General features: G+C 38.1%; 2 protein-coding genes across 5 annotated transcripts; one reads left to right on the top strand and one right to left on the bottom strand.

Annotated features, from left to right (window-relative positions):
• The first annotated feature begins 64,452 nt into the window (after positions 1 to 64,452).
• Positions 64,453 to 132,882, top strand: KIF2A (kinesin family member 2A). Of its 3 annotated transcripts, none has more exons than XM_058564015.1 (21): positions 64,453 to 64,757; positions 100,395 to 100,489; positions 100,879 to 100,998; positions 102,822 to 102,876; positions 104,936 to 105,058; positions 105,636 to 105,736; positions 107,520 to 107,615; positions 109,129 to 109,183; positions 109,566 to 109,728; positions 112,139 to 112,229; positions 112,364 to 112,427; positions 113,001 to 113,092; positions 113,461 to 113,603; positions 113,978 to 114,182; positions 114,927 to 115,037; positions 116,086 to 116,153; positions 119,271 to 119,384; positions 120,278 to 120,428; positions 123,680 to 123,781; positions 125,169 to 125,304; positions 127,470 to 128,368. In XM_058564015.1, exons 1-21 carry the CDS (start codon positions 64,694 to 64,696, stop codon positions 127,553 to 127,555), a joined length of 2,235 nt encoding a protein of 744 aa, XP_058419998.1. In that variant the 5' UTR covers positions 64,453 to 64,693; the 3' UTR covers positions 127,556 to 128,368. The 3 variants fall into 3 exon arrangements, 2 of the variants coding, with proteins under 2 accessions (XP_058419998.1, XP_058419997.1); XR_009223155.1 differs by lacking the exon at positions 119,271 to 119,384 and adding an exon at positions 132,415 to 132,882 and having other exon boundaries at positions 64,455 to 64,757; positions 127,470 to 132,266; XM_058564014.1 differs by lacking the exon at positions 119,271 to 119,384 and having other exon boundaries at positions 64,455 to 64,757; positions 104,936 to 105,001.
• Positions 131,063 to 142,187, bottom strand: DIMT1 (DIM1 rRNA methyltransferase and ribosome maturation factor). 2 transcript variants are annotated; one of them, XM_058564016.1, is made up of 12 exons: positions 141,991 to 142,187; positions 141,568 to 141,641; positions 140,024 to 140,110; positions 138,239 to 138,300; positions 138,062 to 138,155; positions 137,927 to 137,976; positions 136,668 to 136,791; positions 136,177 to 136,269; positions 135,279 to 135,343; positions 134,355 to 134,418; positions 132,730 to 132,836; positions 131,063 to 131,204 (listed from the first exon to the last, which is right to left on the bottom strand). In XM_058564016.1, the coding sequence occupies exons 1-12, from the start codon at positions 142,067 to 142,069 to the stop codon at positions 131,162 to 131,164; spliced, it is 942 nt and encodes a 313-aa protein (XP_058419999.1). In that variant the 5' UTR covers positions 142,070 to 142,187; the 3' UTR covers positions 131,063 to 131,161. The 2 variants fall into 2 exon arrangements, with proteins under 2 accessions (XP_058419999.1, XP_058420000.1); XM_058564017.1 differs by lacking the exon at positions 141,568 to 141,641 and having other exon boundaries at positions 141,991 to 142,061.
• Positions 142,188 to 144,179: the final 1,992 nt, after the last annotated feature.

Raw genomic sequence — 144,179 nt, 5'->3', positions numbered from 1 at the left:
AATAGCAGAGTGAGGAGGCCTGAAATAAGAAAACTTCTCAGCCTGCCAGCAGGGGTGTCAAATATTAACATTTGTTCTACAGTCGATCTCATATCCTTTGAGCCCGTGATCAGGAGTCTCCAAGGCTTTTCCTCAACCTAAAATGTCGTTGGCCCCTCAAACTCAGCATGTGTTTGCCTCAGACATGACGCTAACTCTCACCTTCTGACAGAAACAAAAGCCAAAGGTGAGTCCTAGGGACCCTGAGCACTCCAAGAATGATTCCTTATTGATTGTGAGATCCGTGGAGAAACCCAGGTGAACTGGAGTAAACAAATGAAGACAGGGTCAGAATTCAGGGTGGTGGGACACTGAGAAATTGTTTTCTCTTTCTCATTTGTAAATTTCCTGTTATTGTTATAATACATGCTTCGTTCACAGGATGTGTGACAATCCAGTAGAGATGTCACCATCCATAGGCACCTGTGTCTTAGTGCAGAGTTCCAGAGACCAGGCTGTTTACTTAGAACAGCTAACAAAAATGGCATGTTGAGCTTTCCCAGAGATGTGTCCTCACCTCTGTGATTTTCTTACATAATGTATTCTCCTTTGGTAATCTCATCCATTCCCCCTGAGTAATCTTATCCACAGTTTCAATTATTAACTATAGTCAGTCAACTCTCAAATCGCCAGATCCCCCCACGGAGCACCAATGCTATATACCCAACCCCTGACAGACATGTCCACTGCTTATCTTCCAGGGATATCCTCACACTCAGCAACAACCTCATCATCTCCCCCTCTTCTCCCAACCAGTCTGCCTCCTGTATCCCCTACCTCAATGAACAGCACCTCCACCCAGCAAAGCACCTAAGCCAGACACCGGGACATCGCCTTTGACTTTCTCTCCCTCACCTTCAATCCATGACCTGGTCCCGTGACTTCCACCTCTCAGTCTCTCTTGACCTGGTCCACTCTTCTCCATCTCTATTGTCACCACCTTGGTCAAGGAAGCCACCATCGTTTCAAACACGCGTTATGTCACAAGCTTCCTTACTGGACTTGTAAGCATTTTAAAAAGCTCAGATCTGATTTTTCTTACCCTCCTACTCAAAACCTGCTCCCCATTGCCCTTAGTCTAAAGGCAAACTCTTATGTGTGGCATAAAAGGCGTTTCTTGATCTAACCACAGTTTATCCCTACAATCTCATCCTTTAGCTCTCTATAGTCGAGTCCTCCTGGATTACTTGAAATCCCAGGTTCTCTCTTGCCTCCAGGCCTTTCTAACATGTTTTTGCCTCAGTCTAGAATGCCTGCCCCCCGCCCCCCACTCCCTCACCCACATCCCTGTAGCTGGTTAAATCTGTGTACCTGGCTCCAGGTCTCAGTTTGGATGTCACTCTTCTGGGGAAGCCTCTTTTCCCTCCACACTGGCTAGGTGACCCACAGTTTTACATGGCATTCAGATCAGAGCCCTTAAGCCACTGCATTTCAATTGCCTGCTTACTTCTCCCTCGCACTCCTCCCCTGCCCGCTAGATTATAAACTCCTTGAAGACAAGGATTTAGTCTAGTTCACAGTTGTCACCTAGCACCAGCTCAATGCCTGACACATGGTGGGTGTTCGATAGTTGAACAAAAATTTATTCCTCCCATAATTTTTCTTGGGTTTTGGCAGCTATGATTGAAAGTTAGAAGACAACATAAATGAACAAATAAAAAGCTCAAATGTGTGAGACCTGCAAGCATGCATATAATAAAGTCATGTTTTCTTCCAGTAAACTTTTCCCTATTTTATGTAAGGGAATTAAATGTATCAGTGTTTGACAGTGTTAGAAAAGGAGAACCTCGACTTTCAGGTAGACAACTCCTAAAGAGGTTTTACATCATCTGTCTTAAAAGATGTCACCTTCCTGGACTACTCGGACACTCAGGATTTTTCTTCATTAGTTACTCTCTCATTGCAAGTGCCAGAAACCCAACTCAATTAACTTAGACCAAAGGGGAAAAAGGTGATTCGTTCATGGAATCCAAGGAAGGATTGACTGACCAACACACAGAAAGGACAGCTCTGCAGTTAAGCCTCAGGAAAGACACAAAACCAAGACTCAAAAGCTACCACAACTCTCTGTGACTCTTCTGCGAACGCTGCATACCCTCTCACTAGTTCTCTCCACAGGATGGGAAGCACCACTGTATTATTCCTAGGGCTGCCATAACAACATACCAAAAGCTGGATGACTTAAAACAATAAAAATTTATTGTCTCACAGTTCTGGAGATCAGAAGTTCGAAATCAAGGTGTCGGCATGTCACACTCTCTCTGATGGCTCTAGGGAAGAATCCTCCCTTCCCCATCTAGCTTCTGGTGTTGAGCAGCAATCCTCGGCATTCCTTGGCTTGTAGATGCATCACACTAGTCATATGGCCGTCTTCTCCCTGCGTGTCTTCACATTGTCTTCCTCTGTGCGCATCTGTCTATGTCCAAATTTCCCCTTTCTGTAAGGACACTAGTCATGTTGATTAGAGCTCGCCTTCATGATTTCATCTTAACTTGATTACCTCTGTAAAGACCCTATTTCCAAATAAGGTCACATTCTGAAGTACTGGGGGTTAGGACTTCAACATATCTTTTTGGGGGACACAATTCAACCCACAAAAACTGTTTCCAATATTTGCATCTAAAGTTTCCTCTACCAGAGGAAAAGTTCAGAAGTCCTTGGTCCAATTTGTGTGGAGTGCTCACTCCTAGACCAATCAACTGAAATAAATCAGCAGTCATATAAGAACATGGGCATTTCTGTAGTGGCCATGTAGATGGGGAAAGCCGTCCCCAGGAAAGAGGTGAGATGGAACAGTTGTGCCCATGTCTACTTCCCTTCTAGTTATAAGGAGACAGATCAATGTAAGCAGATAAAGAGATATATGGTCATCTCAGCAGGATGACTGGAAAACATTCATTCACAAGAAAGAGGATGTTAAGAAAGAGATCAAGAAAGGAGTATACGCCATTACATACCAAATGTCTTCTCTAAAATCCCAGCTGGGAAACAAACCAAAGCTTTTGTTCTATTTACTGCTGTTGCAAATGAGAAATGCGTCATTCCTCTTTTTGTGAGTGTCTGGTCAACCAATTTTTCTCCCTCCATACAGCACTCCATTGTATATTTTTTCTCCTAATTTCTTTTATATTCGTGAGGTGAAAGCATCTAAGAACAAATTAGTAAAAACTGTGGCAACATTGTGGAACCAAAAATAAAGCTCTTTTTAACATTATGAACTATGATTAAGTGGGGTCAAAGGAGACTCAAAATTTCCTTTACCCAAAGGACAGGAATGACTATTGACTATGACAATATGACTATTGTCTATGTCATGACAATGACATATGACATATGTCATAGACTATGACTATGACTATTTAAACATGCATTGGGATTGTTCCAATTGCTACATTTATTTGCTCCAAAATAAAATTGAGCAGGTCTGTTTTGGATGCCACTTAAAATCCACCATAAAAATTGTGTTCTAAAATATTTTTTAACTATAAAAACATAACACTTGCTCATTATAAAAATTTTGGAAAAAATCTATGCAAGAATCTTTAAAAATTAAAAATCACATATAATCCCACCACTAATCACTAAGGTTTTGATATCTTAGTTATTTTCTCTACATATGTGACTATATTTTTTTAATTTTACAAAGGTGTTATTCACATTATTCAGTTTTATGTCCCAGTTTTTTTCATCTTACATTTTATTGTGAACCTTTCTCCCATAATTAGTCATGGAAAATATCATTTCCAATGACAGCATAATAGTCTATGGTATGCCATAATTTGTGTAACCATTCTTTTATTTTTGGACATGTATGTTGCTTATTATACAGTATTTTTTATTATAAAGATGTCCCAAATATATACATGCACAGTTTTACATCAAGCACAGCTAGTTGCCCCTAGGAGAGATGCAAAGCTTTTGGCCATTCCAAGAAAACTTCAATTTATTCTACAGAAGCAGCCTCTAAAATGAAACGAAATCTAAGAAAACTTCAATTTATTCTACAGAAGCAGCCTCTAAAATGAAACAAAATCTAAATCATCATAAGGAATTTACCAAAATGTGTTCAATTAATAAACATATCCAATTCCTATTTTCAGACTGTCTCATATATTGAAAAACTATTCAAGTTCCTTGTCTCCCTCTAATCTTTTGGGAATCTCATCTCTTGCTAACAAATATTTGTAGAGTCAGAAAGAGGAGACAGAACTCCTGTCTGTGTTGCTGTTCGTTGTTCAGTGAGGCTGAAGGGCTCCACATCCCACCCTGTTCCAGAGCTGCTAATCCAAGTTCTCCTGGGCAGTAGAACCAGGAATTACAGCCCTACAAAGAGGCAGCCCTGCTGCAGCTAGAATGAAGGAGCGCAATTTAGTGAAAACAGGACAGGACTTTTACCCACTACACCTGGATGCAAATCTGAACACTGGCTCTTCTGGGAGCATATCTTTGGGCAACTCAATGTTTGTGAGTCAACTTACTATCACTGAAATAGAGAAGGGGTCAAGTTAACATTTGTCAAGTCCAGATGCTTTGCATAAGTCACCTCATTTAACTCTCACTAAAAAATTATCCCTTTTAAAGATAAGAAAACAGGCTCAGATTGGTTAAGTAATTGCTTGGACTGGTAAGGAAGCAAGCCAGGGTTTGATTTCAAATTTGTTTCCCTCCAAAGCTCATATTTTTCCCTCCCTATGACCTCTTGCTTCCTGAACTCACCGGATTGTGGGGAAATTAGTTGGATTTGAATGTCTCCACCAGCACAGTGACACAGCTCTCACTCCCATAGCAGGGTTTGTGTTATTGTTGGTTGGGACTGAGGGTTAGGACCGAGGTCAAGACGAGGGTGAAGCAAATGAAACACTCACCTCAGGCACAAAATGTAAGGGGACACAAAACCTCAGTAATCAAGATAGATAATTTTTTGTGTGTGTGAGGATGATCAGCCCTGTGCTAACATCTGCCAATCCTCCCCTTTTTTTTTGCTGAGGAAGACTGGCCCTGGGCTAACATCCATGCCCATCTTCCTCCACTTTATATGGGATGCCGCCACAGCATGGCTTGCCAAGCGGTGCATCAGTGCATGCCTGGGATCCAAACCGGAGATCCCCGGGCCGCCACAGTGGAGCGCGAGCACTTAACCGCTTGCGCCACGGGGCCGGCCCCCAAGATAAATAATATTTTAACGCAAATATTTTAAAGAATCTATGCCAAAAAAATCCATGATGAACAAAATTTTAAATGAAAACAAGATCTGATAGTGCTATGCCAAGCCATACTAGAGCCAAGGCAAAAGGAAAATGTGCACCCTGATATGCTGTTTTTATGTATGTTTTAATGTATAATTACAATAAGAGCTATATGACAATACCTTATACACATATGATTTTTTCCAGAACATTAAAATAGTTAAGAAATATTAAAAAATTGAAAAGTAGATATATTAAAAGTCAATTTACTTTAGATTTAAATATTTTATGTACACCAAAAACAGAATTTATTATAATTTTCCTAGCCTTAAAGGGAGCAAACTCGTCTATAATATTTTCATTAAAGACATTAACCAGTTTTCCCATCAGAATGGCTATAATTAACAAGACAGGAAACAAGTGTTGGAGAGGATGTGGAGAGAAGGGAATTCTCATACACTGCTGGTGGGAGTGCAAACTGGTGCAGCCACTATGGAAAACAGTATGGAGATGCCTCAAAAAATGAAGGATAGAACTACCATATGATCCAGCTACTCCACTGCTGGGTATTTATCCAAAGAACTTGAAAATACCAATGCATAAAGATACATGCACCCTTGTGTTCATTGCAGTGTTATTCACAATAGCCAAGACTTGGAAGCAACCTAAGTGCCCATCAAGGGACGAATGGATAAAGAAGATGTGGTATATATACACAATGGAATACTACTCAGCCATAAGAAACGATGAAATCCAGCCATTTGTGACAACATGGATGGACATCGAGGGTACTACGCAAAGTGAAATAAGTCAGAGGGAGAAGGTCAAATACAGTATGATCTCACTCATTAAGTAGTAGATACTAACAACAACAAACAAACACATAGAGACAGAGATTGGATTGGTGGTTACCAGAGGGGAAAGGGGAAGGAGGAGGGCGAAAGGGATAATTCGGCACATGTGTGTGGTGATGGGTTGTAATTAGTATTTGGCTGGTGAACATGATGTATCTAGGCAGAAATAGAAATATAATGATGTAGATCTGAAATTTATACAATGTTATAAACCAATGTTATTGCAACAAACAAAAAATTTAAAAAATAAAAAAAATAAAAATTTTTTAAAAAAGACATTAACCAGTTTTAAAAATACATAAAACCATGTATATAGTTCTATATAGTATGAGCACACATTCTAAATTTTACCTCAGGCTCCCATATGGCTCAGCACAGCACTGGCTGGTCCATGACTTAAACAACCAGCCTCAAACATTATGAGGGCTCTGTACATGGGAGCAGAACATTCGATAATACATTACTCCTTAACTCTCCTGTCGCAGCTCTTTGGGTGGTTGCCTCTCTTTTCGTAGAAAATATCACTGTCAGGAACACTTTTAGGATAAAGTTCCTAAGGGCCGATGAAGACAGGCTGTGTTCTCATGACAGCAGGCATAAGTCAATCTCCCACATCTGCTGACACTTCAGGACTTTTCTGTGGACTTCCAGCTTCTTCTCATGCTAAATATCTAGTCACTGTCTCCCAAATACCCAAAATTTGAGGTTTTACATAACTTTTCTGGAGCACATACATTCTTTTAACAAACATTTATTGAACACCAGATCCCTACTAAATAAAGCAAACTATACCTGGGTTTCAAGGTTGTATTATCCAGTCTTATGGTTTTAGAATCCCAGTTAATAGTGTGTTTCATTGTATATTTTTCATTAAAAAAGCATATATTAAACATCTTTTACTACAGTAAGGGCTATCTAATAATACCTTATACTTTTGTGATTTTCATTTACATTTGACACTTACAAAAGCCCCATGAAGTAGGTGAAGTAGATATTGTCTTTTACAGAAATTAACTTATAAACTTGTACTTTTAAAGCTGGAGATTATCTAGTGACCAGCCCTCTTGCTTTTAGATGAGGCAATCAAGCTTCAGAGCAGTGAGGGCTCCTGTACTTGATCATCCAGCCAGTACAGTGGTCCACCCTTACCCTCAGTTTTGCTTTCCGCGGTTTCAGTTACCTGCAGTCAACCAAGATCTGAAAGTAAAAGATCCTCCTGATGGATGGTCAGAAGGTCAATAGTAGCCCAACGCTACATCACAATGCCTACGTCATTCACCTCACTTCATCTCATCACGTAGACATTTTATCATCTCCCATCATCACAGGAAAAAGAAAGGTGAGTAGAGTACAATAAGATATTTTGAAAGAAAGACCACATTGACTTAACTTTTATTACAGTATATTGTTATAATTGTTCTATTTTATTCTTAGTTGATGTTAATCTCTTACTGTGCCTAATTTATAAATTAAACTTTATCATAGGTATGTACGTATAGGAAAAAACAGCATATATAGAGTTCAGTGCTATCCGCGGTTTCAGGCATCCACTGAGGGTCTTGGAATATATCCCCCTCGGATAACGGGGAACTACTGTAGACAACAGAACTGGAGTTACACTCATATCTTTTGATTTCAGTTAATGCTCTTTCCTCCCTGCCAAGTTGCCTCTTCTAACAACTATGCAGCCTAACAACATACAATTTCAGATAGGCAGGTGTAGACAAACAAAGCAGGAATGTGAGGTTGAATATGAGGACGTCTAAAATGACCAAATTAATGTGAAATGATGTACCAAGGGGGAAGTGAATTTTCTAGAATGGAGATTGAGGAGGATCATAGGGTTACTCAGCCAAGGACACAGCTGCTGAGCTCTGTAGGGCCAAGGCCTGTGGGACAGGGGGATGTGTTGTTACCCCACGCCTGGGGGTAGGAGTGTGGTCAATACAGGCAGAGGTCAACTCATGGCCAACTTAACAAAAAGTTGAATCACAAATCTGGCCTGATCAGAATCAAGAAAGAGCCTAAGGTAGGCACCATTGGCAGACCTAAAGAAAATAGAAATAAAACACACTACATGATTTCTTTAAGAAAAATCAGGAGGAAAAGATAAAAATGTCATGAAGATGGATGCTGGTGATGGTTGCACAATGTGAATGTATTAATGCCACTGAACTGTACTCTTAACATGGTTAAAATTGTAAATTTTATTATAGGTATATTTTATCTCTTAATTCTTAAAAAATTATGAGGTAACTCAGGTTGACCTAGTTTTCTCCACCTCAGAGCAAATACTTCTAGGTCAAAAAGAGCCAGAAGCTGTTAAAGCAGTGGTTGGAGCGAAGATAGCGGAAATATACCCCCCTAAGGGGACATTTTGTAATTTTGTGGGTGTTTTTGGTTCACACAATGAATGGAGTACAACTGGCCAGGATAAGAGATGTCCAATAATACAGGGGTCAGTCATGCAAACAAAGAACTGTCTCATGTCAGAGACGAGCTCTGAACGTCACTCATATAGGTGAAAAACCTGGTTCCAATGATCTGATCCTGACTTTATTTTATACATAAAACACAAAGTATTTTCAAATGGTTTTAAACACACTGAGTTTTCTAGGAATGCAACCACCATATAAATGCAAGGAGTATTGGATCTTGTCTCACTCATAATTTCACCCAGAGTTGTTTATCATTTTGGAAAATCACATCACCAGTGGTGATGCCACGTGTGGTATTTGAGTCATTAATACAACATCCCGGTATTGGTCTGCATTTACAGCTGTCACCGTCACAGTGATTCTGCATGTAAGTGCAAGCACCTGACTACAATGCAAGATTCTTTATTATAAATTACTTTCTTTAATTTCTCCTTTATGTTACACTTAGGCCACTGTCTTTTAAAATTACGTGTGGGGTTAGGTTATATTATCTATTAATTTTGTTTTGGAATAAAAGATATTTGCAATAGAACAGCAGTATCGATACTGGCGAGATGTATCTACATCCAGCCAAGATGTCTTGGAGTCCACAGCTGCGGGTGATTTTCCAAACACTTTGGGAAATCCATGCATTCTATTGTCTGGACAGAGACCACCCCTTGGTCACTGGCCCCCTAGATCCCTTTTGTGCTGGTATCAAGAGTCTACCTTGTCCAGACAAGCCAGAAATACCTCTTCCAAGTAGTCTGCAGCATCTTCATTGGGGAAGAGGAATTGCAGTTGATGGACTATCAGAAGCCTGACAGGGGCACCTCTCACAGAGTGTGGTTAGTAAGCATTCTGAGGAAGAGGGCAAAGATCAGTCAAACAAGGAGAGTCTATAATATGTTTTCTAGCCCCAAGGGTTGCTTCTAAATTAAGCAAAAATTTTAAAAGATGTACGCAAAAGATTCATTGTACATAATCAAAAGGAAGTTGAACTCAACTACGATTGCAATTATTCATGAGGTTGATCAATTCCCAGACCATTTTGAAGAGTTGATAACATTTTTTGTGCTCCTTGGGGAGACACTGAAAAAGTCATTAAAGCAAAGGAATCCCACTAGGAAATGTGGTCTCTGTCCTCGCTGAAAATAGACGGGGACTTAACTCACAGATAGTTTCCATACTTGCTTTTTAATAGCCATAACAATTTCTTTTATAATTATGTTCCTCCAATACACATTTATATCAGTTTGTTCTCATACCTGAGAACTAAAAAGAACATTATTTCTTTCAGCGCACTCTAAAAACAACTGTTCTTTGTACAACCGTTTAATAAAAACGACTCACGCCCAAACTTGATTTCCTAATCTAAATTGTGCTATGAAAAAGCCAACGGTTAATTAGTAAATTTAAATTCTAATTACTTTATTGCTGTGCTGTTTATAATAGTGAAAAATTGGAAACAACCTAAACGTCCACAAGAACACAGTTCAATAAAATGCAGGACATTCATAAATGGAATACCAGGCAGTGTCCAAAATGATCTTATAGTATTATTAATGTTGTTGAAAGATGTGCATGATATATTTAGTCATGAAAACATTACTCAAGATTTTAGAAAAAATATACATACATAAATATATATATAAAGTGTATACACCAAAGTGTTGCAAGTTGTTATAGGATTTTATTTGGGTAACAACAATTTTTGTTTTTGCTTGTCTGTATCTTCCAAATTTCCTGCATGTATGTTACTTTTGCAATAAAAACAAGCCTTATCAAAATAAATACATCTAGCTTTTATTGACAACCAATATTTTTCTGGACCTACCGTATTTTTTTCTAAGCCTACAATAAACTAAGCAACTAGACAGAACAGGAAGGTAAAAAAGCTAAGCTTATTTTCTTTATTAGTTACCTTTGGCCATCATTATCTGGATTCATCACCCCCCAAACTCCAAACTGGCTCTTCTCCAGGATCCCTTTCTCACGAATGGCATCACCCGCCTAGCTGCTCAAGTAAGAATTTGTCTCCTCTACCCTCAAATCCAGGTGCCCACTTCTGTCTAATGGTTTCTCCATAATATCTCCCAATTCTAACCCTCTTGTTTCCCATTTCCACCATCTTCTTGCCCCATGACTGCAGCAAGCCCCATCACTGGCCTCCCTGCCTCCAGTCTTGTCCTGACCCAGACTTGCACACATTGCTGTCCTAGTGAGCTTTTAGAAAAGCTGGTCCTGTCACTCTGTGCCTAAGTTCCTTTCATCGTGTCCCCCACCTTCAGGTGAAGGGATATACAAAGCCCTTCAGAATTTGCCCCTCACTTACCTCTCCAGCCCCATTTCTCACTGCTCCTCTTAGTTCTTCCTAGCATAATGAGCTATTACAGTAGTCCCTCCTTATCCACGGTTTCACTTTCCGTGGTTTCGGTTACCTGTGGTCAACTCAGTCTGAAAATATTAAATGGAAAATTCCAGAAATAAACAATTCATAAGTTTTAAATTGTGCGCCATTCTGAGTAGCGTGATGAAATCACGTGCTATCCTGCTCCATCCTGCCCGGAACTGAATCATCCCTTTGTTCAGGGTATCCATGCTGTATACCCTCCCCACCCGTTAGTTACTTTGTAGCCGTCTCGGTTATCAGATTGACTCTGTGCAGTGCTTGTGTTCAAGTAACCCTTATAATGGCCCGGAAGTGCAAGAGTAGTGATGCTGGCAATTCGGATATGCCAAAGAGAAGTTATTGTTGTTAATCTCTTACCGTGCCTAATTTATAGAAACTTGATCATAGGTACATTATGTGTAGGAAAAAACATAGTATATATAGGATTCATGACTATCCACAGTTTCAGAAATCCCCTGGGGGTCTTGGAACATATCTTCCTATAAGATAGGGAACTACTGTACTATCCTTCCAACATTCAATGCTGTCTCACAGCCCTCTTCCTTTGAACACATGGATTCTTTCCCAGGTCCGTTGGCTGACTCACTCTTCATTCCTTCAAATCGCACACTTATCCTTTACTACCCAGTGAAGCGCCTTCCGGCCACGAGCTCTATGCAGGGGAGGTAAGCCACGAGCACATCTCTTGTACCAGAAATCAGACACTGAAGTTAAACAAGCCTGGTTCTGTTCTGCTGCCACTGCCTGTCAAGACTGTGTGATCTGGGCAAGGTATTTTAACCACCGAGGCTCAGCTTCCTCATCAATAAATGAGGGTAAAACTACAACTTTGTAAGGCTGTTCTGAGATCAAATGTGACTATGTATATAAAGGGCAAATAGCTCACCCCATGTTTTATCTAATTTTCTTTATGTTCTGCTCTTTGTGTTTCTTAAGCCAACCACTTGACTTCCTTTCTTAGAATGCAGCAGAATAAACACAAATAAATGGATACACAATTGTAAGACTCCTGCTCACCCTACAGAACTCAGATTGCATTACCTCTTCCAAGAAGTCTTCCTTAACTGCCCCCGCCCTCTGCCTGAGTCTCATTTAGATGATCGTCCATGTGCTCACATATTGTCTGTGCTCGCCTCTACAATCACAGGGCCAAATAATGACTTGCTTCCTTGGCTACCTTTTCCATTCCCTTTCCTCAAGGGCAAGAACCATATCTTACTTTACTTGGCACCAGCAGATCCAGAGCAGTGCCCGACACATACTAAGCCCTCAATAAACGTTTGTTGAAGGAATGAATAAATGGCCACTCAGGACTCATGCCTCTTACAACTCAATTACCTCCTTTTAGATATTTCCATAGTTAAGTACCTGGGATAATCTTGGAATTTTTGAAAATCTCAGCAGGGTTCCCAGCCCTCCTACCAGGGGACGATGTGTTTCAAGTTGACACCTGTGCTCTTGTTCATGCCATTCACCCAAATAAGGCCTTCCTCTCCTTCTAGCCCATGTCAAGTTGGCTTTGATTTCAGTGCCACTGAAAAGCTTTCCTCCTCCACAGAACCTTGTTCAAATTCTTCCAGTTCATTGTGATCTTTCATCCTTTGAACTCCTTTAATATCTAGGGTCTATACCATTAATCTAACAATCACCATATACTGCTAAGCGCCTCTTTTAAATTGTTGTACTCAACTGCCATTTACCTTCGGTCTTGCAGTTTAACTCTGTTGTTTATTTCTTGTTCCCCCAACAAAGAGAGTGTATTCCTTGAAGTAGCTGCCAAGTCTTGCTCATCGTGGCCTTCCCTGCAATGTTTTGTATGCATGTGCTCACAGATGTTTTTTAATTGATTTGGAGACAAAGAGACTCCACTTAAGGAGCTGTATTCTCTGCTTGCCGCTTCCTACCAACACCCCAACTCCCTGACCTGCTCCATCCATTCTCTACCTTTCTCTGCGGGAAGCTAACACCTTCCAACTTTCTCACTAGGGCTCCTTTGCCTTCTGGCTTCCATTTGGGTTCAGCCAATGCAAGGGACGGTCAGGGGATCAGTGGTGGGAAGACAGATGGTAGGGAATTGCTTTTGTTGCTTGGCCAGTTCTGCAGTGTTTGAGTCCTTCCAAGACTATGGCTTCTCCAGGGTGAGCCCTCTCCAAAGGTTCTTTCTCTCAACTAGGCTCCCAGAACATCATTTCCTCCCTTTGGCTTTTCAGGCTTGGTGCCTCAACATCCTTTGTTAATTCCCTTAACCCTGCCCACACTTTGGTAAATAGTCCCTTCATAAAGATCTTTTCAAAATCCCAGTAGAGTATGTTGTTTCTTGCTAGGACCTTAACTGATACAGGAGCTTTCAGTTGAGTTGGGGTAAGACTAGGGTCATCTTTTAAGTAATCATCCAAGCCAGGACACTTTTGAGAGTGAAAGGGGCACTATTAATAAGTATACCATGGCAACAGGCATAAATCAGAACTGCCTTAGGCAACCTGGAATGAATGGACATCCTAGGGAAGTCAGACACATAAAAAGATAACTGTTATAGTGAAGAGATTAAACACTGCTGAAAGAGATAATATTACAGGATAGCACAAGACACATGCCAAAGGGTGGAATAGATTTTCGGGGCTTCAGCCACTCCAAGAAAAAGAGAGATCATTTCTCCTAGGGGAAGACAGCTGTGATCAGCACGATGCTCAGCGCTTCTCCAACTAAATGAAGTCACACGATCCACGTGTGCTTGGCCCAGTTTGTAGATTTCCTCCAAGAAATCTCATTCCCAGTTCAGACCCCACCTCTGCCCCTTACACACACCCAGCATAACTCTCACCATTTCTTTTCATTGCTCTGGGTTTTTAGGGAAAGCAGATTAATTTAAATTTTAGTTAATTCCTTTTAAAAAACATCAAACGCATTCCTGATTCAGCTTTAAATCATTTTAGATATATGCTGTTTTTGATTCTTTAAACCATGTTTTAGCTTTGTTTTGCAAAGATAGCTGAGAGGTGATTTACAAGCTTTACTTGCAAACTCAAACATTCTTACTAATAATAGCATAATGCCTAATAAGGAGCCAAGAAACCTTTTTTATGTGTGTATGTATGTATATTATGCCTCCCTAAACAAAGGATTTGACAGTTAACACATACTCTAAAACCTTGTCACCCTCAGCAGAGGAAAGCCAGACTCATCGCTCCCTTGCTTCTAGCTAATTCAAAACCACTTGGCAAGGAAGTGTTTCTAACCCTCATGTTGCTAGTAGAAGCAAGTTGCTATGAGCCCACGTGTGACTTCAGGCTTGCCAAATCACGGCTTCGTTCAGGCATTTCATACTAATGAGACAGTTCATAAAAACACCTGCACCCCTAACTAGGAGCAGAGAGTACTGCACCGTGTAGATTAGTAGCAAGAGTTTCTTTTCTCCTACTTCCCAACCAGCCTGTGCTGGTTAGGATTAGACCAGTGAAAGTTGGGGTTGAAAAGATTCCCCTGGGAGATTCAGGAAGGTTAAGTCTCCTAAAAGAACCAGACTACCAGAAGAGGAAAGCAGTAACTGGAGATAAAAAGCAGGCGCAGAAGCTTAAAGGAAATGGTGCAGATCCATGCAGACAGGTGGGAGTAAGAGACCAAGTCAGCAAAGGCATGTAAGAGATACCAGTCGCATGGGCAGCCTCTGATTCCACGCTGGCAAACCATTAAGATCTGAAAGGAGCAGTGTGCGTAGAGCAATTTTAGCAGGATGCAAGGTTCAGGCCTGAGACAAGAAAAAGCTGCAGTGTGCCTTTGATAGCAGAAAAATTAGAACTGACCTAAGTGGTCTTACAGATCTAATCCATTTCAGGCCTGATTCAAATTCTTCTAAGGCACTTTCAGCCTCCTGCCCACCTTATCACCAGGGAAGATCTCCAGCCACTGTGGTGGATGCTTTTCTCTCCTGGTACACAGGACACGTAGTACTCTGTAGGAGGAGAGTTCTGGGAACGCCCTGATGAGAATATTCTGGGTCCATATGGGGTGTAACATTCTATCAACCAGTGAATTTTAAAAGCCACCCTAAGGCCCAAAACTAATCCTTCAATTATGGGCCATTGCCTGCTGTGCTTTGCATACATTATGTGAAACGGATTATAACTAATTTTTCCAAGTCAGCAGATTGTTATTTACCCATATGTTGACAATCAGTTTGAAGAGGCAGAAACTGTGTGTCAGCCACTCCATGAAAAACGCCACACCTACTCAAAAGTCCTCGTTAGCAACATCTACATTGGCTTTTCCTTTTAAAATTATATTAATTTTTAACGCATGTTACACAGCTACAGAAATTTATATTAAAATATATAATAAATATTAAATTATATAAAATAATTTATATTATATAAATGTATAATTTATCTAGAAATAATTTTGTACTATACACAATATATGTATATAATAAATATTATATATTATAAAATTATATGAAAATAATTTTATATTATATATAATTTATATACCAATAATTTTGTTATAGATAATTTTTTAAGCAAAAGCCAGTGTAAATGTTGCTAATCTGTGTGCATGTGTGTGTGTGTGTATGTGTGTAACATACAGTATTGATAAAAACCTGTTCTAAAATGTGCCAAGGATCTACATGGCAAAACGTCGATATGGGGCTGGCCCGGTCTCTTAGCAGTTAAGTGCGCGCGCTCCGCTGATGGCGGCCCGGGTTCGGATCCCGGGTGCGCACAGACGCACCGCTTCTCCGGCGGTGCTGGGGCAGCGTCCCACATGCAGCAGCTGGAAGGATGTGAAACTATGATGTACAACTACCTACTGGGGCTTTGGGGGAAAATAAATAAAAATTAAAAAAAAAAAAAATCAATATGCACGTGTGCATTTAGCATTCTACCATTACATTCATTGAAAAGTAATTACATTTTTAGACAACTTCATTTCCATTCATCTCACAACCACATTATAAAGCCTACTATGTGATAGGCACTCTGCTGTATATCCTGATGTTAACTCCAATAAAGTATAACCACTGTTCTCAAAGAGTTTTGTAGACCCGTTTGAGAGAACAAGTCGTCTCACAATGTGATAAATGTCTTGATAGGTATGTGCTCAGGTGCCAGTGGAGAGGAGTCCGGAAAGACCTTTCCAAAGGTGACCTCAGTAGGAGCTGAGTTTTGAAGGATGAGGAAGAGCTGTTGAAGAGAGGAGGAGGGGAACAGAAAGGGTATTCACACAGAGGGCAGAGGGAACCACGTCCTGCTAAGGCGCTACAGCATGGCTCTGCATGATGCGTTTATGCCCAGGGCTCAGGGTAGACACTGAAGAATGATTGACAATGAGACCAGATAGACAAGGTCTATATTGTTAAGGACCTTGCATGTTAAGCTGGCAGCCCTGGGAAGATTTTAAGCAGTGACACAGCATGATCAGATGGTAGAGGGGAAAAAAAGGATGAGTTTAAGGAGAAGAGTTATAGTATGATATTGGAGACTTTAAGCCACCCATGGAAGAAGGAATAAGATACAGTGGAAAGAAAGAGGTGAGATGATTCAAGAAGGGAGTCATCTCCCTAGAAGGGTGAATCTAAGGTCTTGGCACTGCTTACATATGGAGAGTTAGTGAGAGGAAGAAGTCTAATTTGTCTCCCAGATTTCAGGCTAAGATCACAGAGTAAGTAGTGGTGCTGTTCACGGATACGGGACTATTGGAGGATGAACAGGTTGCCATTGTTGGTTATTTTTATTGTGGGAGTAAGGATGTGGAGATAAAACATTCCATTTGGGATATTCTTGTTTTGAGAAACAATATGGCTCTGGAGCTCAGCAGCAATGTCTGAACTGTAAATCCAACAACTGCACATAACCAGAGTATGAGCAGATATTGATGCCCCGTGATGAAGTCATCTGGGCAAAGGGAGTAAAGGTGGGCAAGCAAAGGCGAGGGACAGAATCTGGGGGTACACCAAGGCAGGCAACAAGAGCAGGTTATAGAGGAGCAGCCAGAAAGGTAGAAGGAAAAATAGAGTATATTTATTCTTTGAAATGGAACAGGGAAAAGGGCTCAAGGAGAAAGGGGCTTAGAGTGTCAGATGCTACACTGAAGTCAAAAAAGATTAAAAAGGAAAAATACACTTATTGCTTTAGCAATGCATTTCAGTGTGTTGAGAAAAAATTAAGTTTCTGGTATATAATTAATTGATAAATTTTAATGTAACAATTTAATACTAAACTTTAACTCAATCGACTTTAACTCAATATATAGTCTCCTCTCAAATGATGGATGAAAGATCATCCCTGAAAAAGTAGAACTGCTCTAAAGTGATTCCCTTTGCATGGTGTCGCAGGTTGGGTTCTCTAGAAGGAGACACCGAGAAATGCCGAGATGGAGTCTGGAGAGTAAGATATTTATGAGAGATGAACATTGAAAGGAAGGTGAGGAAGGAAGATTGCACAGAGGGAGAGCTCCAGAGTGAGACTTGCCCCTCAGAATGGAACATTCTAAATGCCTGGGCCTTGGTGCCCCCGCCTCACTCAGTCGCTGGATGTGGACTGCCTGTGGAAGGGCATGGCATCAGGAAGTGGTTTCCTTAGCTGCGGCAGACCCTGAAGGAGCACACAGCTGGAGCGCTCTCCCATAGCCAGGCAACAAGCCCTTCCTTGGAGGGGGTCTGGGCAGCACACATTCATTCCATCCTCACGTGGCTTGCAGAGTCTTTGGCCAAACATGTGAAGCAGAGTCTCATCCAGCTTCGATCAAGGGTAGTTGAAGTAGCCAGCTATTAGTTCCTCACCCCATATCAGCATTATAACGCCATTTCTCTGTTATTTCGAATATGAAACAATTTTCGACAGTAAAAAGACATTAAATGTAAACGGTCCCATCACATTTGTTGTGTGGGTATATAAGCCTGGACTGGACAAGAATGTCATAATTACATTTGCTTTTGGAATTAAGTGCTGGATATATTTTGCATCTGAAGAAAAGAAAAAAATAAATTGAAGCATAAGACAATAAAGCAGTTGAGCTCTTCCAATAATATCTAAAACACAGTTTGGGTTCCATGGATGAGAGGAACGTCATTTAATAAACGCTTTTCCAAAAAGCTCTCTGTCATTGGACAGCCCTGAGAAAATAGAATGAGGCAATCATATTTGGTTATATGTTGCATTTGTACCATTTGACATCTCCTCCTTTGCAAAATAAATCTCCTCTGTGCCAGCTGTAATTAGGCGCTGAGATAAAGCTGCCTTAATATTCTGCATATTTGATCAGGGCTGCCAGCAGCTGTCAGATCACTGGCTCTGTTCTCATGTACAATGAAAACATCAAAGACATCTGTGGTTTGCCCTAAAATTAGTGCCAGAATTGGCCTTCTCTCCCTTATTGTGTAACCAGCATGGCTGTTTGCATAACTAACAAGGGAACCTCCAGACATTGCTGTTGGGTCCAGGAAGGAAGAAGACCAAAGGAAGACTTTGGAAAGCGGCAGAGATGTCCTCGTGCATAAGGCTTCAGTGCGTGGGGTTTGGAGTCACATAGACCCGGGGTTCAGACTTCACTTTTTACAACTTACTTGCGACTTTGGGCAAGTTATTTAAATTCTCTCAGCCATAGTGTCTTTTTTGGTAAAATGGGAATAACAGTACCTCCTTCATAGGGTTGTTTTGAATAACAATGAAGATAATGTACATAAAGCACTTAATATACGCCCAGGGCTTAGTAAGCACTCACTGTTAGCAATCTTCGTTTTCTCATCTAGTGCCTTTTTCTAAGAAATAGTAAGTGTAGTAGCTTTAAAACATTCATTTACTGATAAAACAAAAGTGTGAAAAGAGCTCTCCATTAGGCTTAAAATCATGACTTTAACACACACACATAAACATACACTCATAACTGTCTTCAGAATTCCTAAAAGTTATAGAAACCTCTTGAAGTTTTTTCTAGCAAGCAATGGAAGTCTTTTTCACCACTGTTTACAATTCTGTGACCGGCTCTAAAGGAGACCTTTGGTTTCCTTTCTAGAACCATGGACTTACTATCAAGTCGCTGCCCTCGGGTGATTTGTAGTGACTTCTCAGGAAGGTATCAGGCAGTTGGCTTTTAACTGCAAATAACAGAAAGCTTAACTCAGCTGCCTTAAACAACAGACATTTATTATCTCACATAATAAGAAGTCCACAGGCAGGCAGCTCCAGGGCTGCTGCACTGTGACTTGGTGTCTCATTAGGGATGCAGGTACGTCCCAGCTTTCTGCTCTGCCATCTCCTCTGTTGACTGTCTTCAGACTAGCTCCCTCATGGTTGCAAGATGGCTGCCATATATGAACAATTACATCTGTTCTTCCTGTATCTCTTTTTAAGGAGAAGGAAACCTGTCTCAGAAGCCTCCCAGCCCGTATCTCCTCTAATCTCAGTGGCCAGAACTGAATCACATAGCCATTCCTAAATGGATCAGTAGCAATAGAAATGGAATTACCATGACTGGCTTCATGAAGCACATGGTAGAGCGGAAGAAGATGGATTACCTGCAGAAATTGGGGTTTTGTAATAAAAGAGGAAGGTAGAATGCATGTTTATCTCCTACAATGTCTGTAGAGTTATACATAACTACTTCAGGGTTGAAATTCAAAATCCTGTCTTTCTCCCAGTCTTCCAGTAAGTACTACATCAATATTTATTTAAAAACTAAATATTTATTTATAATAAAATAAATTAATAAAGTTAGTAGGTTTCAGAGCTGATACTTAGTAGCACACATTAGTATGGCACAATGGCTGGTGTTTGTTCTGACTATCAATGCCCATATGCCACTCCAGCCATTGAATAATTTGATCATGATTTCTGGACAAACGTATCCAACTGTAAATTCCATGAGACTAAGGACCAGATCCGCCTCGTCCACCATTGTATGCTCCACAGCGCAATGACCAGTATATGTAGATATTGGGTAAATTCGTGTTGAATAAAAAAATGAATCAAGTAACACAAAAAATAAATAATAAGACCCTAAGTGTACCCCAGAAGGACTCCTATCTCTGCAGTCCTCTAACATTTACAATTAGAGCTATCTAATGTCCTCCTTCCTCAGCCTCTGGGTTCAATACTTTCGTTAACTTGGGAGACTGAGGAACCCCAGGTCAGTAGCTTCCTGTCAAATAACCTTTGTGATTGTTCTTCAATATCTTCATGCCTCGGCTTTTCCCTCTGCAATACAGCCTTTTCTGGGCATTCTAGAACCCTACCACTAACAAATTAACTTCTTGTCCTTGAATCCTAACCTGTCTATGACCGGGAGTTAATGCTGCCACCAGACCTCCCCAAAGTTGACCATATATGGAAAATGTAATGCCCTTGGCAGGAATATGTCTCATAAAGACACCATTTTAGAAGGCATGTGGCAGATCTAGAATGCCTACTCTGAGTACCAAAATCATACCTGCAGTCGTCAGTTAGAATTGCATGTGATCTCACTCTCTTATGAGAATTAACTTGGGATTTTATTAAAGATAACTGTAGGATTAGTTGAAAATTCAGCCCACACTAAGAAATAAGACTCTTATACCCTTTGCAATATAGTCAATTTTAGCTATACACATGTGGGAGATCAAGATTTGGCCACCCTGAAATATATCTCTTTACCTTGATTGTTTTCTCTGAGGGACATTTGACCTCCCCTACTAACTGCCTAAAGAATTTGACATGGTGGCTCCTTCCTGGAACAGATCTTCTATCATGATGGCTATAAAGATAATGTAAAATAGATGTTACAATGGGAGGGGCACCAAGCCCCTTTTATCAAAAACTCTGTCTCTCCCTGACCACATTATCTATAGATGACCCCGAAAAGAATTGTCCTGCTGCCCTCTGAAGTCCCAGGCCACCACCCACCCCCAACACGCTCCTCGCCTTTAGCTGCAATACTTAAACAAGCAGCTTAGACAGAGGGACGAGTTGCTCATTTCTGAGTTTCTCCCACGTATACATGTTATTAAACTTGGTATTATTTTCTCCTGCTAACCTGTCTTGTTGATTATTTGGCCAGCCAGAAGAACCTTAAGGAAAAAGGGCAGAGGGAGATTCTCCCTCTTCCCCGACACACACACATATATATAAATTCTAATTTTAACTTCCAATTTTTTCTCTCTAGGATTTAATCAATCCTTCTGGTAGATGTTGAGTAGAGAATGGAGTCTGCTCTGGTCTGGTTCTCTTTCCTTTTACTTATCAGATAGTTTCTGTTGATTTGTTTCTTCTCTGCAGAAATGGTTACTTTCTTGAATTGTAGTAGTCAATGACAATTGTTGACTATAACTAATTCCCCGTTTTTGTTGTTTTTTATTTTTTAATCTGAATTTTGAATGCAGATAAAGTCCTCATCAATTGATTTCTAATGAAACTTTACTTTTCACCAGGACATTTCTGAAAAATGTCTGCTACCAGCGAGCTGTTATGTTGGAATTGTTTCTCTGTCTATTCACTCAATCCTACCGCTTTTAATTAGTGCTCCGAGGGCTCTCTCCTACTGACTCACTGTCCTGTCTGTGCTATGATGATAGGATGAGTTCTAAAACCTGCGAGAAGCAAGAAGAGTAGAAGTACAACTTTCAGATTGAGTCCAAGGTGGAAAAGATCCTTCTATTGGTATATACTACTCCATGACACTTTTTGAGAGGCACCATTGAACATACAGCATTTAACCACTTGGAATCCATAACACAGCAGTCTAATGGTTTCCAAACCTGGCATCAGAATCGCCTAGAGAGGTTTTCAACAAAATGCAGATACCCTCTTTCTTACCAATACTGAAAACCAATATCTTTTAGTCAAAATTAATTTTTATGTTTACCATTTAAACTTTCAATGTTATTGCAATTTAACAGCTTTAATTTTTTTTCAGATTTCACTATAATTACTGCTTCATATCTATTTTATAAAATAAATGTGAGAGATATTTGCATTCTCCTTGACCATTTCACTTGCTATTAGAGGGAGTGTAAGCTGAGGTACACTTTTTGAAGAACAAACTGACAACAAACGTCAGATTTAAAATGTTTAGGCCATTTAGGCTTAGTGGTTCTCAAAATCCATTCTAGATTCTTGTAGAAGCACATATAGGTGCACATTATTTAGGGTAAACTAACAGAAGTGAAAAATATCCTAAAAAATCTCAGTGGTTCAATACAATAAATGTGTGTTTTGTGCTCCTATCACAGTCCAGGGAAGCTCTGCTCACAAAGTCGTTCAGTGATCTATCTGGTGACGCCACATTTCTTAGGTCCTTGGAGTCCTCTCCATTAAATTGGAAGTTGGGGAAGGAGAGAACATAAGGAAGATGGTGCAGGAGACTTTTATGGACCAGGTCTAGAAATGGCAAACATCACTTCGACCTACATTCTTTTGCCAAAACTTGATCACAAGGCCCTATCTACCTGGAAGGGAGCCTGGGAAATGTAGACAAGCTGTATGTCCTGGAGAAAAAGAAACAGCATACGGTGAACGCTGCCACAAGGAATTGGAGGGAGATGTTCATTGCAGTGTTGCTGATGAAAGCAAAAGACTGGAGAAAACCTAGGTGCTCATAAACAAAGGAGTGTTTGGGTGAATTATGGTATATCCATATTATAAAATATGAAGGCTGTGATTAAAAAGAAAATGATAATCCATTTTGAATTAATTTTTGTGTTTGGTGTAAGATAATGGGCTACTCTCATTTTTAAATGGATTAAAGACTTGAATGTAAGACCTGAAACCATGAAACTTCTAGAAAAAAACATAGGAAGTACGCTCTTTGACATGGGTCTTAGCAACATATTTTCAAGTACCATGTCTGGCGGGGCAAGGGAAACAATAGAAAAAACAAACAAGTGGAACTACAGCATACTAAAAAGCTTCCGCACAGCAAAGGAAACCAACAACAAAACGAAAAGACAACCTAACAATTGGGAGAAGATGTTTGCAAACCATATATCTGACAAGTGGTTAATATCCACAATATATAAAGAACTCATAAATCTCAACAACAAAAAAACTAACAACTCAATTAAAAAATGGGCAAAAGACCCGAACAGACCTTTCTCCAAAGAAGATATACAGATGGCCAACAGGCACATGAAAAGATGTTCAACATCCTTAACTATCAGAGAAATACAAGTCAAAACTACAACGGGATATCACCTCACGCCAGTCAGAATGGCTATAATTAACAACACAGGAAACAACAAGTGTCGGAGAGGATGTGGAGAGAAGGGAACTCTCATACACTGCTGGTGGGAGTGCAAACTGGTGCAGCCACTATGGAAAACAGTATGGAGATGCCTCAAAAAATTAAGGATAGAACTACGATATGATCCAGCTATTCCACTGCTGGGTATTTATCCAAAGAACGTGAAAACACCAATGCGTAAAGATACATACACCCCTGTGTTCTTTGCAGCGTTATTCACAACAGCCAAGACTTGGAAGCAACCTAAGTACCCATTAAGGGATGAATGGATAAAGCAGATGTGGTATCTATACACAATGGAATACTACTCAGCCATAAGAAACGATGAAATCCAGCCATTTGTGACAACTTGGATGGACATTGAGGGTATTATGCTAAGCAAAATAAGTCAGAGGGAGAAAGTCAAATACCATATGATCTCACTCATAAGTAGAAGCTAAAAACAACAACAAACAAACACACAGAGACAGAGATTGGATTGGTGGTTACCAGAGGGGAAGGGGGGAGGGAGGAGGGTGAAACGGATGATTAGGCACATGTGTGTGGTGATAGATTGTAGTTAATCTTTGGGTGGTGAACACGATGTAATCTATGCAGAAATAGAAGTATAATGATGTACACCTGAAATTTATACAATGTTATAAACCAATGTTACCCCAATAATAAAAAATAAAAAAAAGAAAGTGATAGCTCTGTGTGTACTAATATGGAAGAATGCCCACAATATATTGATGGGTCAACAAAAGACAGTTGTATAGTAGTAAGGCTGGTATGGTACAACTTTTATTACATTTTTTATTACATATACTATAACTAAAATGTAAATAGTCTAGCCTCAGGATAGGATCTTGTTGAAAAAAATTAGCCCTATTCACATAATGGAATGCTATGCAGGTAGTAAAAAGAATGAGTAGCTCTATATACTAATATAGAAATATCTCCAAGATAGGTGATTAAGAGAAAAATGTAAGACGATGAGCAGTGGATAAATGATGCTAACTTTTATGTAAAATGAAAAAGATGTATGTTTGCATATATCCGTATGCACAAAGAAGATATAAACCCAGATAATGTTTTAGAGGAGAAAAATGTTTTAGAAGTAGATGGAGAACAGAGAAACAAAACCTGGCTTAAGACAGGCACACGTTCTGTAATGATTAACCTTTGGTACCATGTGAATTGACTAGGCAAAATATATTTTTTAAACCCCCAGTCCTGGGAAAGAAGAAGTCAGGCAATTAGAGGGAGAGAGAATAAATCAAGACCTCTATTTTAGGCATGTTGACTTTGAGATTATCAGGCAGCCAAGGGGTGATGTCAGGGAACAGCTGGTCATATAAGTCTGGATCTTATGAGAGATTTATAGGAACATAAGCGTGGGAGTTCTCAGCATATGGATGACGTTTAAACCCACGAGAATGGATGAGATCACCTAGGGAGAGTATAAATAAGGAAAGGAAAAGGGCGTGGGACCAAGCCCAAATTGCTGCAAAATAATGCATATTCACGGCCAAAGTTTGGAAAATGCTAAAAAAAACAAAATAAGAAATAAAAATCATATATAATCCTACTTCTAGAGATTAAATCTGTTAACATTTTCGTTTATTTCTTTCCAGTCTTTTTTCTTTATATCTAAGAATATGCCACTTTGAACCTCCTTGTATAAAAATCTCCGTACACATTTGAAGGGAGAGAAAAAAACAGCATTCCAACAACCCAGAGTATTTGAAAATGAAACATAGTCTTTACAGGAGTGTCTTGTAGACCATTAAAGAGCATTCCATTTAGAATCTGTATCAAATTTCTTTAAAATCCCTTTTGCCTCTCTCTCTCTCTCTCTCTCTCTCTCTCTCACACACACACACACACACACACACACACCAGCAGAAGCAGCAGCAGCACAGTGACAAAACTCAAGTCTCTTCTGCTCTCTCTGTATACCCCAACCCCTTTTTCTTGGTGTACAGGGCCCTGGCGGTTTTTTCCGTCCCTCCTCCTGCCTCCTAAGATACAAATTTTCAGAAACATGTTGTGTTGGATATCCTCCGATTGCCCCTCCAACCCCTTTCTCTGTCCTGCTCTGTGGCCTGGGAGGCTGACCTAAATGGATAGTATCACCAGGCTCCTTTGCCTTCTGGCTTCCAATTGGGTCAGGCCAGTGGGGAGCCTTGGCAGGAAGCAGAAGGAAGGGAGGAGAGTAAGGTCAAGTTATTTTTTCCCTTGGATACCTCCATGCTGAGTTGTCAGCATGGGTTCCAGTAGCAGCCCCCACTCCTTGCCCACTGAGGCCTCAGGAGGTAACAGCTCCCAGTTGTTATTAGCCCTGGGGTACTTCCGCATCTCTAGCTAGCTTCTTTAAACTCTGCTTACCCCTTTGTAAACATTCCCTTAATTAAGCTCTTCTCAATGACCCAGCTTGTGTGTGCCATCTGTTTCCTGCCAGAATCCTGACTGATACAAATATCTCAGGCTCCTTCAAGTTCTGTATCTCTTTTAACTCATTTTCTTCATCACTACAACCAAAATCCTGAGTTCCAAGTAGGCAAAAACTCTTTTTTTCATGATGGGGGTGTAGGGAATGTATATATTACTTCATATTACTTTGTGAATATTACTTCATAATTTTTTACCCCATATGAGACATTAATAAAGATAATATGGATATATTTTTATATGCACACAGAAAGTCTGTAAGGAGTGGTTAATCTAGAGAGTCAGGGGTAGGGTACTAATGGGAAGGTTAGGCTTTCACTTTTTTCTTCATGCACATTCTTGTTTGATTTTGACTTCAATAGGCAGGCACTACTTTTGCAAAAAAAAAATATATATATATATATATATATATATATATATAATTTTTTTAATTTTAAGGAAAAAAATACAGATTCCAGGACCTTACCCCAGGATCTGGAGGGGAGTCCTGGGGTGAGAACCAGTGATACAGCGATGCACTGATGCAACCACTCTTGCAGAGCCACTGTATGCATTTGTGTAGGTTGTTCCACATGTGGGCCCTGGTTGATGGGGACTGAGAACCAGCTTATGATCCACTCACCAACACTTGAGACCTGACATTGAGCCCCATCTCCCTGGAAGAAGGGGTGGCTTTTACTAATTTGCACCAAAGCACCTTAAGACCAGGGGGGCCCTCTCCTGCTTGTCCGGATCTGTGCTGATTTTCTGCCACTTGGAACTTTTGGCTGTTGTCTTCACTGCTTTAACTAGTACTGAAACCTGAACTTGGGGCTCAAATTGGAGCCAGGCTGTTGGTACTTGGATCTGGCCTGTCTTTTTTCCTCCCTCCACCCCCAAACCCTGCTAGGACTAATGCTGCTCAAATCCTCAATCCGTTGGCCTTGTTCTAGGATTCTTCACTAGCACAGATTTCTGCTCCCCAATTTTCCTGGTCTGTCCCATCCGTCATTCTCTTAGCCCCAGCTTAGAAACTGCAATCATTCTCTTGGACCTTCGCTCCAGTGTTTCAACAGCTGTTCAACACTTCTTTGCCACTAACCAAGTGACCAGGAGTGATCTAATCTGAATTTAACTTGATTTTCAATCTCAGTTCATATCTGGACTTTTTTTCCTTGAGGAGCTTCCATTTGAAGATACATTGGAGTATTTCCTTATTTTCCTTGCCTAATGGCCATGACATATGATGTCACTAGATCACCTCTGCCAACTCTAAAACAGTCCCATCTGCCCCAACCCTGACTCTGCAACATGACTTTTTGATAAACCATTCTGTTTTGAACTATATAATTTCAAAGTAGTCATTGAAAATTGAATATATACATATTTAAAAACAAAGGAGTATGTACCCTTTAACGTCTCTTTACTATACATTGAAATTTTTTTAAATGTCAAATACTACATACATGGCTGTCTCCACATTTGTAAACATTTCCAAAGTGAGCTGAGGTTCTGCTGTGTTTTATAGTAGTACTCTCGGCACAGTTCCATTTGACTCTCCCTAAAACAAAGAGGGTGGGCCAGGAAACAATCACATCTCCTCCTACCCTGTGATTCACCTGCAGAAGTTGCCTCACCACTCTGGAAGCTCAGACATCAAATAATGAACCGAGGCTTCACTCATCTTCGGTTCAGCAGATTCGTATTCCATTATCTTTCCCTCCCACTCAGGAGCAAGACTTAGTTACTCATTAATTTTAAGGGGATTTCCTAAGAGAAGCTAGGAAAGATTTCCTGATGATGTGGGCTGACAGCTATAGAAGCACTAACAAGGGAAGTCATAAAATCTCTTCGCTGAGAGTCTTGATGAAAAGCAAAATCAGCTGGGTCTTGTTGAGAAGGAGTATTAGGAGGAGATGGGGAACTTGAAACAGGTGAAGTGTCATCTGATTTATGATCTTGTAGTAACAGATGGCCTACTAATTCAAAATAAGAACCCACAATCAATTGACAGAGTTGGTGATTAGGCATTCCATGGGTCTTTTAAGCACAGATTTATCCTAACTACATTCTCACCTTCTTGGGACTTGATGAAATTTCCACCTGACTTGCAGTGCAGTAATCACCATTACACAAATAGCAAGTTGAACTTGCTATTTAATATCTGATAGTAACCTCTCTCCCTCTCCCATGTAGTTCCAATCTCTGGTAGCACACAAAGATTTTCCAGTGTGGATAGAATGTAGGATGTGGCTCTTTATTACTCAGGTTCCCTTCTGCTCAACCTCTATCCCTCTTGTGTAGAAGAGGAGGAGATATGAAGACAACCTGCCCATGCTTCTTATTAAATCAGAACACAATTTGGCTTTAACACAAACACAATCAGTTTCCATCCTTGACTTTTCCATACGATTTGCTGTAGTTATCACATGCTTTAACCAAATTGTTGCCATCCAGTGAACATAACAGTAATCCTTATCTTTACCTGTGAAGTCAAATATTTTTTCATTCATAGTAAGTTTTATAGGTTTGCTCTGGTAACCCCATCACCATCATGTACAAATGCCCATGCAGAGTCATATATCTGTGCATTCCTTTTAGGAAGTTTGTTATTACAGTACAGATGATTTTAAACTATTCAAGTAAAGGGGCCGGCCCTGTGGCATAGTGGTTAAGTTCAACGTGCTCCTCTTCAGCGGCCCAGGTTCACGGGTTCGGATCCTGGGTGCAGACCCACCAAATGTCAAGCCATGTGTGGTGGCAACCCACAAACAAAATAGAGGAATATGGGCACAGATGTTAGCTCAGGGCCAATCTTCCTCACCAAAAATTAATTAATTAATTAATTAGTTAACTATTCAAGTAAAAAAAAATTGTATAATAGTTGAGTTTTAAAAGCCAGGTAATTGCTGAGGAGAAGAATCAAGTGAAGCCTCCAGAGCTGCCAACCAGGGTCATCTGTGCCCCTCCATCTCAGAGCCCTTAACCAGAACCAGGGCAGCAATGTGTGACTGTATTTATTTATTATACACTGAGATTTTTAAATTTTAAAATTCACAGTAATCGAATAAGATTCAATTATTGAGCACCTGATATATGCCAAACACTCTTCTAAGTGCTTTACTTGTATTATCTCATTTAAGTCTCATAACAACCCCATGAGATAGTGCAAATAGTACTTGCATACTACAGTGGGGAAAGAGGAACAGAGAGATTGAGTAACCTATTCAAAGTCACAAGCAAGGGAGTAGTGGAGCCAGGATTTGCACCACTTGAGGTCCAAGCAACCTCTTATTATCTGAGAGGGCTTTGGTGTACAGAAAACCATATTAACAATTACTTATATTTTGATTAATATTCAATTTACTAAAGTATAACTTTGAAAATCTATTCTTTAGAAATTTTTATATCAAATAAGAACAATCATTTGTACTTTTTCTTTGATTAATGCTCAAATATATCTTACATTTGACAGCTCACACTCCTGTAAATATTTGGCTATTTATACATTTCATTAATCAGATTCTCTTAGACATCCTAAATTACAATGACAAACACTTAAATCACCTGACAAGTCAGTATAGAAAACAAAATCTTTCTTATAAGCAATTTTGTATATCTAGTAAACCAGATCTTTAAGTTTAGAAGCTCAAATCCTCTTAAACCTAAAATACAAAGAGAACATACAAAAGTAACTTGATTGCAAATCTAGTTACTAAACTTGTTCTTAAATTTAATATAAGAATATTGAACTATAGGTTTTTGGTTTATCATTTCATTATTTCTATATCTTCCTGGGGTTACAGATTTATTTACCCAAGCAAAGAGAACAGAGTTACCCCTCCAAGACTGCTTGTCATAGGGCATAGAGTGTGGGTGCCTGCTCCAAGATTAAGCCAGTGAATGTTGAGGTGGGCCTCAGTTTATGATCAGATTTTATCTCCACATCTCCTGGGCTTCCTATACCTGTCCTTCCAGCTTAAATAATCACATAAGTTTCAATTCCTTGTTTTTCTGTGACATGCCCAAAATCTCCATCCCATAAAATATTGGGGGCCTTCCAGGACCTCAGATTTTAATTCACTTTTTTTTTTTTTTTTTGTAAGGAAGATCAGCCCTGAGCTAACATCCACACCAATCCTCCTCTTTTTGCAGGGGAAAACCGGCTCTAAGCTAACATCTATTGCCAATCCTCCTCCTTTTTTCCCCCAAAGCCCCAGTAGATAGTTGTATGTCATAGCTGCACATCCTTCTAGTTGCTGTATGTGGGACGTGGCCTCAGCATGGCCGGAGAAGCGGTGCGTTGGTGCACACCCGAGATCCGAACCCGGGCCGCCGGCAGCGGAGCGTGCACACTTAACCGCTAAGCCACGGGGCTGGCCCCTTAATTCCCTTTTGATTAGCTATAGACTGTTTCATTAAGGCCTGGATAATAATGAAATTTTGAACTTGTTACTTAGACTTCAATTTTCCCTCTTTACATTTTTATCTTTCTCATCAACCACTGTTTTATGATTATATTTCCTCTTTTTCTAACAACCGTAAAAACCTTCCTATGCTTCCTGTAGCATCTCTAGCTCCAGGAAGGAGTTTTTAACCATCCTGTTTCTAACAGCAAAGTGCATCATGAGAATGCTTCTTTTTCATGACGGAAGTCTTCCTGTAGTGTCAGGCTGTGCCTTCAGGAAGTGCAGAACTGAATTGTTCCGTTCAGAGCTCGACATGGAATCAGCACATTTTCCCCATCATAACGTGGTCAGAGCATTAAAATGCCAACAAACATTCAAAACGACCATGAATTTGACCCAAAAGTCCCTGGCCCCAGCCTGTGATTGCTAAATAAGGTCAGGTCAACTCACAAAAGCACAAGCCACTTCAGCTTAATTGCTAGAAACTAGCGCTTTTCAAAGTGTCCCCCAGCTACCTCTGAGTTTCCCAAATACTGTCTCGTGTGCTCAGTAATATATGCTGCCACCTCGGTGATAATGGCCTCTTGAGACTGACACTCCCCTGGGCATTCAGGAGCCCTCCCTACCACCGCCCTGGCCTCAGGAGAAGAGAACACCAATTTTCTCCTTTCCTCTACCCAGTTCCTCAACTTTAGGTGGAATGAGAGGGAGAAACAGCCCAGCAAATTCTTACACCTGCCATCCGAAGTGGCAATTAGAGACCATGGGGTTGCATCCCCAAGAGCATACAGCCTATTTCCCTGTTTGGAGGCTGGACAGCCTCCAAAACATCACCTCCAAGAATTATCCAAATATTTCCACAACTTAGATTCCTGGACAAACTGTCAAGTTCAAAAGAGAGAACAGAGATTTCCCTTCTGCGCCAGCCTATGGCTGGCATCCCAAGCCCTCATTTTCTGCCATGGGACTGACTTCTTCCCTAGATGATCCATTCTCTTCAAGTGGGCGCTGTTCTTATGCCATGGCCTCCAAAAGTCATCAGAACCGTCATTGTTCGCCATCAGCACATTTCCCATGATGCTTCAGTGCTACCTGCACCAAGCTGTGCCACACCAAGGCTGCCCAAGTTCTCTCCGCCAACAAGAAGTGGAAATGTCAGCCCGAAGTATATTCCCCACGGTTTTGGAGAGTTCTACTGCTGGTATCCTGAGGGAAAATTCTTGGATGAGAAAACACATACACATGTACACACTGCCTCCACAAGAATGAGGAAAAATAAATAAGCACAGAACTTCTAAATTCAAATAGAAGAAAATAAAAATTTCAAAAGAAGTGTTTTCCACTGTGTGAGCCCCTGGGGGACTTGTTAAAATGCTGATTTTTGGACCTTATGCCAGACCAGATTGTATGAGAATCTCTGATGACAGGGCCCAGGGAATGCATATTTTAAGCAAGCCCTTCCAGTAATCTTCTGTATACTAAGCTTTGAGACCTACGGCTCCGAGGGCAGCCCCACCGCTAACATTTGTGGTGCCTGGGGCGAGAATATAAGTGGAAGCCCCTGACTCACGCCTCTTTTCCTTCCACCCAGCTCCAGCCCACACTGCAAGAGGCCTCACAAGTGGTTACCCCAAGTTGCTCATTTAAGCTCTGTTCATACGCCCCTGGGCCTAGGAGTGTTCTCAAGAAATCAAGCTCAGTAAAGGGGCCTGCAAAGACCCTGGGAGCAGGGGCAGGGATGTTTAGGCAGGGAACTAAGGGGTCCTTGACACCCAGAATGTGGTCAAGATGTGGGAGAACAGGCTCCAAGTAGGCATGTCCCCTTGGCCCTGTGGAGAGTGGTAGGCTGGAAGAGGGTCAGAATGGAGGCCTAAATCCCCTTTCTGAGGGAAATAGTGGTGGAGACCTAAGTTTCCTAAAAGGTATACCCAATTTATCTTACTAAACAAGCTGTTCTATTAGATACATCTGTTCCTGAATTACTTCTCTGCATTAAGTTTTTTCCCCAAGCACAATGGGAAAGAACTTAATTTGCTTTGTTGTGTAACTTTTCTCAAAATAAAGGCACTATCTGTTGGTTGTCAAAGTGTGGGAGCTGCCTGTTGCTGTGATGCTGAAAGCTATGCCACCAATGTCTCAAATACCAGCAGGGTCACCCATGGCTGGCAGGTTGCAGTGGAGCTTCCAGACTAGACAGACTAGGAAGAACCTGGCCACCCACTTCTGAAAAAATTGGCCATGAAAACCCTACAAATAGCAGTGGAACGTTGTCTGAGATAGCGCCGGAAGGTGAGAGGATGGCACAAAAAGACCAGGCAGGGTTCCGCTCTGCTCTACACAGGGTCACTAGGAGTCGGAATTAACTTGATGGCACTAACAACAAATCTGTTCCAGAGGTAAGTTTGTCTCAACCCTTAGAAAGTAAAAATGCTTACAACAATAAAATGGCAAATTTTTACAGCTCCCACATCCATTAAGTTTTCCCCCAAAACTCACGTTTTGAGTACCCCATTACAGCACAGCACCCTGATACCCCAACTTAAAGCCTTCTAGAGTCAAACTAGATTTACGAGGAGGAAACGCAGGATGTATATTGTCTATCTTTGATGTCATGAGAGTTGATACTCTTGATAGCCAGGAACAGATTGGACTCTATACAAAAGGACCTCTTCAAGATCGAAAGCCCTGAAATATGAAACTATTTCCAACTCACCATTAATATCCACAAACTTTTCCCCATAAGTACGATAAACACTTCCAGAGCGAAGGCCCTCGTTCACTGCCTCCTCTATGCCACCACTGCCCAGGACCCTGGGCTTTTCCTCTCAGCAGATGGCACTGTGGTGGCCACACATGGAGTTGTCCGCCTGGACCCTCTTCTCTAGGGATTGCTCCCTAACCCTGGATTGTTTCCTGGAAGCCAAGTTTGTATTATATAACCCTGCACCCTGGCAACGGTTTCTTGGACTGGGGGCACCTGATTCCAACTGGGTCAGTTTGATTCCCTGCACTGGTCATTTAGAATTGGGAGAGAAAGAATGTTTCTCTATGTAGCTGAACCTGAAATATGCAAATTTGGGAGCTGTGGGCCAGCCATGAATTGTTCCATGTGGGTTGGAAGCCAAGGAAGCCCATCTGCAGAGAGACAAGTGAAACATGTTCAGAGAAGAGAAAGAAAGACTTCCTGTGTTCCTGCAGCAGCTGCATTCCTGTCTTTAGGTTCTGTGGCTCACCCCTGGAGCCTTACGATTAATTCTTTTAGGGGGCTTAAGCTAACTCAAAAGGGTTTTGGTTACTTGCAACTCTGTTTTGTTCCTTACAACTGATCTACCTGGAAGGGCACCACTAGTGACATGTTTATTACCTTGACTCCACTCTCTTCCTTGGGCCCCATCCAACAGCCAAAAAGCCCAATCCATTTTAACTCTTAATATCTCTTCCATTCATCCCCTCCTCTCTATTTCTGTTGCCACGTCTTAATTCAGGTGCACAACTTGAAGTCATATAGACCTAAGTTCAAGTCCCAGCCCTGCCACTTACTGATTGTATGACTTTGGACAAGTTACTGAACCTTCCTAAAGTGGGGATAGTAGTAGCATATGCCTCACGAGATTGCTGTAAGGATTGAACAAGAGTATGTATAACAAAATGTACGGCCCATAGTGCTCAATAAATGTCTATTATCACTACTATACTACTATAATTTTTACTTATTTTATACTATTATTAAAGGAGAAGGTTTAAGTTACTTAGAGGTCCCAGCTTGATTGCAATTAGACCCAACCACATTTCTTTTAGGAATCTATGTTTATTTTAATGACTGTAATATTGTACATAAAGGACTCTTGCTTTATTAGACTGTATCTAAAGTTAATTTAATTCAGGTCTTTAAAAACTAGGAAAATATTAATACTTATAGCAGGCTTGATACATCAGGTGCTTTAATAAGCATTTCACATACATTTTATAATTTAATTTACAAAAAATGATACTATCTCTATGTTAAAGATGGCAAAACAGAAGCTCACAAACATTAACTTACCAAGAGACAGGAAAAAAGGGACAGATCTGGGGTTCAAATCCAAGTCTGTATGACTCCAAAGCCATACTCTTTCTACTATACTGTTCAATCTCCTGATTCCTGGGTATATTTTTATATCAGAGAGAGAGCTAGGAAGACCCATGACAACAATCGTGGTATAAAATCTTATAAACATATCATTGCAACCTAGTATGATGGCTACCCAGAATCTATTTTTGAGGAGTTAATCATCTGAGCATGTTGACTCCCCTGAAACTGCTATCTCTGTCTCCAGCCCCTTAACACCACCTTGCACTTTAACCTGAAATGACAGTACTAATCCTTTACTTGGCACTCTGGGCAGCTTAAATATAAGCATAAATTTGAATTGCTGATGTAACAGATAAAACAAAAGTCTATCAATATACCAAATGTTATTTAGATACAGATATAGCCATGCGCCACATCTTGGTCAACAACGGATCACATATATGACTGTGGTCCCATGAGATTAGTACCAGATAGCCTAGGTGTGTAGTAGGCTACACCAGCTAGGTTTGTGTAAGTACACTCTACGATGTTCACACAATGATAAAATCGCCTAATGATGCATTTCTCAGAACGTATCCCTGTCATTAACCGACACATGGCTGTATAAATATGGATATAGATGAAAACAGATATAGATACGGATTCACAAGACATTTAGCTTCACAAGGCTTTTGTAATAGGTAGTTAACGTGAATTTGGAATACATAAAATTTTTCTTCCTGGTAAGAAAATTTAGAATATTGTAACCTCTTTCAGAGATTTCTTTCTTTTGAATGGAAATATGAATGTGAATACATTTGCAAGTCATCTTAGTGCTTGAGTGTGCATATTACCTTCAGATAAACTCAACAAAAAGAAAACAAATCCAAAGGAGTTTTGATGCATAAAAAATTTTAAAATAGGAGAACAAAAAGTATTTCTTTGCTTTTATCATTTCAAAGATTTTTGATGTTCTGAGAGCTATAAAAATGAGTTACACCATAAGAAAATATTTTTATCTTAAGTACAAATTCAGGTGACGATAAAAATAAAATATTGAAAAACATGTGCTAGATGTTTAAAAATAACCATCATGTTTAATAATAAAGTTTAATCTGCTTCAATCCAAGAAGGAGAAATATATTTCATCTCATTCTGTAAAAACTTGACTAGTAGGCAAGTTACTTGGCCTAATATGAAGAAAGCATAATTCCTCCTACACAGAGTTTTCTGTTGAGTCTTGAGAATGTCTGTGCAACACAGACTACCATGCGTGTCTTCTCTAAACCAACAAATGTTTGAGAGCACAATTTTATGTAGTATTAAAATAAAGACTCAAGGATATTTTAAAATAGGAAAATATCTTTAGTTGAAAATGTTGATTACATTGCTACTACTGGTATTTCCTAATCCTATTTCCCCCATCCATATGCTTCTTCAGTGTACATTTTCTACTAAAATTGAGGGTTAAAAAATAGTCACACTTCTGGTTCCTGCTGATATTGTGAACCAAAATAGCCACCAATGAAGGCAAACATTTGTGAGGCTTTGTCAGAGCCGTTACTCACTACTAATACTTCCTAAAGTGCTGTGGCTTTTGCTCTTTGAAAAAAATTCACACACTTCTTCAGCGTCCTGACCAACACCTCCTAATAATCACAGCAATCTTCTAGGGGAGTGATGTGTACAGAAAAATAACTTTCCACCCAAAACTGAAGTGGGAGACAGTACACACAACCAAAGGATATGAGAATTCACTAGTATGGGCATCTATCAATAAAAATGAAGTATAGAAATCAGCCTTTTATTTATTTTATTTTTATTTGTGGGGAAGATCATCCCTGAGCTAACATCTGTCAATCCTCCTCTTTTTGCTGAGGAAGACTGGCCCTGGGCTAATATCCATGCCCTCCTTCCTCCACTTTATATGGGACGCCACCACAGCATGGCTTGACAAGCGGTGTGTTGGTGCACGCCTGGGATCCAAACCGGCAAACCCTGGGCCGCCGCAGCAGAGCCCACGCACTTAACCGCTTGCGCCACCGGGCTGGCCCCCTAGAAATCAGCCTTTTAAATTCAAAACATTTTAAAGTAATATTGTAAGGCAAAGTCATAACTTTCATTGAATGCAATCCTATGTATTGATACGATTGGTGTTTTTCAGTAGGTAAATGTCACTGGTTACGTGTGACATAATATTCAAATTCATCAATAATCCACTGAGCAAAAGTTTATTTCCCAATTTTAAGGAAATATTTCCCAATTATTTCCCAATTAATTGATGCAAGGACTGAATCCAAAAGGCATGGCACTGATTATTTCCTGTGGATTATCCATCCAGTAGGAAATACCTTGGGAAATCTAGGCTGTGAATGGTGTTATGTTTCCTAACACAGATTCCTAGTGGTGTGAAAATGTTCCTTTTGAAACACCTTACTATCCTGTAACAGTGAGGGAAAGTACAGACTGTACCATCACAGCTCCCAGCAGTATCACAATGTCCATGAAATCCATTCATTCACCCAGCAAATATTTATTGAGCAAAAGCTTCATCGATTATTATAATATTATTAAGAAAAAATCTTGTAGAAAGTCTTTCTGCCAATTACTTATAAATCACAACTGGATCTGACTTCTTTCTTGAAACTTCTTTCTTCTTCTTTCTTTTCTAGCCAGCATATTATTAGTGTTACAGACATCCATTTTACTAGAACATCTATCTCATCTTAAACCTGAAATTATACACTTAGATTTCATTATCTTGTGAATAATTAGGGTCACCAGAAGTCAAATGATGGACTCTCTTTGTTCCTGGGCATTGTTTTGATGCATTTTGCATGTCAAGTTCTATCAACGTCAATTTCTTACAGAATTTCTGCCTCATATCATTGAATCTGCTAAGAATGTGGATATAACATTTTTATCTTGATATGATATTTCCCCACCTCCATTCTCTGCAATGTGTATTTTCTATGTTATATTGACCCATTTCGAAAAACTCCACCTGCATTTTTCAGGTAGAATTTTTATTAGAAAATGCTCTTGCAACTAAGAGACGTCAAAGAGGGAGTTGGCTGTTGCAAAAGGGTACTGTGGTAGGTTGAAAAATGGCTCCCCAAAGATCTGTCCACATCCTAATCTCCAGAACCTGTGAATGTTACCTTGAGATGAGGCGATTACCTCGGATTATCCAAGTGGGCCCTAACTGCCATCATAAGTACGCTTACAAGAGAAATATAGAGGGAAATTTGGCACAGATACACAGAGGAGAAGGCGATGTGAAGATGGAGGCAAAGACTGGAGTGATGGGACCACAAGCCAAGGAAGCTAAGGAATGCCAGCAGCCACCACAAGCTGGAAGAGTCAAGGAAGGATTCTCCCTTAACGCCTCTGGAAAGAAGTCCTTGATTTTGGACTTCTGGCCTCCAGAACTGTAAGAGAATAAATTTCTGTTGTTTTAAGCCATTAAATTTGTGGCAATTTGTTACAGCAGTCCTAGGAAGCTAACGCAAATACTTGTACTGAATTCACAGTGGCCCTCAACTTTGCCGGTCCTGAAAAATCAATTTTGTTAGTTCAATCATAAGTGCACTGGTCCCGGGTGACTACCTCCCACTAATTGAATTCACAAAAAATGGATTGAAAACCAGACTATGAATCTATTCATTTACCAAGGAAAATATCCCTGTTTTAATAACTAGAACAGATGGTATGCTTAGAACATTTAGAGGTATGTTTAATAGGAACAATATTCCTCTCAGAACCAGACTTAGGCACTAGACTTTCTGGGACCTCATCAGCTCAGTCTGGAGAGAAGACAGAACAGAGCTAGAAACAATGGGAAAAGGTTAGGAGAAAGCTGATCCTGCTGCAGAGCTGGTGCCAGCAAGGGCCACCATATAATAAAATGTCCAATATTCCAAAAAATCATGTTTGGGACAGGCAGGTGTAGATATTGGTGGGGACAGGTCCAAATCACATGACAGTGGGAGAAGCCCAAACAAGAGAAAAACTCAGTCAGGTAGGTAAAGTCATTGCAGTTCAGGAAGATGACTCAGTATTAGTTAGGTTCTCCAGAGAAACAGAACCATTAGGATGGAAAGAGAGAGAGAGAGAGAGAGATTTTAAGGAATTGGCTCACATAATTGTGGAGGCTGGCAAGTGTGAAATCTGCAGAGTGGGCCAGCAAGGAAGAGTCCATAAGCAGTCTAGAGGAGAATTCTTTCTTCCTCAGGAGACCTCAGTCTTTTTGCTTAATGTCTTCAACTGATTGGATGAGGCCCACCCACATTATGGAGGGTAATCTGCTTTACTTAAAGTATGCTGATTTAAATGTTAATCACATCTTAAATCTTAAATCACATCTTAAAAATATCTTCACAGCAACCTCTAGCCTGATGTTTGACCAAACAACTGGATACCACAGCCTAACCAAGTTGACACATAAAATTAACCATCACGCTGTCAGAACACAAACACAAGAACAGAACACATAATTCAGGATCCAGCTTTCCAGAGAAGGAAGCAAGTGAGTAGAGTGAAGGACCCAGAGAAACCAAGTCTTGGAATTATTAAAGATTATGGAGAGAAGTGAAGACTGCTTAGGATTGAACCCTGGGAATACCTATAATATTTAAAGTGGGGTCAGGTCTCAGATAAAAGGATTTGTTTTGAGCTTCACCCTAAAATGTAATTGCAACCTACTGACCTCTCTACATTTGGTGTTAAGATGTAGGTGGCTGCCCAGTAAGTCTAGAAGCTGCTGGAACCATCATTCCAGCCAGTTGGGTGACAGACTGATGTATAACTGGCAGTACAACCTCTGGGCTATGACATCAATAAGCACATGGAGACAGGACTGATATAAATTCCAAAATTCTAAAACCGGAATGACTGGAAAAGAGTCCCAAATAAATAAGGTGATGTTGTCATCCATGAAACCGAAACCACACACGGTGAAAGATAAAGCCAGAACTATGTTTTTAAGAGTTTGTTGATTAGGGGGTGAATAAATATTCCTTGACTTGTCTAAAGTCTCATTTATTCCTCTGGGGAGGATGGGAATAGGGGACATTTTGAGACTTGCTTGCGGGAGATGAAAAGCAAAGAGCCAAAGTCTGAAGGATCAACTTTTGTAAGAGACTGAGAGACTCTGGGCACAGGTTGGGTTACTTTGGGGCCCAGGTAAGAAAGGACACAGACCAAGGGTCATGTGGCAGATACTGGCAACATCAGGAGCTGGCAACCTTAGCACAGACACTGTCATCAACAGAAATTTTAGATATTTCCATATCTCATTACAATTGTTGCAGATATGATATCTCAAAATTTCATTATATTCATCACTACTTCAAAATTATGGTAGTTATTGGACATGATCATTTAATTTAATATGTTGATAAGGAAACCTATGTATTATTTTATCCCAATTTTCAAAAATACCATAACGATTTCTTCAATATATTTGATTTTCTTTGTAATCTTGTGTATTTTATTTTATGCATTAAAAACATTATTCTGAGAAGGGCCCATAGGCTTCATTAGACTGCCGAAGGGGTCCAGACACACAAAAAAGTTAAGAACCCTTGGTTAAAAGAATCTATTATTCTGTCCTATTCATATTTGTTCATTTAACAAATGTTTATTAGAACTTACTTTGTTCTATGCACAAACTCCTAACTCAAAAAGTGTTTTGGAGGAATTTGGGGGAACAAGCTTAAAAAGGAAACATAGAACATAGTAAAGTATTAATTTAAACCACAACATAAATGTTACAAAAATAATGATACAACGAAAGCCATGAATTTAGGGACAAATCCATTTGAAGGATTTCTTAGCACTATGTAATTTGTTACTGCTAAGCTTCTGATTACCATATAATCAGGCTGACAAATGACTAATACTGGGCAGGTCCAAACAAGTGAATTCTAGTTTTGTTTGGGCCTCTGTCTCCCCATCTTTGTGCAGACTCTTATGGAATTTAATGGTCCTACCTCCCTTTGGGTTGTCTGTCCCTCTGTATGACTGACAAAATCTTTATAATTTTTCTCATCTAAACTACAGACACTGGATGGAGTAATTACCCAGAAGCTTATGGCACATTAACTTTGTCTATCATTCATTTTTAAAAATTATATTCACAAGTGGAGAGAACACACACATTTTACAAAATGTGTGACATTTTGATAATAAAATATCTCAAAAGAAAGAAAAGATAAAAAAATGTAAATCTGCCTAAATTCATAGAGCTCACTTGTAGGAGTTGACCATTGATTATTTAAAGGAAATAGAATCATAGTTATAGTGGGCAGTAAACGTTGGCATTGATGAGTTTGATTGAGAACATCATTATATCAAAATTTGAACCTCAAAGTATAAACCACGTGAATGAATGACAAGACTGTAGATGAAGGCTAGCCTTCAATGGAAGGAGCTAATGGTACAAATCACAGTCCCAGCAATGTGAAAAGGCCTGAAGCCAGGAAACATGGAAACCCAGGGGAAAAATGAGCAAGCCAACCCAACAGGCAGTAAAGGAGATTGGTGTATGCTTCTCCTCCGTCAGCCCACACAAAGGCAGGAATGAGCAGAGAACACTGGTGTTGAGATCATGTTTCCCTGGTTCTAACCCTGACTTCAGTGGTACTATCTAAAAAGTGGTGACTGTAGTATATGATAAACAATAAAACGGCATGTTTGCATTTGGGGGCATTGAAGAAGGGATCTAAGAATAGTCTTCCTTCTTCCCAGCCCCCATTCCAACATACACACACAATATCCCTGCTGATTAGAAGCTGTTCACTTGATAGTAACTGCTGCGGTTTGAATGTTTATGTTCCCCAAAAATTCATACGTTGAAATCCTAACCTCCAAGGTGATGGTATTGGGAGGTGCAGGTGATTAGGTCATGAAAGCGGAGCCCTCATAAATGGAATTAATGCCCTTATAAAAGAGGCCCAAGAAAGCTCCCTCACTTCTTCTTGCCATGTGAGGTTACAGCAAAAAGACAACCATTTAAGAAGCCAGCTCTCATCAAATACCAAATCCGCCAGTGCCTTGATCTTGGACTTCCCAGCATTCAGAACTGTGAGAGAAAAATTTTTGTTGTTTATAAGCTACCTAGTCTCTGGTATTTTGTTATAACAGTCCAAAGGGGTGAAGGCAGTAATGTTTTATAGAGGTAACTTCACTCTGATCATAATTTCTCTTCCTTTTAAAAACTAAATCAGAAACATATTCTTCCACACATTCACATTCAATAGTTTTATATTTTCTATTTTATTATAATCACATTTGTAATGGCAGTTTTTGTATCTTTTAGAGAATATTTTCTTTCTTGCCAAAGTACACAAAACAAAAAAAGTAGGTAGCATCGAAAAACATTTGAGTTTAAACATAGGCATTAAACTCCCAGATGCTGAAGTCAGTTATTAGCAAATCTACTACTCTTGTCACCAAAATCTTAGAAGGAGGTAGGTGTTATAAAAGCTATCTGAATCCTCCTTATGGCTAAATAATGTAGTTAAAGCTGTAATCTATAGTTTATCTCTTCTGAAACCCTCCTCAACATGTCAGCAAAGGAAACTAAAATCTTAATTAAGCCCTTTTCATTAGATGTAGCAATGAAGACAGTCCTTTTGCCCTAGCCAGGATGATGTTGTAATTAAATGACTAGAACATGAGAAACGTTACCCTGTCTCAGACCAAGATTCCAAGCAATCGTTTCTTCCAGTGACACTGAGACTGTCTTGTGATTTCATATCAAACTCCAGAGATTGTTATTGGACCTTGAACAACCTTCATGTTTTATAATGAAGATGTCATCCCTTCATTTATCTAAACCTCCATTGAACATATGCCTGTTGTTTTGTCTACCCAGCAACTATTTTCCAGGAAGTGCCCCCACCCTGTTGTCCAATCTCTAGGGTTGCAGAAGGTTTTGCAATATTCCTATAATGTGACACTGTCCCCAGGCATGATCAGTTGGTCTGGAAAGTGGGCACTTGACCTTAAATGTCTATTTGTCCCTTCCACAGGAATTTTAGAACTGGAACTGAGAGGAACAGATCTTCTCTCTAAGTGGCTACACTATAAATGCTAACTTGAGAACTGTTCCTGCTGACATGTGGACTACAAAAAAGAAAGCTGGTCTGCATTGAGAAAATAAAGCAGATATGAAGAAAGGAGCAGAGACAAGGGTCAAAAGGAGAAGAACTTCTAGGTTTCCTTTTATGTTCCAGTTGGTGGTTCTATTCCTGAGGTTCTGGCGCCTCTTAAATTGCATTAAATTGCACTCCAGTTACTTTCCAATAAGTCCACCCTCTTTTTATTAAGCTAGTTTGAAGTGGGCCTCTATTCCTTGCACAAACAAATAAAAGTCCTAACTAATATTCATTTATTCGATAAATTTTTAGCTATTTAATATTTAACATATACAATATTCATACTTTAGTCTGTTATAGCTTTTGAAGATACAAATTTCATAAGTTTTTAACTCATTTCATCTAAAGGGCATGTCTTTCAAGTGTCAAGAAATGTCTTCTAATCTGAGATTTGATGTTAATTTTGTGTTCACTTTAACCATACCTTTAGTTATTTAAGAACTTTGCTCATATCCTCTGTTTAGTTCAGTTTGGTTTACACATTTTTGGTTGTCTACTTGGTGCCAGACAATGTACTTGGTGATGTAGACTCAAAGATGAAGGAAGAGATCTCATAATCTAGTAGAAGAGAAATATTTGTAAATGAATAATTGAGATGTGGTGTGCATTCAAAGGGAGTAATTAACATTATGACTATAACAGACACTTATTTTTTCCCCAGCACTCCTCCCCCAATTTTTCTAGAAATTTCTCCTTCACCTTCTCCATCCATATAGTGTTTCTTCTCTCCACCCAAAGGAGTTGAATGTTCTCACGTGATCTTATATTCCATCTCCACTCTGGCCACAAAGATTGGGAACCTAATACAAGCTGCACAAACTGCAGTGCCCTTGGCATCCAGCCACTCAAATTACTGGCAATGAGTCTCACCTCCTGTTATTTACTCACTTGTGTAGTCCCCTCCCATGCTGGATGGGACTGATCTGTATAACTATCAGGATATTAAGGAAAAACAAAGTATAACTTCCATGTCTAGGTCATAGAAAATATTACAGCTTTATAATTTTGATGTCAATTATACCTCCATAAAAATAAAAATAATAAAGAAAGAAAAAGAAAATATACAAATTTCGTTTTGTTTTTTTCTGTTTTGTTTTGTTTTGGTGAGGAAGATTAGCCCTGAGCCAACATCTGTGCCAATCTTCCTCTATTTTGTATGCAGGATGCCTCCACAGCATGTCTGATGAGTGGAGTATGTCCGCACCTGGGATCTGAACCCAGGAACCCGGGCCGCCGTAGTGAAGTGTGTGGAACTTTAACCACTCAGCCATGGGGCCAGCCCCTACATCTTCTGTTTTGTTCCTTTGGATCATTCATGCTGGGGGAAGCCAGCTGCCATGTGGTGAGAACACTCAAGCAGCCCTATGAAGATGTCCACGTGGTGCAGAACTGAGGCCTCCTGCCAACAGCCTGCATTAACTTAGCAGGCATGTAAGTGAGTCCCCTTGGAGGTGGGTTCTTCAGCCTAGTCAAGGCTTCAGATGACTGAAACTCCAGTTGACATCTTGACTGCAACTTCATCAGGGATCTCTCCAGCCCCTGCCCAAGACAGACCCACCCAGCTACTCCTAAATTCCTGTTGCATAGAAACTGTGTGAGATAATAGATGTTCTATGTTGTTTAAAGCTGCTAAGTTTTGGAGTAATTTGTTATGCAGGAACAGATAATAAATACCATATTCCATCCTTTGGTACTACATAATGGATTCAAGGAAGGACAACTAACCCAAGTTAGACCAATGAGTAATTTCCCCTAAATTCTGATGGACTATCGCAGAAAACATAAAGACAGTTTCTCTCTGATGGCTGAACTTACAAGACATAAAACTTAAATGCTATCGGTGATCGTTTCCACCAGGTAGAAAACCAGTCTTAAGTGAAAAAGGATGAAGTTGACACAAAAAGAAATAGAATGTCAGGGAGAAAGCCATGCTGGTGTTAGGATCTTAGTTCCAACTATTCCTGACACTCAGCTATATCTGCCCTTTCTTTGGCTTAGGTATTTGATTCTTCTTCAGAGTCCTCCATTCTGATGTTATTGCCTCAAGGCTTTTGCATATCTTAGTTCTCTCTCATTTATTCTCTTGGCCCAATCCCTCACTTTTGTTGCTATGAAAATGTCATCTCACCAATGAGACCACCCTGCCTATAATAGATTATTCAATGTGTGGTGGCTTTTTAATTTATCAGCTTGGCTAGGTGGAACATTTCCTAGAATTCATTTTCTTGTATATTTCCAACTAGAGTGGGCTACAAGGAAGAATCTTGAGGGATTTGGAGGGCGATAGGTAAGTAGCTGGGCCTGCAACTGCTCTATCTTCCCCTGGCTTCTCCTTTAGCAACTCCAACTCGTAGTCCAAGTGTGTATGTTTAGCTCTGCACTGAAGAGCCCCAGCTTCTGCAGGATATCCTCATCAGCAAAGTCAGAGGCAACAAGAATGAACACAGGTTTCTGTCTGTCCTTGTGGAGTTGTATCTCAAGCTTACAGATTCCAGCCCGCTCTTAGTCATCTTTCCCACTTTATAACTATCTTGCCTCCCAGTGTTAGCAGACACAGACACAACAGCTTTACAGAGAGTGCTTAACTAGCCCTCAGTTGTGTAAGGCCAAATTGATAGATAGATAGATAGATAGATAGATAGATAGATAGATAGATAGAGATAGATAGATAGATAGGGACATATTATATATATATGTATCAGGGAAGTCTAATAAGGTTTTTAATAATAAATAGTTTTTCATAAAATGGAAGAGAGTTGGGGGAGAAAAATGTTCCAAGCTAAGGAACCATCATATTCAAAGCAAAGTATAAAATGGCTCATTGGGAAACATGTTTTTCCTAGAACACAAATTACAGAGGTAGTGGTAGGATGAAAACTTAAAGAGGTAATAGAAGCCAAATGCTGAATAGCCTGTATACCCTGAAAAGTTTAGACTTATCTTACAGATAAGTATTCACAAAAAAATTTTGTGCATAAAAACCACTTTCTACAAATACAATTTAAAAATGCAGACTCCAAGGTACCATCCCCAGAGATTCTGATTCATTAAGTCTGGGCTGGGCTTAGGAATTGGCATTTTTAACATGCCATCCAAATGATTCTCGTCAAAGGTGATCTAAGGACACACTTGGAGAAACATCATATTCAAAGGGGAGCTGCTTGGAGAGTTTTAGGCAGGAGTATCACTTGAAGAGATCTGAATTTTAGAGAGATTACTCTAGATGTGGTATGGCAAAATGAATTTGAGGAAGGTAAATCTGGATTTAGAGAGATATACTTATTTATTGTAATAATCCAAATGAGAGGTAGTAGTAGGCTCAATTAAGGCAGTAGAAATAGCAACAAGATTATGGAGAAAAGTAAACTTTTAGAGGTAAAATCTCCTGGTGATTGACTGGAATGGTGGGGAGGTCAAGGAGGATCCTAAATGATTTCCAAATGTTTTCCCTGAGTAATTAGGTGGTTTGTTAGGTAGAAAATAGAGATGGAAATGCAGATTCTGAGGTTGGAATGTATTAAAAAATGAGTTCAGTATGATAGATTTTAAGTTCGATATGCCTGTGTGACGTATTTAAGTGTAGATGTATAGTAGATAATTACGTGTAGACTATTAATCAGGAAGATTTTTCCCCCACATCTGATGTTTCCATGCCATGAGATTTCCACTAGAGTAACACTTCAGTCCTCCTTTTCCCTCTTCCCTCTTTCTGCATAGGAGAGAGGCACCTGACTGGTGAATTAGGAGAAAGGAATTAAGGTATGTGTAGCTCAACCCATTCTTTCCTCTTCCTTTGAGATATGCCTGTTTGTACAATGCAAATGTGTGTACTATGTGCAATTATAAGTAGACAATAGAATATTGAAGGAGTCTGGAGGAGAGGACAAAGCAGAAGCTGTAAGGCTGTCCAGGCAGCCACTAGCTAAAAGAGGTGATGTCCTTTCAGAGAAGGTCTTGGAAGTTGTCTTAGTCTGTTCAGACTGCTGTAACAGAATACCATGGAGTAGTTGGCTTATAAACAGCAAGCATTTATCTCTTACAGCTCTGGAGGCTGGGAAGTCCAAGATCAAGGTGCCAGTAGATTCAGTATCTGGTGAAATCCTGCTTGCTGGTTCATAGATAGCTGTCTTCACACTGCATCCGCACATGGTGGAAGGGGTGAGGGAGCTCGCTGGAGTGTTTTTTCTAAGGGCACTAATCCCATTCACTAGGGCTCCACCCTCATGACCTAATCACCTCCTAAAGGCTCCATCTCCTAATGCCATCACATTGGGGGCTAGGATTTCAACATATGAATTTGAAGGGGAAACAAACATTGAGTCTATAACAGGAATAGAGGCTGAAAGAGGTCCTTAGCATCAGAGGGGACCAAGGTGACTCTGAGAAGTCCCCAGAGAAAACCTCACTCACCATCTACAAGGCAGAGGCCATCATTTGGCAGAGTCCAGCCACAGAGGACAGGACCAGCAGAGCCAGAGGGAGACCAGTTACACAAGGCAATCCTACCCTCCCTCCTAGTAATCTCCAACCCAGTGAATCAGAAGAGAGAGGGAGGAAGAGTGAAAGGGCTGACTTTGAATGTCCTTGGACCACGAGTCAAGCCTCATCTGGTGGAAAAGTAGAGATATGATTAGTGTTTTAAGTGGATCTGCCTGGCTTTTTTTTTTTTTTATTGTGGTAAAATTGGTTTATAACACTGTATAAATTTCAGGTGCACATCATTATACTTCTATTTCTGCATAGAGTACATCACGTTCACCACCCAAAGACTAATTACAATCCGTCACCACACACACGTGCCTAATCATCCCTTTCACCCTCCTCTGTCCCCTCTTCCCCTCTGGTAACCACCAATCCAATCTCTGTCTCTATGTGTTTGTTTGTTGCTGTTTTTATCTTCTACTTGTGAGTGAGATCATACGGTATTTGACCTTCTCCCTCTGACTCATTTCCCTTAGCATAATACTCTCAATGTCCATCCATGTTGTAATAAATGGCTGGATTTCATCATTTATTATGGCTGAGTAGTATTCCATTGTGTATATATACCACATCTGCTTTACCCATTCATCCCTTGATGGGCACTTAGGTTGCTTCCAAGTCTTGGCTATTGTGAATAATGCTGCAATGAACACAGGGGTGTGTGTATCTTTATTCATTGGTGTTTTCATGTTCTTTGGATAAATATCCAGCAGTGGAATAGCTGGATCGTATAGTAGTTCCATCCTTAATTTTTTGAGGAATCTCCATACTGTTTTCCATAGTGGCTGCACGAACTGGCTTTTTAATAACTAAAAGGGTCCAGCAAGCTGTGGGATCTTCTTGACACATCATAAAGGACCTACCTAGTAAAGAAGAGCTGATACAGCACAGTTGAGGACAGAGATGGGAGAAAAATAAAATCTTTAATGTTTGTACTCTATGAAGTTTATTCTGTTCAATAGATTGGTGATGTTCAGATGGACATTTTTCTCACACTTGAAGGTCATCATATTCTCAAAGAGTTATGTGACCCAGTACAGGTAAAGAATGCATTGTGACGCATTGTGAGAAGAGAAGAGGACTAACGGCAGACCCCAGGAGCATATCAAAATTAAAGCATCAAGAATGAAAAGAAAAGCCAGTAAAGAAGACTGAAAAATCAGAAGCGTCAAGCCATAGGAGAAGTTCAAGAAGGAAGCAGTTCTACAGTAATTTATGCTGCCTAAATGCCACCTGACTGATCCCAAGCCCCACCAGCCTATGGATACAAATCTGATCACGTTAATGCCCAGACTTCACAGTCTCCACTCCCATCTGTATAATTGTTGTCATTCTTCTCCCCTGAAGTCATCTTTTCTATGAGCTCTTCAAGAGAATGTTGTTTATTTGCTGCATTTCAATTCTCCAAGGCCCCAAAGCACAAAATCCTGAATGAACTAAAAGGACTGCATTTCATTTATTCTTCCATGTGGTGAAGCCACATTGTATTCTTTACAAAAATGGGCAGTATGACAGTCTCTATTTCATTTATTTCTGCTCTGATTTTTATTATTTCCCTTCTTCTACTGATTATGGACTTTGTTTATTCTTCTTTTTCCAGCTCCTTTAGGTGCACCATTAGATTGTTTATTTGAGATTTTTCTTGTTTGTTGAGATAGGCCTGCATTGCTATAAACTTCCCTCTTAGAACCACTTTTGTTGTATCCCATAAATTCCGGCATGTCGTATTTTCATTTTCATTTGTCTCTAGGTATTTTTTTATTTCTCCTTTGATTTCTTCACTGACCCAACCGTTGTTCAGTAGCATTTTGTTTAATCTCCACATATTTGTGGCTTTTCTGATTTTCTTCCTATAGTTGATTTCTAGTTTCATACCGTTGTGGTGAGAAAAGATGCTTGATATTACTTCAATCTTATTAAATTTATGGTGACTTGTTTTGTGGCCTAATATGTGATCAATCCTGGAGAAGGTTCCATGTGCATTTGAAAAGAATGTGTATTCTTTGGTTTTTGGATGGAATATTCTGTATATATCTACTAGGTCCATCTGTTCTAATGTGTCATTTAAGGCCAATGTTTCCTCATTGATCTTCTGTTTGGATGATCTACCCATTGATGTATGGGCAGTATGATAGTAGCAGAGAATGCCAGTTGTACTTCAGTATCCTTTTTGTTTGTTTATTTTTCTGGTCCCAGGCCACCAAGAATAAAGGCTACATAACATAGCTTTCCTTGAAGCTAGGTAAGGCAATGTGATTCAATTCTAGAAACAGACTGAGCAGAAGCAGTGCATACAACTACCACAATATTCTCTTTTCCTTCTTTCCCTTCTTCTGGTTGGAATGTTGGAGTTAGAACAGCCATCTGGGACCATAGGTGACCTTGGGAATGAGGAGGCCACAGGGATTGATCCTGAGATGTATCTCCTAGCTCTTCCCTTCAATGAAGGCTGCTGGGAGTGATGTCAGTAAACATCTTGCTGCTCTCAGCTCCTTCAGCTGCAGAGATCCACCTTTCTCAAGGTCACAGCCATTCCAGGGTGGCCCATATCCAGTGACAAATCACTGTGGGAGGATAAAAGTCTGCCTATTTTGGCCTAACTCAAAAGAACTCTGAGGGTTTGGTCATGGCTATCATTGGGCTTGCATCACAGCTTAACTTTTCCTTCTGCTTACTCCTGCTCTTTCTCAAACAACCCAGATAGGCCTTTGTGTGGCTGCTCCCTCAGGCTGCAATACTCTTCACTCACAAAGTCACAGAGCTAAATTCCTTCATGTCCTTCTGGTCTTTGTTCAAAACTTACTACCTCGGTGAGCCTTGCCCTGACTTCCCTACTTAATCCTGCCCCACCAACACTCTTTTTCTTTTTTCCATAAACCTATCACTCTCTAATATGCTTTATCACTCAGTTACTTATTTATTAAGGGTTTTTTTTCCTCTCGCTTCCAGTGTGGGATGTAAAGTCCCAATAGCATGAGGACAGAGATCTTGGTTTTCTGCTCTGATGCATCCCATGCACCTGCAATAATGCCTGGCACATAGCAGACATTCAAGAAATATTTGTTGAATGGGTGAATAATTGAATAATTCTCAAGAAGAATTTTGCAGATATTAACTCTTCAGGAGCCTTAATTCTGAAAATGATTTGGAAATAACAATAAATTCTGGCAGCAGATTCACTATTATATATTCTATATTATCCAATAAGAAAAAAATTTGTCATTATTTTTTTATGGAGTACCCTAAATCACTTCTTTTATAGTTTATATTCATTAGCATTTTCAAACACACACACACATAAACACACACATACATATAAATATTATGATGCCTTATTTCACAGATAAGGCCTATGATTTCTGTTCCTATGAGATGGCTGTTGAAAACAGTGATTTTCTCTAGAATAGAAAACTTAGAAAAAGCAATCCTGAAATTCTCAAGAGTAGTTATCCAGGACGGCCTGCTGTGTTACGTGATAGGGTACGGTTACTTCTAACAGGAACTGTCTGTTCTCAAGTACAATTCATTGCAACTGAGTTGTTGGAAACTTTGTTTTGCTTCATATTACCAGCTTCTGAAAGAGGTCAGTATTTGTGAGGTTTCAGAACGTTTCCTTTGAAGTCAGCACTCCATTAAAAACATGAACTAGATCAACAGAGCACCCATGGAGTTGGCCTGAGGATTTATTTCTGTAGCTCTGAACTCTCTGGGGGCTTTCCTCTCCTGGGCAAGTTCCCATTTTTTCACCATTTGTCTTAAGAGTTAGTAAAGGTTATCTAAATGTCATTATGTGAATTAGAAACGTAGTCATGGTATTATGATTGAGTATAATTCAAATCAGTCATTTCTTAATAAAAAAACAAAGAAAATAATTTAAATATATTTGCAGGTAAAAAATATCATTGGACTGATTATGAATAAGATATTTACTATTATTTATTAACTATTAGTTATTAATAAGGGGTGGCAGGTGTACAGATGTTAACTATATTACTCTTTTTGTTTTGAGAGTTATGTTAATAACTTTTAGGAAAAAAGGTAGAAACTCCATCACTGAAGTTCTTTTGTTACCCCTGGAGCAACATTGCCTTCAATCAATCTACGCCTCACTCATTTAAGGCTCTGTGAAGCAAGCAGAGTTTGAAAGGTCATTTAAAAACATTAGACTTCAGGTCCAAACGGAATTTAACTTTGGGCAACTTTTCTATCCTTTCAAGATATTGTTCTGCAATAAATAATAAAGATTCATTAAGAGAAAGATCACCTTTTTAAAACATGTACTAAGAATCAAGTTTTAAAAACCTCAGTGAACGCTGTTTTAATCATTTCAGCAGCCTCCAACTGGTTTTCAATGAAACTTGATTATTATCATCAAATGGAGAATCAGAAAGTCAGTGGAAAGTAACAATTGGAAGCTGTATTTTATATTATGCAGTTATCTTTAGCCAGATCTCTCTCTCAGTTAGAACCTAGGGGAAGATCCTCTTGCTTCTTCTAGCCACCATCTGGTGTCTTGATGTTAATTATTTTCTCAAACTCCTTGGCATGTAATACAGACTTTACTTATCCCTTGGCCTCAGTAGGCAGGCTTCTTCATGAACAACAAATAGCTCTTTGGCCTATTCATTAAAAGCATATTGCCACTCACAAACCAGCTTCTGGAATATTGTCGAAATGGGTGTATGTCACACTGCCCAGATCACCTTTAAAACCAAAGCACTCATTTCATTAGTTGCAAGAGTGTTGGCAACTGAGGGATCACAGCTGAGTTCCTCTTCAGGAATTGCCTACCACCAAAGGAAGCCGCCTCATCCAAGGTCCACTCCCCTCCCCCAGGGGTACCCATATGCCAAAACTGGCCCATGTGCAGGGGTACAGTTTCCCCCTCATCTCAATTTGACACAACTTTCAAAGTACATCCTAGCTCCAAGGCTACCCATGAATTGCAGAGGCCTTTGCTGTCACTGCATCACAATTCAACTTGTCCTTCTGCCCAGTCCTGATTCTCTCACTCTCCCAAAGGTGTTCTTCCCAAAGCTACTTCTCAATAAATTCCCTACAAGCTAATCTCTATTTCAGAGACTTCTTCCTAGAAAAAGTGACCTATGAGAATTCTTTTCACCACAATCAAAACACCACTTTCAGTTATCATTTAATAATCTAAAATTTTTCCTTTTTTTTTTTTTTGTGAGGAAGATCAGCCCTGTGCTAACATCTGCCAATCCTCCTCTTTTTTTTGCTGAGGATGACTGGCTCTGGGCTAACATCGGTGCCCATCTTCCTCCACTTTATATGGGATGCCGCCACAGCATGGCTTGCCAAGCGATGCATCAGTGCGCGCCTGGGATCCGAACCGGCGAACCCCGGGCCACCACAGCAGAGCGTGTGCACTTAACAGCTTGTGCCACCGGGCCGGCCCCTAATAATCTAAAATTTTGATGGTGACTTGTGTATTAGTCATGGTAGACTAACTTCTGTTATAAGCAATCCCAAAATGTTAATGGCTTAACCCAATAAAACTTCCTCTTACTCATCCCACGGTGCATTGTAGTTCAATGGGGAGAGGCACAGTCATTCAGAGATCTAGACTCCTCCCAGCTTCTGGCTCCACCCTTTTCTAGTCCTGTCCTACAGCTAACAGATGAAGAAAGAAAATAAGAAAAATGCATGGAAAGTTTGATGGTTTGAAAGAGCACACATCAGGGCTGGCGCCATGGCTTAGCGGTTAAGTGCTCGCACTCTGCTGCTGGTGGCCCGGGTTCGGATCCTGGGCACGCACCGACGCACGGCTTCTCCGGCCATGCTGAGGCCGCATCCCATATGCAGCAACTGGAAGGATGTGCAGCTATGACGTACAACTATCTACTGGGGCTTTGGGGGAAAAAATAAATAAATAAATAAATAAATAAAATTATGAAAGAGCACACATCAGTTCTACTGACATTCCAGTGGCCAGAATTCAGTGCTACGGCCACGCTACGTCAAGGGAGGCTGGTGATCCCTAGCAGTCTCTGCTACTCATTATAGAATACTTGTGATTTTCAAATCTTCCATTTTCCATGACAGGTGACATTCTTGTACCACCCTTCAACTTGAAAGGACTGAAAACTACCTTTATTAAAGATTCAAAAAGAGTCATCTTCCCTCCACTGTAATAAAAGTCTATGCAGGTTGTGTGTGTGTGTGTGTGTGTGTGTGTGTGTGTGTGTGTGTGTTTGTATCTTTAACAAATAAGGGCTTTTTAAAAAAAATACAGAACCACAATATCATTATCATACTCAATAAAATTAATGATAATTCCTTAATATATCTAATACTCAGTATATGTACATATTCCTCTGATTGTTCCTCGGAAGTCTTTTTCTGTAGTTCTTTTAATTCCTGAATAGTTACTGATAGCTATGTCATAGTTCCAGCAACTGGCCATGCCAGTGCTGCACCTAAACCTTCCCAAAACTTCCACAGGATCTACTGACTCCTCTTTGAACTGCTCTGAGTGACTTTGAAACAATTATAGCTGTGCCATTTTGAAAACCGTAAACTAAACCTTCATGGATTCTGAGACCAGCTGGTAGTTTGTGTTTTCTGTTCTGCAGGTAGTCTTCATCCATTTTCTTAGCTATTACGCTTTCAGCCATAGCACTGGCTAGCCCTTCACAGCAACTCCTACAAATACCACAAGGCTTGGGGCCACTCCTGCCACAGTCTCTGCAGGACTAATGTGATTTACAGGAAATTGGTTCTACACTCTCAGAAAAATCACTTCTTTAAAATAGATTTCCCAAATCTTTAAGTTCAATAATAAGGACATACATTTACTCAATGACTTGTTTCAAACAGCATCTTATGTTTTCAGATCGTAGTTGGGATCTTATATAAAACGGAGTGAGTTGATTTCAAAATGAAAACTTAAATTCCACATTTTTTACATCTTTAAATGTAGCATGAATACTTCTCATCAAGAGGTTAGACAATAGACGTTAACTAGACTTATTGTGGTGATCATTTTTCAATATATACAAATATTGAATCACTATGCTGTATACCTGGAACTAATATAATATTATATGTCAATTATACCTCAGTTAAAAAAGTATAAAAACTGGGGCCGGACTGGTGGCGCAAGCAGTTAAGTGCGTGCACTCCGCTGCCCGGGTTTGCCGGTTCGGATCCTGGGTGCGCACGGACACACCGCTTGTTAAGCCATGCTGTGGCAGCGTCCCATATAAAGTAGACGAAGATGGGCACGGATGTTAGCCCAGGGCCAGTCTTCCTCAGCAAAAAAGAGGAGGATTGGCATTGGATGTTAGCTCAGGGCTGGTCCTCCTCACACACACACAAAAAAGTATAAAAACAAAACAACAAAAGAGATTAGAAAAGAAACTAAAATTACTCACGCAAGCTGCTTTACATCTTTGGACCAATCTCTCCTAGTTTTCAGTTAAGTTTAAAATGAAGCTTGATAAGAGATTTCTGAAAATACTCCTAGAAGCTGACATAATATATCTACTAATGAGATTATCTTCAATTCTACTAAAGATTCTATATCCCTATGGAAATTTGCACTTAAGCGACTTCAGCTTCTGCCATAAACTCTGCCAAAGCACAGACAAATTCAAATCCTAACTTGAGATCCATTTGCTGTGCATGACACATGATACTGAAAGCATCCTGCAGAGATCAGGACAATACTAACATCCATAACTGGGTTGGCACTTGTATTCTTTAGGATTTTGGCTGCAGGTAGCAGAAAATACAGCTTCAACTCACTGAAACATTAAAGTGATTTTATGGATCATGTTGGAGAAAAATTCAAAGATCTGACCAGAGAAGCTTTTGTTTAGCCCAATGGCTCAAGAATTAGGACAAGTATCCAGTTCCTCTCCTGCAAATTTTTGGCTCTGCGTTTTCAATGATGACTCCATTTTCACCAGGCTCTCTTTGTGGTCACAAAGATGGTTGCCAACAACTTTGGAACTACTTACTTCAGGTCCATCTCCTAGTAGGAAAGTAAGAGTTTGCTTCCCTAACAATTCAAACCAATTCTGAGAATTGAGAGTCTTTGCACCTTATTGGCCTGGAGTAGGGCATGTTTTCACCTGTGAACCAGTTGCTGGGTAAGGGGGATGAAACATACTGACTGCCTTAAGCTAGTCAGGACCTACCTTTGGAGCTGCTGGAGGAGGGGTCAATCCCACTCAAACCATATGATTGAGAAATTCAAGGTATTGCTAGGAAGAGAGAAGGGATTATTGAGAAGGCAACAAAAAATTTTCACTACAATACTAAACCCGAAGAGACTGACTTGGGCTTTCTATCAAATAAAATACAAAGTGAAATATAGTCACATAATTTGGTTTTTGCTTTGGATTCTAAGAATTTTAACTCTGAAAAAGGGTTTAGGTGAAGATATACTTCATTTAATTTTTATTGGTGGTAGGTAATTTCTTCGTATAGGTATTAAATGAGGTTATAAAAATTTCATGGTACCACCACTTGGTGTTAGTAAAATAGAATAATAGATTCCAACAAAATCTTGTCATCTGAAGTTATATTCTTTTTTTTTTTTTTTTATGAGGAGGACTAGCCCTGAGCTAACATCCAATGCCAATCCTTCTCTATTTTGCTGAAGAAGATTGGCCCTGGGATAACATCCGTGCCCATCTTCCTCTACTTTTTTTATATGGGATGCCGCCACAGCAAGGCTTAACTAGCGGTGCATCAGTGCTTGCCCGGGATCTGAACCTGCAAACCCCAGGCCGCCGAAGTAGAACAAGCGCACTTACCTGCTGCGCCACCAGGCTGGCCCTGAAGTTATATTCTTTAATATATTTCTCTAAATTATCAGTGATCTATACATTCTTTGACTTCCATCTTCCCTGGTTCTTTCTTCCCAAACTACATTTTATTATGGTGATGCCAATATAAACTACTCCCTACTTTGGGGAATTGTATACCAGAAAAATTCCAACAATTGGTAATGACAATGTCCTCCATTCTTAAGATTCAGAACACTGCATATATTACTCTCCTTTATCCTCCATGTTTCCTATGTAATCAGTGTCTATTCTTGATGTCTCTTATGTCTCTGTCCTTTCTTTTATTCCCTGCAATCCCACTAATTTGAATAATTTCGTACGTGGATTTCTCATAAGTCTTCTCACTGACTGTCCTGATGCAAAACTCTCCTCCCTCCAATCTATTCAGCAAAATACTTCTATACTAACATTCCTTAAATAACTATAGCAACTATTTATCAAGGGCCTACTTTGTGCCAAGTGTTTTACTGCTCTTACCTCATTTCATTTAATCATTACAAAAACACGTAACATAGATATTATCCCCATTTTATAGATGAAAAAATTGAGACTTAGAAAAGTTAGTAACTTGACCAAGGCCACATACATATAAAGCAGCAAAACTGGTATTTGAAACCAGGTCAGCCATACTTCAAAGCCTGTGCCCCTTCCAACGCATCATGACGCTGCTCTATGACTTCATGTCATGCCTCTTCTCAAAGGAGTCCCCTACTGATGCCCCTACCAAGGGTGAACATCTCTGCGTGGCTTTCAAAGCCTGTCATAATTATATCCTACCTAAAGATTTTTCCAGTTACTTTCAACATGTACATCTCTTATCAGATATGCCTCTTCAACCTCCCTCCTGTAAACTGGCTCACATTTGTTATCCCACACTTTCGAGAAAAATCTTGATTATAAAAATAATACATGCTTACTTAAAAATATCCTGCTTCTGGTTTTTCTTGCCTTGTTTGCTTTCTTTTCTGCTGTCTGCCTATTTAGATCTCAGTCATCTTTCAGGGCCTAGCTGAAGTCACGCCTCCTGACCCCTACTCCCCTTTTAAAATAGAACTTCTACAATGCTCATAAACAAAACATAAAACACATTTTAAAAATTTAGCACCAGGAAATCTTCCCCGACTGCTCTCATTCTCATTGACTTTACTCTACTCTCTACTTAGAGCCTGCACCACACAATTAGCATGTAACTACGTATTGTTTGTATGGTCTGTTATTGTGCCGTGTGTGTAAGAGCAGGTGAAAGGATGTGGGTGGAACTGTGTTATGGGGACCTGGGCTAGGGTGTGGATTCACGGTCATGATATAGTGATGAGTGCAAGGGAGGCGTGGAAACGGCTAGCCCTGGGAAATTACAGAAAATTAGGTTGTGAGTTTAGAGTCGGGGTCTGGGAGCAAGTCCTGAGGCAGGGTTTGCACATGAGCTTGAAGCCAGAACAAGGCAGTACGTCAAGCACAAGAATTTGGTTAGAGATCCAGAAATCTACAGGAATGAGAGAGGGTATATTAGGGCATGGATTAATAATAAAAATGATGATGATATACCATGCTTAGTTCAAATACTGTGTGAAACATAATTGGTGTGTAACATCAGAACATCACAACAACATAAAAAATTGCTCGATTTCACCAAAATTGTAAATGTGATTATCCTTTGGCTCAGCAATTCCACATATAGGAAGTTATCCTAAAGAAATATTCACACAACTGTACAAAGTATGTGTATTCAACATAGTTGATAAGAGAAGGAGATAAAATGAAAACAACCCAAATATCTATCTAAATGTCTGTTTGTTTATACTTTCCTCTATTATTCACACATAGAGTAGAATAACAGCCAGTTATTGAAACAGAGATAGATCTATGAACACTGGCAAGGAAAGGGGTCCAAAAAATATTTAAAAAGAAACTTTCAGGACTGTATATATGGCATGATTTCTTTAAAATATAAATTACACAGGTATAATGATATATGTTTATGGAATTTTTTAAAATATATTTTTCAAAACATCATCATCTATTTGTGTCAAAATCACCCAGACTGCATGTTAAAATACACATTCCTAGGGGTCGGCCCCATGGCATAGTGGTTAAGTTCAGCACACTCTGCTTCAGCAGCCCAGGGTTCGCAGGTTTGGATCGCGGGTGCAGACCTACACCCCTCGTCAGCCACACTGTGGCAGTGACCCATATACAAAATAGAGGAAGATTGGCACAGATGTTAGTTCAGGGCAAATCTTCCTCACCAAAAAAAAAAAACACGTTCCTGGACGTCATACTAGATCTACTGATCTACTAGATCATACTAGATCTACTACTGATCTAGTAAACTAGATCTACTGAATCACAATCTCTGGGGACAGGACCCTAGAATCTGCATAACAATTAACCCACATGAATCTTGTCCCCAAGAAAGTTTGTGGATTACTGGATTAATATGGTATTAACAGAGGCTCCTCCCAGGCCAAGGAACTTGGAGGGCCAGTGGGGCTGCCTTTTCATTTTACTTTATGTTCTTCTGTATTTTTTAAGATTTTTATGAGCATTTATTTCATATGTAATAATCTACATCTACTAGAGATTTTTGAGGTTTAGAAGACTGAAACATTAACTATTGATTTTCTGGGTCATGCTAATGAGGAAATACATTACCAATTTACCCTATTCAGGAGAAAGAAGATTGTCAAATAAAAGGCTACAAATTTGACAATATATAACAGAGTTATCAAACTTTCCCTTCATTTATTCAACAAACATTTGCTGAGCATCTGTGTTCCACGTACTGTTCTGTGTGCTGAAGATATAGCGAAGAACTTCAGACAAGGTTCCTACCCTCAAGGAGCTTACTTTAGAGTAGGGGAGGAGACAGACAAATCAAAAAGTAAATAATGGGGCCTGGCCCTGTGGCTGAGTGCTTACAGTTCTGCGCACTCCACTTCAGGGGCCCAGGTTCGTGGGTTCAGATCCCAGGCGAGACCTACTCCACTCACCAGCCATGCTGTGGCAGTGTCCCACATGCAAGGCAGAAGAAGATTGGCATAGATGTTAGCTCAGGGCTGATCTTCCTTAAGCCAAAAAAAAAAGGAGGATTGGCTGTGGATGTTAACTCAGGGCGAATCTTCTTCAGCAAAAAAAAGAAGACGTAAATAATGGAGCAAGGTCATTGTAGGTAAATAATGGTAAGTGGTAAGTAACAGCGTAATGTGATAGAGAGTAAAGTGGGGCTGAGGAGGGGGTAAGGGAAGGCTATTTTCAGGATGTGATTTTTGACTGAGAGGAAAGATAAGAAGAACCAGTCATGTGAAAAGTTGAGCAAGAGCCACAATCCTGACCTGGGGAAGATCTTGGCATATTTAAGGGACAGACAGGAACTCAGTGAGGCTGCAGCAGAGTCAGCAGGAGAGTGGTACTAGACGAGGCCGGAGAGGTAGCCAGAGCTACATTATGTACAGTTCTGTAAAGAATTTAGATTTTATTCTAAGAAGCTGGTAACTGGTTTTAAGAAGGAAGTGATATTATCTCTTTTGCATTTTAAGTGGTTACTTTCCTACCCTTTGACCTGACATTTTTACTTAGAGGAATTTGCCCACAAGAAAAAAGTTTTACAAAGATGTTCATAATGAGAATTTTTTATCAGTAAAATATTGAAGACAACCCAACAATACAGTGAATGTGTAAGTAAAAAATGATTTAGAAATATATGGAATACTATACAGCTATTAAAAATTGTAAGCATATGAATTATAAAAACATACAGAAACAGTCATAAGAAATGAAGTCAAGCCAAAAAAATCTTTTAACAGAGAACTAAATCTACAATGTAAAAAATGTCTTTAATATATTTCCACTGTTGTAAAATGTATTTATTCTGTCCTAGCTATGCTCCATTGATGGTATATAACATATATTTTCAATTTAAACAAGAAATTAAAACAGGCATAAAAAGTAAGTTTGTATATCAACAAAGACTAGGAAAATAAGGTTGTTTTGGGGCTTAATATTTATTGGAATGTTTGTTTTCTAAAGTTGGTTAAATCATAACAAAAAAAAATCAAGTACTATCCTTTAACAACAAGAAATATTTCAGTGAAACCCATTCTCTCTAGTTGTGCTTGACTTGGACTGAATACATTGAGAAAACTAATACGGGTCATAGTTTTTGAGGAAGATTTGCCCTGAGCTAACATCTGTTGCCAATCTTCCTCTTTTTTTGCTGGAGGAAGAGTCACCCTGAGCTAACACCTGTGCCAATCTTCCTCTACTTGTATGTGGGTCATCGCCATAGCATGGCCACTGATGTGTGGTGTAGGTCCACACCCGGGAACCAAATCCGGGCCACTGAAGTGGAGCGCACCAAACTTAACCACTAGGCTACAGGGCCAGCCTCGGTCATAGTTTTTTAAAATAATAAAGATGCACAGCACACTATCAATTATTTTGTTTCACATCACTGATGCTCTGTGACAACTGTTTACTAATGAATTAATAAGAACTATTGTAAGGATATATAAATGATTTTCAATTTAGATATATTACTACAAACAGTGAAAATACCACTTCCTGTTATTTCTGAGTTCATACTCATAAATTACTGAAAATCTAATATAAGGAGAAACTTGTACACCGCCTATACTTGAGAAGAATTAGTCATGTAAATTAAAATTAAAGCAAACATTACATTAATAAGCGTAATGGTCAGGACTATCTCAATGTAGACAATAATTGAATATGATACCACATTATTTGATATTTTTATATAGATCTAAGTTCAATATGGACCTTAAAAGGCTTTATACATTAGCTCTCTACCAACAGCTTACCATTAATACAATCCAATACACTATCAAAATGTATAAGTAAAAGCATACTATCAAAATAAGTTTGATAAAGGGGCCAGCCCCGTGGCATAGCAGTTACATTCGCGAGTTTCACTTTGGCAGTCCTGGGTTCACCAGTTCAGATGCTGGGCGCGGACCTACTCACCGCTCATCAAGCCATACTGAGGCAGCATCCCACATAGAAGAGCTACAACTCTACAACTATGATATATACAACCAGGTACTGGGGCTTTGGGGAGAAAAAAGAAAAACAGGAAGATTGGCAACAGATGCTAGCTCAGGGCCAACAAAAAAAAGTTTGATAAGTATATATCAAAAACTGTAAATGAAAGAATTAAAATGAAGAAGGTGGACTAGGAAACTAATCAATCAATGTCTATTCAGTACCCAGTCCCTAAGTGGCCAACGTACAGAAAATAATGAATTACGGGAATTCAGGGATAATCAATAGTTCTCAACCAGTTGTACATACACCTCAGAATCTCCTGATGAGTTCTTAAAAAATAGACCACATTAAGTTCCCCCCTGGAGATTTTAAACCATTAGGCCTGGAGTAGAGTCTGTGCTTCTAAATTTGTTTAAAATCTTTCTTAGGTGCTTCTGATGATCATGGCTGGGGAAGAATCTCCCAGAAAGGACAGTCATTATAGATTAGATTGGGTGGAGAAAGCTCCATAAAGAAGGAAGTCTTCAAGTGTGCCTTGCCAGACAGAAAGGCTTTAAATAGAGAAGAAAAGAGAAGGGCAAATAATTACTGTGTGAGCAGAAACTGAGGCAGGAATGTGTGAGGTATTGTTGTAGGTAGGGCATTCTTCAAAGAATTCAAGACAAATAAAGAATTCAAGGCAAATAAAGATGGTCATGTCCACTGAATGGGGTAATTAGAAGGTAATTGTTGACTTTTGAAAATACAATTCAGTAGGGCATTGAATCCAGACTTAGGGGTTAGGAAATGAATGAGTGACGGGGAATCAAGGCAGTGGGTATTCAGAGTACTCATTTGAGAATTTGGCAGGGGAGGGAAAGTAAATAATAGAATGGAATTTAAATAGGAAGAGAGGGATCAAGAGATTTTTTTTTTCCCCCAAGAGAAAGGAGCCTGAAATATTTGCAGGTAGTGGAGAGAAATCCAACGGAGAAGAAAAGAGTAGATATTTTAGAGCAGGTAAAATTGGGATTTATATCTCCCAGGTTTTTTAATGTATTTAATGTAGTTTAAGGACTAAAAATAAATTACAGTGAAATTATACCAGTTTAATTAGAATTAAAATCTGAGTAAATTTAATGGAAATGGGAATCACTGACAACCAAAACGTATCCAAAAAAGTCCAGGGCAGAAAGCGGACAACGAAGTCAAAGAAAGTTTCTGCCAACCTTACCCATGGATCTTAGATCCACAAACTTTGTGGAAGTAATTGAGAATAGATGCAAACATTGGATGGAAAATTTCTAGTAAGAAGATATAGACAAGTACGTATAATCTAAACTAGAACTGGAGCTAAATTGTGCCTCTGCTCTTCCCCAGAGGAGCAGGTAACCGGTTAAGGTGAGTGCCAGCTTCTGCCTCAAACCTCACTCACTAGCGTAACAGCCTCTTCCTTGGAATAATCTCTTAAGGTTTATGTATAATGACCCTAAGGCAGAGAAATTTTTTTAAAAATCTAGGCATAATAAGGAGATTGGCTTGGCTAGATTAAAATAACTATGATTTTTTTGAATGGTTTATTAACTCAGGATAGGGTAGGTCAACAGCAACCATTCTTAATAGGATATGACTTGATGGAAATGATCCTTGAGCAAGGTTATTCTATCAGTTAAGGTAGGATGGACTTGAGTGGGTAAAAGAATACAGACAGATCTGTAACGCTCTTGCTATCCTCTCAAATGCGAGGTAATGAGGGCCAGAGCCAAACTGCGAAATGTTTAATTTTATATCACTGGACATAAAATTCCAGTTAATGATTTGAGGATAGAGTACCAGGTTATTTTTTATAGGATGGTTTTGTTTTTTAACTTTTGTTATACTTTATAAATACCAAAACATTATCACATTTTATTATTCCATTTGACCCTCACAAAAACTTTATGCAGTTAAGAGAATGGAAGTTATTTTTCCAGGCTGTTCAAACAGGTGACAGAGATTCAGAGCAGTTTAACAAGTTAATTCACTGAACAAATGACTGAGTACCTACCATGTGCCAGTCACTGTTCTAGTTAAGGTTATATATCTTGCTAATGACTAAACTAGAGTCAGAATTCTTGACCCAGGATGTTGATGGAACCATAGCCACACTGCATTCATTTACGGCTGCCATAAATTCATTCAGGAGGCCACTCCAACACAAAGCCTAAAATGCAAGTCTTGGTAAATATATATGCCGGGGTGTACCAAAAAACATAAGCCTTTTAGATATGACCTATAAAAGAAAGGTTTGTGTGTTTGATAAGTGACATCTCATACATTTTTTATAGAGCAGGATGATGTACATATTTTTAATATACCTTTGTATATGGATTAAAGGTTTAGATTTAATTACATAACCCACAGGGTGCAAAGTATGTGTCAGCAACCATGATAAAACATAATATTTTATGAAGCAATTTTAAATTTAATAGCTGTATAGCTTGATTTCTTTGCATTTTTTAAGAATTTGCAAGCAAATAAATAGATGATTTATACCTTAGTCATAGAGACATCAGAGAATGAGTTCTACTAGTCAGGAGCTCAAAAAGTTCAGATAAAACTCTTAAGATTATTTTTTTTAAAAATAAAAACTGAATCTTGATTTGGTCAAATCTTATTCTGAAACAAAGGTCCTGAAGTGAGATTTACAGTAATGTCATTTCCGGAATGTAAAAGCAGAAGTTATTTTCTAAGTTGTTTACCCAGTATTTTTTTCATAGAAATCATTCCTACTTTAGAATGGATTTAAGAAACTTCGTTCTTTTGACAAGTATGCCTTCAATATGTTCAAGTTACAGATGGAGCCCAAGTCTTTTCAGTTTTTTTAGGGTCTACTTGACTTGATTAGTTATATTAAGTTGAAAACTCTAGGCACGTGCATCTGTGCACATATGCACTTCACACACACATACATCCAGTTTCCAATTTTTTAATTTTAAAACCGTGTATTTTCAGTCATTATTACAGGGAGATTCACAAGGACTAAATAAAGCAGGGCACAAACACTGTGTTTCCTTTCATATGAAGTCCCAATACTAGAAGCAAAAGTCACACGTGCCGAGGTTTTACACGGTGCTGTAAACAGTTTCCCTGGTCCCTGTCCACACGGCCTTTCTGCTCTGCCAGGATGGAGAGTCTTGCCTTCCACAGGCTGATGTGGTCAGACTAGTCAAGTGACTCTGCAAAAAAGGCACATTCCTTAGTCAACCATATTTGTCTGCCCTCTGTCCTCGAATCATAGTTATTGGCTTGACGGGGCAGGGTAAATAAAGCCTTGAACCCTACAGCAGAGACAGGACACCAGCATCGGATGCATCATACACGGAACAGTCAAGGCCGCCCCACCGCAGGGTTTCTTTTTGACCGACAATGAGCTATAAGGCAAGGCCATGAAGAAGCGGATCTTCATTCTGACTTAGGGTGGTGACACCTCAAAGTTCTTCCCTTCCTCCATAACTGGATGGGAAACGTTGGGACGGTTACTTGGGCCAGCCACCTCTAAGGGGCAACAGAGCTGACACTCTCAGATGAAACCCTGAGCCCGGCTGCCAATGGCAAACCTCTAAATCCACATCCCTCAGCACCGCGCTCCACCCGGAAAGCCCTGAAACCACAGGACCCTTGATCCATCCCCGCGACAGCGCCAATTCACAGAAGCCAGAGAGACAGGAAGGCACCGGCGGGCGGCTTCCCGCCTCTTCTAGGCCGCGCGCTGAAATCAAACGCGACGCCGGATCGTTGGGGGCCGTGCCGCGCGCGCTCCGCTCACTCGCCCGGCCCAGCGGCGGCCGCCGCCCACCCGGCCTGCCGCGGCGCTGGGCGGGGCCGCCTCGAGGCGGCGGTGACAGGCTGGCCGAAGAGGAAGAAATGCGGGCGGCGCGCTCTGCGCAGGCGCGCGGCGCCCCGCCTACCCAGCGTCGGCTCCCGGTCGGGCGGCGCGGGCCCTCCCACTCTTCCCCGCGCCGCCTCACGGCGCCGGCCCTCGCTTCACCCCGACGCCCGGGCGTGCGCCTCCTCCCGCCGGCCTGCAGGCCCGGGGCCTCCGTCTGCCAGCTCGCCGCTGCTCCTCGCGGCCCCGGCTCGCGTTCAGGCTGTCGCCCGGGCCGGCGCGGCCGCGGGCCACCGCTCCCCCTCCCACACCTACCCCGCCCCCTCCCCGCCTTTTCCGCCCTCCCGTCCCCTTCCCTCGGCCCGCCGCCGCCGCCGCTCCAGATGAGGTGATGGCAACGGCCAACTTCGGCAAGATCCAGATCGGGATTTACGTGGAGATCAAGCGGAGCGATGGTGAGCCGCGCCGCCGCCCCTGCCGGCCGGGCCCCGCGTTCGGGTGTGCACGGAGGGGACGCGGCCGCCGGCCGCCCCATTGATTGCTCCGCCGGGCTGTGGGGGCGGGAAGGCGGCGGCGGCGGCTGCGGCGCTTTTGTGTGTGGCGTGTGTGCGAGCGAGGCCGGCGTGGGGTCCGCCCCGGGGGCCGCTGCAGTGCCGGGGGCGGGAGGGCCCTGCGGGGGGCCGGGCCGGGGTAGGGGAAGGGCCCGGGTGTCGCGGGCCGCGTCTCCGGGGGCTTCGGCGGGCGCGGTGGAGGGTCCCGGGCCGGAGGCCCCTCGCTTCTCCCGCGATGTCCATCCTCCCTGGGGACTCCAGCCCGGGGGGGAGCAGGGACTGCGGGCTGCGTTTGGGATGACCCAGCCTCGCGCTTCCCCCCGGCCTCCTCGTTTTTCGGCCTCATCTCCGAGGAGGTGGGGGATGGGAAGCGTGGAGCCCAGTGATTTCAGTTTTTAGAGAACCGACTACGGGTCGGAGGCCGAGGTGGGAGAAAAAAGACCGACCCGTTGGTTTCCACTGCTGTCTGGTTGTCAGGCTTCTTCGGCTTTGGTTTCTCGGGCATGCATCTTATCTTTTTTTGCTAGTCCCTTCCTTGGAAGAAGGATGCGGAGAATGTCGCGTTCAGCCATGAATAAGGGTGGGGGAGCAATGGGAAGAAGTATTCGATAAGCTTCTCAAAGGTGATGAGACTGAACGGGAAGGAGAAGGGATGAGCCGAGTCAATGCGATGCGAGGCACTAGTGAGGGAGTGGGGGCGGGCGCCGAATGTTGATATTTTCACACCCTCTGGAGAGGTAACCGGGAGAAAAGTGCAAGGCGCGGTGAAGCTACCTGCTTAATTCGAAAAAACAAAAAGCCTTAGGCTTATGTATCTTTCTATAGGTTCCTCTTGGGGAAAATGTTTTATGTCACTAGCTTGGGGTGTGGAGTGAGACACCAGCCAGGCTTGGAAATAATTCATATAGTAAAGGAGAAAACGCATGGAAGGAGATAAGTAAAATTTTCTTTCAGTTCGAATATTGAGAAAGAACTAGAGGTGTAATATCAAGAGATGTGCAGTGTTCTTGCCTCCATCTCCCTTATACCCGTACCTTTCATGTATGTCGTATTTATTATCCTCTAGCCTAGTCGATAGTAACGTTATTATCACATCCACAACTTCTTGGTTTCTACCAAGTTTGACCAAGTTATGTGAAGCTAGATGGACTTCCATGTTATGTATGCGATGTACTGGAAGACAGTATATAGCTAATGATTTTTTTCCTTCATTTTATTTGGGATAATTTGTGTTAACAACTGGAAGCATCATTATCCTGTATGTGAAAAGGTAAACTACTTCGAGCTTTAGAAGTACCAGTAACACTAATGAGAAAGATGTGTCTCCTTTCCTTGGGTTGAGTTTCTTATCTCTTAAAATTACTTTTCCTTAAACAGTGCTGTTACAGTGCTGTTCCTGTCTTTTCTGTTTTAGGTGAATGCGAGTTCACTGTATACTAGCAAAAGTAGGATTTGCATATTATTTAAAGTTTTGAGGTGCAATAAAATGTGTAAGTCCTTTACATGCTAAGCCTTTAACTATGATTACAGTGTTACTATAAAATCTATCAGAAAAAAATAGTATCATAAGACATTTGAAAGGTTTGTATACTTTTATTTTTTCTGGACTAACATCTTACTTAAACGTATTGGACTTGAAACCATTATGGTTCGTTAAGGGTTTTAGGATAGAGGTTTTTAATACTCTTTCAGCCTTCACTTTCTGTCTATACCAGAAACCCAGACATATAAGAGCTTTGTGTTTAAGTGCTAGGAACTTAAAAATCACATTTCAAAGCAGTTTGCCCATGAGAAATAATGGAAATCATTACAATGTGTGATTGTCCTATCCTACAGTCGTGTACATATTTATGCGCCTCGCATGATGGAGTTGGTGGAAGGTAGAAGATAGTAGAGAACTTGAAAAGAAGGAAATGATCATTTGCATTGGGTGGTGATGTTTCACTGTAGAAATTGGTGTCTGGGAGACTCCCCTCAAGCTTTCCCTTTTTCACTTTAAAGAAGCGGTTTTGTTTCCTCCCACTTCTATAGCACATCTGTTTTGGATAAAACACTGGTGGTGTTGTAACAAAAATAAACTTTGTAGTTGGATGAGTATGAATGTAATGCCTGAGACAGTGGAAATCACATGAGTGAAGAAGGGCTGCTCCAGACTGCTATTAACTGGTGACTTGATGTTTTTGTGCAATTTGCTAATGGTAATCCTTGTCCTTGTTTCAGAGCATGCCTCTCCCATCAGTGATGCTCATGTATTAATAAAACATGTTCCAGGGGCAAACAGGTAAACTAAAATGGATTTATTCCTATGTTTGAAGACCCTGCTGGAAACTAATCCCAGTAAGTCTTCACTGATTACTAAAACCAGATGGCCAGTCAGCCTCTGAATTCCTAAGTCATTCTGTATCACTCATGAGACAGCATATTTCCTTAAGTATTAATATTTGAGTACATTTCTCTTAATATTATGTTTTCAAACTGCAGTGGAGAAGGGGCAGTGTGGAGAATGCGGTTGAGGGATGGCAGGCTACCCACACCCACTTCAACTAGAGCCCAGGGTGTTACAGGATTAAAATATTTACTAATAGACTTTTTTTTTTTTTTCTGTGAGGAAGATCAGCCCTGAGCTAACCTCCACGCCAATCCTCCTCTTTTTGCTGAGGAAGACCGGCCCTGAGCTAACATCTATTGTCAATCCTCCTCCTTTTTTGCCCTTTTTCTCCCCAAAGCCCCAGTAGATAGTTGTACGTCATAGTTGCACCTCCTTCTAGTTGCTGTATGTGGGACGCGGCCTCAGCATGGCAGGACAAGCGGGGCGTCGATGTTCGCCCGGGATCTGAACCCCGGGCCGCCAGTAGTGGAGCGGGCGCCCTTAACTGCTAAGCCATGGGGCCAGCCCACTAATAGACTCTTTAATTCATCTGTGTATCCCTCCATGTGCCTAGCAGAGTTCCTGGCATATCGTTTTTGAGTGAATCATTCATTATAGGATTTTTGGTTTTCAAACATTATTTTCATTAACCATTCAGATAAAATCTTAACCAGGAAGTGAAACTCTTCCATCTATGCTCATTCTGTGCTGCTACCTCCCTACTCTGGCCCCCCACACTCCCTACAGGCCTCTTAGTTAAAAATCCCCAGAGTTGACTGAAATTGAGTGGTCTGCTAAGGCTAATCTGACTTTTCTGGTATTCTGAGGTTAGAAGTGGCAGAGGTTAGACTTGGACTCCTGAGATTGTTCTCAGCCACAGGAGAGAACCTGATATGAAATTAGGCTGGTTTCTGGAAATGGACACTCATATATAATTTATTTTCTTGCTTGTGTCTTCCAATTATCTTTCTGATTCGGTTCCTTTTTAGAATCCAGTGACTCTAAAAAATACAATCTTACTATTGTTTAGCTAGATTGTCTTTAGGGGAAATTTAAAAACTGTACTGTTAAAACATTTCTTTTCCATTCTGTAGTAGGTGTGACTACCTTTTGGTGACTGCAGGAGGCATGAGAAATGTTTTGAATATTTGGAAGTGGCAACTAAGATGGGATTGTTCTTTGGGGTCTCTTAGTCACAGTATTGATATATGTGATCTGAAGAGAATCATAGACTGTTTTAACCAGAAAGATCCTTGAAGTTAATCTAGTTCTCTTTTTTTTTTTTTTGGTCAGGAAGACTGGCTGTGAGCTAACATCCATTGCCAATCCTCCTCTTTTTGCTGAGGAAGATTAGCTTTGAGCTAACATCTGTGCCCATCTTCCTCCATTTTGTGCATGAGATGCCACCACAGCATGGCTTGATGAACGGTGTGTAGGTCGACGTCCGGGATCCAAACCCAGGAACCCTGGGCCGCCTAAGCAGAGTGCCTGAACTTAACCACTCCGCCACCTGGCCAGCTCCCTAGTTCTCATTTTTATAATTGTGGAAACTGAGTTCCAAGTCACCGTAAGTGATTTGTCTAGATTCATACAGCTTGTCAGCGCCAGCCAGGAACCTGTCTTGCATGGCACGGAAACCAGACTATCTATCAAGAACTGTGACAGGAAAAAGGAGAATTCTCAGTTATTTGGGAACCATATACAGCTTTCTACAGCCCAATCAGGGTGTGGGAAATTGCTTCTCACTCATAGGAAAGCCAATAGAGAGCAGTGTTTTGGAGCCCAATTGGAATGATCTGGTAAAACGTGATAATGGAATAGTTACTAGAAGGTCAGAAAATCCAAAATTATGGGACGAAAATATCCCTGTTTCTTAATTAAATGTTGGTGAAAAGAATGCTTTAATTAAGCATCTAAAATCCAGAGGAGGGGCCGGCCCCATGGCTTAGCGGTTAAGTGCGCGCGCTCCGCTGCTGGCGGCGCCGGTTCAGATCCCCGGCGCGCACCGACGCACCGCTTCTCCGGCCATGCTGAGGCCGTGTCCCACATACAGCAACTAGAAGTATGTGCAGCTATGACATACAACTATCTACTGGGGCTTTGGGGGGAAAAAATAAATAAATAAAATTATTTAAATAAATAAATAATAAAAAAATAAAATCCAGAGGAAACTGAAGATTTCAAAGAACCCATCGGGAATCTTGGAGTTTAAGGCAGGCATTCTTTAGAAAAGATTTTAAATGACCTAATTTTCTACCTACTTTGCCTTATCTATTCTTTCACTAGTTCATCTTTACATGATCTTTACACATCTTTGATCATTCAAGTACTATATAGGTTTTTGGAGAATAGACTGTGTAAATTTAGGTAATAAAAATGAACCACATAGCAATGTAGTTGTTCTTTAGGTACAACTATGTGACTCTATTATGGAGTGGGTGGAACAGGGAAATTTGTGGATTAATAATTTGCTTTTACATGGTGACTAGCATGATAATGGTTCCATTTATGTATTTGTTAGGCCTGCATAGTTTTCCAAACAGGCGTATCTTAATTGGATCCTCGCAGAGACCCTATGAGGTAAGCAAGGTAGGAAGGTGGTAGACTCATTGTTTTACAGGTGAAGAATCTGAGATTGGGTTATTTGCCAGTATCACATGGTTATTAAAGGGCATGGCCTGGACCAAAGCCTGAGTCCTTTCACTCCTAGCTCTCTCTTTAAAATGCTTGCATATGTTTGCTGATGAGGGTATGAAGTTGTATACTTTGTGTACGTTGACTTTTTTTTTTTTTTGAGATATAAAAGCCCCTGTAGTAAAATTCTTTCTACTACTACCAGAGAGGCTCAGAAAACCTGTCGTTGATAACATTGCTTAAATTTGCCAAATTGGTGAGATCAAATTGAATTCTGACGTTTTATTAGCTATAAGGATTAAGATTCAGCAATCTAAGGCTTTACAGCCCTTTTCAATAGTCAGTGACTTTTTGCTTCTGTAATTACCACAGTAAGTCAGGGATCTATATTTATTGCCTAGTCACTTGATTCTTATGACAAAAATTTTGGAACTTCAGGGAAAGGCTATGTGTCAACTTGTTTTATGTATCATAATTTTAAAAATCTAGAGAAAGTAGCAAAGAGCAAGTTAAGCCTGTGTCTGAATAGAGAAGAAGGTGTGAGTGTGGAAAATCCAGAACAGGATTTCTTGAGAGGTAGCCAGACCCATTCTTTCTAGTCACAAGAACATTCGTCATTAATATTCCATTAGTTTTTTCGCAGAACTTAATTCTTGGATTCAGCCACCCACTTTGCTTTTAACACCTCTTTCCTGTAACCTGAAATATCTTTAAAGGTGTTTATTTGTTTTGAGATCATAGTTTTGAGCTTAAGAATAGCTATAATTTTTAAGCCCTTAATAAAACTAATTTTCACTTTTCTGATCCGGTTGTGGAGCAAATATAGGTTAGGTTGTCCTTCTGTCACACCCCATCTCTTTTGATTGAAGCAATACTAATGGTATTATAGTGCCTAGGTGAAAATAGACGTTTGAACCTCACCATATTAAACATTTAAGTGCTTGATAACACATAGTGCATGCTGGGCCATGTACTTAATATAGAGAGCTAAATAAATTCAAGTTTATGGTCATTGAGATTTGTCTAGTGAAAACTTACACAAAGTGAAATGGAGTATCTTTTCATTGTTGGTTAACCTTAAGTTTAAGTTAACTTTTTGTTACTGTCTCCCAAGAGTAAAATGAGGGGGGAGATGTCCCTTTTAAAACTCTTGTGCTTCTAAATCTAGTCCTTGCCTAGGGCTTTCTCATTTTTGGTACTGCTTATTTTTTTCACTACCCACTGTAATCCAGCTTGTAATTCAAATGGGCATTTAGCAGGGTATGAGGGTATTTTGGTATATAGACCTTAAATGATTATGCCATAATCACAAAATAATGTGATCTCATATTTCTGTTTTCTTATTGCAGATTTAATTAAATACACTTTTATTAATAGGCAGTTATATATCAGGCATTCTGAGAGATGTTGGAGATACAAAAAAGAATGAGGCATACACGGTTCCTGCCCTCAAGAGCAAATAAATAAATGATGGATATATAGTGTGAATAGTACTGATAGAAGTATGCCATTCTTTGTGTACATCATTACCACCTCCCTTTTTAGGTTTAGGCTCTTTAGACTCTTGAAGTTATGAGTCTTCTGGGTGGAAAATGCATGTCTTTCAGGCTACTCCTTTCACCTCTTCTGCTCATGACCAATATCCATTATCCGTCATGGCTTGCTTTCCTGATGAACCCATATTCAGCCTCACAATTCTTCATACAGCACCACCAGTCCTGGTAGCCCCTGTCAGTCAGTTGAAATCGGCATTATTTGTCATTACTGGCCTATTTTCTATTCTCTAATACCCATTTGAATTTTAACTTTATAACTTTTAACCTTTGTTTTGATATATAAAGGAATAAGGTTTTTTCAGTTTTAAATTTCTGGCAGACCAGCCGCTGGCAGCAGATTTTTCTGTAGATATCCTGGGTTGGGGTGCCTTGAATACAGGGACCAAGGAAGTAGAGCATGAAAACAGATAGGGCCAGCTGCTGGTGCTTCTGTGTAGTTTGGGAGCAACCTCCCCACACAGTGTGGCCAAGGGACTATAAGAATCAGATGCCTCCCTGGGCTAGATTTTATTTACTTTCAAAGACTTTTTCTCCAGGTTTTTATTGATTTTTAGCATTAATTTTAACCAGGTTTCACCTATTTAAAATATTTTTAAAGGAAACACAGGATCGGGATGAGACATACTTATGGTAAAATTTGCTGAAAGTCTACGCTGTGCAAACAACAATCCTTTTGATTATAACTCTTGGCCAGCAGCTGTCTACTCAGCCTCCTACAGATAACTTGTATCTTTCATAGTGCCACTTGAATTGTTTCTTTCTTAAAAACTGAATCCGGGGGTTATTCTTGATACCTGAAAAGATTTAACAGTTGTGCCTTTATGAGCCCGTTGCTTTGCTAAATGTATAATATCTAGTATCTTGGTTGATTTTCATGGCAACCCTGTAAGGTATCTTCCCCATTTTACAGAATAGGAACCCTATGCTCAGATTACATAAACTGCTGTAAAGTGTTTAAACCTTATGAAGGGCCATTTTAGATATTTACATTATATGCATTGGTCAGGACTATGTGGTAAGTGTATTTTAGGGGTGTAGGATATGGATATATTTAGAGAACATGTTGGATAAATGTAGTTGTGGGTGTTCTGTTTCTAGAATGGGTAGGGTTAGTAATAGTGGTTCACAACCCTGGCTGCTCATTAAAATCACCTGTGGGGTCTTTGGAAAAAATGACCCAAACACCCCCCCACCAATCACCACCAATATCTGGGTTCTTTGCCTAGAGATTCTGTTTTAATTGGTCTGATATGGAGCCCGGGCATCAGTATTTTATTTTAAAATGCCTCATACACTGGTGAAACTTAACTTCACACACACTGGTGATTCCAGTGTGCAACCAGGGTTGTGATCCATTATTTTAGAAAAAGTAGTGTCTCTTAATAGCGATCTGACAAGACTTCATGGAGAGTGAAGTTTAAATTTAAAAGTGGGAGGAAGATGACCACTAGATTGTCTTGGGGGGAAGGAGACATTCCAGGCATGTGGCACAACATGTGAGAGGTCCCTGAGCTGGAAATGGAGAGTTGTCAGGTAAAGGACATTTAAAACCGACAGATGGGAGGGTGATAGATGAGGAAAATAAGGAAGGAGGGGTAATCTGAGGCACCTTCTTAAAGACTTGGAAACAAAGGTAAGGTAAGGCATCTTGGAATTAATTTCTAGGACACTTGGAAACTACTGTAGGACTTAATCTCCTAAAAGCAGTAATAGGAGTTAGCTAGTGATTAGTGATAGATTAGAGGGAGAGTAGTACTGAAAATGAGAGCTGGCAAGGAAGGATAAGATTGCATCAGTCTAGGAGGGAGAGCAGTGATTAAGGAACAGATAAGATACAGAACACTGCAAAAAGAATTGATGTTATATGGTGATATGTCACTTGTGTTGAATAAAGGACAGATGTGTTGAAAGGAATGGACGTAACATTTGGAAAGTCTGAGTGTAGGTTATAAAATCTCTTCAGTTCTGTTTAATCAAGCTAATCCTATTTATGACTACAGTGTAGAGGACTTTAGAGCCTGTGTACAGTGTTAGATCAAAGAGAGCGTTCAACTCCGGCTGTTTATAGTCTTTGCCACTAATATCTTAAAAGTAAGGGAGTCTAAGGTATGAGTCACTCCAATAAATGTTTAAATGTAGATCAGGAATTTACTTAAGCTGTAGCTAACTGCTTTGCCTGCTTAAGACTCAGTTATAGTATATTAGCCAAGACCCTCTCAGAATTCCTGGAAGGGAATGGGAAGGAAAAACAGTACTTAAAGGATCTGGCTTCAGTTCTTTAAGGGATGAAGTGTTTTGATTCTTGAAATGCAGCTGCCCTCCTTTACTTTTCCTTTGCTCTTGTTTTGACCTGTTTTTTTCTCCCCTGGTTTTTGCCTTCCCTTTTCATCCTCAAGATTCTGAATGTCATTTCAGCATTCAGAATCTATTAACTGTTGTGTGCAATTTGGGACTTAAAAGGGGTAAGTGAGGGATGAGTAGACAGAGCACAGTGCATTTTAGGGCAGTGAATTTATTCTGTATGATGTTATAATGGTGGTTACATGTTATACATTTGTCAAAACCCAAAGAAGATTCAACACCAAGAGTGAACCCTAATGTAAACTATGGACTTTGGGTATTAATGATGTGTCAGTGTAGGTTCATCAGTAGTAACAAGTGTACCCAGTGTGAGATGTTGATAGTATGGGAGGCTCTGGGTATGTGAGGGCAAGGAAGTATATGGAAAATCTCTGTACCTTCTGCCCAGTTTCACTATGAACCTAAAACTGCTCTAAAAATAAATCTATTTTAAAAAGGGGAGGTATGCAAACTTTAGATGTTAAAAGTCAGAGCTCCTCTTGAAATAATGCACCAATTAATGAATAAGAACTTAAAATATTTTAATAATGAGGACCAACCATATAGGGTTGTGGTTACGGTCAATGTTTGCTCTTCATTTTTGATATGGTTAGTCTCTTGGCCAATATGAGAGATTTAAGGTTTGCTGATGAAATTTTTTAAATGAGCTATAGTGCAATGAGAAGATTCAGACTTGCTAAGCAACCTCAGCCCCAGTTCTTTACTTTGGGCCATGAACATTTTGAGTTTATAGTTCAAATGCCATGACAGATGTCCCAGCAGTGTATCTAGAAGCTTCATCCTTGACATCAACCAGGATTGAATTTAAACAACACTTTACCTGTTCTAGTTAAACTATAGAGAATTCCTGCTGTAAGATACACACATGAAATCTAATTACTTGTCATCTCATGAAAAGTGAGTTGGGAGTGCATACAGCATTAAACTTTTGTTTTTTGGTAGTATTTTTAAGCGTGTAGTTTATTATGGACTACTAAAGAGATATGGATATAGTGATTTACCAATGATTTTTAGGAAACGAGAACAAATTAGAGGCCCTACTTAGTAAGTCTTAGAATTTAATCACAGACGGCTCTCTGATGAAATACTGCTATTGGTCAAAACTTGCTTATATCTTTACAATGAGGAAATTGACTTGTCCAAGGTCATACATAAAGTAAGTGGCAAATATGAGATTAGAACATAAAATTGTCTGCCGCTAAAGTCCCCTACACTCTAGTTCCTTTAGAGTTCTTTGTGTAGTATGGATGTTCCAGGCATTTGGAAGTTAGATCATTAGTTAAATAATGCCTTCATTTTTCTTTGTATGGTATAGGTTGCCTTCAGGTGTTTTTATTAATCCAACTTGCATTTGCTGTATGACCATTATGTGTCCCTTCATCTGATACCTTTGAGGGAATAGATAATAAGACTTTTCCCTAAAAAAGGCTACGATGTTAGTTACAACAGAATATTAAAGAACTGTTGCACTCAATGCAAGTGTTCTGTGGCTCTATAATTTCTTTTGAAAAAGAAATTGTGGTCTTTTCCTGTCCATCTGCCGTTGCCTAACTTTAGGCCCTCCTTGCTCACAACTTTCAAAGTTGAGACAAGTTCATATGCTGTCATGTGAAAGAATGCTTCTTATTAGATGAGCAGCTATATTGTCAGGAAAATATAACAGATTATAGCAATTTGCTAGGAGTCTGCTGGCATAATTGATGAATTTGGGGGCCTGTTTAGATTCAGTGATCTTTATTTTTATAAAACTGTTGTTTGAAATTGTTTTGGGATAAGATTTGGGTTGCATTTTTGTTATTTTTTTTACAATTTCAGCTTATAGAGAGAGTTGACTACAAAATGGCCCTAAATATATATGTATTTTCTTTGTATGCTCTTTGGGGTGTAGTTTTATTGAGTGATACATTGCTTTTAACCTTACGTGCTCTTTGGGTTACATTAAGAGCCATTCCTTAACTAAATTAAAAGTAAATAAAACTTCTTATTTTCCTCCTACCCCTCATACCTTTCCTTCTTAATCTTTGCAGTTGCTTCTTTCTCTCTCCGTTCTCTAAATATTGGTGTTCTTCAGGGCTTGGTACTAACCCTGCAGTACTTCTCACACAGTATTCTCTCTCTGAATGAACTAAATTCTTCTTTTCAGCCCAGGCTGGCTAAAGATGTGTATGTTTGTATGTCTAACAGATTACTGATTATCTCCATTTGGATGTCTCAAATTCAGCACATCCAAAATTGAACCCATCACCCACTCCCCAAATCTACTTCTTCAGTATCTCTCTTCACTTTCCTTCACCCTGTTGCCCAAGTCAGAAACCTAGATGTCTTCCTTGACTTCCTGTTTTCTCTTAACGTCGTATCGTATCATCTGGTTCTCTTAATTTAACTGCTCGAGTACCTCTTCAATCCGTACACTTTTCCATCCCCCCACTATAACTTTGGTCAGGCTAGCATTGTGTCTTGCCTGTACTGTTGCAACAAATTCCTAATAGGTCTCTCCACCTTTGGTTGATTACTCTTTCAGAGTGACCTTTCAAATATATAAATTTGACCCTCTGATCACCTGCTTAAAACTTTTTGATCACTTCCTCTACCTCTATTGCCCTTTGGATAAAGCCCAACTCTAACATAGCTTACTCTAGACCCAGACCAATCTGACCTCCCTCTCTAGTCCCATTTCTTGCCACTTACTTGAGGCCCTCCAGACACACTGAACTCTTCTTAGAACACTCCACCTCTACCTAACCTAGCTGACTGCTGTTGCTCCTTTTTGTCCCTGTCATTCTTCCTTGATTCCTAGACTGGGATGGGTGCGCTGCTTTGTGTTCTTTGAGTCCCCTCTATTTACTCTGTCAGAACACTCAGAGGATTGTACTGTCTGTTTAATTATCTCTGGTCAGACCAAGCGCCATCGTATCCCCACTGCCTAGCAGAGGGCCTCTACATGCTTAATAAATTCTCTATTTGCTGAACTAGTGATTAAATGAACTTCTAGCTGTGCTGTACTTTCGCTACTCTCTCTTCAAATTTCGACATTCTGAAAAAAATTGATTTGTGTTCATTCTCTGGGCATCAAAAGTGTGACATGACAAGGTCTGTGTCATTGCTTTTAATGTACACTTTTAACTTTCTTTTTAAATTTAATTACCTGTTTTGAATAGCAGTATAGTTCCATGGTTAATAATTAAATTCCAAAAGGGTATATATTGGGAAGTCTCTATCCTCCCTGTGCTCCCCCCGCAACCTGGTTCTTCTCCCAAGAGATAACTGATATTACCAAGTTCTTTTTATATTTGTGCAGAGGTATTTGTTTTGCATTTTCAAGCAAGTGTATGTTTGTGTATCTTATAGATATGTGTAAATATGTACGTTTTCCCTACAAATGGTATATTGTACACACTGGTGCTTCTTAGTTTTTTTTTTCATTTAATAATAGTGATGTCTTGGAGAACCTTTGAGCACATAAATAATGGTCTTATTCTTTCTCATAGCTGCATTTTATTAGTGATTAAATTACCACAATTTAGATTGTGCCCAATCTGTAGCTACTGTACAGCCAATACCATATTGAATAATCTTGAACTTTTGTCATTTTTTACATACGTGACTGTATCTGTAGGATAAAGTCCTAGAAGTAGAATCGCCAGGTCAGAGAATTGTGTATGTTTAATTTTGATAGAGCTTGCCAGTTTGCTTCCATAGAGAGTATGTGACTTTACCGTCCTATCTGCAGAAGTGGCTGTCTCCTCATACCCTTGTGCACAGTGTACAACATACACTTTTGAGATTTGCTAGCTTGGATTATGGAGTTCATACTGTGACTGTAGATTGTTTTTTTCTGAAGTTAAATGGCCCATAAAAGATAACATGTTTAATTTATAAAGTGTTTATGAGGTCCAGACATATAATGAAAAACATTTAAGTTCTAGTTTTGTGATAGCCAGTATAGAAAAACAAGATGTCATGTGATGTCTAACTATGAGAAGAAAGTGATTTTTTTAATTAAAAAAATTTGAAAGGTAAACATAGCTTTTAACCCAAAAAACTTGAAAAGCGTTACTAAATAATAGATTTGGATTTTTTTTGACTTTGAACACAGTTAAATAAATTATGCTAATAAAATTACTTCTGTTTCTATCACTTTGTAGTTGGTTAACTCACTTAAGTAGATTTCTGTACCTCATTGTTGAGTCCAGAATCAATGAACTTAATCTCGTAAAGCCAGTTACTTCTGTCTTCTTTAACTGTTCTGCGAGTATTTCTTTAATTCCAGGAAATTATTCAAAACACCAACCTTTGATTGGAAGGGTGGTTGGGTGAATATGTATATTGTTTATGTGTTCATTCAACCAATATGTATTGAGTACTTTAAGCAGTATACTAGCTATTTGAGGATACAGCAATGGGGGGAAAAAACAGACCAAAAATTTGTGTCCACATGGAGCTTTCATTTTTATAGAGAAAGTGGAAGATGCACAGCCACCCAATAATTTGTTCTTTGATTAATGGAGACAAATCAAATCAGCATATTTGTAGTTGAAGGAAAGAAGCCAGAGGGATAAGAAGAGACTGAAAATGAAGAACAAGGAAAGATTATTAGTGTATCAAGATTTTGGAGGACGTGGAACAGATGATCCTTCACATGAGCTTTCAAGGCTTTATATGATCAGGCTCTTACCTTTCCTGTCTCCTCTCACACACTTACCCCCTTGCTCCTAGTGTTTAGCCTCACTGGCCCTCTTTTAGTGACTCTTCCACCTCAGAGCTTTTGCACAAATTGTTCCTGTCACCTGAAACTTTCTTCTTTCCCACTCTGCCTGACTAAATTTTTGCTTTTAGTTCTCAGCTTAAATATTATTTTTACACTTGTTCAGAGGGGCCTTTCCTGACTCTCAAATCACAATTTGATCTCTTATTCTCTCTCAGTACACTTGACATTTCCTTAATAAACTTTGTCACACTTTGTAAGTATACGTTCATGTTTGTGATTTTTGTTTGAAGGCATAGACCATGTCTCTCTGGTTCTCTTCTATAAACCTAGTATCTAGTATGGTGCCTGCACATAGCAGGCATTGGCTGAATATTGACTAAATGAACTAGGAACTTACCACCAGCGATGAATAGATTACCCATGTCTTCACATCCTCAACAATTTATGTTTTTAAAAACCTTCTCAAGGGGTTGGGAGTGGGAGGAGGGATGAATAAGCATAGCACAGAGGATTTTTAGGACAGTGAAAATACTCTGTATGATAATATAGTGGTGGGTACATGTCATTAAACATGTGTTCAAACCTATAGAATGCACAACACCAAGAGTGAAACGTATTGGGGTCTGGGCAATTATGATATGTCGGTGTAAGTTCATCAGTTGTAACAAATGTGGTACTCTGGTGGGAGATGTTGCTAATGGTAGAGGCTATGCATGTGTGAGGACGTGAGGTATATGGAAAATCTCTGTACCTTCTGCTCAGTTTTGCTGTGTACCTAAGGCTAAAACTGCTCTAAAAAAATAGTCTTTGGGGGCTGGCCCAGTGGCGTAGCGGTTAAGTGCGCGCGCTCCACTGTGGCAGCCCGGCGTTCACATCCTGGGTGTGCACCAGCACACCGCTTTTCAAGTCATGCTGCGGTGTCCCATATAAAAGTAGAGGAAGATGGGCACAGATATTAGCCCAGGGCCAGTCTTCCTCAGCAAAAAGGGGAGGATTGGTGACAGATGTTAGCTTAGGGCTAATCTTCCTCACACACACACAAAAAAAGTCTTTAAAAAAAACAAAACAAAACAATGCTATGTCCTAGGAGTATACTCAAGAGAAATGAAAACATCTGTCTGTATGATAACATGTACATAAATGTTTATGGCATTATTCATAATAGCCAGAAGGTGGAAACAACCCACATATCCATTGACTCATAATAAACAAATTGTGATTTATTCACATGATGGAATATTACAACATGGACAAGCATTGAAAACATTATGTTTAGTGAAAGTAGCCAGTGACAAAAGACCACATTATATGATTCTATTTATGTGAAGTATCAGTAATAGGCGAATCTTTAGAGATAGAAAGTAGATTAGTAATTGCTTATGACTGGGGGGGTGGTTTTGGAGGACTGGGGGAGTGATAGCTGAAAGGTATGGAGTGTCTTTTTGAGATGATTAAAATATAAAATTGACTGTAGTGTTGGTTGCAAATATCTGTGAATACACTAAAAACCATTAAATTGTATACTTTAAATGGATGAATGGTATGTTATGTGAATTTTGTTGTTAGCGCCATCAAGTCGATTCTGACTCCTAGAGACCCTGTGTACAGCAGAGTGGAACCCTGCCTGTTTTTTGGTGCAAGCCTCTCACCTTCCGGCGCTATATCAGACAATGCTCCGCTGCTATTCATAGAGTTTTCATGGACAGTTTTTTCAGAAGTAGGTGGCCAGGTCCTTCTTCCTAGTCTGTCTTAGTCTGGTAGCTCTGCTGAACCCTGTCCACCATGGGTGACCCTGCTGGTATTCTAAATACCAGTGGCATAGCTTTCAGCATCACAGCAACACACAGCTGCCACAGTATGACAACTGACAGACGAGTGGTGTGGCTTGGTTCCCTGACCAGGAAGCAAACCTGGGGCCTCAGCGCTCACAGCACAGAATCTTAACCACTGGACCACCAGAGCTGGTGTTATGTGAATTATATCTCAATGAAGTTGTTTTTTAAAATCTTTTCATAGGCAAAAATGGTGAATTGTTATTTAAATTTACGTTATTACTAGTAAAGGTGAACATTTTTTCACATTTTTTTGGTCAATTGTAGTACTTTTTGACTATCTCCTTCTAGTTTTTGATGTTGTTTCCTTGAACTTGATTGTACCTTGTTATATGAGTTCTCTTCCTACTTCTTGAACTATTCTTCCTAATCTCCTTTCTAAGTTCTTGCTCCTTGTCTCCCTCTTAAATGTTGATGTTTCCCAGAGTTCTATCATTGGTCCTCTTCTATTTCCCTAATTACTGTGACCTACTTCTTTTTTTTTTTTTTTTTAATTTGGGGTATAATGCAAATATAAAATTTACCCTTTTTAGGGAACAAAAGCAAAAATAAGCAAATGAGACTACATCAAATTAAAAAGCTTCTGCTCAGCAAAGGAAACCATCAACAAAATGAAAAGACAACCTACTGAATGGGAGAAGACATTTGCAAATCATATGTATGATTGGGTTAACACCCAAAATGTATAAAGAATAGCAAAAAAAACAGTTGGATTAAAAAATGGGCATGGGGGCCGGCCCCATGGCTTACCAGTTAAGTGCGTGCGCTCCGCTACTGGCGGCCCAGGTTCGGATCCCGGGTGTGCACCGACGCACCGCTTCTCTGGCCATGCTGAGGCCACGTCCCACATACAGCAACTAGAAGGATGTGCACCTATGACACACAACTATCTACTGGGGCTTTGGGGGATAAAAAAGAGGAGGATTGGCAATAGATGTTAGCTCAGAGCCGGTCTTCCTCAGCAAAAAGAGGAGGATTAGCATGGATGTTAGCTCAGGGCTGATCTTCCTCACAAAATAAATAAATAAATAAATAAATAAAGTTTTAAAGAAAAAAATGGGCAGAGGTTCTGAATAGACATTTTTCCAAAGAAGACATATGAATGGCTAACAAGTACATGAAAAGGTGCTCAACACCACTAATCATGAGGGAAATGCAAATCAAAACCACAATGAGATATCACCTCACACTTGTTAGAATGGCTGTTATCAAGAAGACGAGAAATAACAAGTGTTGGCGAGGATGTGGAGAAAAGGATGTGTACTCTGTTGGTGGGGATGTAAGTGGGTACAACGACTATGGAAAACAGTATGGAGGTTCCTCAAAAAATTAAAAATAGAACTACCATATGATCCAGTAATTTTACTTCTGGGTGTTTATCCAAAGGAAACAAAATCCTATCTCGAAAAGATATCTGCACCCCCATGTTCATTGCAGCATTATTTATGATAGCCAAGACATGGAAACAACCTAAGCATCCATCAATGGATGAGTGGATAAAGAAAATGTGGTGTATATATACAGTGGAATGTTATTCAGCCATAAAAAGGAGGAAAGGAAATCTTGCCATTTGCTACAACATAGATGGCTCTTGAGGGCACTATACTAAGTGAAATAAGTCAGACAGAGAAAGACAAATACCATATGATCTCACTTATATATGGAATCTAAAGAAACAAAACAAAAACCATACTCATAGAGAAAGAACAGATTGGTGGTTCCTGGAGGCAGGGAGTGGGAGGTGCACGAAATGGGGGAAGGGGATCAAAAGGTACAAACTTCCAAATATAAAATAAATAAGTAATGGATTATAATGTACAGCATGGTGACTATAGTTAATAATACTGTGTTGTATATTTGAAAGGTGCTAAGAGAATGAATCTTGAAAGTTCTCATCATGAGAAAAAAAATTTGTAGCTATGTGTGGTGATGGATGTTAACTAGACTTATTGTGGTGAACATTTCACAATATATACAAATATCGAATCATTATGTTGTACACCTGAAACTAATGTTACATGTTGGTTATATCTCAATAAGGAAAAAATAAAATTCCAGATGGAAAAAAAATTCACCCTTTTAGAGTATATAATTCAGTGGTTTTAAGTATATTCACAAAGTTGTGCGACTATTATCACTATCTAATTTCAGAACGTTTTCATCACCCCAAAAAGAAACCCATACACTGATAAGCTGTCACTCTGCATTCCCCCTTCACTCTAGCCCCTGGCCTCCAATGATCAGCTTTCTATCTTTATGGATTTGCCTGTTCTGGACATTACATATATAAGTGGAACCATACAATATGTAACCTTTAATGTTTAACTTCTTTACCTAGCATAAGCCATGCTCAAAGTTTATTCATGTTGTAGCATGTTTCAGTAGTTTATTCTTTTCTGTACCTGAATAATACTCCATTTTGCTTATCCAATTCATCAATTGATGGACTTTTGGATTGTTTACTTTTTTTTTTTTTTTTTTTTTTTGCTATTTATCAGTAGCATTCATCTACAAGTTTTTGTGTAGACATATGTTTTTAGTTTTCTTGGGTATATACCTAGGAGTGGAATTTCTGGGTCGTATGGTAACTGTGTTTAATTCGTTGAGGAACTGTCATGCTGTTTTGTTTTGTTTTGTTTTGTGAGGAAGATCAGCCCTGAGCTAACATCCATGCTAATTCTCCCCTTTTTGCTGAGGAAGACCGGCTCTGAGCTAACATCTATTGCCAATCCTCCTCCTTCCCCCCCCCCCCCAAAGCCCCAGTAGATAGTTGTATGTCATAGTTGCACATCCTTCTAGTTGCTGTATGTGGGACGCGGCCTCAGCATGGCCGGAGAAGCGGTGCGTCGGTGCGCGCCCGGGATCCGAACCCGGGCCGCCAGTAGCAGAGCGCGTGCACTTAACCGCCAAGCCACGGGGCCGGTCCTGTCATGCTGTTTTCCATGGCTACACCATTTTACATTCTCACCAGTAATATTTGAGGTTTCCAGTTTCTCTGCATCCTTGCCAAAGCTTGTTATTGCCTGTCTTTTTTATTATAGCTTTTTTATTATAGCTGTCCTTGTGAGTTTGAATGTCCTTATTAGCCACTTGTGTATCGTCTTTAGAGAAATGTCTCTTCAGATTCTTTCCCCATTTAAAAAATTACGTTATTTGTCTTTATTGTTGAGTTGTAAAAGTTCTTTATATATTCTGGATAGTATTTCCTTATCAGATGTATGGTTTACAGGTATTTTCTCCCATTCTATGAGTCGTCTTTTCCCTTTCTTCATTAGTATCCTTTGAAGCACAAAAGTTTTTAATTTTTATGAAATCCAATTTATCTATTTTTCGTTTTTGTGCTTTTGTTTATATCTAAGAAACCATTGCCTAATGCAAGATGTGACCTGCTTTTACATCCTTTCACTTCTACAGTCCTTTTCATGACCTATATCACCTAAAATATTTACATATGTTCTTCTTTGATCCTAATACTGATTCTTTTGTGTGTGTGTGTGTGTGTGTGTGTGTGTGTGTGTGTGTGTGTGAGGAAGATCGGCCCTGAGCTAACATCTGCCAATCCTCCTCTTTTTTTTGCTGAGGAAGACAGGCCCTGGGCTAACATCCGTGTCCATCTCCCTCCACTTTATATGGGACGCCGCCACAGCATGGCTTGCCAAGAGGTGCGTTAGTGTGCGCCTGGGATCCGAACTGGCGGACCCTGGGCCGCCGCAGCGGAACGCGCGCACTTAACCACTTGCGCCACCAGGCAGGCCCCCTAACACTGATTCTTGACCTTTTAACCTAGAAAGCAAATTAATTTAGCATTTGTCAGCAAATACATTGCAGTTTTTTGATACAGCATAAATAAGGCCTTGGAATATATTGATATCCTCGTCGCGACGTCAGCTGTCTTTGTTACCAGAGTTGAAAGGTGAGAGAAGGCTGTTTATTATGTGTGTAGGTGTACATATATGGTATAATGTATCAGGGATTTAGAGAAACCGTAGTAAGCACAGCACAAAGCCAGACATAAAGAGTTATATAGTAAGTGGAGTTTAAACGTGTACTATGGTAAAGATGATTTTAGTTTCCTTCATGATCATATCCTTAACGTTATTTTAAAACAGATCAATGGCGTGTGGTTCAATTTCCTAAAAACCCTTCCAGCTGTACCAAAACATGTGGGAAAAGAAGAAAAATAAATGCTTTAGAGGGTTCTTTTTTTTTTAAAGGAGGATGTGAAAAATCCATAAAATTGTATCTCCATACATACTGAAGTAAATGTGGATAAATTTTTATGAAATCTTTGAATCCAGACATGGTGGTGGGAGGAGTGGCAATAGGATTAGCCATGTGTTAAAAATTAATAAAACCGAATGAAGAGTATTTGGTGTTTATAATATATGTTTTGCAATTTTTAATAATAGAATTAAAATCTTTTAAAATAAAAACTTACTTAAAATGTTCCTTCAGATCTAATCTTTTTTTTACATTTCAGATCCACCTTCTAGATATTACCACATGGATTTCCAGCCAGTATTTCAGATTAAACTCATCAAAAATGGAATCCATTGCCTTTATCTCCAGATTTCTGTATTTCCTGTATTCCTTTTCTTGCTTAATGGAAACATCATTACCTGGTTTCCCAAGATGGAAGTCTCAGATATTGCCAGCTTCCCTAATTCCTTGAAGATTTTTGCTCCTGACTCACTGTTATTCTCTGCTACCCTACTCTTACCGTGTTTCTTGGTAATTGCAGCATTCATATATAGATGATCCTTCTCTCTCTCAGTTCTTTGAACTTCTTTCCTTCCTTCTTTTCAGTAATCTAGCCCTTGGCCTTAGCTCACTATACTTGACATCTCCATGCACTATCTCCATAATATCAGTTTCAAGCATCCTAGTTTTCAGTCACCATTCTGTCTTTCCAGCATATTCTCTCTAGTATCCTGACTCCTCTAATCTTTTGACCCCACCAGGATTTATAATCCTACCACTTTTTATTGTTCCTTCCTCCCCTCGTGTCCTCACTTGCTTTCTTATAAGCACTCCCTTATGTGTGTAACTTCAATTCCCTTGCCCTTTCTTGATTGGGAAGACCCCAGATCACTCCCTTATATATATTTTAAACCTCCTTGCCCTTTCTTGATTGTCTGAAATTGAGTGGAGGGGGGAAAATCATAATTAAGCTGACTGATCACAATTTAATTTCGTGGCTACCTTCCTTGAATGAGCACAGTCATATCTGTACCCATTCACTGTTTCCTAGCTGACTTTTGTCATAAAATCAGTAGTGTTTGTTTACTCAGCAACACTCTAAGCAGATGACCTTACTTGTCATTTGACCGCTGAGAAATATGAGCAATCAGAAAAGAACTTCTGCGAGGCTACCACATCTACCCAAGTACCAGTATCTGCGTCTATAACTCTGCCTTCCTTGCTTTGCCATGGATAAGCTCTGTTCCTGTTTAGGCCAGTTTCTTCCACTTGTGCACTAGATTCTGTCCCCTGTCTCCTGCCCAAAGTTACCACTTCATCAGTTCTTTTTGTGCTGCATCATCACTATTTTCTTCTTCACTGAATCATTTCCATCAAAATATTGGAATACTATTTCTTTCATCTTAAAAAAACAAAAACAAAACCTCTTGATCCCACTTTCACTTTTTGGCATTGCTCTGATTTTACGTGATCTCTTAACAGCATTTAGTGCAGTTAATGCACTCTCTTCCTTGAAATACCTTCTTCACTTGGCTTCTAGGACTCTACTGTCTTCATTTTTCTTCTTTTTCTCTGGCAACTTCTTGATCACCTTTGCTGGTATCTCGTTGTCTCTCTGACCTCTATACATTGAAGACCAGGACTTCTACCCTCATTCTCTTGGTGATCACATCCACTTTCATTGCCTTAAGTACTATTTATATCAGTGGTTTTCAAACCTTTTTTCATTATTGTCCCCCTCCAAAGAGCCATTTTAGACATTTTTTTCCTAATCACACCCTCCCATGAAATTTTAATATCACATATACTGTGTATTTGTTTATGTGCTCTGGCCCTTTGGAGAGCTGCAAACTGTTGTAATATCTAAGATCTCCCCTTCCAAAGAGCCAGTTTTTGCCCCCTCTTGAGAATGTGTGATCTATATACTGACAATTCTCAAGCTTTTATCTTCAACCTGCACCATCCTCAGTCTGTCAGATGTGTACTCTATGTATGGAGATACTGATATCTCCACTAGAGGTCTAATAGATATCTCAAACTTAATATGTACAAAACCAGACTCATCATATGACTTGAGCCTGTCTCTCCACAATGAGCTTCTATGGCTCTGCTTTTCTTTGTGTTCCTTTTGCTTTAACCACACTGAATTTGCTCTTCCACATTCTACCCTAGTGATAAAAGGGCTTAAAGGAGTGATCATCTGTTCTCTTAAGCCAAATTGGCCAGGTATTGAAAGCAGAAATTTCCCTGGCTCAGAGCCACTACCATCATAGGCTTCCATAGGTAGAATGAAAGAAATTGTGATGACAAATTCCTGGGAGAAGTAGTGACATTACAATTAGGGAGTGAGATTTTGGCACAGGGCAAGGACTGTGCCTTATTCATCTTGGTATCACCAATGCCTGATTATGGCCTTCCCCATTTGAAATAGGTTGTATGAGTCTGTTTGGAGTGCTGTAACAAAATACCATAGACTGGGTGGCTTAAACAACAGACTTTTATTTCTCACAGTTCTGGAGGCTGGAAAGTCCAACTGAGATCAAAGTGCTGGCTGATTGGGTTCCTGGTAAGGGCACTCTTCCTGTCTTGCAGGCAGCCATCTTCTTACTGTGTCCTCACATGGTGGAAAGAGAACATCTCCCTCTTCCCCTTATAAAGCCACAAATCCCGTCATGAGGGCCCCTCTCTCATGACCTCATTTAACCCTAACTACCTACCAAAGGCCCCATCTCTAAACACCGTCACATTGGTGTATAGGACTTCCACGGATGAATTTTGGGGGGACACAATTCAATCTATAGCTAAGGAGTTACTCAGCTAAGGAGTTATGTGTCTATAGCTAAGGAGTTATGGACTGTTGTTCAACACCACAGCAACACAATAATGCATGAAGGAATGCATTTTTGTATAGTGGTTAAGGATGACGTTTAAAATTAAACTAATTCATCTTCCATGCTGATTGATTTAACATTGTGCTAGTATGACCAAACACTCAGCATTTTCAGTTAGTATTTCATCTATGTCTCTAGCAGTTTTATTTTTAATGTTTAAGTGTAGGTATTATTTGGCTTGGATAGGCATTTTCCGTATTTTTCCTTTTCTGGTGACAAAATGCTCTTTTGGAATATGTGTTTTTGAAAATCACTTATGTGTTTATAACATGCTTTTAAGGTTTCCGGGGAAGCTCTTTTGTCCCATTATCCTGGAAGACAGGAAGGGTAGACAGGCTAGCTTTTCAATACTAGGGATTTTTTTCTTATTAGTGTTGGTATATGCTGCTGTTTCAATAGACAGTAGAAAGTTTCCCTTCTAACTGTTATACAGTAAGATTCATCTCCTAGTAGAATATTTAGATTGCTTAGTGTCTTTATCAGTGAGAGGGCTTTTTTTTTTTTTGAAAGATTCTGATGTTATCAGTCAACTTGGTGTCCTCATTTAGCACGTCTGCAACTTTTACTAAACACTTATTTCACTCAGTCACCTGAATTCAGACCTTAAATTCCCTAATGAAAGTTAGGAAGGTTGCTGAAAACCAGTTGGAATGGCTGAACATTTTCTGTTTTTGGCGGCTTTCTGAGTTATGTTTAAGTTTTGTTAATAAATGTGTGTACAAGTCTGCATTGCCTGGGTTACTGCTGTTGAAAACTCTTGAAAAACATTCCAAAAGACCGTTATGTCCTGTAAGGATTTATTTAAGCATAAGAGACAATGATATCTACATGTAGCTATGAAAAGTTCACGGAATAGCACAGCTGTATTGATATGGAATTCCCTTTTCAGTAAATAAAAATTTAAACCAGAGAGCAATTAGATAGCATTGCTCAACATATCCAGCAGAACATCTGTGAAAGGCCGTTCTTCCTCAGAACTTTGGCCTGTCAGCAACATGTTATTTTAACAACACACCACTTGTGAAAATGTGGTATTCTAGATAGCAAATCTTTTATTCTTTAACAAATGAATAAATCCATATTTCTGATATTCTGTCATGTAAGGGGATGTAAATATGAAAAATGATCTTTTAATTGTGTTGAGATTTATTTAGTTAATAAACTTTAGTTAATAAGCTTTATGAATTTTTTAATCCCTCCCCCCCCCCCACAAAGCCCCAGTAGATAGTTGTATGTCATGGTTGCACATCCTTCTAGTTGCTGTATGTGGGACACGGCCTCAGCATGGCCAGAGAAGCAGTGCGTCGGTGCGCGCCCGGGATCCGAACCCGGGCCGGCCCAGCTTCATGAATTTTTGAATGCTGTTTTGTGTTTTTTGGGTTTTTTTTTTTTGCATTTTCACTATTTCAGCTAGGATCCTAATATAACTTATCATGATTTTAGAAATTCAGTTTTTATGTTCTCTTTACTGATGGTTTTAGACAGTTTTTTAATTCTCCCTTCTGCCACCCCCAAATATGCAGAATAATATTGGAAAACTACAGTGATTTTTAATACTTTTTAATGGTATCATGTCCTCTTTATGACATTTTTTATTACCTTTGCAAATTCAGGATGGAAATTTTCTAAAAAGCTGCACAATAGGCCCTTCTAAATGATAATTCTACCCAAATTGTTAGTGTGCATGTGGTTCAGTCATTACAAAAAAACCCCGACAAGATCTGAAGTTTCCCTGTTACCCCAGAGGAACTGAGCAGTATTAAATTTTCACATCTATTTTCAAAACAATGGACAGATGAGGTAAGAAGTTGAAAATTTGTAGTTCGTTTACAATATAAATGAAGTTTATCCCATTTTTAAGTTGTATTTTCTTCACGAAAATTCTTAGCTGTCCTCATCCCATTTTTCTCTTCTGGTGTTAAAATTCCACCTCTGTGTTTAAGAAGGAAAATGCTAGAACTTTTTAATTTAGTTATAAACAGTAACATCTTAAATGTGATAAACCAAAACAAAAAGGTCTCTATGTTTGGCAAAGTCACATTCCCCAGGGATTCTCTAAACAGCAACAGCACTGTTACCAGTGTCAGCTGAGGCATTATTTGTGTCCCTCTCTAATGGCTCCTTGTTCCACCAAAGCTATCGAAAGAAGGTGTGATGCTTACATAGTCCTCATTAAGGATTCTTTTCATCACTGCTTAGATTAGCTAACAAAACCTGGATATCAGAGTTTGGGGGTTTGACTTCTGCAGGCTCTGCTGTAATGATCTCCAACAAATCACCAGATTCTCTTCTGTCCTCATTTACTGGTCAGGGGCATCTAGGAACAGATTGACATTTACCGTTGGAGAGAATATAATAATAAATTATAAACTGTTTTGAGGCAGCTGGCAAGACAAGAAATAATGTATAAATATTACTGTGTAGTTAACAATTTTTCATTTTCTAAATAATGCTTTTAATAGCATCCTTTTTCATATTTAGTCCTTCTATTTTAAAGCAGCATTTTGGCAATCTCCATTTTCCCAACTTTTTCTTATTGGATTATTTTCGTGTTCCTGAAGGAGCATCCTTTTAATAAGTTGAAGAAAGGAATTGTATCTGTTTTTAAAAGACAGCTTTAAAACAAACCTCCTTAGACAGCAAAAGCTAATTAACATAACATGTTTTGCTATGACTCTGTTTGGAAAGATGCACTCAAATTTTTGAATTTTCGTTATACACTGGCACTTGGTTCTTATAACTAAATATACAATTGATTTATTTTACTAGAATCAATATTTTATACAAAGTTTAAGAAAAAATGAGAAACCTATTTAAGACAGATTTTAATCAATCACATGATATGAAGTCGCAAAAGTTTTGAGGTCTGTGTTTTAATTTATCAGGATTCTCTTCTGATAGGAACTGACTTGGAAGAAAGTGCTTCTTTTAGATATCTGTTTACCAACTGCTTTGAGTAAGCATATGTGTTTTACTCACCCTCTGGAAACATTATCCTGCCAAGCACTTGTTTTGAATGTGTGATTTTATAATTCAGAGTAATATTTACTTCTTCGTTCTTCTGACAATGGATATTTATGCTTGCTTTTCTTCTTAGTCCCTGCTTTTGCAGAGGTACAAGAGGAGAAAACTAGATTTTATTACCATTTTTTTTTAAAGTCAGTAAAAAAAAACCTTTCAAATTATGCAGTGGTATTCTGATTGAAAATTAAGGAGATTACCAGAGGTTTTATGAAGAATAAATACCCTAGAGACTATATATTTTAATTTATTAGCATATAAGCTAAATATTGTATTAATTTTCATTACATGGCTATATACGCATGAATGACAGGTGACTCGGTTTTTTCAAAGTTCGTGTAAAAATTTTAAAAATATTTTTAGCTAGTGATATTTATAAAGCATTAATTTTTGTCATATTTTTAAATTTATCAAACTTTAAACAAAAACAGTAGATTGTAACAACTTCAAAAGGTTTGGAAATTGCTATTATAAACAATCATAATTCAAGTTTTGTTTTTACTAATCATTTGAGTTGTGTTATTCTTACATGGTTCGGTTTTTAAAATTTTATTAGCGTCTTACTATTTAGAGGTATGAAAAGAATATTTCATAGAAACAGCTCAAGAGGGACTGATAAAAATAATGTCTACTTTTTAGGAAGACTTGTCACATGTATGCTCGTGTACACCTCACCTCTATGATTAGGGTAATTAGAAATGGAAAAAAACGTAAAGTTTATAATCCTAGGTATGTCAGACACAGCTGCAACCTTTTTAAAAACGGTGTGGGTCTGAAAAGAATTGATTGTTATTTCATATTTTTCCTAATGTTCTACCGCTGTATCCTTTTAATAAAATACATATATTTGTTAGCATTTTAAATATTCAGACTTTTAAGTACTTGTAATTATATTTTATTAGTATTCTTGGCTGTTTTATTTTGGCTCTCATGTTCTGCATTTGCAACCAAATTATACTTTATATGCTAGACAGGGTTTATGCCAGCCTAATTGGTTGCTGGCATTGCTTAGCCTCACAGCTGCTGTGAATTCAGCTGTGAACTAGGAAACATATAATAGGATCCTGTTTTCAAAGACCAAAAGGCAATTGTCAACATGTAGAACTTGTTTTTTGACAGCTTGATAAATATATGAGATTTTATGGCGAGTTAAATAGAACTAATAGCCATCTTAAGTAACCATCTTAATTTTAAAGATTAGAAGGTCCTGAAATATAGAATGCATATATTTGTTATTTTTGTTCATTGGGGCAAAAATGGCTTGACTTCAAGAGTTTGTTCTTCTATTCAGTCATTTGTGGGGTTTTTTTTCTTTTTAAAAAATCATTTGTCTTGATACTTACCAATAGATATTAAAAAGTTGAGATCTGAACTATTTTCCCTTTGATTTCACCAAACAAAAAGTTAAGACTTAAATGATGTAAAGATATTTCTTAAAATGAACCAAACATAAAATGGCTTTGAAAGAAAGGTTATTATTTCAGAATATTTTATGCATTTATATTATTTGATTTAGCAGATAATATTTTTATAAATTATCCTGACATCTAAATTTGGGGTGAAATTTACATTTCTGCTAGATTGAACCATACGAAATTGCCATTTTTAGATTAAAAATGGTCAAAAATAGGGGCCAGCCCAGTGGCATAGTGGTTAAGTTTGCATGCTCTGCTTCAGTGGCTCAGGGTTCTCAGCTTTGGATACCGGGCGAGGACCTATGCACTGCTTATCAAGCTGTGCTGTGGCAGGCGTCCCACATATAAAGTAGAGGAAGGTGGGCACTTTTGTTAGCTCATAGCCAATCTTCCTCAGCAAAAGAGGAGGATTGGCAATGGCAATTAGCTCAGGGCTAATCTTCCTCACCAAAAAAAAAAAAAAAAAGAGTCAAATATAAACTCTGATTTTTTTCTTCTTAGAATTACTATGGTTCTCATATGATTTCTTGTATTTAAAAGTCTGTTAGTTCTCAATAGCAGAAACCTATGTGGATCCTGTTTTTAAACAATGCACAGTCATCTCCCACTTAAAGTCGTAGTCTGTTCCTAAAAATCAGATGTTGTATGTGAAAATGCTAACTGGGAGCCTATTTGACTTTATTTTAAATGGGAAAAAGTTGCAGTGTTAATTGTCAACCCAAACCCTAACCAATTTCAGAAATGTAACTGACACCATAAATCACATACATATAAGTAAAGTAGTCATGTTTAACAAACAGTAAGGGTAACAAATCAGTTTTATATACAGTAAAATCTTTTCTTCCGTTATAATTGCTTTTCACCCATCCCCAGTGTTTTCTTTCAACATTTTCTTAAATATTTTATTTTGGCACTCATTCAACACTAAGCAAAACAAGGACTAAATAAATAGAGGCTGTGGAAATACATTCAGGACAAGCACACAGTGTCAGAAAATGGCTCACACTAAGTGTGATGCATGCATCATCCTGTGCCTACATTTTGTATCACTTGGTACTTGGCATGCTTTTTTATATTCTGACCGTCTATCAATTATATTTGGAATGTAACTCAGAATTTTTCTTGCACACTCTTGTTTAAAATGCAAATTGAGTTTTGGCATATACAAATATAAATCTTTTCCTGTATAAACATTGGCCAAAATATCTTGCACTGAGAGATAAGTTTTATGAAGTTTGGATATTAAAAATCAAGAAGTGTTCTACTGGGAAAAGGATTGGGATTCTGCAGAATTTGCCTGTACTTCCTCAAACTCTTTGGAACTATTTTTTTACTTCACTCTCAAGAGATGACATTTTCTACACTGTAATTTATCTTTACAAGTAGGTTGAAATAAAGCTGAAAACTTTTGAATGTCTGTAGATTTTTAACTTTCAAAAAATCATAGTTTTGAAACTGTAATAGTTATTATTAATTGATGTAATATTGATTTTGTATAATAGTGTGAACTTACAGTTTTCAAATATGACTCCCATTTTTTGTGAATATGATGTATGAATTAAAGATAGATTGGGACTTCTGGTCAATATAGTACAATAAGGTTCACGTACTGGCATCCTTCTGCCCCAGATACATAAGAGAAAACCAAAAAGGCGTAGTTGAGCTCAAGAACAAGATACCATCATGGAGCAGAAGTGGATCAGAAATACTAAGGGATGGGTGGGGCTGAGCAGGCAAGGATGGTGCAAGTTTGACTCCTATAGGATGATGGGGGGATTAAAAAAAACAGGTTCACTGTTTGAAGACAATGAGTTGTGTGGCTCTTCTTTAAAGATGCTGATAACAAGTTGCTGCTAATTTGCTCCCTGGAGGTAGGTTTATAGGAAATTTTCCTCCAAAGTAGGCAGTCCAGTTCAGATTAAGATAGAAATACAGGGGTGATACTCAGCTGCTGTGCACTGGGGAGGTCATACCAATTATTTGTGACTTTATCTGTTCTGTGTCAGATGTCTCACCTTTAGAAATATGGTCAGGTGTCTCACCCTTAGAAATCGTTAACAGGATACCTAGAGTCAAAGAATCATAAAGAAAATTAGAAAATAGTTTGAACTGAACAATAACAAAAATACTACATATAAAAATTAGTAAGATGCTGCTAACGCAGTTCTTGGAGAGAAATGTGTAGCTTTAATTGCTTATGAGGAAAAAAGAAAGGATAAAGATGAGTGAGCTGAACATCCATCTTGAGAATTCAAGAAAAAATAACCCAGCAAAATATGTCCAAAGTAGGTTGAAAGAAAGAAATAATAAGAGCAGTAATTAAGTATTTAATAACACATAATAAAAGGGCTCAACAAAACCAAGAGTTGTTCTTGGAAAAGATGAATAAAATGGACAAATCTCAGGTGAGATTTATCAAGAAAAAACGTTGAAAAATTAGGAATGAAAAAGTGATTATCACTACAGATGCCGCAGGCATTCAACATAATTTATGAATAACTTTATGCCCAAAATGTGAAAACTTATATAAATCTCCTAGGAAAATATAATTACCAAAACCGTCAAGAATAGAAAACTCCATGGGCCGGCCCGGTGGCGTAGCGGTTAAGTTCCCCTGCTCCACTTCAGTGGCCTGGGGTTCACAGGTTCGGGTCCCCAGCATGGACCTACGCATCCATCAATCCATGCTGTGGCAGAATCCCATATACGAAATAGAGGAAGATAGGCACAGATGTTACCTCAAGGCTAATCTTCCTCAGCAAAAAGAGGAAGATTGGCAATGGATGTTAGCTCAGGGCCGATCTTCCTCACAAAAAAAAAATAGAAAACTACAATAATCCTATAATTATTAAGGACATTGAATCTTCTCACAAATAAAACCCTAAGCCAAGATGGTTTTAATTAGTGCCTGCCAAACACTCAAGGTTCAAATAATTCTAATTTTGCACTAACTATTCCAGAATAAGGTTGGTATGAGAAAGGAAGACTGCCTTGTATTACTCTTGATCAATGATATAAAAATCCAAAACAAAATATTCAATGCAATTCCAATCAGAATCCTAACAGGTAAGTTTTTTATTGTTAGTTTCTTTGATTTTTGAAACTTGGCAAGCTGATTCTAAAATTTATACAGACACGCAAAAGGCTAAGAAGATCAAAGAAACTTAAAGAATAATAAGGCAGGAGGGCTTATTTTACCAGATAGCAAGACTTATTGCAAAGCTATAATAATAATTAAGACAGTGTAATTTTGGTTCAGGGATAAAGAAATAGACGCATGCATGTATGCTTGAAATTTCCACATGTAGTATTGCAGATAAATAGGAGAAGGAAGGGCTTTTCAGGAAATGGTGCTAGAACAAATTGTTTTCCATGGGGGAAAAAAGTGGAAATTGTATTGCCATACACAAAGATCAAAATGACAGTGGATCACAGTCCTGAATATAAAAGGCTTTGTAAAACTTTAGAAGAAAATGTAAGAAACTGTCTTAGTGACCTGAATCTCAGGAAGAATTTTATGACATAAAAAGCCATAATTGAGAAATATATATTTGCCTGCATTAAAATTAAGAACTTATATTCATCAAAAGACACCATAAAGAAAGTGAAAAGATAAGCCACAACTTTGGAGAAGATATTTGCAACATACATAACAGAAGATTAATACCAAGAATATGTAGACAATTTCTGTAGAGAAGTAATAAGAAAAAGACAAACATACGAACGGCCTGAAAGGCCAACAGACACAAAAATAGGCATAACCTCATGAAGTCAGAGAAATTAGAACCACAATATAATACATTAAATATGACAAATGTTAAGTATTATTGTGGATGTGAAGTTAATTGCTAGTGGGGTTACAAATCATTGCGGGTACAGCCACTATAGGAAACATCGTAGCACTAACTAGAAAAGTTACGTATGTGCATACCCTATATTTCTTCTCTTATTTATATATCCCAGAGAAATTCTTGCATAATTGTATTAATACATTTGTATAAGAATGCCTATAGCACCATGTTCCTAATAGCAAAAACATAAAAACAAATGTCCATCAACAGTAGAATAGATAAATTTTGGCATATTCATACGTAGTGAAAGTGAGTGGACTATGATTATATATAACAACATAAATAAATCTTGGAAAAATAGTGTTGTGCAAAAGAAACAAGTCTTAAAGTAGTGTCAGTCCATTTATATACAGTTAAAAAGTAGGCAAACTGTTTAGATTTTTTTGTTACATTTATAAGTGGCAAAACTATACAGAAAAGCCACAGTATGATTATCTCAAATATCAAGATAGTGGTTACTGCTGGTGGAGGGAAAAACGAGAGAGGGTGGGAGATTCACTTAAGGAGGGGGACATATGGGGTTTCAAAGGGATTGTTTCTTAACCTGGCTGGTGGTGGATACACAGGTATTTCCTTTATTTTTTAAAATGTACAAGTATATTTAATATAATTCACGTTAGAGTAAATGGAGAATCAGAGTCAAAGGGCAATGAGTTAGTGAGGATGGAGTATAGGAATTTTCTCAAACCAGAGAAGTAGGATGGTATTTGGAGGGCCATGTCCTCCATTGTCCTGAGACAATCTTCCTGAGGGAAAGATATTTCCAGCCCTAATTTGTCGCTAAGCTGTAGTTCTGTATCGGTAGTTGTCTTATTAACACTTGTTGCATGATCCCTATTAACAACTGAGACCTAGGATGAAGTGTTTCATTGTTCTTCCACTAGTGCCATCATTTTCCCAGTCATCCAGGCTCAGAACTTTCCTATTATACCTATTTGTTATCACTAAATCATAATGATTTTTTCCTTTGAAAAATTTCATATATATCTTTCCCTCTTTTTATTACTTAACACCTTTGTTAACAGGTGCTTATTGACTTTTGAAAAAATGAAATTGTAGATTTTTATTAAATTTAAAATGAAGTATTTGAGTATCTCAATTGAACTATATATAAATTTAAAAAAACCTTTAAAGCCATGTTGGGAAAAGTAAGGCTTAAAAATTTTTTTTTAGAGGCATCTTTTGAGAAGAATGATTAAAACCCCATGCTGCAGGCGGGCCCCATGGCTTAGCGGTTAAGTGCGCGCGCTCCACTACTGGCGGCCTGGGTTGGGATCCCGGGCGCGCACCAACGCACCACTTCTCCGGCCATGCTGAGGCCGCGTCCCATGTACAGCAACTAGAAGCATGTGCAGCTATGACATACAACTATCTACTGGGGCTTTGGGGGAAAATAAATAAATAAATAAAATTATTAAAACCCCATGCTGCATAGGTACTGCAGATATTTCTAGTTATCTGGTCCACCTACAAAAAGCAACACTTAAGACATCATTTGTTCAGCTCCGTCTTTCTGTTCATTTCTTATTACTGGAATTTCATATTCATTGCTTCCTGTTGGATAAGTAAACTGGACCGTGCTAGAGATAAGCCAACATTATCTCAGTCTTGCCCTACTAAACCCCTAGAGCTTAGTCTTAACTGGTGGTCAGCTGTTTTGACTCTGCTAATTTAAGAGGCTCTGTGGCTTAAGGCTTTCTGGAGGTCTGCATTGGTAATTGAAGTTGTGGAGATACAGTGCTGATACTGGGTGTTAGCTCCTTGATTTTCTTTGTCCTTGCTGTATCTCTAGGCTGTCTTTGGAGGTTAAGGTCAGTGTGAAATCGTGATCTATAAATTCCTAATACAGATTTTGTCCTACTGGTCTGCACCTTTTGTTGCACACCTAGTTATCAGTAGACTAAATCATTCCTCCCTCCTCTCATCCTCCTGTCCCAACATTTGCTTCCTGGAGGACCCACCTGACACATACCACTTCTACTGGTTATTCACCTAATTTCTTTCCAAATCAAATTGCAGTGAGGATTATCTCATTTCCCTTTTTTAAGCCTCTCCCTTGAATCTTCCCAGTATTTTCTGGCTCGTCATTTCCCTCCATCCCCCAACACCTGCTTCCCCTCTAATGTCCACTTACCTTAGTAAATGGCACCACTATTTACTCAGTTGCTTTTATATTGTCTTTCACATTTAAGTCCTTGAACCATCTAGAACTTTTTGGGGGGGAAGGGGGAGAATTGTATGAGATAAAGATCAGTCAGTAAAATGGAAAATTACCATAATCAGAGGTAATGAGGGGTCAGATCATGTAGGGCCTTGTTATAGCTCATTAAAAGGCCATTGGAAGGACTTTGGCTTTTACTCTGTGTGAGATGGGGAGCCACTGGAAGGTTTTGAGCAAAGGAGTAAGATAATCTGACTTAGGAATGTTTAGGCTGTTCTATGGAGAGTAGACAGAAGGGCAGATGGGGTAAAAGCAGGCAGACTAGTTGGAAGAGAATTGCAGAAATCCAAGATCAAGGCATTGGTGGCTTGCACCAAAGTGACTGCAGTGTAATGGGTAAGAAATGACTCGTTATCTGGGGGTAAGACTCAGGCATCATCATTTTATTTTGTAAAAGCTCCCTAGGAGTTTCTGGTGCATGATGAGGGTTGTGCTTTGCTACAGTTTATAAATTTTTACAGGGGTGTTTGGAATTTAAGCCACATAGGCTTCTTCATCAGCTTAATTTAAGGGAGTAGAGAAGTATAGTGATAATCACAAATGTTTTTGCGTCTGACCAAGGTTCAAATCCATGCTACTTACTAGCTGTGTAATATTGAGCTTCAGTTTCCTGATTTTAAAAATGGAGATATATACTTCATAGGTATATTTGTTGTGTGAAATGAACCAATATAGATTAAATGAGCCAGTCTTTGACATATACATGCTTAGAAATTATTAGCTTAAAAAAAGAACTGGCCTATAAGATTGGTAAAAATTTTTAAATTAATAATGCTCGGTGTTGATGAGAGTGTGGAGGAATAGGTTTCATTGTTGGTGGGAATGTAAATAGAGGGCAATTTTGGATTATCTATCAAAAAGTTCAGTTTCCTTGACCCATTAATTCTGCTTCTAGAAATTTTATTTATGAAAACATTCACACTTAGATACAGATAGATACTCAGTGCAACATCTTTTAATGGCAAATAGTTGGAAACAATTTAAATTACTCTTAGTAAAGGAATAAATTGTGATACATTCCTTTTATAAAATGCTATGTGATTGTTAAAATTAATACGTTGGTCTGTAATGCTGTCATGGAAAGATTGCTGGTATATATTTTAGTTTTAAAAAAGCACCAGTATGTCACTTGAGAGTACTTATATCTTCAATATTTGAATTTTTAACAAGATTATATTCATTTATTACTTCTTCAGATTTTTATATGAGCCCATATAGAAAAGATAGTGATTGACAGTAATTTCATGCGTAAACAGTAATACTTATAAAATAATTATCTGTATTTTCTTTAAATATATCATATGCCTTGTTATTATAATAACATTGTTTTATATATCTGGGGCTTTTTTTTAGATATTTAAAGAGCTATAAGTTATTCTAGGGTAAATTATAGATGCCCTAAGGATTTCATTTAAGAAATACATAGGAAAATTCCACATGTTTGTCATTTTATTAGGTAATATTGAAGGTGCAGATACATGACAAATAGTTTCTATCCTCATTTGACTAATAATCAAATGGGTGGGTAAGATGAAAACAGATAAAATAAGTTGAAATATGTATATAAATATACACACATGCATACATACACACATACAAACACACGCATACATATATAAAACTTATTGATCTACTTCTAGGAATTTGTCCCAAAGAGATAATCTGACAAGTACATAATGACAAATGTGCAATAGTATTCATTGCAATGTTTTATAATAGTGAAAAATTTCATATAACTTAAGTCACCATCAATAGGTATTAAATAAATTGTGATAAACATAATGGAATATTACATAATAATTAAAAATAGTTATTTAGATCTATAGCTCTTAACAGGTAAGATTCACAATATTAAGAGAGGGACAAGTTTAATACATTACGTAGTATAATATCCTCTCTCTACAGATGGTAAGTACTGGATTCATCAGATGAAGCAAAGAGTAGAAGGGATTTAGATAAGCGACATACAGAAAGGTAACATTTTAGATTAGCATTTCTCAACGTTTTTGGACTCAGATTCCTTTTCTCAATTTTAAAATAATATTATCAATTTGTATAGTATATGTTAGTGATTTTTAAGTAAAAAGTATTTTATATCATATAGTATTAAAAATTGCTTTTATAAATATTTGTTCTGTGTTCTACAAAGTCATTGTTGGCTCATAGTAGGGAAACTTTCTAGTAATTAGAACTGTTTAACAGTATAAAATTTCAGACATTCCATGCCAGTGTGTAACCATGTATTGTGTGGGCTAAAAATAAACTTTCAGTCTCATTCAGTTTCTTGAGTTCATGGTCTTGACAAGGAGCAAATTGATTTATGATTCAGTGAACAAAGTTCATCCCCTGATCCTGAGAGTCTGGAAATTCCTTGGAAAAAAAGTAATATCATAGTCTTTTAAAAGTTTGTAAATTATAAAATTGTGTATGACAGTGTTTAGGAATACTGTAATTTTAAAAATGTATGTTTTATTCCCATTTAGGCCGAATACATCAAGCAATGGTAACATCTTTAAATGAAGATAATGAAAGTGTAACTGTTGAATGGATAGAAAATGGAGATACAAAAGGCAAAGAGGTATAATCACTGGGTTAAATTTTATTTCTAGTCCTGCCATCAAGATTCCAAATATAAGACAAAACAAAAGTATATAATTTTTATATAGAGCATGTATTCTTTATCATTCCTTGAAAAACTTTCAAATGATTGAATAGTTTCACTCAAAGAAAGGTAGATTCCTCCTGCATGTCTTATGTGATTGGACATATAATCAAGACCACAAAATGCTAGCTTCAGAGATTTTTTTTAAATATATGTGTGTTATAATTCTAGATAATCTAGTTTTCAGGGCAATACCATTCATTATGCTGAAATCATTTAACATTTATTCTCTGTGTAAATTTATTTGAAAAATAAAAGGTTAATTGTCAAAATTCACTCGCAAATATATGTGTTTTTTAAAACAGATTGACCTGGAGAGTATCTTTTCACTTAACCCTGACCTTGTACCTGATGAAGAAATTGAGCCCAGTCCCGAAACACCTCCACCTCCAACATCCTCAGCCAAAGTAAACAAAATTGTAAAGGTTAGTGATGAAAATTCAAAGCAGGTGTGTGTGCGCATGCACGTGCGTGTGTGTGTGTGTGTTCAGGTTTGAAATTGGCAGGCTGTGAAGAGTACGTTTTAAATATTAGTTTGCTTGCTTTAAAAAAAACCTTAATTCTTTCCACCATCCACATGCGTATATATGTACATACATACTTTCAAGGATTGAGGTTGTTTTAATTCACAGTTACGACAATCATTAGATAAGATCCTAGAAATTCCTTGTCTGATTAGGATTTTTCCTAAGACTAATAGCTTCTCAGGAGATATGTGTCAAAACCATTTGCTTGTCAGTGTTTGTTGAGTGAATAGGTATAACTTCGATAAAGAAAGAATGACTTTGTTATTCATAATAAATTCCCACCCTAATAGTCTTTTGAAATAGTAATTCTGCTATTTGTATATTAAGGAAAGATGGGAAATGATAGAGTATAGTTTAACTACTTCCATATAATCTATGAAGATAGACTTTTAAAATCATACTGTGTCCTCCCTAACAGTTAATCTTTACAAAAATATAAAAGGCATGTTATTTTTATTATTTTTGAAAGATAATTCTTCTTCCTTTCTTTTGAAACTTCTCACTGTTAAAACTTTGTATCAAAATATAACTCTTTTTAAACCAAGTAGTCCCTTAAAGTTATTGAATCTGCAATTTTTTGTGTTCATTTCAACAAGCATTTGTTGATTTTTCTACGTTGTTGATTCTGTCATCTACAAAGATGAGTATGACATGGCTTGAACCCTATAGGAACTTGCTGTGATGCAGGGAAGACATACATAAGCATCTAAATATGCTTAAAATATCAACAAAACATTCTGCTTTTTAAACCATGCATGTGAATGTAAGGCAGATTTTCAATTCATGTAATTTCAGCTATTGAGAGTCACTACTTCAAGGTTATTAGTTACCACATATAAAGTGACTGGTTTTCATATTTGTCTTCACAACCTTGAAGGATCTTCGTAGTTTATCCTTCTTGCTATGTCTTTAGCAACGTTTGCTGTGCATTAGAATCACCTGGAGAATTTTTTAAAACACTGATTCCTAGGCCCACTTCCAGAGATTGTTTTATTTTATCCAAAGGAAGGCCCTAGCATCAATATCCTTTTAATAGTACCCATCTGATTTGAATGTGCAGTTAGCATTGAGAACAACTGCATTATTTGATGTCTTTTTTTTCAGGTAAATAAAATGAAGTCTTGGCAAATAAATAATAGGACAAAAAATCTGCTGCCCTAATCTATGCAGTGTTGAAGTTTTTGAGAGTCTAATGAAACCTTTCAGTATAACTGACAGTGTGCATTTCATAGTATTTTGATTTTTCAGTTTAACAATGGGCTGTAAGTTTAAAACTGATGTTTTATTAATTACCCCCTGACATCCAAAGATGAAATTTATTACATAGTTTTGGCAGGATAGTGTGATGATTAAAAATATACACTTCCGTGAAATTACTTAACTTATCTTTGCTTCAGTTTCCTCATCTATGAAACCAGAATAGCAATAATAATGACCTCATAGTGTTGTTGTGAAGATTAAATGACTTAATACATATAAAGTCATTACAGCAGTGCCTAATTCCTGAATATTTTTTCTGGGGGAGGGGGGGAGGAATACTCATATAAAGAAACTTGAATATGGATAGTATTAGTAAATTCACTAGAAGATTATTTATAGTTTTTCTCCATTTACTTTTATATTATATCGTATATCCACATCCTTTTGTTTAAAGGAAGCTGATTATGATATACATATGAGGAGTAAAGAGGAAAGTAAAATGAACATTTTCTCTTTTATAGAATCGACGGACTGTGGCTTCTATTAAGAATGAGCCTCCTCCAAGAGATAATAGAGGTAAAGTAAAAATTTATCTATTAATTTTTCCTATTGACTTTTTAGTATGGCCCTGACAAGGTAAATCAGAAGTAAATATTACCCTTGATGTTATTATTCATTTAAACTTTACATGGCTAATTTTTTTTTCATTGGGGTCATAATAGTTTATAACATTGTGAAATTTCAGTTGTACATTATTATTTGTCAATCACCATATATATGTACCCCTTTACCCCTTATGCCTTCCACTCTGGTAACTACTGATCTATTCTCTTTGTCCATGTGTTTGTTTCTCTTCCACATTTGAGTGAAATCATGCAGTGTTTGTTTTTCTCTGGCTTATTTTGCTTAACATAATACCCTCAAGGTCCATCCATGTTGTTGCAAATGGGACGATTTTGTCTTTTTTTATGGCTGAGTAGTGTTCCATTGTGTATATATACCATGTCCTCTTTATCCATTCATCAGTTGATGGGCACTTGGGTTGCTTCCTATGTGGCTAATTTTAAGATTGGTATCTTCTTTATTTCCTAATACAATAATGTCAATAATATCAAAAAATGATTTATGAAGGTATGTGATTAATATGAAACTCCATGATATATGTAATTTTTTATTCATCTCATTTACCCAATAATTTTTCAGATTTGAGGAGAGTAAAGTAGTCGGTTGCTAGATTTCATAAGGGTAAATTTAATCATCACAATGTTTTGCATGATTTTCTGGTAAACAGGCTTCCAAAAGGGGTCATGGGTAACTTTGGAGTGAGCTCAAGAAAAATTGAACAAGTATAAAGTGTAGTTAGTTGCAAGTCTTCTGTATATTCTCAGCCAGGAGATATAAAGCATAGTTGATTCCTTTTCTACTCTTCAGCAGTTCAGAACCATCCTTTCTAATACTGATGTTTCTCTGTACGGATGGATGCTAAGACAGGATGGGCGTAGTTATTAGAAGACAGATGGGAGCTAGAGGGAAAGTCCTGCACTTTTAAACACTATCCTTTGAGTCTTGTGAAAATTTATATTTCTTTGTAAAATGTGATATTTATATTCAACTTTATATTCCTTTTTCAACTTTTATAACATCCACGGTGGGAAATTCTCTGCCAAAGATTTGCATATTTGAGGAGCCAAGAGTAGGGTTTGGAATCAAGAGGGTTGAAGGACTCCAGGCTTTACTTTTTTTGTACTTCTGAATTGTGTAAATTTTTTAACAAAATGAGAATGCATTTAAAAATCATATTTTGGGGCCAGCCCCATGGCTTAGAGGTTGAGTGCGCGCGCTCCACTGCTGGTGGCCCAGGTTCAGATCCCAGGAGCGCGCCGATGCGCCGCTTCTCTGGCCATGCTGGTGCCGCATCCCACATATAGCGGCTGGAGGGATGTGCAACTATGACATGCAACTATCTACTGGGGCTTTGGGGAATAAAAAGGGAGGAGGATTGGCAAGAGATGTTGGCTCGGAGCCAGTCTTCCTCAGCCAAAAAAAAAAATCATATTTTGGGGGCCGGCCTGGTGTCGTAGTGGTTAGGTTTGCACACTTCCATTCAGTGGCCCCCGGTTCGTGGGTTTGGATCCCGGGTGGGGAACTACACACCACTCATCAAGCCATGCTGTGGCGGTGTCCCACACACAAAAAAGAGGAAGATTGGCACGGATGTTAGCTCAGGGACAATCTTCCTCAGCAAAAAGAGAGAGATTGGCAACAGACGTTAGCTCAGGGACGATCTTCCTCACCAAAAAAAAAAATTCATATTTTGCACTTAATATTTTTTAAATGATTATTAAAAATCAAGCTTAGCTTTGGTTTTTATGTAAATTATTCAGGTTGAGTTTTGTAGCTAAAATTACATTTTAGAATCTAAGTCTGCACATATTACTTGGAAAATCTCTTAGCTTGTCAGTTTATTGGACAGAGTTGATTTATACGTTCTTTTTATACACACGTGAGTAGAAACCTGGCAATTTGCTAATGCAAGTTTATGTATTGGTTCTTTTGAGATATCTCTGTTCTTTTTAGCAAAGTTCACCTTTGCTAATTTTCAGTTATGAATTTAAAAATTTTCTTTCACTTACAGTGGTTGGTTCTGCACGTGCACGGCCTAGTCAGCTTCCTGAACAGTCTTCCTCTGCACAACAGAATGGTAGTGTTTCAGATATATCTCCAGTTCAAGCTGCAAAAAAGGAATTTGGACCCCCTTGTATGTAAATCATGTATCAAGGATTAGTCATTTTAGGCATACATGTATTCTCTCTTGGTCATCCTTGTAAGTTCCCAAATGGTAAACAGTCTAATTGAAAACTTGATTGCAGATTTCATTTTGCCACAGTGGAAAATTATTTTTTTTTGTTAGGTTAGTCTGTTAATTGGGTTTTTACATGTATATTTTGGAGGGAAAATTTTTTATAAATATGAAATTATAACAATGTTTTAGTTGCTTTGAATTTAAAATTCTGGCCAGATGATAATTTGACAGATATTATAGAAGAAATTCTTATGCTTCTAGATCCTTTCCAATTCAAAGATCTGTGATTCTAAACCAAGAGATGACATGTATCGATATGTTAGAGTCATTTTTCTTGACTCTTACTTGTTTATTGTCCTGTTCTTAGTTTTGTTAAGCAGCTCATAGTCAAGTTCACATAGTTATCATAGGCATGCTTTGTCACTGTGTACCTTTATTTGGTGTATGTGGTGAAATTATACATAAAATTTTTATGTAAGTACAGTACTCTAAAAACAAAACTATACTTCTATAGCTCATCTTTTTCTTTCAGCACGTAGAAAATCTAATTGTGTGAAAGAAGTAGAAAAATTACAAGAAAAACGAGAAAAAAGGAGACTACAACAGCAAGAACTTAGAGAAAAGAGAGCCCAGGTTTGTAATAGAAGCCTATTTTGTTTATGCACCAACCAAAGATTAGACTGTGTCAGTGAAAGTGATTGGCTTATGAAAAAATAGTTGAGGCATTCATTTAAAGATTTCATTATAGTTCCTTAAATTGATATTGAGGAATAATATAAACTCTTGTGAAAATAAGTTATCATAATAGATTTTACTACATGTACTTTTCATGTTTTAGGTATGTGTTAGTCCTAAAGTTTGTTCCATTTTGAATAATAAGCCATTGTGTTACAGAATTCTAATGCATATATTATAACATTCAAAAATAATAGGATTTTGAACTTTTTGAAAGACCTAAAAATACATTCAGAAAAATATCCAGTTAAAATACATGGTTATACTATAAATTTTATTACTGTTTTCCCATGGTTAATAAGTTCAGTGTATCACAATGAAAGGGGGGAAATTGCTTGTGTTTTAATTTATACTAGATATCGAGAGTGTATCTCTGTTGTGCCCCTCTCATGTTCCCATTTGATGGTAGTAGACTATTTACTAGCAATGAAAAATTGCATAGAGGACTGGTCTTTTCTCTCTCTACAGGTCTTCACGTATGAGAAATTCTGTTATTGTACATAGAAGTCCTCTATTGTGCTTGTTTTGTATCTATTATATTCTCAGAACTTGTTTCTTACAATAAAACATTAGGATTTTTTTTTTTTTATTTAGGAGTATGTTCAAATGACCTTAATCATAAAGATGTTGTATTGTGGAATTGTGGAACCAGTATAATATTCAGCCTGAATAAATCAGCTTATATCTGAAAGTGATTCTGAGAATGACCAGTTGGGTTTTGAAATAAGTAATACACAAAACAGATAGATCTACTGATCCTTAGCACAGACGCCACCTGGTGTTTCCTGTGGGTACTTCATAATATTTTCACTTAATTCTCACTTTACATTTTGTTTCTCAGTTGACATAGTTGGTATTATTTTCTAGAAAAAGGTTAATTGAAAGTAAGTTTCATTAAATAGTTTTGAAATTTAGTTATATTCAAAGCAAATCTGTATATGGTATATGAAAAAAATCTGACTTCTTACTTATAATGTTCAATAATTTATTACTCATGCCTAGGAGAGGTTGTTAATATTGCTAGTTGAATTTTCTCAGTTTTGAAGCAAATAGTAAATTGCAGTCAGCATTCAATAATTTGAATTTTAAAGATTTAAAATATTATCTTGGCTCTTGGATCCTTTAAATTCTATGTCATGTCCATTTGGGGCTGTTTTACCATGCCTTAGTTTTTTTTAGAGAATCAACAAAAATAGGAAATGAACATAAAAGAATCCATATTTCTACTTTGCTGAAACACTGGATTAAGAATTGGGAAGAAGAATTTGATTAAATGAACTTTTCTAGAATTTCAGCTTTTCTAGAGTTCTTTATTGATGTTTAAGATGAGTACTATTTCTCTTTTGCTCCATTTTCTAGGATAATTAAGGTATGTGTACAACAGATGAATTTTTGAAATAGGTCAAGAGTGGCTTTAATGATGAATGTTTGGTTTAGAGTTAACAGAATGCGTGTAGACTAACAGCTTTGTGTTTTTACTATGAAAGTGATTCCTGGGCGTATTATTAATCCTGAACTCAAACTAAATTATATCACATCTCCAGTTTGAGTTTGGGCTTGGGTATGACAAATGATACAATCTATTAGTTTAATTTTAATTTTCAAACCATATAGAGCATAAATATAACAGATACCATATTATTGTAATTATAATAAATGAATTCTCTCTGTCTTCTTATAGGATGTTGATGCTACAAACCCAAATTATGAAATTATGTGTATGATCAGAGACTTCAGAGGAAGTTTGGATTATAGACCGTTAACAACAGCAGATCCTGTAAGATTCTTTGTAAAGCATTGCTCTACAACTTTTTATGCTGTAAATGAAAACATGTTTGATGCCCACTAAATTAATATTGTGTTTAGCTGTGTAGTTTTTCTTCTCTTTATGGGTGCTCATTCCCCATGTTTTAAGAAGAAAATGAAGAAATCACATTTATGCTTGTCTCCCATAATTTGGTATATCAGACATGCTTCCCAGAGAGATGCCCGTTTCAGAGCAAAGCCTCCCTGTCTCTAGTAGGGCAGAGTAGGAGTTAAAGGAATGATGTCAGAGGACCCCATTTGCTTTCTGACCATCACTTATACTTTGATCTCAATTTCAAGCTTATTTCCTCTTTGGCTCGGGCTATAGATCCCACTGTCATTCCAATTTACTTAGTTAGTTTTTTATTTTAAATAAATGTTAGTCTGGCTTTTAACAAGAAGTGATGCTTGTTGAGCACTACAGTAGACCAGAAATCTAGTGCTGGAAAAATGTTCTGCTGTCTTAGTACTCACTTGCTTTCCTGTTGAAGAATGAGGATTTATTGGACAGGCAATACTTTTGTGAGTAATTGGTACTTATGAAAAATAATCCATCTGACCTAGCGTATACAGAACGTATTGGATACGCAAAGTACATTTGTGTTAGGCAGATATATAGGATTTGATGGAGTTGCTCTTCATAACATTTGCATTTCATATATTTTAGTCCTTGCCTACCCTTCCATGTGTTTAACCTACTACATCTGAGCTTATACTTTAGGACAGGGATTGGCAAACTTTTTCTGAAAAGTGCCTGATAGTAAATATTTTTGGCTTTGTGAACCTTATGGTCATTGTTACAGTTGCTCAATTCTGCCTTTGTAGTATGAAAGCAGCCTTAAAACAATCCATAAATGAATGGGCGAGACTGTTTTCGTAAAGCTTTACAAAAGCAGGTATCGTGGGCCAGATTAGTCCTGCAGTCCATACTTTGCCAATTCCTGCTTTGTGTTAATTATTATTAAAAGGCAATTATTGGGAACATAAGTTTTATGAAAAAAATACTTATGTGTAAGAATTGACATTATAAAATTGTTCAAATTATTTTGCTTAATAATTTTCTGAGAATTGTGTTTCTTGTCTATAGTTAGTTATCTTTGCCAACAATTTTCCCTATAATCAACCTGAAAATATGCCACTTGGTAGGAAATTTTACTTTTGTTCTATACAGCACATCTTGAAGTGAGTAAGGCAGCTTCTTAACATGAACCTAATGCTACTAAGAATAGTAGTGCCCTCTACAAAGTTATTTCCTTAATGGTTTGCCAAATGGTGGTGTTTCCATTATACTCTGAATTTTAGAAATAATATCTGATAAATACTAAATTAATGCAAGCTAATTTGTTTTTAAAGCTTACTTATCCTGTTTATGCTATGCATAAATTTCTAAAACGTCTGGAGGAAATATTGCATGATTGACTTTTCATACCACCATTGACTTACATACCACTGATAATCACTGAAATAAAATGTTTTATTTCTAGATTGATGAACATAGGATATGTGTTTGTGTAAGAAAACGACCACTCAATAAAAAAGGTATGATGCTTATTGACCTCTAATGAAAGATTGATTTCGTCCTGTTTGTAATTTATTTTGATAATAGCAGAAATCAGATTGGTTTGGAAGAGTTAAATGTAAATCGTTTCATTTATATATAACCATTAGGCAGATTTCTATAGTTAGATCTGTTGATTTGTTATTGCTATATGAATCATTGCCATTCTTGGTTCTTGCTTCACAGAAATCTTGATTTTTTACTTTTTTGTTGAACTATTCTGTCTTATTGAATGGCATATTTATGGGATATTTATATTTATAGAACTTATTACTTTTATCTAAATTCTTACTACTTAAAATAATTTTTGTACTTTAAATGCTGTGAAAATTACTGGGCATTGATTTTCATTTATTCTTTTAGAAACTCAAATGAAAGATCTTGATGTAATCACAATCCCTAGTAAAGATGTTGTGATGGTACATGAACCAAAACAAAAAGTAGATTTAACAAGGTACCTAGAAAACCAAACGTTTCGTTTTGATTATGCCTTTGATGACTCAGCTCCTAATGAAATGGTTTACAGGTAGGTAAATTTGCTTTGCATCAGGATTTTGTTCTTATACTGTGTGTTCATCACCACCTTGAAACGTATTGATCTTGGCATATCTTTCCAGACGTGTAATATGCTTTTTTATTCTGAGTTTTAACAAAGAAGAATATGTAATAAACACTATAAGGAATATTAACATTCTCTTTCATGTGCTCCAAAATCAGTTTTTACTACTGATTAACTTAATATATACATATCTCACAAACTGTGTATATGGCTAGGAAATTTCTGGAAAATGTTGACATTTTCTGTACTTCTGGGAATGGGATGTGATTAAAAGAAGAACACTTCTATTTTTTACTTTTTAATCTCTGTACTAGTAAAGAAATGTGAAATATTTGGTATACATCAGTCATTTATTTGTCTAAATCTTTATTTAGCATGTGCTACTACTTAAGGAAAAAAAAGTTCTGTAAATCGACTTGCAATGTGCCAAATTTTTATCATCTTTAAGATGTGGAATAGTTTTATTTATTTATTTATTTGTTTTATTTATTATTTTTTTTGTGAGGAAGATTAGCCCTGAGCTAACATCCATGCTAATCCTCCTCGTTTTTTTTGCTGAGAAAGACCGGCTCTGAGCTAACATCTATTGCCAATCCTCCTCCTTTTTTTTCCCCAAAGCCCCAGTAGATAGTTGTACGTCATAGTTGCACATCCTTCTAGTTGCTTTATGTGGGACGTGACCTCAGCATGGCCGGAGAAGCGGTGCGTCGGCACGCGCCCGGGATCTGAACCCAGGCCGCCAGTAGCACTTAACCGCTAAGCCACGGGGCCGGCCCTGGAATAGTTTTAGTGCATGAAATTCCTGTATGTTCACATATTCAACTTATAAACAACTCAAACTTATATGTATTATACATTGATATCCCAAATTTTTATGCCAAATTTAGATTTTCATACATGGTTTGTAAACATTCACTTCTAATTTTAACAAGTCAGTTTTAGGAGCATTGCTATTTCAGTCTATATAGAACTGTCTTGGCATTCAATTGAATGCTATGTTTTGTTGCCCTTTTACTTTATAAAATGTTTGGAAAACAGAAAGTTAAAGAGTTAATGAGTCCTAAGAACTGAAGATGTTAAAAATGAAATACTGTTGAGACCAGTTTCATGGTTTTAAGCCAGTAAACTGGGAGTTCAGTTGTAAAAAAAAAAAAAAAGGACGAAATTTAAGAACATGTGAACATTAGAAATATTGTCAAGAATTTGTTTTAAAATGGAATAATTATAAATTGTATATGTTTTACCTTTCTGAGAGCAGAGTCCTTTCTTTCCCCCTCACTCCCTTCTCTACTGCCACTCCTGTCTCATAAAATATGTCTTTTTGACTTTTATAATCATTTTCAATAAATCGTTTTAATAAAGGTATGTTTCTGTATGTATGCTAGATTTAGTAAACATTCTGTGTTTCACCCTGTATTTATGCTTCTTACCTTTACCAATATTGATCCTATCCCCTTTCTCTTATAGTTAACTTTTAAGGATTGAGGAGTTAGGCCTTTTTTTGTCTAATCACTCTGCAAACTTATTTCTAGTTCTGTTTGACCAGAACTTTTTTCTGCTCCTTTTGTTCTGTACCTTCTCCAGCTGTGCCTTTTTTTAAAAAAGTCAGAACTGTGTAAAGTGTTCTATATATATTATTTTGAAGCCTATATAAAAAGTGGATTTGTTCAGTGCTCTGCTCCGTGAAGTGTTTTTTGTCCCTTCTTCCCTTTTTATTTTAACTCTAGCAGTGATTACACCACTATATTTGAAAAATAATCCAAACCGTAATATTTTGGCATCTTTTTCCTGAATCAAGACTGTCAACTCAAAACTCAGTATCTTATAAGCATAATTTATATTTACTTATCCACATTTGAGGAAATCTTATCACTTTTCTACTAGCTTAGATGGTCTTAGATAATGTTTTTGTAGTTTTTTTCCCCTTTGCTTTTCTCTGTTGAGATTACCACTCTTTTGATTCTGTTTCTGTTGAAACTTTTGAAGCTTTTTTTTGGTTTTCATTAAAATGTTTTACTTGTCTGGCTAATATTACCATCTTCTGTTGTTATTTTTAAAAATTTTCCTATTGTCTTCTCAATATGTCTTAGCTCAGTTGCTATCAGTTTTTTTTCTGTCCATTATTATTGTGACCATTGTTTATTATGGAATTATTGCTTGAAATTATGCTTTAAAGAGCTTTAAGCAATTCTATGATATGGTTATTTAAATTTTTAACAAATCATTAGGTTCAATTGTGGCCTCACAGTTGAGCCCATTGATTTGTTAAAAATCTTGGTATAACTTTCTTTTATTAAGACTTGGTACTACTTTTATTTGTTATTGGTTTAATTTAAATATTGACGGCACATTCTCACTGGTGCATTTTATTTTTAAGGTTTACAGCTAGACCACTAGTGGAAACTATATTTGAAAGAGGAATGGCTACATGCTTTGCTTATGGGCAGACTGGAAGTGGAAAAACTCATGTAAGTAATTCATTATAGTTACATCCTGGTATGAAGCTAGTTTATTTTCCTTACAGCTTAATTCTAAGACCTAAATTCTTAAGGTTTATTCCTGAATAATGTCTATTATTATTTATTTTCTTTTCAATATATAGACTATGGGAGGTGACTTTTCGGGAAAGAATCAAGATTGTTCTAAAGGAATTTATGCATTAGCAGGTAACTGTCCTTTTTGCATATCATTTGTAATATTCTTGAATATTATTCAGGTGGCTTTGAAATGAGACTTGAAAATATTGTCCAAGATTTTAAAGGTAACTATAATGCTACACTTTCTGTATATTATGTCAATTTTAGGTTATCAGACTGCTCGAGAAGAACTGTGCTTTGGGGACAGAAATCTTGATTATATTTGTGTCATTGTAATTGGACACATTGTTGGAGCTTAGTATTTGTTGTTGAATAACTCATTTGTGAAATGCTTCCGTTTAGTATGATTATGAGAGTAACCTTATTATAACCACATATAATTTTATGCTATTTATAAGGATAAGTAGTAGCATCCTTTTACTGACTGTGAAGGGGAGAGTGGCATCTAACCCTGAAATGTAAAAAAATTGTTACTGTTTTTTTGTAAAATTAATATTCCCTTTAGTCTTCATTTTTATTATTGATATTATTAGTCTAGGTGAAGATTAACTGATTCCTCTAAAAACAGAAAATTTGAATTGTTTTTTAAAAATAGTATTTGTTGCATTTTAACAAATTTTCTCCATATGAAATTCTTGACAGCTCGAGATGTCTTTTTAATGCTAAAGAAACCAAACTACAAGAAGTTAGAACTTCAAGTATATGCAACCTTTTTTGAAATTTATAGTGGAAAGGTAAGTAGAAACTTTCAAAAAAATTTTTTTAGTTTTTAGAATTGTGGTTAAAATATGCATAATATAAAATTTACCATTTTAATCATTTTTAAGTGTACAAGTTTGGTGGCATTAAGTACATTCACATTATTGTGCAACCACTGCCACCACATAATTTTTATATGTATTTAGAATATTATGTTAGAATTTTGCATTATGAGATTTTCTTTAATTCCCTTTGAAACTCTTAACTTCAATATTAAGCATTATTCTAACAATAATTATTATTATAATTATTGGAAATAATTTTCAGACTCAGACTCATTTTTATAGACCTGATTCTTTTTTTCTTTCAGGCTAGTTTTCTAATTTGAATTTTTTTTTAATAGGTGTTTGACTTACTGAATAGGAAAACAAAATTAAGAGTGCTAGAAGATGGAAAACAGCAGGTTCAAGTGGTTGGATTACAGGAACGGGAGGTCAAATGTGTTGAAGATGTACTAAAACTCATTGACATAGGCAACAGTTGCAGGTAAATCTCATTTTAATTGAGAAAGAGAAACCTAATTTCATAATCAGTTTTAGATACTTTGGGTATAACATAAAAACAAAGTAAGATGCTATTCAATGCATCTTGGAAGTAAAAATCATTGTTCATAAAACCTTTTTTGTTACATGTAAACTTTGAATGGCATCTACTATATTGATATACTACAAATATACTAGAAGTATGTCAGATTAAATTGTGTAAATCTGGTTATGTTTAAGTGTGGTTAACTCAAAATGTCTCTTTTATGTTTAAATGATGAAAACTGGATAGTTTTTTGCTTTTTAAATGGAAATACTGTGGTTTGAACGTGTAAATTGAAGTTTTTATGTATCAAAGCGTCCTTAATCACATTGTAGAACATCCGGTCAAACTTCTGCAAATGCACATTCATCTCGGAGCCATGCAGTGTTTCAGATTATTCTTAGAAGGAAAGGAAAACTACATGGCAAATTTTCTCTCATCGATTTGGCTGGAAATGAAAGAGGAGCTGATACTTCCAGTGCAGACAGGCAAACTAGGCTTGAAGGTGCTGAAATTAACAAAAGCCTTTTAGCACTCAAGGTAAACAAAATGTGTTTAATTGTGAAGAGTTTTTTACTTTTGACTTTAATTTTGTTTACTCAGCTATAAAATAGTACTTGGTTAGTTTAATAAGTAAGAGAGGTTATCAAAATTCAATTGTTTATATTTGCAGTTATAGATTTATTTTGTGCCCAGAAGTTTTCTTTACACATATTATTCATTCTTTTTAGGATAAAGGATCTGTTAGTTGGCAGGCCAGTTTTGAGGCTACTTAGGGAGATTCCAGACGGCCTTAATCAGTCATATTTTCTTGGAGGAGGGCAAGGAGCCACAAAACTGAGCTAAGAAATAGTTTGTCAGAAAAATGAGGAATGGCTTTCAAAAAATTAGGCCAGTATTATATCTCTTCCCTGACTAGAAAAGGAAAGATTGGCAGGACTACAAGAAGACATTCTGTGTTTTATCTTTTGTAGTGCCACTTTAAAAGTTTAACTTTTTATAGTTATCCTAAGTGCCTGTCACTTCTAAACACTAGTCATGGTCTCCAGAAGAATCTTTTGGTATAATAAAGTAGATTGTTGGTTGTCGTTTTTTTTTTTTTTCTTTTCATTTTCTTGCATTAGGATTTATGGGAACATCTTTGCTTTAAACCTGTTAGTAGAATTTTCAGAGCTGATTAAATCTTAAATATTAGGGTTATGGTTAAGAGATCTTTTAAATGTGTTAATTAAGATTACTCTTTATAGAAGCCTAATCTATGAAACTTGCTTTCTTAATTTTCAGGAGTGCATCAGAGCCTTAGGTAGAAATAAACCTCACACTCCTTTTCGAGCAAGTAAACTTACTCAGGTGTTAAGAGATTCATTCATAGGTGAAAACTCTCGTACCTGCATGGTAAGTTATTTTTGTGTTTCGTTTGTTTTGTTATACTCCTGAATGAATAATTATGCAATATCTATGGGAAAATTATAATATACATTAATGACAATCATTTAAATCCTTCTATTGTGAGAGATACAGTGGTACTTAAGATGTGGTCCCTGTCAGTCTGATAGAGAGGATTATATTGCAGTTATAATACATTCTACTGATTCCAACATCTGAGACTTCTTGAGGTTGGTCTCTATTGATTTCTGTTTTCCTTGAGTATGGGTCAGACTTTTCTATTTGTTCATATATCTAGTAATTTTGGATTATATCATTTTCATTATGAATTAATACCTCATAGACACTCTGGATTCTGTTAGGTTCGTCTAAAGATTATTGATTTTTTTGTTGCTTTAGCAGGAAGTTAACTTTGCTGAACTTACACCAAACTCTTATCTGCCCTGCTGTGGACAGCAACTGAAATTGAAATCTTTATTTAGCTCTCCTAGACTAGCTATGTTGCTTGAAGTCAGCCTGGTGTTTTCCTAGTTCAGGGGTCAGCCAGAGATTTAGGCAGTTTATATGCAGAATTGGAGTTTCTTGCTCTGTGGTTTTCTCTCTTCTAGGACAAACTTCACTTTCCAGCTGCTGTGGTCCCTACCTCCAAACTCGGTCCTTTAGTTTCTTAACCAGTGAAACTCCAGGTTTCTAATGAAGTTTCAGTTGTCCTGTGTGACAGCAGTGGGGCTTGCCCTTAGGCAAAAAAGCATTAAAAGAGGGAAGAGCGAAGTCACTTGGTGCTATTCACTTCTTCTAGATATCGACCTCCACTTTCTGTCTGATTTTGATCATTTTCTGCTGCCTTCAGAGAGTTGTTTATATTTTAACCAGCGTTTATAATTATTATCTGATTATGGGTATGAGATGGAATTATAGAATTATCTTGGAGTTCAGGTATCATTAATAAGTTGTTTTAGATAACTATATTAAGATTAGACTTTAATGAGCTATATGTCAGTATTGCTATCTTCATCATTTATAACACTTTCTTTACCTTTACATTTTTCCCCCATAGATTGCCACAATCTCTCCAGGAATGGCATCCTGTGAAAATACTCTTAATACATTAAGATATGCAAATAGGTATGAGAAATGGTTATCTATTTTGAAATTTGAGGGGAGTAGAACAGTATATGGTTTGATTTAATATCTGATAGGGTAAATTTTATTACATTGTTCTTTCAGTTTTCAAAAGAAATTTTGCATATTGTTAGTTGAGATGAAATTTAGAATCATTTTGTCAAGTTCTAAAAGTAATTGGAAATGTGTAACTTGGGAAGAGATTTATATTTTTAATAGAATCTTTCTATCCTAGAACATGATTATATTTTTCCATTTAACCAAGTTACATTTTATAATATTTTACTACATTTAAGTCATGCCAATTCTTTCTATTATATTAAGACTCTAAAGTAAATGAGTATAAGGGGGCCAGTCTGTATTTCTTAAATTGTTTTACTATATGCTGAATATTATTTCTGATAATATTAAGTGTTATACATGGGGAATCTAGGGTTTGAATAAGTAGTGATAGTACAGTTCTTTCTGGTGTTCATATTATATGGGTTACATTTTATTATTCATGTCAGTAGTGTTACAAACTTTAATAGACAACTGGATTATTACAGATGAAAGGACAAAAAGCAGTTTATTCCTTAGAGTCATGAAATGCCCTTGGAATTTTGGATTGTGATGGGCATATTTATATTTGTTCCGTAGATTGTTGCCATTGCTCTGATTTTGAATGACTAGTTTTAAGTTTCTATTATGACATATTGCATTTGTGATTTTAACCAAGAGATAAAATTCCTCTTTATATTCCATATCTAATGTGGAGAGTCTCCTAATTTTGCTGAACACAAGTATTTGTCCCTTTTCATTGTTTTAATCACTATGGAAAATTTATTTTTGATCTTTTATTAAAATCTGAAATATATTTGCCTACAGAAAAATATCTAAAATATAAGTGAATAATTTAATGAATACTTCTAAAGTGAAAATTCCTGTCATCAGATCGGGAAGTAGAACATTTCCAGCTCCCTAGAAAGTTCCCCATGTGTCCCTTCCTGATCACGAATCCTGAATAACATGCCCAAATCCATTAGTCTCTACCCCATGGTAGCCAATGTCCTGACTTCTGTGGAATAATTTTCTCGTTTTTCTTTCTTTCTCTTTTTTAAAAAGTTTCACTACCTATGAATGTATCCCTGAACAACATGGGTAGCTGTATTTGAACTTTACATAAATGAGATCATAACCTTTGTTCTTTTGTCTCTTGCTTTTGCTTCAACCGAAGAGACTTTTTTTAATCATAGTAAAAACTGTTGGAAAGTAGAAACCCATTGACCTTTTGTAAAAAGATATTAAAAGATAATAACTTCCCTAGAAATATAATAGAACTTTATTTCTAAATTTAATCCCTTTTAAGCTTTGAATTATGAGCTCCTAGCTGCAAAACTTGATAATATTTTTAATTGATCTTTGTAGTGAACATTTTTGGTATTGTGGGGTTTTTATCATTAATTTAAAATGCTTCTCATTTCAAAATTGTTCATGGGAGAAATAAAGGACAGCTTAGTGTAGTGGAATATTGCCATGTTGTAGAATTAAAACAAATAAAAATCCTCCATGTCTCTAGACTTGTGGCTGCAAAAGAATCCCCCTAATGCGAAAATCCTGTATCTGGCCATTCCTCTAGTTTGTTTAGGTCCAAGTAAAATGTTTTAATCTATTAACATGTAATGTATTTCATTCGCAATATAACTAACCATCTGGGACAAATAATTCTGTCCTTTATTTCCAAATCGCTAGGAATAGAGATTTTCGAGCTCCCTTGATAGCTCATTTGAGGAATATAATTCCTGCATATAGTGTAGTTTAGGTTGGGCATGAGGGCTTTGAATAGAGGAAAGGGTGTGGTTAGGGGCTAATAGGGTATCTAAATTAGGAGATTCTGAAATAATTGTAAAATAAGAAATGGAGTTGGGAGTAAAAAGAGTTAAGTCAGTATTAGAAATTTAGATTCGTCAGCATATATGGTCAATCTAAGCTTTCCAAAGTGACCATAAAGGATGAAGAGCAGATGAATCCAGTATTGAACCGTTGATGGTAGACATTACCAATAGGTCAAAGAAAGATTGTAAGTAGAAGAAATGTATTAGTTTGATCTACATGAAATTATTAGTTTGAGCTATATGACTATTTTTGACCTATAAAAACAGTAATTTCATTTAGTTCAACCTAAGAAAGGTAATGAAAAAAACCAGAAAATATGGTTAGTGTATTGAAGTGTTTTAACAACATAAGGTTTGTACTTAGAGCTAGGTTTGAACCTCAGTTATGCCACATTCTCATTGAATGACCTCTTAGGTGAGATACTTTATTGCTCTGAGCCAATTTCTCATCTGTAAAATGGCAATAATAATATCACAAGATTGTCATAAGGATTAAATAATATAACGCCTAAAAATTACTAATCATAATATCTGACATATAGAAAGTACTTAATAAATATTGCCTACTGTTATGAAATGAGATAGGCCCAAAGGGACATAGGGAATCACAAAGATTGGGTCAGAAAAGCAATAATTTGGTTAAATATAACTATTAGAGACATTAGAAAAGCAATTTAAATTCCATTGCTAAAGGCTTTTCTCAGCCAGGGTTCTTCATCTGAATCACCAAGCACAGAAAATATATTTGAGTGACTGTTTTCTCAGTTTGTACCAAGGATGCTTCATAGCAAATACCATTCTAGATGCATCAGAAAGAAGTTAATTCATTACAAACAATGGATGCCATTAGGACTTCATTCTCTTGTGTCCTGTTTGAAAATACTGCAAGAGTGTTAATGACTTAACTGCCAATAAAATATTCATGGTATTGACTACACAAGAAACTTCGATTGAGTAGTCATGTAATTAAATAAGAGGCATTTCAAATTTAGATGATGGTCCAGTTAAACTTCTAGGAAGGATCATGAAAATACACCAGAAAGTAAAGACTATGGAGTAGGGAATCAATAGGACAGAGGTTCAAAAACCTCTTAAAATTGATTATTTTAAAAATACAATAAGTCATACCAATGTTGATATCCTTTTCTAAAGAAATCAAACTGAGTACTAAATGAAAACTTGAAATGTGCATTGCTGTCTTTACAAGAGCATTTTCTTTTAATTTGTTGCTGTTTTGGTGCTGCAGAGTAAAGGAGTTTGGAATTAGTCCATCAGACATTCCCTTCTCACAGGGTAGTGGCAGTCGCCCTGATCTCTCTCCTTCTTATGAGTATGACGACTTTTCTCCTTCGATTACCAGGTCTACTTCATTCTATACATAAGATGTTTATTTAAATAATTTCTTTTAAATTGTGCTATATATAAATATTTCATTTATACTTCTTTTGTCCTCAGCCATTTTATTTTTCATTTTCATTTCATTTGGCAGGTGGTGGTTATACTGCATGATCTTCATTTTTATGTACTTTATTAATTCATTTGCTTTAAAATATTGATTTAGAATTCAGGCTTCCTATTTCCCCTCATATTTTTAAGGATGATGTCATCTTTGCATATTTACCATTGAAAGATAAACTGTCTTGTTTAAAATGAAAAGTCACCTTTATTCTCTAGGCTCTTGCAGATTTCCTTATCTGCAAGGATCCTCTTGACTTAGAAAGTGTACCCTTTCCCAAATGTGTAAATTTAAGTAATGGGTAAACATTTTTTAAATGATAGAACTTTACATCTTATAATCTTTATACATTAGACATAAGATTATTTCACGTCGCTATTTTAATTGAGCATTATAACTACCAAAAATCTGCAAAGTGTATGAAATTCTCTGATTTCAGCAATGATCTATTTATTGATCTGAGTGCCATTGTTAGCATTTTTCTGTTCATATAATTTAAGTGCAACAACAGTCTCTTACTTACTTTGAAATACTGAAACTACATATTTTGCTAATTCTCATTTATTATGCACAATAATTATGTTTGAAGTAATTGTAAAGTTACCTAAGTAAATTCTTAAAGTTAAACAGCTAAACATCCCTTTAGTGTTTCCACAGATTTGAGGTAAATTTGATCTGGAAAGCTGACATCATCAATCTTAGTATGTTATTGAATTGCCTTTATATTGAATAGGTTGGTATTTTCTTGTTCCTCTACATGAGTCTTTGTTAATTTTAGATACCTTATGTGATTATAGGGTGAAAGAACTGACTGTGGATCCAGCTGCTGCTGGTGATGTCCGTCCAATAATGCACCATCCACCAAATCAGATCGATGACTTAGAGGCGCAGTGGGGTGTGGGGAGTTCCCCTCAGAGAGATGATCTAAAACTTCTTTGTGAACAAAATGTGAGTGACTTAATATAGTTGTAATTATCTAATCTTTAGTTCATCAGTAGCAGAATTTAATAATTGAAAACTATCATCTGAATCGGGTCAGCAAACTACAGCCTATGGGCCAGCCGTCTGTTTTTACAAATAAAGTTATACTGAAACATGGCCATGCTCATTAATTTACATGTTGTCAGGTTGCTTTCTTACCACAACAGAAGTGACGAAGACCATATGGCTCACAAGCCCAAAATATGTACCATCTGGTCCTTTAAGAAAGTTTGCTGACCCCTGATCTAAAACTTCTTTTTTTTGAGATTTTATACCAATATTAAAATTTAGGGATTTTTAAAGTAATATAGGGAAAAAACTAGTTTAAGAATTATACATATATATAAAGCTTAAAAGCAAAATAACCTATGGACACATACATATTTAAAAGGATGCCTGAACTATATCAAAAATCAAACTTGGCAAATGCTAACATTTGTTAAATCTGGTTGCTTTCTACATGTTTGAAATGTTTAGTGACATTTCATAATTTAAAATTTTGATTCCCCAGTTACTCAAAAAATAATAATAAAATATGTGCCCCTTGTATAAGGTCAAAGAGGTATAAAGAAATAACCGAAAAGCATAAATAATACACATTTCCATCTAATTACTTTAATCTGAGGGGATTCCTTTCTGTATGTGAGATGTAAAAGTTACTTATATAGTTACTTAACTTCATTTTTTAAATTCATAAGCTATATATTTTTATATCATTCTTTTCCCACTAAGAATCCTACAGTGGCATTTTCTCATAATGATAAAAGGTAGCATTTATTAGTTGCTTACTATATAACATACATTTGCTAAACATATTACATATTGTCTGATGTAATCTTCACAACTCCATGTGGTAGGTACTATAATTATCCCTGCTTTCTAACTGATTTTGTAAAAGGTTAAGTAACTTGACTCAGATCATATAAGTAATAAGTGCTGAAGCCAGGCGAGATTGAAACTTTGGTCTTTCTTATTCCAGAGCCATATCTTATGTCAACTAAATTTATTGCTAGCTACAATAAAGTATTCTTTGGAAACAATATAACTTAAGTTAATGTTTTTATTCCTTCTAGCAGGTATTTAAAAGTCCAAAATATTCTAGAGTAACAACTGGCCATACTACTTTTGTTCCAAATTACTCTCTGTTAATAAAGCATGGCTTAATGCAGCAATTCCCAGCCAGGAGTGACTTGGCCCCCAGGAAAAAATGTATGGAGGCATTTTTGGGTGTTCCACCTGGGGTGATGATACTAGCATCTAGTGGCTAGAGGCCAGGGATGCTGCTCAACATCATACAATGCACAGGACAGCCTTCCCCCTCCCTCAAAAAATGTCAGTAGTGCCAAAGTTGAGAAACCCAGTTTAAAGTATGAGTTCTAAACTTAGAACCATAGAAGATAAAGAACAAAAAAATGAGATTCTGGCCTCAGTCCATCCTCTGTCCCCAAAAGTTTTGAAGGAGACCGTAGTTGGTTTTAGAATTCTTAAAGCAAACCCTGCATTGTACCTAGATATGGTGCCTACCAAAGATATGGAAAACCAGAACAAGATAGGCACTCCCTGTAACAGATCTTTTTCATTTTATTCTTGGATATATTGGGTCTCTGCAGGACCTTAATTTGGAGAGGTTGGCTGGGTGAACAGAACTAATCCAGAGGCTTTAAGCATGACATCATGAGTTCTTGCAGCCTCCTCCATATCTGATAGAGTGTGGATTTCTTTCAACGTTGCCATCCCCAGGGAACTATCTTGAGATGGTTCAACATTAGCCTTTAGTTAAGTATTGGTGCATGTGTACATATCCTTGTTGCTCTATTAAGTCTTAACAAGGTAGGTTAAAATGCGATAGTGTCTAAGACATGCCCTAGGGATAAAATTAATATGGGTAGACCAACTAGAGGATAATCGACTGCATTAGAATTCCAGGAGTAGTTGTATAGACAAAAAAGTATTCTCACTAGGCTACATGGAAGTGATAGGAACTTGCATAATATCTTGAAGCAAAGGAAAGAAAGAGGACATTCTGGTCTTGGTGGGGAGGTGGCAGATAAAATGAGTAAAGGTGGTTGAGTGTGTATTTATCAGAGAGAGAGAATATGCGAGAATAATCCCTGCATGTCCTGATGAAAAGCAGATGCTTCTTTCCCCAAAGGGAAGATAAGCAGTTCTTTGGCCAACTTGATTATATAAACTTGTAGGGATGGTAGCTTATTGATGAAAGAGTCAAATGTCTACCTGTAATATTTCAGTTAACCAAAATATGCACATATATTTAGAATCGTGTATTTTATTGAAAAATGTTGCTTTTTCTACTCACGTTTTATAAAACAATTTTAAGTAAAAGTTGTGACTTGTCAATTAAAATTTCTGTAAAAACTGGTAAGCAAATTATATAGTGCAATTTGGAAATTAAGATTTAGTGAGAGGGGCCGGCCCCGTGGCTTAGCAGTTAAGTATGCACGCTCTGCTACTGGCGGCCCGAGTTCAGATCTTGGGCACGCATCGACGCATCGCTTCTCGGGCCATGCTGAGGCGGTGTCCCACATACAGCAACTAGAAGGATGTGCAGCTATGACATACAACTATCTACTGGGGCTTTGGGGAAAAGAAGGAGGAGGATTGGCAATAGATGTTAGCTCAGAGCTGGTCTTCCTCAGCAAAAAAAAGGAGGATTAGCATGGATGTTAGCTCAGGGCTGATCTTCCTCAGGAAAAAAAAAAAAAAGATTTAGTGAGAGATGAAATCTTCAGAACACTAATTTGATAGTCACAGTCATGAAAAACATTCTCTTCACATCTCTGTTCTGATGAAAAGAAATTTAAGACATGTATATCATTTAAATTATTAGTGAAAAGTAAATAATACTGAGGAAATATTTCAGTATATATATAGCCTTATAATAAATGTATTTTTAAAAAGTTGCACTATTCCAAAAGAGATGGCTTTTTTAGAGTAATTCTGCAATAAAGCCTGGGTTAAGTGAAAACTATCCCTTACTGATCTGGTTAGGTTTGGGGTGTCTTATTGAGTGTTACATTAAATTTTTGACCCATGAAAAGAAATTGTGGCTTTGCCTTTCATATTATATTTTAGTAGTCTTTACCATTCAAGCTTCCTCCATTTCTAAATGATATTTTTGTAAATAACATAGGAAAACTACTCTTTTATAACTTTTCAAGTATAAACTTTGTCATAATTTTTAAACTCTTTATTTTAAGGAAGAGGAGGTTTCTCCACAGTTGTTTACTTTCCACGAAGCTGTCTCACAAATGGTAGAAATGGAAGAACAAGTTGTAGAAGATCACAGGGCAGTGTTCCAGGTAAATTAAGACGGGACCTTTCATCAGAATGTTTCTTTAGAGAAATTAACTGAAAATTTTCATAATTCTTTGACTATCACACTAATCAAAAAATACTTGTTTGCCTCTATGTATATATGTGTATTTGTAGGGCATGTGACATGGCAAATTTTGAATAGAATGAACGATAGCTACAAAAACCCTTTCTCTGCACTATGGTGAAAAGATCCAGTTTATTTACCACCACTCTTGCACTTGATTTGCTTTTGTCAGTTGTCCATTTTTAGAAGAGGATTGAGGGCCGGCCCCGTGGCTTAGCGGTTAAGTGCACGCGCTCCGCTGCTGGCGGCCCGGGTTCAGATCCCGGGCGCACACCGACGCACCGCTTCTCCGGCCATGCTGAGGCCGCGTCCCACATACAGCAACTAGAAGGATGTGCAGCTATGATATACAACTATCTACTGGGGCTTTGGGGAAAAAAATAAATAAATAAAATTATAGTGTATTGCTGAAGGAAAAGAAAAAGTACTGATGTGTGTGTATTTTAATCGATACATATATAGTTTTCTAATAGATACCTATACCTAAGTTAACCAGTTCTGCCTGGTGATACATAGTCTAATTATTATTAGCCATTAGATTGCATTGATGTTTGGAAAACTGAAATTGTATGTACCCTAAAAAGTTAGAAAGTGCCCATTGTTATGTCCAAAAAACTCGTTAATTCAGAATGATCTGACCTTGTTAATAGTCCATGACTCATGACATTGCTAGAAAATGAAACTCAGAAATTCTACATATCTAAGATCAGTTAAGAATGGTTTTCCTAGAAGCATTTGTGAATAGTAAGTAGCTACTATTTAGTCATTCATTTGTTCTAAAATTGGCTATCCCCACTGGTCCACTTAGAATCACAATAATGGTGAAGTCACTATAATGTTGCAAAGCTAGTGTTTAGAGGTTGGGCCAACCTCTTGGCCCAACCACTGTGAGGCCCCAAGTGGGTATGTTAGTTCCATATGATTTACAAGTTCTAGGTTACTATAGACCTCATCAGATTGCTCAGTAGTTTTATTATACCCATTCTCCCAGTTTTAGGGATAGTTTTCTTAGACTTACTCTGGTCATTGATATTGATGTCTTTGATTTATTCCTTTCCCAAACCCCCACCCAAAGTAGAATAAAAGTAGAAAATTGGAGTCCTCTTGCTTGGCCTATCATATTTGTGTTTGAATTTAAGGAAATATTTCTTAATTTTACCCTGTAAATAAAGATGTTTTATGGTTATTAATATTTTAGAGAATAACATCTTCAGTATGTTTGATTATATTTAACATATATAAAATTTGTAAATTGGTTTCTGTCTTATAAAGAGGCTTATTAGATTATTGAATTTTTGTCCTTTTAGGAATCTATTCGATGGCTAGAAGATGAAAAGGCTCTCCTAGAAATGACTGAAGAAGTCGACTATGATGTAGATTCATATGCTACACAACTTGAAGCTATTCTTGAGCAAAAAATAGACATTTTAACTGAGCTGCGGGGTAATTCTTTTTTCATTTTAATGGTGTCTGAAATCTGCTTAATATTGTATGTAATTAGTGGGAGGATTTCATATTGCAAGAGGACATCTGAAGTGAAAAGTATGGGCACCATTTAACATCTTTCTAGAGGTCTATAGGCAAACCAACCATTCTGTTTTTCCGGAAAAAAAAAACATGGAGTATCATTTCAGGTGCTCTCTAATCATCTTTTTTCTTTTAGTCTTTTGAGAAGATCAAGACATCTTATGATTAAAGAGGGAAAATGTATTCTAACCAACTTGTAAATTCTATATACCCATTCATATTTTTAGGTTGGTAGGCCGATGCTTTTCAGAATTAATTTCCTTGGATTAGATCTATTCAGGGTCATCTTTCTATAGCCTCCTATCTGCATCTGCTTTCTGTGTATCTTGTCTCTTGTTTTTCCTTTGAACACTTGTTTTAAAAAATCAAGGGGAAGATTTCAAGACAACTACCCTTTTCCTTTGCTTATGAAGGGAAGCATGTGGCCAACCCACATGCCATGTCTTTTTGGCTTTTTAATGAGCTTCTCTGTGCAGCTTCAGATCTGCATTTATTGTATGTGCTAATTTCTTAGGCACTGGCAAATTAGCTGTCTCCATTTATATGCAAGTGGGCATCTGTATGTGTGTGTACATGGAAGGCAACATGAAACCAGATTGAAATTGCTAGTTTTTAGCACCAAACCAGCTGCTTAATTTTTAAAACTAGGTCCTTTGTGAAGTTGGTTATTTGAAATCATTTCCTATAGTCAGCAGTCACCATTTCCCCAATTCAGAATTGTTTGTGCAGATGCAGGGTTTCTAAAATTTACTTTTGTTTTTCATGTTCTTAATATTCAAGCCTTGATTTAAAGTGTTTCGATCATTTTTCTAATCTGCCGTAACTCACAAGCATCTTTTCTGTATGCATTTTATTCAGAAGACATCTCGTAATGCAGTCTAATTTTTTTCTCTGTAATATGTAACATTCAATTTAGAAAACTTCCTTTCTTTAATTTTCTCAGGATTCATGTATATCAAACATATCCATAACTTTAAGGAAATCACTATCTAGATATTGTATTATTCAGTCCTTTCTTAGGAAAAAAAACTTTTTTACCATCCAGAGATAATTTTGGTAATAATGTAAGAAGTTTGAGAGCCATTGTCTTATATTCATTAGCAGGCACCAGATCCAGAAGTCCTTGAACTCCTTTCTAAATTTCAGAAAAGTCAACGTTTTTAACATCCTTGTACTTCTGAAGAGGGGAAAGAAATTGAGATTCCAACTTTATATCTTTCTTTTCTTCTGAAGGCCATAACCTTTGCAGCATTAACACATTTGAAGTTGAGTAATTCTTTATTGAGGGGTGCTGGTCCTGGACCAGCATCGGGGTCTCTATTGACTAAATGACAGTAGCACCACTCCAGTTGTGACAATCAAAAATGTCTGTAGACATTACCAAATGTCCCCTATGGGGGCAAAAATCACCCCTGGTTGAGAACCACTGTTAGAGAAAGATTTCTCATCTTCACAGCTGTTATTTGCCTCTGCCAGTTTATGTACTTATTTCTTATTCTTATGTGATTCTGAATCAGTACGTGACAGATGGTAAGACAGAATTGTAAGATCAAGAAGTGTATTATCCTGTAATCCCCCTTCCCCATTCCCTTTTACAGTCCCTGATAGGAAAAAAATGACATTTCTTTTTAAAAATTCAAATATCTTTTAAAATTTCGTAGCTTGAAAAGGTAAAATAGGAATTGGGAGTAGAAATTTCCTAATATTGAGAGAAGAAATGTCTATTTTTACAGCTTAATAAGATTCACAGTGTTTCTTTTGGACATGACTGTACATATTTTACACACATATGTAGCCTGTCTACACTCCAAAAGAAATTCAAATAAATTAAAATTGAATACTGTTAAATGTGCCAAACAGAACAGAAACCTATTGAAGATGTAGAAAAGAACAGGTATTTCCAAGAATCTGTAAGGAAATTGTTGCTATAGTTGAGCATTGTATTTAGTTCTGAGTTTCTGGACAACAAAGAACAAAAGGAAAAATCCTGAGTTAATGTTATATGACTTGATAGGACCCCAAAGATGTATACTTAATGCATGTAATGCATACTCATGCCCTTGTTCTTTTCTTTTTCCAAGATAAAGTGAAATCTTTTCGTGCAGCTCTGCAAGAAGAAGAACAGGCCAGCAAGCAAATCAACCCGAAGAGACCCCGTGCCCTTTAAATTGGCATTTGCTGCTTAAGGATCCCCAGAACCCTCACTACTGTAACATACAATGATTCAGCTGTAAGGGCCATTTGAAAGTTTGAAATTTTAAGTGTCTGTGGAAAATGTCTTGTCCCTTCACCTGAATGACATTTCAATTTTGTGAAACACTCCTTTGTCTACAAAATGCTTCTAGTCCAGGAGGCACAACCAAGATTTGGGAATAGTGAAGCATTTTGTTTCATTAACCCAAATATTGATTTACTTTTGGAGATCCTTGCCAATTTTATTTTCTATATGATGAAGTAAGATTGTGGACTTGATCCAGAGGTGAATAGTGGGGGGATGCCACAGCATTTCCTGTTAACTCGGTTCGATTTTTATAGCAAGACTGAGCAGTTTTAACTCCTTTGCGTGCATGCATACCTCATCAGTGATTGTACATACCTTGACCACTCCTAGAGACCGCTGTGCTCACCTCTCCCTGCTCTGTGCCTTGACTAAGGCTATTGACCCTAAATTTCTGAAGCACAGCCAAGATAAATTACATTCCGTATTTGTCCTTGTAAATTACCTTTATTGTGTGTACATTTTTACTGTATTTGAGACATTTTTTGTGTGTGACTAGTTACTTTTGCAGAATGTGCCATACATTGAATGGAACTAAAGTCTGTGACAGTGGACATAGCTGCTGGACCATTCCATCTTATATGTAAAGAAATCTGGAATTATGATTTTAAAACCATATATGTGGTTATAATTTTCTTAGCATTTCTTTGTAAAGAACTAAAATATAAACTAGTTGGTGTATAATAAAAAGTAATGAAATTCTGAGAAGAGTTTTATCTTAGGATAATACATATATGCAGTGTGTGTTCCAGTGTGGTATTAACAAGACTAATAGTGCAATTTGATCCTTACCAATACCGTTACGTAAGTTGAAGCGTCCATCGGCACCCCAAAATGTATCGTTTAAATGTACTGTTAAAGGAAATTGGCTTCTGATGCATGAACATTTACATGTACATCGAAAGTAGTCTGTAATAGAACTGTTAGTTTAAGCCAAGCGTAGACAGTACATAACTCCCTTGAAAAAGAATTAAGCTAAAAAAGAGTTGACTTTGCCTTAAAAGGCACATCTAACCCAGGCTCCATCCATTACCTAATGTGTGATGTTTCACCATTATTTGGTGAGAATCACCGAATTCTCACCAATAAACTGATCTAGGGTATGCTACTTTTCAAATGGTGGTACTTATCTTTACAGATTGCTACTCCGAGGAAGAAAACTGGCCACTTTTCATGTACATATTTTGTTAAAAGATTTATATTGCTCTCTAGGAGTTTTCCCTCAGTTCCCAGGATGGAGTCCAAGAGTAGATTAAAAACAACAAAAAGTCTCCCAAGGATATCTTGTTTGGATTGACTCTAAGGAACTACTAGCTCATCCATATGGGCCCAAGGGAAGCTATGAATAGAGAGTCACATGAGCCAGATTCCTACTTCCCTGTTCATAGAACTCAGAGGGTAGTGGTGGGAAATCCTAACACCATGGTGAAATGCTCCTCTGTAAACTTGAAATCTAGAACAAATGTAGATTTTCACAATGTGCTTATTAATAAATGAAATCTATGGAATGAGTTTTAGAGATAATTTACTTCAATACAATCACCTTTGTTTTGGAAGGGACTCAGGTTTTCTTGCAGCTGTAAGATATGTTCTATTTGTGTTTATTTCAAAGAGAAGAGGAACTGTTACTATTGACCTTGCAGAGGCTTTTTAAAAAGGTAGATTTTGAGGCTAACCAACCTTCAAAGGGCAATAAAAGAACTTGCTCTTTTAAAGCACAACAGATTAGTCTTAATTTATTATTTAAATTAGATGAGTACTATCTCTGGAAGGTCTCCTTATATCCAAATATGCTGCTTTATACTGTAATGGCTTCATTCTGATCAGTAACCAAGGTATATAAAGAATTGGTACCAGAAAAGATCTTGGTAGTATAATCCAGTCCTTCAGTTTTACAGATAGATAGGCAAAACCGAAGGCCAGAAAAGGGACTAAAACTGAGCAGTTCATAAGGGGAAAGGGAAATAGAGGGAATGCTAAATTAAATCTTAAAATGTTGCTGTAAGGATACAGACAGTACAAGTGAACTTTGCAAAGTAGTTTTGTGATACTTAAAAAAACCTCTTAATGTTTATGTAACAAAAGTGGCTTGATGCAGCTATTATTTAAAGAATAATTTTTTGGATCTGGATTAAACATTATTTACTTTCTCAGACTTGAAAGCTGATATCCCTCTTAATAAGTAACTAAGAAAATATACATTCTTTTAATTATATAGGAATGTTTTAATACATCACGACTTGAAGCCAGATTTCAAAAAAATCTGTTTAGGCAAACAATTTATCTTCCCTTCTAGGTTTACTCAGTGTACCTTTGTTAAAATAATTCGGAAACACTCCTGTTAAGTTAGGTATAAAGAAAGGCAAATATCAATGAAGATATTTTTTTATTAATTTCCTTATATAAATAATCAGCTCCTATAATTCTTATTAAAGGACATTAACAACATTTAGTATTATATTGATAATGATTTAAACATAGTAGCTAACTAAGACTTGTTTATGACATCTATTAAATTTTCAACCTGACATTTTACAAATAGCTTGAAACTAAGCATCAGGTATATGAAAAAGTACTGGAAATTTTAACTATCCATAAGTCAGATGGATACTGGGAGCCTGTAGTTGTAGGAAAATGGCTGGTTGGGTTTTTTTGTTTGTTTTGAAATTGAAGGGCAGAGATTTTCATTTTAAGGCCAGTTTTGATTTATAAAAACTCTGAAATTTTGTTAAACCTATGACTATCTCCCCAAGAAAAAACAATCTTATAGTTCATTTCATTCTAGTTGAGCATCCTTGTTTCACAGGTAAGGAATCATGCCCAGAAGCGATACGCCTGGCACCACATGGTGGCAGCTGCAGACTCAGGCTTACCCAGAGCTCTGATGTAGCCTATGATGCTACAGGATAGCTGATGGGGGAGGCAATGACAGAAGTTGTAAAGGATAAAAAGAGAAAGAATGAGAGAAGCAAGATAAAAACATTGTAAGAAACAATTGTTTTACTGCATACATGAATAACAAGAAATGGTATGGGGAATATGTGACTAGCGTATTGTAGCTTTTTTACTACTTGAGGGACAAAGGCCTAAAGAGCTGAAGGCCTAAAGAGGTCCTCACAGTAATATATAATAGAAAATACAAGAGTAACATCTTTATACAATAAACTGTTAGAAATGATAAGTTTAAGTGTAAAGTTGTGCGTGTCTGCGGCTCTTGAACTTGAAGATTATCATGTATAGATTGGACCCTGCCCTCTATGTTCGATTTTAAAAACAAACCAAAACCAAAAAAAAAAAATTGGAGTACTTAGAATTGACTGACTTACTACCTTGAAAATTCAGAGTAATAAATGATGACAACAGTAGTATAAATCAAAAATAGTCAAGCACATAGTGTCCCAGTAGAGCAAAAGCATAGTTCATCTTCTCAAATTATTAAAAGTATACAATCCCAGTTTCTTTTCTTGAATTTGAAACATTCTGTCTTCCAGATACCTAAGAAAAATGGATACCTTCTGCATTGAATCCATGTAGCAATCTGAAAAAAGCAAGCGAAATGAGATGGTATTGAAAAGCTAATTTGTAGCACGTAACAGCGCACAGTTCCTATACCATGAATTCTAAAACATGAACACATCAGCAGACATATGAAGCCCACCCACTCCTAACACTAGTCATTAAAGTTTATTCTTCAACTAAATTTATAACATATATACTGGTTAAAACCACATCATTTTGCTGCCTCTTTTGTCTGTATGTCTTAAGTTATTATGAATTGGACTAAAAATATCTTCGACCTCCACTATCCCAGTCCTAACAGCTCATAGGCATTTGTTCCATTTCAACATGGTAGGTGAACAAGAAGTTATTTGGAATTAGAGACACGAGAGATGAATGGCTAATCTTACATGTCCATTCTTCCTCTCTGAGCTCACTGTTACTGAGGTTCAAATTAAATATTTACACGCTGCTTTTCTCTGGATACCTATGTACTTATGAGATCATAGTTAGCAAACTGCATATACTTAATAACCTTGAAGAAGTCTGGTGAGAATGAAGGAAAGTAAGATGAAATATTTCTATTTAGACCTGAGATTATTTTCAGGATGGCTCATAGGAACAGGTCAAGATGGGTTAAGATGTCTGAAAAAGGAAGATAGGTACTTAAGAATAATGTTCAACTCCTAAGATTAATATCTAATAAACACTCAGTACTGCTAGCCTGCCAGTATAAAATATAAACCCCATTTGTCTTAGTTATATAGAACTGTGTTTCCAACTTAGAAAAGTCAAACCAATGACTTCTCCTCATTTTTTATTCAGCCCCTAGAACATGGAAGCTTTAAAAATGAATTGGCTCAACAGGCAAAAACTTCTGTGCAGTAAGTGATGGTTTATTAGTTAGGAAATCAAAGTGTTAGTGATTAAAAACAGTGAGTACAGGTTAATAATTACTTGGGTAATTGAAGCCTTACTCTGCTTTCGTTAAGACTTACTTGCTTAATTCAAGGAAAATAAATTTTGGTCTACATTGCCCAGATACTTATGACACCTTTCTTTTACTTCAGGTGTGTAGAACTTGCCTCAGTCTACAAAACAGGTAACTATACTACTAAACCAGTTAGAAATGATAACCAGATATGATTGTAACTGACATTATTTCATGCTTAGGATCTATTTAACAATAGCTATTCCCAATAAAGAAAATAAGATCCAACAACATGTATTATGATTCTTCTACCTTACAGGCTACTTTGAAGAGACAAACTATGAAGACTGACTGTGAATGGGAGTTGGGGGAGGGGGTTGGACGGGAGGAGCACACACACCAGAGGGACACAGGCTTTCTCCAGGCTTGAACTGTTCTTTACTACTGTTCTTAAAGAAAATGGTCACTCTGCTGCAGCTAACTAGCCTCCATCTTCTACACCAAATACTATGCCATGCCATGGAAGTGCTATGCAATAACTCCCAGGTAGCACTTTATACCGCTTAAAAGCCTTTAAATCTAATCTGAAGGTGTCACAGTAGAGAAATGTAAACACTTAGGAAAATGTAATTACCTGATGAAGTCATCTATGTCCATGGAACGGGCACGCTTGTCACTAAAACCTGTGCTGGTTAGGATTTGCTGTATTTTATCTGCTATGCTGAAATCTTCTGGTATTATCTATAATATAAGATTCAGAATAAATGAACAACGTATCTTTAATGAAGTCACATTGACTCTTTTTTTACTTCAATAAGTCATAAAATAGTCACCTTTGTTCATGACAGTTTGGAAAGCCCACTTGTGCAGATAAGACTTGAAAATATTAAGTATTTCATACTTCACATATTTAATCCAAAGATCTTTATGTTTTGTTTTTTTTTGTGAGGAAGATCAGCCCTGAGCTAACATCCATGCCAATCCTCCTCTTTTTGCTGAGGAAGACCGGCTCTCAGCTAACATCTACTGCCAATCCTCCTCCTTTTTTTCCCCAAAGCCCCAGTAGATAGTTGTATGTCATAGCTGCACATCCTCCTAGTTGCTGTATGTGGGACGCGGCCTCAGCATGGCCAGAGAAGCGGTGCGTCGGTGCACGCCCGGGATCCGAACCCGGGCCGCCAGTAGTGGAGCACGCACTTAACCACTAAGCCACGGGGCCAGCCCAATCTTTCTTAATCCAGTTCAATATTTTCCTACTTAAGCAGGTTTTTAATGACTTTGTCCATAAAAGAGAAAACAAGTAGCAGTGTGGTACATTAAACCATAGATCTGAGTCAAAAAATACAAAGGAAATTTGTTTAGATCTGTCTGCTCTGTTTAATTAATCTGAAAGAACTAATAAGTTATCAAACATCACATAGTCTTTATATATGAATATGTGTATATGTTTGCTCATACACACTCAAAATTGGTTTAAAAAAATGTTGCAGGTCTGGCCCAGTGGCATAGCATTTAAGTTCGCATGCTCCACTTTGGTAGCGTGGGGTTTGCAGGTTCGGATCCCAGGCACAGACTGATGCACTGCTTATCAAGCCATGCTGTGGCAGCGTCCCATATAATGTAGAGGAAGATGGGCATGGATGTTAGCCCAGGGCCAACCTTCCTCAGCAAAAAGAAGATTGGCAACAGATGTTAGCTCAGGACTAATCTTCCTCACAAAAAAAAAAAACGTTGCACAGATAATGACAATGAAGAGGCATGAGGCTCACAACCAGAAATGTGCTATGTGGTGTATGCTTTATTCTAATTTCAATTTCTAGGTATTAAAAAAAGTCACTGAGAAAATGGTAACTTTAAATTTGTAATTGCTACATGAGCAACAAACAAGAAGGGACGGTTACAATTCAGAGAATGGGAAATGGTACACAATTATTGTAAGCTGAGCAAGCTACGCATGCCTAAAGTTTGAGAAAATTATGACTCAGCTGAATCCCTTTTTATAATAAAAAACAACTGTCAGGAGTTAAAGAGGATCGAGTGAAGTAATCAAGGTTGCTCAGATCTGTTCCACAGACTACAGCAGCACTGACCTGTCAGAGTGCCAGTTGTGCTAGTTATATATTACATACTGGCATTTAAGGATCCTATAGAATGTAGAAAATCAAGAATATTGTAATGATAGATGAAAAAGAGTAAGAAACAGAGGGACATTTTAAAATACAACAAATCACTGAAACCACAGGAACATTTTCTGCTTACAGTATTATGGACTGAACAGTGAATTCTGTAATTTTTTTCCAATAGCTGTTGCACTGCACTTGACCTAGAGCAAAAAGTGATATCCACTATTATTATCCCAGAATCAGAGATTATAAATAACTTCCTTTCAGTTTATAATAATATTAAATCTATATTCCATATGGTAAAATTAAGGAGCTAAAAAAGGTATTGAATATTTAACCTTAGGAAACAATCACAAACTAGTTATATTTAAAAGTAAAGTCCTAATACACGTCTCTTAAATTCTTAGAGAAGTTTTAGACTCCAGAAAACATCACATCAAAAAAGAAAAAAATCTAAAATTATGGCTTTCGGGGGGAGGGAGGAGGGCAAAAGGGATAATTCGGCACGTGTGTGGTGATGGGTTGTAATTAGTATTTGGGTGGTGAACATGATGTAATCTATGCAGAAATAGAAGTATAATGATGTACACCTGAAATTTATACAATGTTATAAACCAATGTTACTGCAATAAACGAAAAATTAAAAAAAAAAAAGAAAAAGTAAATAAATAAAATTATGGCTTTCACTTCTGTTTTGCCCTGGGGCCCCAAACTGCTGTTACATTTTTCCAAGTTAATAAAATGGCACAAATCTTTCACAAGTGTAGATGGGAGTCTATCGTGATCCCTTCTTTCCAAGGAAAACTAAGCAGATGTGCGGTCAGTTTTCGGTTTTTTCCCTATTTTGCAAAAAAACCTGATCTAATTCCCAACTCCAGGAAATTCCTTCATTACATTCTCCTGCCTCCCAAAGTACAAAGTTAGTTAAAAAAGTGTGTCTGGACGTGGATAATCTTTATGCTTCAGGGCATCTGTTCAGGAAAAGGACCAATAGTCCAGCACTTGGCACAGTACATGGAGCACTGGGTCTTCATACATTACAAGTTAGTACAATACTTACTTAAACGCAGCAGACAGGGTCTTGTTTTTCCTAACAAAGGTGATCCGTACTAAGCCATCCCATTCCTGAAAGAGAATATGGATATTTTCTTACAAAATATCAAACCTTACCTATGCCTGCTAGGTATTCTTTTTGTCTTTTAATATATAAAACTGAGAAGAACCTTCTGAAGTGATGAAAACGTTCTATATCTTGATCTGGCTGACACACATGTGCAAAAGTAAGATGTATACTTGATTTTTGCACTTTTGTGCACCTCACTGAATATTTTATCCTCAATTCTAAAAATCAGAAAATATATATCATTGTTCTACATCTGAACAAAGAACAACATGGCATTTATTTAAATCTAAGTATCATTTTCAAATGATTTAGAATAGAGGCTGTGCAACACACCTAAACCCCCCTGAAGGAGTAATTGACAAACCATCCCATTTACCACCAGTTACTGACTAACACAAGCAATCGTGTTTCTATCCAAAGCGACTACAGTAAGGTTTTATATCTAGTCTTCTGGCTTGCTTCTCTTTTTAAATCGCAAAAACAAGAATTTTGATTAAAAAGTGTTACCTATAATATTATTCTACCAACTATTTTCATTTTATCTTGTTTTCCAAGTCTTATTCAAATAGATACATGTTTTCTGCAGCTATAATCTTCAGCAAAATGCAGTGATATCTAATCTTTTTACCTTTTGCAAACATTTTCCATGCTTTTTCGTGGTCTTCACAACTATCTTGTGAAATTATTCCATCTACTCCATCACAGAGATGTATCATAATTAACATTTTTCTGTTTGTGCATTTAGGTTGACTCAATATTTTTCTGGCGCTATAGACACATCCTCCAGCTTGGACTTTTTTCCCCTTTACCGAATGACCTAGTATTTTAACCTCACCTGAAAATTGATAGGTGGTGGTGGATTCTTAGGTTCTATCCTTACGACACTGGATTCCACCTTAGGTGGTGGCCTGAAGTTATTCTTTCCGACCTGTTAATCAGAAAATGTTTAAGTAGACCTCTCAAAAAGTTTAAATTAGTAATTAAATCTTTTTGTGTGTGTGAGAGAAAGACTGGCCCTGAGCTAACATCCAGTGCCAATCCTCCTCTTTTTGTTGAGGAAGATTGGCCCTGGGCTAACATCCATGCCCATCTTCCTTTACTTTATATGGGACGCCGCCACAGCATGGCTTAACAAGCAGTGCGTTGGTGCATGCCTGGGATCCGAACCTGCAAACCCCGGGCCACCGCAGCAGAGCGCATGCACTTAACCACTGTACCACCAGGCTGGCCTCTAAATTAGTAATTATAACTATACTCTCCTCACAGAAAGCACAGCTAGATGCTCAAGATGAATCAAGCCACATTATTTCAATAATAGTCACTTACTTTCATTAGATGGTCCACACGTGCTAACAGCTGTGTATTAATTGATAGTCTGCAATATAACTTATCTCCAGGTTTTGCAACCAGTCGCAGAGCAAATTCTCTTTGAAACATAAGCACAGCACATCTGAAAAGGCAACAGAAAGGAAGAGGAAAATGGTCACGTTCTACTATAAACGTATTTTCACATCAATGAATTTTCTTGGGTGGGAAATAGAGCAAAGCAATATCTGTGGTTCATGATAATTAGTCCAGCTAGTTAGAAGGTAGAACACTTTCAGCCACAACATGATCCAGCTGGCTTTTTTATTTTATACTGGCTGTACCGCTAACCCCTTGCAACTGTAAGCCCTCAGTGATCAGATGAGGAAGTATTTCAGATCAGCTCTAGTTCATCACCCATTCCAGGGAAACAAAACCCAAACACAACTGGCTCAGTAGGCGAACTGTACTCATGGGGTAGCAAACACCCTGACGGAAGAGCTGAGGCAGGAGGCAGGTCATGAGATCAGCGTCGCCTGATGTCACAGGCTAAGGCACGTGGACTTGCTCTTCAGCCAGCAATGCGGAGGCTTTCCAGTCGTGACCTGGAGAGGAGACCCTTCAAAGCTGGGCTTCAACTTGCACCCTTTTTTGACAATAAGTCACACTAAGAAATACATTTGACATTGCCATCCAGGCCGCAAATATCTGCATGTATATGTGTTTATGTAACTCAAAAGTTTCATGAAACTGTAATCATCTGGACCACATGCAGTGAATGCCCTCTGATATATTCCATGTCATTAAAAAAATGAGTCATGTCTCACTAAATTTAATTTATAACCACTCCGGGGTTTTTGACGTGCAGTTTGAAAACCACTGGTATAGACCATACTAGAAACCAGTCAGATGGCCAGTGCAATTGTCTACACACAAGGTAATAAAAAGTCAGGCCTGGACTAATGGCAAGAGGATTAGAAAACAGAGAAAGGCCGTCTGGTCTCAGAAGCAGGACTGACACCACACCTCCCCCAGTAACTGTCAACGGAAAACAGAAAGAGAAAGACCTCCACACAAATTGATATCGTCTACAAAACAAATTCTCCAATAAATTGATATCGTCTACAAAACAAATTCTCCAATAAATTGATATCGTCTACAAAACAAATTCTCCAATAGTTTTTCAATTGAATTAACTTCATCTTTGGCCGTCTGTGTTCATGGCCTGAACTGTCAATCTCTCTAAGATGTGGCAGTAACTTTGGTCTTTTGTCACAAACCTGAAAAAAGGTCGGTGCAGCAACAGCTTGAAGACAAAAGGAGAAGAGATCTGTAAAAGAATTAACTAGTTATTTCTGGGAAAGACACACCGGAGAGACATTTGGTAAAATGTTCCCGACAATTTGAAAGCATACCTGATAAGGCAAATTTGCCACACAAGCATCAAAAAATGGCAAATCTGTTTTCAACACATCACCCACCATTACTTGAAGTTTGCTGGCCAGAGGCCTGATAATAAGAAAAAAAGCAATTAAAAAAGAATACTGTTTCATGAGATTGAAATGCATTTTAATTCTATTACGTATACTCACGTGCCCTGAACTCTTTTGTGAAGTTCAGCTACTAGCCTTGGGTCAAGTTCACAGGCAATTACCTAAATTGAAAAAAAACAATTTGGGGGGGTTAATTATGGAGTAAAAATCTTTTCCTATTATCTCAAGAGTAACTCTTACATGACTTAGATGAATTAAACTTATTTTCCCAATTCTACCATCAATATTCCTTCAACTGTACTCTAACATTTCAAACAACAAAAAATACCACCCAGAAAAGTAGACAACCAGACTATGTGAGTTCTACCCAAATAACTGACAAAATGATCATGCTTAATTGGCTCCATGCTTCGTAACTGAACAGCGGATTAAAAAAACACACAAAATGTCTGTGCAGTAAATGTTCTTAGAAGCATACAAAGCAACTGCTCCTAGAATGAGTATGACACTTACCTACTAAGACCCAGAGTACGTAGCATAGATAACTTCTCAAGGAAATGAAAAGGGACACCAAATAAGGCTGGAATTGTCATTTAATTCAATATCAGCTGAGGTTTTACTGACTTCCAGGAAGACCATGTCTACAGAGTAGATATATATGCTGCTTAGTCTGTTTAGCTCCTGGATCCACTCTCCAGCTTTCTCTATGCCCTGTAGGGTGATGCAGTCCAGTTCCCTTGCCATTTGACTTCCAGGTGGGATTAGCCAGTGAAAGGTACCAGCATGAGAGGGTGCAAGGGGGGAGGTGGAATATTTCCTAATGCCTGCCCCATGCCCACAGGAGTTCTGGCAGCGGCTGTGTCCCACCGTGAGTGGCCCCTGTTCAGTGGTCCCGCTCTTACTGGGCTCCTGTAACACAGTTCCCTCCTCTTGCCCCTTGAGGCCTTTGGATGGTAACTGTTTCCTGTTGTTGCTAGTGCCTGGGTGTCTCACAAATGCTTACTGGTTCCCTTAACCTCATTCCCACATTTCATAAATAGTCTCTTCATTAAACTCTCTTCAGATAAGGTCTTGAAAATGTGCTGCCCACTTTCCCCAGAGGACACCACAATGGTTCCATTCAACTGGAAACTGGGTCAACCAAGAGACAAACAGGTACCAGCAGTGGCCAGGGGGCACCTCAATCTCAGAGGCCTGTGGCTCCAGCTCTTAAGATCTCCTCCTCCAAAGCTCTAGGTCCCAGGAACTCCAACCTCCTCGCTCTGCTCCCCCGAGCCTAGAGGTGGTAGCTGCTCTTTGCAATTATTATTTCTGGGTTACCTCAGTGTTCCCATTTTATTCTTTTAGTCCTCTAACAATCATGTAACCGATTCCCTATATTAAATTCCCTGTACTGAAATATTTAATGTGGTTTCTGTTCCCCTGACTGACATATCCCATATTTTCTTTTTTTAAATTGAGGTATAATTGACACACAACATTGTATTAGTTTCAGGTGTACAACATAATGATTCAACATATGTACATACTGCAAGATAAGTCTAGTTAACATCCATCACCTCACATAGTTACAAATTTTTTTCTTGTGATGAGAACTTTTAATATCTACTCTCTTAGCAACTTTCAGATATACAGTATTGTTGACTACAGTCACCATGCTGCACATTACAGCCCCAAGAATTATTTATTTTATAACCGGAAGTTTGTATCTTTTGACCCCCTTCACCCATTTTGCCCATATTTTCTAAGATAAAGTTTCTAGCAAGGGACCAAGGGTGACTATTAAAACAACAGCAATTAATTAAAATAGATTGATACTGGTAACCCAGCTGAGCTCGCACATATAGTCATTTCTGACACAAAAACACTCAATCTCCTTTTTACCTTTTTTGCCTTTTCTAGCAACTTTACAGTCATATTGCCAGTTCCAGGTCCCACTTCCAGCACCACATCAGTGGGTCGTAAGGCAGCCTAGAAGCAAGCACAACCACTTCAGCTTCACTGGCACACCTGAACACAGCATTCCATTTACACCTGAATACCTCTGCTCAAAAGCGCTCGGCGGCGCCAGCCCCGTGGCTTAGCGGTTAAGTGCGCGCGCTCCGCTACTGGCGGCCCAGGCTCGGATCCCGGGGCTCAGTGATGCGCCGCTTCTCCGGCCATGCTGAGGACCGCGTCCCAGGTACAGCAACTAGAAGGATGTGCAACTATGACATACAACTATCTACTGGGGCTTTGGGGGAAAAAAGGAGGAGGATTGGCAATAGATGTTAGCTCAGAGCTGGTCTTCCTCAGCAAAAAGAGGAGGATTAGCATGGATGTTAGCTCAGGGCTGATCTTCCTCACAAAAAAAAAAAAAAGCGCTTGGCGAAGAGATCTTACTCTGACTCATTTTTAGAAGATTCCTTCATGCTCTACATGCTTAACAAAATCATCTCATTCACATTAGGTGCAAGTGGAAATCGAACACTTCTAACTTGGGGCAATAGTTAGGAGTCAGAAAAGCAGGAACAGCAGCTTTCTGGGATTGGCATTCTGCTTTCTACCTTGGAAATGATTCCAACAGCATCTTGTTACCAACTCAGTCATGAATAAGTTCAAACAGGAAAGGACGGTATATGATGACCTTGCCTCAGAATCTCAGCGTGTTGTACCAGGATTTCTCAATTCTCATCCCACATACGGTTTCAGGGACACAGGAGTACGAAGGAACTATACACAAAACCGGGTGTCCGTGTGCACACAGCTGCAGTATTCTGGGCCGATAGTTTTTATCAGATGCTCAAAGGAATCCATGAACCAAAAAGATTAAAAAGCTAGGCCAACCTTCATTTTGGAAATGACACTAAGTCAAGATGAGATCCTTTATGTAATGTTCTTTCTATAGCTGCAGGATGCTTCCTTTGTAACCATGAAAGTAATCTGCACAACCTATATTTCATGTCCTAACACCCAACCACCCATAACAATAAGAGAACACCAATAACCTGTACAAGAGGAAAACTGCAAAGAATTGATATGGGTACTGGATTGTACCATGGAAGTTTCTCTGGGGAACAAACTTCCTAAGGTGTCTTTTAGACATATTTGTAGGTTCTGGAGTAAATAAAAACTAATAGTGTTAGACGGTGCCTAGAAAATGTGTTTGGGAATAGAAGACTAATAATCCGGAATTGAGCGAGCACAAATGTCCAGCTATGAAGTAAATAATCTACAGAAAGACACCGAATTTGGAGCCAGGAGAAACGCAGAGGGCATGAAGGAAACCCTGCGGAAGACAGCTTATGAATCCTGGACAATTCTTCAACTCATTCAACAAGCATTTATACAGCACCTACTTTGTGTCAGGCATCCTCTCTACGCTTAAGTATTCCTAAGAATAAAATCAATAACCCAATAACGCTCTCCCTTTCCTCTTCCACACCCACCTTATCGATAATGCTGTTAACAATGAGAGGATTTTTCAAAATGTGCTGCCCAATCCCCGTGTTGAACATGAGTCCTGGAAGAAAACACGAAATAGCCTTAATTTCCCAACTAAAATTAGATATTAGACCGTCCCAGAGAAGAACGTAGGAGGGTTAGGGCAAGATTTCTGCGCCAACGAGAGGCACCAAACGTGACGCTGGGAGCCGGGGCTGACGCTTGAAGTCCACCCCTCCTGCCGGAAAGGAAGCCCGAGGCGGCGCGCAGGGCCTGAGGCCGGCGCCCGGGAGCCCCGGGACTTGCGCGCTCGGGGAGCGCGAGCCCCGACCGGCCGCCCTGTCCCGGCCCAGACCTTGCTCCGGGCCCCCCGGCTCGGTCCTGCCGGAAGACCCGACCCGACCCCAGCCCCCTCCCAGCTGCCCCACCTCCGACGCTCTTCAGCTCCCGGCGCTGTTCTTGCCGCTGGCGGCGGCGGCCGCTCGCCCCTGACTTGATCTTCGGCATCTTCGCAGGCAGCGGACCCACAGGCCAGGGAAATCAGGGAGGGCCAAAGCCGGCCGCTACCCCGCGACACCGCACACGTGGACGTCGGCGCTCGGCACCACCGGCACCACTGCGGGCCACGTGGGGGAGGGGCGAGCACCCGCCCCCCCGTTCGCTCTGGGCTCCGCCCCCATACAGAGGGCCGACCTTGGAGCCCAGTGGCCGCCGGGAATTGTAGTCATGAGCTGGAGGACAGCCTAACCTCCGGAGCCTACAGATCCCAGAAGACACCGCGCTACCAATTCTGGCAATTTGGATTGGCTAGTTTGGAATTGGGGCGGGGTCTGTCGCGCCTATCTGCAGGCAGCTGTTTAAGTAGGTTTTGGTGTGGTATTCTCGACGTTTAAATTACCAGCTGCGAAGAGGCCTCTGGATGCCTTATCAGGCCAGGTTCTGGGATCGCTGAAATCCAAAGATTTCTGTCTGTCATGTGCCTCACTTCTGTTTCTCAGCAGATTCTAGGGTGGGAAACCCAGGATCTTGGGATGAGGAGCTTGCTCCTTTGGGGGAGTAAGGTCTCCGCTGCTTGCGTTGTGGAAAGGATCTCCGAGAATGTCATAAGTAGCTAGTTCCACTAGGGCTACTAGTTGCTTCGTTTCCCTCTGTACCACGTCGTTCATTCCCTAAACATTTATTGAGCTCCAGCTGTGTATTAAACACTGCTGGGTGGTGGGGATTCAAAGTTAAATAGGAAACTGCTCTCCTCAAAGTTTATTCCATTGAGAGAGAGAGACAAAAAGTCTGAAACTCTGTAGACGTGGTAATTGGTCTGCATTGGGTACTGTGATAGGACGATGTATCCGACTGTACGCTCCATGAGTACAAGGTCTGTGTCTGTTTTTCCTGCCAGTGTAATGGCTTTCAGTTTTTAATGTTTCTGCGTGTGCCCTATTTCCTTGAAGAAACAGTTTTCTCTGTCATTACCAAAGCTGACTCTTCCGGCGCAACTAACTGTGTGCATTCCCAAGCCTTGGTCTGTCTTTGCTGTAATTCTGAGGAAAAAACTCATATACCCTAGTAGCGTCTTCAACTACCTATTTCATTCCATTAATCATTAATTCATTCTACAATTCTGGAGAATCTACAGTGTGCCAGGCACTGTGTCAAATGTTATGAATAAAAAGATGAACATGGGCCGGCCCTGTGGCGTAGCCGTTGGGTGCGCACGCTCCGCTGCTAGCGGCCAGGGTTCGGATCCCCGGCGCGGGCCGACGGGCCATTTCTCGGGCCATGCTGGGGCCGCATCCCACATACAGCGGCTGGAAGGATGTGCAGCTATGACATACAACTATCTGCTGGGACTTTGGGGGGAAAAATAAAATAAAAAAATAAATAAAAGCAGGGATCATTTCATGTTCATCTTTTTTTTAATATATATAATTTTATTTATTTTTTCCCCCCAAAGCCCCAGTAGATAGTTGTATGTCATAGCTGCACATCCTTCCAGCCGCTGTATGTGGGATGCGGCCCTAGCATGGCCGGAGAAGTGGCGTGTCGGTGCGCGCCCCGGATCCGAACCCAGGCCGCTAGCAGTGGAGCGTGCGCACCCAACGCTACGCCACGGGGCTGGCCCTGATCCCTGCTTTTAAAGAACTTTCTGTCAAAAGAGGGAGACATGCAAATAATTACAATAATAGCACCATTTGCTGATCAATTATATGTCTCGTACTTTAGGTACATTATCTCATTTAACCCTTTCAAACAGTTTTCTGAAATAGGTCTTATCATTATGTCCATTTTACAGATGAGGAAACTGAAGGACAAAAATGTTTAATATCTTGCTCAAGATCACACAGTAAAAATGATAGCCTTGTCTTGAACCTAGGTCTGTGTTCCAAAGACTGTGCAGTTTAAAAGAGGTGTGATTATAGCAGTATGGCTAATATTTGAGGAAATTGTGAAACATTTTCAAATTATAATATTTGAGCTGAGTCTTTAAAGGACAAACAAAAATTAGCCAGGGGAAGATTGGGAATTCAAAAGGAACAGCACTCACAAAGCCAAGATATAACGATGTTTAAGGAAGAAAAAGAAACTTAATATAGCTGAGGAGTAAACAGGTTAAGTAAAT

The sequence above is a fragment of the Diceros bicornis genome, chromosome 20 (genome assembly GCF_020826845.1).
Source record: "Diceros bicornis minor isolate mBicDic1 chromosome 20, mDicBic1.mat.cur, whole genome shotgun sequence".
Classification (NCBI taxonomy): Eukaryota; Metazoa; Chordata; class Mammalia; order Perissodactyla; family Rhinocerotidae; genus Diceros; species Diceros bicornis.
This window is presented reverse-complemented; position numbering and strand designations above follow the sequence as displayed.

Excerpts from the sequence above, each read along its gene's own strand:
- KIF2A (XM_058564015.1), top strand. The coding sequence starts at position 64,694 with ATGGCAACGGCCAACTTCGGCAAGATCCAGATCGGGATTTACGTGGAG. Across the intron at positions 120,429-123,679 it reads AACTTCTTTGTGAACAAAAT|GAAGAGGAGGTTTCTCCACA; the intron begins GTGAGTGACTTA and ends CTTTATTTTAAG. Across the intron at positions 125,305-127,469 it reads CATTTTAACTGAGCTGCGGG|ATAAAGTGAAATCTTTTCGT; the intron begins GTAATTCTTTTT and ends TCTTTTTCCAAG.
- DIMT1 (XM_058564016.1), bottom strand. The coding sequence starts at position 142,069 with ATGCCGAAGATCAAGTCAGGGGCGAGCGGCCGCCGCCGCCAGCGGCAA. Across the intron at positions 140,111-141,567 it reads TTAACAGCATTATCGATAAG|GCTGCCTTACGACCCACTGA; the intron begins GTGGGTGTGGAA and ends GCTTGCTTCTAG. Across the intron at positions 138,301-140,023 it reads TGCTAGAAAAGGCAAAAAAG|GTAATTGCCTGTGAACTTGA; the intron begins GTAAAAAGGAGA and ends TTTTCAATTTAG.